Genomic DNA, 104,185 nt, shown 5'->3' on the forward strand with positions numbered 1-104,185 from the left:
TTAATGCATAAACCCAAGTAATAAAAAAATACATAAAACAATATGGACCATATATTCAATAACTTTGTGACTTAGTGGAGTTGGGGAAAGAAGTATCCTTAACTGAACAGAGCTGGTTGCACTTACATATTCTCTTAAACTAAAAAAGAGAAAAAGACATAGGAAACCAGTTACAGTTAGATATTTTAAGAAAACATTTACCTCTTGAGAGTGTGCTGACAGTCTGTGTAGCTGGATTACTGACAGAAAATCAGTAATGAGCCAACCTTTTTTTTTTTTGTAGCCTCTATTAGGATTTACATTAAAACAACAACCACAACAATAACATCAGCATGTTGTGTGAATTAAGTACTTTTTTATTGATGTAAAATTGTTAACAACAGTTATTAGCTCAATACAATAAATGACAATTGACAATGAACATTAATAAATACATGAAGTAAAACACAAAATAAAACCAAAAAAAAAAAAAATGTGATGAAGACTGTGATTGACCTGATACACCACAACTTTCAAAACAAAATGTTAACTCTGTTTTATCATGATAAAAATGCAGATACATTACAGCATCTCTGTCTTTCGTTTTCTCTCTGGTCTTTCCCGTAATGCATTAGTTACAGGATCATCCAGCTTTTATTTCACTCAGATGACTCACTGATGCTCTCCACCCTGATGGTCACAGAGCTTGATTACTTCCTGCAGGCTGCACTTCTCATCTCTGACAATGATAGCTGCTCCTCATTTTAGATTTTAGGTCTCTAAAAACCTGAGTTCGCTGAAATAGTTTTATGACAGTGACTTCATTTGCGGATCATATAGCCTAGTAGGCTATTAAATTCCAGTCAATCAAACAAACTACCACATAGCTCTGAGAAATTCAGTTTCATTTCTCGCTTACAAACTACATCCTGACAACACCATCATAAAAGAGACAGAATCCTATCACATGACTATAAAATGATATATAATTAAAAAGTAATACGTATTTCACATAATATTGCATAAACTATTTATATAAATGTACAAGGCTTTTAACCCAGTAATTTTCATGTGCACAGTCCCTCAACCTTAAAACTAGTCTCACCACAATTTTACCAAAATTTTGATAAAACAGAAAACACACATAATACACACGGCTACTTTTGAAGTACCGTCGAAAATTGGGCTTTTGTGTTTCCTACAACAGTACAGTTATAAGTGCCTTGCAAAGAGCACTGTAAATTGTACAAGGAACAAGTTAGCTTTCAACTTCATATTGGGGCCAAATGGAAACATACAGAAAGCCCAGAGAGACCATATGGTATTAGTTATCTCTAGCCCTCGACAAAAATGTTCTTTTGTTATCTAACAGTAATGCATATCCTCTGAGGTGCCCTCACTGAGCGTATACATTACAGATATTCAGTGACCAGTTTGGTCAGTAGCAACAAAACCAGGCTCATGTTTATCTCCTGTTGGTCTCCAGGCTCATGCCACTCCTGCAGATCTTTTCGATCATTTTCTGCAATAGGAAACCATGTTCTAAGATCATAATTATCCGTATTATCCTGCCACTGGCTTGTGTATCATTTCCGTTAAATGAATCTTTTATAAGAAACTTAATAGCTCATCCCATTCTGTCTGCCTTGAATCATCCTTGTCGTGTTTGTTCCCACAGGGCAAACCATCAGGCCTGAAAGGGAATATGTGCACACCTGGAGCTCATTTGCACTAGATTTAATTAACCTATATACATATCAATCTGGTGTGCAGCTCAGGATGATGACAAATACAGGTGCTTCTCAATAAATTAGAATGTCATGGAAAAGTTTATTTATTTCAGTATTTCAACTCAAATTGTGAAACTCCTGTATTAAATAAATTCAATGCACACAGACTGAAGTAGTTTAAGTCTTTGGTTCTTTTAATTGTGATGATTTTGGCTCAAATTTAACAAAAACCCACCAATTCAACAAATCTCAACAAATTAGAATATGGTGACATGCCAATTAACTAATCAACTCAAAACACCTGCAAAGGTTTCCTGAGCCTTCAAAATGGTCTCTCAGTTTGGTTCACTAGGCTACACAATCATGGGGAAGAATGCTGATCTGACAGGTGTCCAGAAGACAATCACTGACACCCTTCACAAGGAGGGTAAGCCACAAACATTCATTGCCAAAGAAGCTGGCTGTTCACAGAGTGCTGTATCCAAGCATGTTAACAGAAAGTTGAGTAGAAGGAAAAAGTGTGGAAGAAAAAGATGCCAACCAATACCAACCGAGAGAACCGCAGCCTTATGAGTTTTGTCAAGCAAAATCGATTCAAGAATTTGAGTGAACTTCACAAGGAATGGACTTTTCAAGAGCCACCACACACAGACGTGTCAAGGAATTTGGCTACAGTTGTCATATTCCTGTTCTTAAGCCACTCCTGAACCACAGACAACTTCAGAGGCGTCTTACCTGGGCTAAGGAGAAGAAGAACTGGACTGTTGCCCAGTGGTCCAAAGTCCTCTTTTCAGATGAGAGCAAGTTTTGTATTTCATTTGGAAACCAAGGTCCTAGAGTCTGGAGGAAGGGTGCAGAAGCTCATAGCACAAGTTGCTTGAAGTCCAGTGTTAAGTTTCCACAGTCTGTGATGATTTGGGATGCAATGTCATCTGCTGGTGTTGGTCCATTGTGTTTTTTTGAAAACCAAAGTCACTGCACCCGTTTACCAAGAAATTCTGGAGCACTTCATGCTTCCTTCTGCTGACCAGCTTTTTGATGATGGTGATTTCATTTTCCAGCAGGATTTGGCACGTGCCCACACTGCCAAAAACACCAAAAGTTGGTTAAAGGACCATGGTGTTGGTGTGCTTGACTGGCCAGCAAACTCTCCAGACCTGAACCCCACAGAGAATCTATATGGGGTATTGTCAAGAGGAAAATGAGAAACAAGGGACCAAACAATGCAGATGAGCTGAAGGCCACTGTCAAAGAAACCTGGGCTTCCATACCACCTCAGCAGTGCCACAAACTGATCACCTCCATGCCACGCCGAATTGAGGCAGTAATTAAAGCAAAAGGAGGCCCTACCAGATATTGAGTGCATGTACAGTAAATGAACATACTTTCCAGAAGGACAACAATTCACTAAAAATTATTTTAATTTTTTTTATTGGTCTTATGAAGTATTCTAATTTGTTGAATTGGTGGGTTTTTGTTAAATGTGAGCCAAAATCATCACAATTAAAAGAACCAAAGACTTAAACTACTTTAGTCTGTGTGCATTGATTTTATTAAATACACAAGTTTCACAATGAGTTGAATTACTGAAGTAAATTAACTTTTCCACGACATTCTACTTTATTGAGAAGCACCTGTATAATAAACAAATAGACTATGTGTGAGGTGGAGGTTTTTCCCATCATTACTCAACTTACAGTACATCTACATTTAAGAGCAAAGACCTACAAAGAGCAGCTGTCACACAACTCAGTGGTACTTTTCATATAAGGTTTCAATGGTGGGAAGACATGACATAATGGATATTTAGAAACATCATTATATATTATATAAAAACAGGTTTTAATTTGAACTACTTTTGAGCAGATTTAGTGAAACTGGAAGACGGTCTAATTTGTCAGTCATTATTTTCCGAACAATGCTGCTGTACAGGTCATCTTACACTGATTAATGTTCATCTTGATGTTCTTCTCTCCACTTTAACTGTAAATGTTGATGGTGATGAAAGTGCAGAGTTGTGGGCAGACGAGCTGGAAAACAGTGAAAATGATGCAAAACATTCTCAGAGTCTGAATAAAACGTTTTCCTGAGAAACAAATAAAGTAAGACATGAGCGTGTAAATGCAAAGTTGAGAAGAAACATGTAGAATTGAGCGTTAGTTACATTTATGACGGCTTACTTACCATACACAGTAGTGACATTTTTCAATGAGGTTTTTCCACCGATAATGACAGTGATTTCATAAAGTACAGTGTGTTCAATTCTGATGTTTCTGATGGTCATAGATCCAGTTTGACTGTCCACCTGGCAGTTATCTCTGAATCATTCATCATTATTGGCAAACATAAAGTTTTTTTGGCCCCTTTTATGATTTCAGCTGTTATGAGATCCAAACCTCCATAGTATCTGATCATTTGTCTGTAATTTAACATCAGTGTTTGTGACAAAATCTTCCTCCATCACTGACACTGAACCCACTTCACCTGGAAACAGAAAGATTTCCAATAATAAAAATGTTCAACACAAAGTACTTAGTGTAGTATGAATTAAAAGAGCAATACTAAATTTAGCTTAGTTAAACAAGCCAATCACATATAAGAATCTGTATGAACGTTTCAAATGAAATGAAATCCACTTACAATTTGTGTCACATAGACAGAAGACAGCAGCATTTGACAATATTCTCATAAATGTTTTTGAAAACTATCAACTTTTCATGGTCCTGTGTAGTGATGAACAGCAAAATCTAAGCAAATCTAATAGCTATACACCTCACTTTCTAAAACACTCAAACCAAATTGTAAAATCCTTAATAATCCTTACTGTTGAACACAGTATGTAAAACACACCCTGACTCCATAAGCTATACTGACCTAAAAACAGACCAGATTTTATTACAGCTGTTAATGCATGAAATGTTATGTGAAAAAAAAACAATCTGATTTTAGAGTTTCAAAATAATGTGTATTTAAACACAGAAGCTATCTTAAAGATGTTCAACATCTCCACGTTAGTTGTGTTTCTGCTTCTCTCACATAAAAAAAAAAAAAAAAAAACATACTCAAGTACAAAACATCTCACTGGAGTGAAAGCTTAAAACAACCAAACGAAAGTGTCAAGAGATTACTAAAATCTTGTCAACTTGGATCTGTAATCGAAAGTCTTGGCAAAATTCAATGTTAGACTTAGTGTGTCACAGTCATGGACTTCTGTTGTCACTTAGTTTCATTATTTGGTCATGTTCCTTTTCTTGTTTAATTAATTAATTAGCCCCACACCTGTTTCTGTTTCCCACTGATTATGTTCATTGTTTAAAGTCTGTGTTCTCTTTTATTCCTTTGTGTGCTTTTAATGTTTGATGTTAGATCATTTGGATTTGTGTTTGGTTGTGCCCTTTTCTCCTATGGATTATTAAAAATAACTATTTTGATATCTCCTTTGTCTTGTGCTTTGCTTAGCACAACCAGCTCATGTTACATAGTGATTAGAGCAGCATTTTACAGTACTGCCCCCAAGCACATTTAATATAACTGAATTATTATCACTGGGTGAATAAGAGACAAGAGAGACCCTTAAACTAGAGAGCTTGTAATTCTGATTGAAATTCTTGTTGCGTTTATTATATTGGTATTATTATATCGGTATGTTATTTAATGCATCTTACATTTACAAAGTCACCTTTCTTCAGCAAAATAAAAGAGTACTAATCTTGCTGGTTGTATATAATTATTTGAGTTTAATTCTTTTTCTTTATGTCTTTTCATCCTGTTTATGACTCTTAGTTCATACTTAGAACCAGCATGGTATGTTACAGTAAAATGACTAAAAAATTCTAAACACATACTCAGCTGAACTTAGGTCTAGACATGAAGGCTTTAGTATAATGCTGATGTTGAAATGATTCATCTGTCTCAAACCCGGGCAGGTGCAGACAAGAATCATGTTGTGAATTCTCTAGACCTCTGGTATTTTTCTTAAAAAAAGATAAATTACTTTCAGAAAGTAATAAAAATACTGAAAGCATGAAAGACCGAAAAACTTGTTTAACAATGCAGTCCAGTGCATTTGTAGTTCAACTTTGTTTAATACTGACTTGCATTTTAACATGTTCTACCAGCCCTATAATAACCCCACAATAAGCTGTACAAAAACAGACAGTGAGCTCATTTCAAAACAACTCTCGAGTACTCTGTCTGATGCTCTCCATTAGTCTCCTGTAAGAAAAGAGACACACATCAGGAAGAGATTTGAATCCAATAATGATATTGCACATGAACATTTTCAACAAAGGCTGTTAAAATATAGAAGCAGAAAATTTAACATTTCACCACCAGTCCAACATCTGGTCAACATGAGCACCACCTGCCCAGACTCCACATAAGAAATCAACTGAAGCCATAAGTCACAGCCAATGCACTTAAAGGGTTAGTTCAGCCAAAAATCAAAATGTATTTTTGATGCTTCAACAAATTCTAACTGACCCACTGATAGCACATGGACTACTTTGATGATGTTTTTATTACCTTTCTGGACATGGACAGTATACCGTACATACATTTTCAATGGAGGGTCAGAAAGCTCTCGGACTAAATCTAAAATATCTTAAACTGTGTTCCGAAGATGAACGGAGGTCTTACGGGTTTGGAACGACATGAGGGTGAGTCATTAATGACATAATTTAGATTTTTGGGTGAACTAACCCTTTAAGACATCAGCAGATCTCAAATCATGTTAAAATAAGATCAAATACACTTTATTGTATTTTCAGAGCTGGTTTCATAACTCAGCCCACAAAAGAAAATGAGCAAGCATCAGCACATTAAGAACGAGTCCAATTTTTACTTATGATGTCTGAGTGTTAAGCCACGAGCAGATATGCAAACACAAAATACTAGCTTAGCAAGTTTTCTACCAGCAAAAAGATTTTCTAAAAAAAAAACAATAAACAAACACATACATATCTCTGTATTAAATGTTGCAGCAGTACAATCAACCTCTTCCTCAATTGTCTGAGCTGATAAATAATAATAATCAATTTATAAAATTGGGGGTTAAAAGAATTTGTTGGCATTATTTTGGTGAAAAACATCAAGCGCTAATACTTGCCTTTTTGTTTTGTTCGCTTGTAGTTTTTACAGTGACAAAACTTAAACACAACTCCGGCTATGACCACTAGCAGCAACAACAGCAATACAGCAACAATTATCAGTGGTGTGAGAAATAAATGTTGACTGGCTCCTGTAATGAACAGAACAGCAGTCATTATTGTTAAAGGGTCTCATTAAACTTTAGCCAAGATAAAATAACAGCAGAACTGATGGGGTAAATATCTTAAAGAATTAAACTTACAGTTAATTTGATAATTGATAAATCCATATTTTTTTTCCTTAATTATTTGGATAAAATTGTTTTCTGTATTTAAAAAAGTCTGTTATGTTGAGTCTTAATGTAATCTGAAAAATACTGTACAGAAATTAATTTCTGTCATTCATAAGAATATATCCATCAAATGGGGAAAAAATAAATAATGGGGAAAATGCCTCTTAAATGCATTGAACAGCACATGCACAAAAGGACGCAATTAGTAAAATACTCAATGTGTACATCCCATGTGAATTCAACTACACTTATGAAACATTTAGAGAGAAACTAGCACAACATTTTCCTTTTCTGTTGTTGTTGTTTTAGAGGTACAACGAGTTTGGTGAACACTTAAGTACCTGGACATGTCTGACAGAGATCAGTGATGCTGAGGTGTTTAGTCTGGTTGTTGAATGAATAAGCCACAACACAGCTGTAGGAATCATCCAGACACTCGATCTCCAGAGGTAGGAAGAGACTGATGCTGAGATCAGACACACTGATGCTGGACAATAAACCGTGTCCTTTGTACCAGGAGAGAGTCACATGACCCACATTCACAGCTGAACACACCAATGAACAATTCTGCTGTGATGATCTTTCTGATACTGAAGGGTTTTGTGTAAAAACACTGATGACAGGAACAGTCAGAAGAGCTAAAAACATGAAATATATATAGATTTTAAATTATCATGAACAATTAACCCTTTAAAAAGATGTGCATAAAGATCCATAATAATCATCTAAAAATAATCGAAGAAATGCATGTCCAGCTGGTACAATGAAAATTTAATTTAGGCTACGTCTATAACGAAGCCAGATCCGATCTTTTTTTCCCTCCTCGTCTCAAAAAATATCTGCATCCACATGAAACCACAAAACCGACACAAAACGATGTAGTATACATGCCAGACCAGCATGTGGCGCTGTAATTCTGCTACAGAGATGCACTTAAAATGCAGAAGAAGACTTGGACTATGCGCATAAACCTTGCGCGCGGTATACAAACGAACATGGAACAATACATTTATTAATCTGTGTTAATGTTAGTTAATAAAAAGACAAACGTTCAGTGTTTGTTCATGTTTTTGTTGCTGTTACGTGACGTAGCGGTGTCTGACTAGGGGCGAGATGTGGGCAAAATACATCAACTCTACATAAAAAATAAAAATCAAATGCACAAACTAAAAATCAATCCAATCATTTACAAATTTACAAAAAACTATACCGCCTTCTTCAAAAAAAAGACACCACTATATCGGTTTCTGTATATTTTCTAAAACGAATACGTCATCAGCCCACATCTCGCCCCTAGTCAGACACCACTACGTCACGTAACAGCAACAAAAACATGAACAAACACTGAACGTTTGTCTTTTTATTAACATTAACACAGATTAATAAATGTATTGTTCTATGTTCGTTTGTATACCACGCGCAAGGTTTACACGCATAGTCCAAGTCTTCTTCTCCATTTTTAGTGTATCTCTGTGGCAAAACTACAACGCCACATGCTGGTCTGGCATGTATACTATATCATTTTGTGTCGGTTTTGTGGTTTCATGTGGACGCAGATATTTCTTGAGACGAGGAAAAAAAAAGATCAGTTAGGGAAAGCTCTGGCCTTGTGTGGACATAGCTTTAGTCAGATGCATTTACATTGTGACTACGCCTCAGATGCAACTAACAGGAACTGTCTGTAAAGTTGTGAACCAAATGGTCCATACAGTTAGAATAACAAAGGAACAGCATTTCTCAGGGACTTCTTGTAGATTGCAGGATCTCCAGCAGAGATCCTAACAGTATCATGTTTGTAGCCCTTTTGTCTTCAGGTATAAAGTTCTGTCTCACAGGCAGAAGTTTGAGGAGAAGCTGAGATTCTTACAAGGGCTAAGATTCTTGAAGGCAGACATGCTAACATCACTGCTGAATAACTGTGCTACACTATTACCTTCAACAAATTCCTCTCCCTACAATAACTCTGGTCAAGCTTACTTATTTTATGCATTAGAGAAATCGAATACATTGGCGAGACACCCAAACCACTGCTCAGCCAAATACAGCAAAACCTAACAAAACAATAAATTAATATAATTGATATAAAAAACAATTAGGCTAATATCATTACAATATCAAACAATTAATATAATTAATTCTGTTTACTCACCATAGACAGCAACACTGAAGCTCTTGTGTTTGACATCTCCACTGATGATCTGCACTTTATAAAGTCCAGAGTGTAATTTGTTGATGTTTGTGATGGTCAGAGATCCTGTCTCCTCATCGAGCTGCAGTCTGTCTCTGAATATCTCATTGTTTTCTTTACTATGATACACAGAGCTGATCTGTTTATAGATTTCGGCTAAACGAGTCTCTGAATTGTAAAGTTTAAATGTCCACAGTATCAGATCATCTGTCAGTATTTCAGTAACACCAGTGTTTAGAGCGACAGAATCTCCCTCCATCACGGATATTGTCTCTATTTCATCTGTAAAAACTCCAGACAAACCTGAAACAAAACAGACAACGACAACAGTCACAGACTGTCATTTCAGATATCTTCAGGTTATTTGAAATATCTACTGCCTTCATGATTTCTTAAACTTTTTAAAGAACAAAAACAAAGCAAAAGACACAATAAAAGCAACACACTTCATCCTGTAAGTACTTGTCTAAAGCAAATGAGCAGCACCATAAGTCCACTTAAGTGAAAACCTAACACTTACTGTTTACTGTTGCTGAACTGAAGGTGTTTTTCATAGTATTTGACAGAAGTTGCTGCTGTGTCAACTTAAAATCTGCAAAAGGTTTTAACAGTTCAATGAAACAAACAAACAAACGACAATAACAAAAAATAATAAAAATATGTAAATTAACATTTATAACTTACCTCCTAAAACCCATAAGAAAAAACTGATAAATGCATAAACCATCTTCTTTAACAGCTCATATGTAACATTGTGCCACAATATTGAGATGGGACTTCGTCCTGCAAAGCTGCTACTTCGAGGTAATGATTATGGTGGAAAAATAAGAAAAATTCATCATCATTCTCTACTAGTCAGACAAAAAAAAATAATAATAATAAATAAAATAAAAAAAAAAATAATAATAATAAATAAAATAATAAAAAATAAAAAAACAACACTTAAAAGTTCAATTCGTTATATGTTAATGTTACAGATTTTCTTGAGTATGTACGGAGCCCCGCACATGACATGCAAGAAAAAATAAATAAATTGTGCGCACGATTTAGCAAATCGAGGGAACGTATTAGTGAATCGTCCACACAATTTATAAATCGAGTGAACGAAATAGTAAATCGAGGGAACGCTATAGTAATCATGTGCACGTTTTAGTACATTGAGGGAACGAATTAGTAAATCGTGCTCACAATTTATTTATTTTTTCTTGCATGTCATGTGCGGGGCTCCATATGCCAATGTACAGGCTGAAACATTTGGCAAACTGTCCAGTGCGTATTTGTGAACGCTTCATACGATTCAGTAAGAGAGCGCGAATCGAACGAATCGATTCAGACTATTTTGCAAAAATGTTTAGTCAGTTCAGTGAAAGAACCGACTCAAAAGAATGCATCCATAAATAAAGGCATGGTTAGTCCAGTAGTTAGAAATACGGGACGCATTAAACTGCAGGAAAAAGTGTTTCTCAGGACAGAGCCACTAAAAAATATAAGTGAAAAAAATAAAATATTTTTTTGTGCTTTTGTGTTCACTGGTAAATGTTTTGCATTCCCCAAGAAACTTTGCATTCGTTTGGAAATAAATTAAATACAATTTGCCTCACATTCAATTTTTTTTTACATCACAATTTCCTTTTATTTTATTTTGTCCACAGTTTAAAACTCCCGATTAACCCATCACCATATTATATAAAATTTACCAATATATATGATAATGGAGAATGCTAGCAGTTGTTTATCAGTTTAGTTGTAGACGTTCAACTTCTTCTTTTTTAACAGTAGATGTTGTGTTGTTTCATACAGCATGAAAGCAACGAGAGGTCGTCACAGCAATTTTTTTCCACACTTGAGGAGTTTGTAGTAGCTGACAGTAGCTCAGACAGCATCTTTCCTACTCTTCAGTCAAATGCAGTCTTGGTCAGAATTGTTGGTGGTAAACATGAACAAAGAAACCTTTAAAAAAATGCATAATTAATCCCTTTGATCTTCTATTAAAAAAGTTAATTTTCTCATTATGAAATAAATGTTTTTTTGTTTTTTAATACATGCTTTACATAATTTAATGGCACTCTTTAATTCAATACTTTTTGCAACCACCTTTTGCCAGTATAACAGCTCTGAGTCTCTCCTATTATGCCTGATGAGGTTGGAGAACACCTGACAAGAGATCAGAGATCATTCCTTCATTCAGATTATGTTGATTACTGCATGATGACTGAAATCGCGCAAATGGCCTTAAATAAACTGCGAAAAGAAACATCACAGACGGAATGGTCCTGAGAGCGCTGCACGAGCTCGCGGCACCATCTGCAGGACCGTTTTAGGACTTTGGTTTGAGCCACTTTAATTTGCATTTGGGAACGCAACATTCGTCATTAGAAACGTTTATAAATCTGTTGTTGTTTACAAAGAAGTTTCAGTGTCACATAATCCTTCAGAAATCATTCTAATATGCTGATTTGCAGCTCAAGAAACATTTCTCATTATTATAAATGTTAGAAACAGTTTTGCGGCTTAATATTTTTGTGGAAACAATGATACCACTCAAACATTTGTATAAGATTTTAAAAAGAGAGAGAAATTAATCATTTTTTATTGTAATGCATGAAAGTGGACAAATAAGTGAGTGAAGACATTTAAAATGATTTCTATTTAATATATGCATTAACGAATTTAATTAATATTTTGATAAATGCAAATAAATGCTGTTCATTAAACTTTATATTAATCAAAAAATAAAGTGCATCATCACTTCCACACAAAATATGAAGCAGCAAAATTGTTTTCAAAATTGATAATAATCAGAAATGTTTCTTGAGAGTCACATAAATTGTAATGATTTCTAAAAAGTCAGTGTGACACTGAAATACTGATAGTTGGATGAAAGAAAATTTCTGCTGAATAATATTTCACAATATTCCTTTTTCTTTTATTTATGATCAAATAAATTCAGCCTTCATGATTTAAAATAATATTTCACAAAATCACTAATAATTATAATATTACCAAAAAATTCAGCAGGTACTTTAGATGCAGCGCAGGATTATGACGGTCATTTCAAAATCATTAATAATTATAATGTTTGTCGTTCCAAATTTTGGCAGGTACTTTAATAATAATAATTCTATATTACTTTACTAGTATATATTATAGTACTTATATAGTATAAATATATTATTATAGTACTTTATTATTGTTGTCATTGATTATTAAATGCATGCTGCTTTTTTTACAGGACAGTAATGTATTTTTACAATATAAGATATATCTTTTAATGTGCTAAAATATATATTTTTAATAATGAGTGCTGGGGGCGTGACTTGTGGGCGTGGCTTGGGGCGTGGTCAGATTTTCCTTCTTTTTTGTCTCTAGCTGATCACATGCCTGCATCTTACATAGGAGGAAATTCCTTTCCTTTAATATATAAATCAGTCTTAAAAGTTTGATTTCTTTGCACTTAAATGTAACAACACCAAAAACAAAAAACCAAAAAATACAAAACAAACAGACAAAACAGACCACAGCACTGAAACACACTAAAACTTTCAAACTGAGCTGCTATTGTGTCAAATTCTACAAAGAGCCTCAAACAAATAGCAGAGGCTATTTCCTAAACTATTTTGCTGGTGGAAGAGTACAGTATATACATTTTCTTACTTTTGATTTCAGAGGTTTTATGTCTCCTACTAAAATATTAAATATATATATATATTTAAAATATTCCTTAATCTCTCACTTTTTTCTTCCTCATATCTCACTTACAAACCACATCGTGTGAAACCAACAGACTGTCGTGTCATGTTAACAGAGAAACAGAATCCAATCACATGGCTCAAAATAATGTGTGATTCTGGAAATTAATAAAAATATTAACAATGTTATGTATCTGGACATTATCGTGGCATGTGGAAACAATCATGAATCAGCATAGAGAGCATGTTTTAGTGTGTTTAATTTTCAGCAAATACAAACCACTTCTACAGCTATTAAAATTACATCACAACAAAAAACATCAAGTACAAAAGAACAAACCTGTTTAAGAGAAGAAAAAGGGGAAGAACATCTAAAACATCTTCCCACGCCCCTGCAAATTACTGAAAATATTCACAAAAGCCATGACCTAAATTAATATCAGTGCACTGTTTATTTTACATATGTCAGCATTATTTAGGAAAACTTTATTTGAACAAATGTGACATTCTGCAATATGACACTCAAGTGCATACTTGGTTTAAATCTTTCATTTCGTACTGTATACTACTTTAATGAAACTTGTTCTTGCTTTGCAATTATTATGCTACAATGTTTAAAGCCGTGTATATTCATACAGTTTACATCAATCCATCTAATCTGAGATTATGGTCTTAAACGGGTTGTACAGATACTGGCAGTTATAAATGACAAATTAAGATATTTGCTTTAGTATAGTTGTTTTCAGATGGGATGTTAAAATGACTTTTTCAGAATACACAGTTTCTTAAGGCCATCATTAGATAGAGATGCTTTTTGTCACAGGGATGATGTTGTGATTTTCTACCCAGTAGGGGCTGACTTTTGCTAGTTATAAGTCTCACAAATAGTCAGCAGATGTAGCCTCAAGTGATTATTCATGTATTCAATAGTGTCTCTTTAATACATATGTACATTTTACTATAGGTTTTTTCCTCCGTTTTTTTAGCATTCTTTCTTCTTTTGATCTCTTTTTTGTCCTGTTTATCATGATTATTGCTTCATAATCAGAACTTGTATAGTATAATGTGGATGGCAGTGAAAATCCTTAGCAATACCAAAAGCGAAAAAGCTCAAATACACTGCAAGTCAAGACATGATTGTTAGGAATAAAGCTGTAGAGCTGCAGACAAGTTTGGGATCAGAAATTAATGGGGCTTCAAGTTAACTTGGCAGCAAGGCACTTAAATAGTGTAATACAATATTGTCTGTTGTGAATCTTCTAGACCTTTTAAATAAAGACCAATTTTTTAAATAAAAAAAGTACCTGTATAATGAAATACAGCTTTTTTTTAAAATAAAGAGTGTGGTTTCCCTTTGAGGTTTCAAGCTTTTTTACATAGAAACATATGTCCCAACATATTCATGCTAATAAACTGAGTGCTATGATAACATGGTCTGAATGATCATCATCTGAAAGCCACCTCTGAATACTCTGTCTGATTCTGTCCATTAGCTCCCTGTAAGAAAAGAGACACACATCAGAAAGAGACAGTAAACCAGTGCTGAAACTACATATGCTTACAGCACAAAGATTTAGAAAATCAAAGCAGCAAAATTTCCAAATAATATAATTAAATCATTAGGAAAAATACTGTGATAAGTCCAAATCACACCAAGACTTGGAAATGAAAATGGGAAATTAAATATCCCGCTGAAATCAACATCTACTCACAAGAGCTTCAAGATGTAAGTACATGCACAGCGACACAAAAGAACTGAATTAAAACCAAAATTCACAGCCAATGCAGCCTATCAACGGATCATGAGTGCCATTTGAGATCTTGAGTCATATTTGGACAAGATAAAAATTATTTATGGCAGGTTTCATTATTCAGGGCACAAAAGAAAACAAGCATGAATCAGCACAATAAGAAAAATCCCAGTTTTTACATAGCCTATAAAAAGAGCAGATGACAACAAACATATCTTACCGTATCCTGAACTCTGTTTGTAGTAAATGTTGGATTAATATAATCTAGATCTTCCACAGAAGTCTGAGCTGTTTAGTAAAAATACATTTACAAAATCAAAAAAAAAAGAAAGAAATTTTTAAAATGAAGGTTAAAAGGATTGGTTGGCAATTTTGTGCACTATAATGTCATAAAAAGAGGTAATACTTGCTTTCTTGTGCTGCTTCTTTGTAGCTCCTGCTGTGACAGAACATCTTCATAGCTAATACTGAGACCACTAGCAGCAGCAGCAGAATTACAGTAGCAAGTATCAGTGGTTTGACAGACACAGGTTGACCATCTGCAATGAATAAAGCAAAACCAGTAAACCAGTCTCACCAGACTTCAATCAAGATGAAACAACAGCAGATCTAATGGGGTATATATTATAAAAGATGCAACTAAATTTTAATAATCAATTAAACTGCCACTTATTTGCTTAAAACATGCAAAGTTTCTAGTTATTAAAATATAATTCAGTATATAACAGTAAAGTGTAGTTTATGTGCTGAGATACAGCACAGGCACAAATATGTGAGTTCTTTTATTTATCATTTAGAGATAAACCCTGCAAAACAGTATTAACAGACATAGTTTGGTAAAAAAAAAACTCCAGTGTTGACATACCTGAACATGTCTGACAGAGATCAGTGATGTTGAGGTGTTTAGTCTGGTTAGTGAATGAATAAGAGACTGCACAGCTGTATGAATCATCCAGACACTCGATCTCCAGAGGTAGAGAGAGACTGCTGCTGAGATCAGACACACTGATGCTGGACAATAAACTGTGTCCTCTGTACCAGGAGAGAGTCACATGACCCACATTCACAGCTGAACACACCAATGAACACCTGCAAAGCCTTTAAATGGTCTCTCAGTCTAGTTCTGTAGGCTACACAGACATAGCGAAGACTGCTGACTTGACAGTTGTCAGAAAGACGGTCATTGACACCTTGCACAAGGAGGGCAAGACACAAAAGGTCATTGCAAAAGAGGCTGGCTGTTCACAGAGCTCTGTGTCCAAGCACAATAATACAGTGTCGAAGGGAAGGAAAAAGATGATGTAGAAAAAAGTGTACCAAGCAATAGGGATAACCACACCCTGGAGAAGATTGTGAAACAAAATCCATTCAAAAATGTGGGGGAGAATCACAAATAGTGGACTGCAGCTGGAGTCAGTGCTTCAAGAACCACTACGCTCAGACGTATGCAAGACATGGGTTTCAGCTGTCGCGTTCCTTGTCTCAAAGCCACTCTTGAACAACAGACAGCGTCAGAAGCATCTCACTTGGGCTAAAGACAAAAAAGGACTGGACTGCTGCTGAGTGGTCCAAAGTTATGTTCTCTGATGAAAGTAAATTTTGCAAATCCCTTGGAAGTCCCAGAGTCTGGAGGAAGAGAGGAAAGGCACACAATCCACATTGCTTGAGGTCCAGCTTAAAGTTTCCACAGTCAGTGATGGTTTGGGGTGCCATGTCATCTAGTGGTGTTGGTCCACTGTGTTTTCTGAGGTCCAAGGTCAACACAGCCGTATACCAGGAAGTTTTAGAGCACTTCATGCTTCCTGCTGCTGACCAACTTTATGGAGATGCAGATTTCATTTTACAACAGGACTTGGCACCAAAGCTACCAGTACCTGGTTTAAGGACCATGGTATCCCTGTTCTTAATTGGCCAGCAAACTCGCCTGACCTTAACCCCATAGAAAATCTATGGGGTATTGTGAAGAGGAAGATGCGATATGCCAGACCCAAGAATTCAGAAGAGCTGAAGGCCACTATCAGAGCAACCTGGGATCTCATAACACCTGAGCAGTGCCACAGACTGATCGACTCCATGCCACGCCGCATTGCTGCAGTAATTCAGGCAAAAGGAGCCCCAACTAAGTATTGAGTGCTGTACATGCTCATACTTTTCATGTTCATACTTTTCAGTTGGCCAAGATTTCTAAAAATCCTTTCTTTGTATTGGTCTTAAGTAATATTCTAATTTTCTGAGATACTGAATTTGTAATTTTCCTTAGTTGTCAGTTATAATCATCAAAATTAAAAGAAATAAACATTTGAAATATATCAGTCTGTGTGTAATGAATGAATATAATATACAAGTTTCACTTTTTGAATGGAATTAGTGAAATAAATCAACTTTTTCATGATATTCTAATTATATGACCAGCACCTGTATACAGTATATATAATATTAATTACCACAGACTGTATACACTGCACTTAGAATTGCATAAATAATGCTATGAGATTAATCGGTTTTAAGTTGGTACTAATGGGGGGTTTAAAATGTAATATTAAATTATCAAAGTAATAAAAAATGAAATGATACTCTAAAACTTAAGCCACTCACTAGATTTGTTAAAAACACGGATTCAGTAACAAAACACCACTTTGTGTTGCTCAGAGATGCACAACAGTTTTACTGTGGATCTTTTGGAACTATTTTCTTTGGAGAAATAGAACAAAAAAAGATAATATTTACAGTATTGTGTTTAAAATGTAACTATTATTATTGTTATTATTTGTTGTTGTTGTTTATTGAACTGTTGTATAAAGTCAATATCACATAGCAATCAAGCAGATATACAGGAAAATGGCACTTTTGCTTTGAGCATTTTTAGCCCACTTATCTTGAATTTTAGGTACATTCTAACTTCATTCTAATAGGCTACATCACAGTGAGTTGTTGCCTTCCATCATGTTCATCACTAAGCAACTGCATGCAATGTAAGATAGCATACAGTTCTGGGCTGGGGTGCATTACATGCATTTATCAATTCAGCATTTTTTCCCACATTATTAATCAATTTAACATGTTAAATCAATAGCCTTTGTTGAAACATTATCAGAATTTGGCAAAAACTATGCACATTTCCCCCCTGGACATTTTTGGTTAAAGTTAGCATTTAATAAACACATGGTGTACCTTCAATCAGCAAAGTGGTTCATTGTTGAAGCTGAATATGTACTGCTTAAAATATATATTTTGAAATGTTGAAAAACTTTTATGTAAATTAATATTTTACTATGACAGGGTGGACATTTTAAGCTTGGCAACATGCAACTACAAACACAATATGATGAAAATTAGGAAATATAAGTCTAGATACTTACTGTTCTTTAAAGGAGATGTATTAACCTCCATTGAAGAAAGGCAAAATGGGGGTAGAGATATCACTGGGCATTTACAAAATCGTGACAGGTTGGACCGCAATTTCAGGGACACTGTACAAATAGAATATAAATGAACAATCTGACTTGTTTTATTAACAACTGGCTGAGAGCAATAAGAATATTTACTAATTATTTAAATATTGTGTTATTTAACCACTTTTTACACTCACACTGAAGTGAGCTGAGCTGCCTGAGGGACATGCCAAGATCACACACATCCATTCAAAGAAAATGTTATAAAATGAGAAAAATACATTTCAAGAGACTGTATAGTTATATGTGTGTGAATATTTACACCACTTGATATAGTTAATCAACTGCACATGAAGAGTGCCGTTTTTCTCCAAAAAATGACCATGATTACAAATGTGATACTGATTTTTTTACAACAGCTCAATAAACAAGAAGTTATTTAAGAGACTTAGTTTTAGACACTGTATTACCTGTTTTTGCTCTATTTCGCCAACAAAACTCATTCCAAACACAATCACAGCACTGTTTTACATCTCTGAGCAACATGATGGAGTTTCATTCCTGAATCAACCGTTTAAATGATTCGGTTCAATTGTAAAGACTCACTTATTAACAGTTATTTGCTGCAACCTTTTGGCGGTTTTAATTTCACATTTCGACTTTTTCCCCGATTATTTCATGTTTTAAATCATTCAAATATCAGCATTAAACGTTTTATGTTTAATATATCAAAACATTATTTATGCATTTGTAATTACAGGTTAAATGCATTCATGTCCTGCATTAAACAGTGTGTAAATACTTCAGATGCAACTTGTTGATTTCATTTGCTTGGTAACAGCCCAAATGTCTTATTATTCTAATTCACTGATTAAATGTAGGAATTTGACTCAAAAGATAATGTACACTTTTAGAAATAATGGCATTATAAAGGTAAAAAATGCCCATAAAATGTAAAAATCAGTTTAAAGTTATTGGAAAAGATTACTTCCTATCAGTGTGAATAAAAAATAAATAAAAAATAATACTCATGTTTAATAATTTTAGACACCTGATTTTACTGAAGGCTACCAGGATAATGATAACTGAGTTTATTAAATTCATAAACATAAACAAACTATATCTTCTCTATTTCCAGTTTGTAGCATGGATCATTCATTGCAACATTTCATCTACATTTAACATTCGTCACACCAGGTGTTCCCATAGCGATGACGCCATCGCAGCATTGAAGTTAACCTATCCAGATTTCTGAAATAGAAACCAGAGACATTTCCTAATTCAGTGATAATTTAAATCTCTGTTATTGTCTATGAATTAAATGCAGACAATACATTTTTGTATTTTTTGGTTTTACTTTGTTCTGGTTTCCAAATACTACAATTATAATGAAGAATTATAATGATATGAGTCGAACTGACACTAACTCGTTTTAAAACAATTCACACTAGTAGTAGGCTAACCATTGAAAATAGCAAACAGATCAAAGTGGTTTTATAAATAAAACTGACTTTACAAAACCATATTATAAAAATACATACAAGTAGCTATGATAAATAAAACTAACAAATATTTATCACTTTTTAACTGTAATTTCTATTTTTATTTTTCTGTGAATATAGCCTATACTATACTATAATAAAAATAATAATAATAACTTTTTTAACTTTTAAAATGATAATGTTTGTACTTTTGGAAATGTATCTTTTATCTATTCTTAATTAGGCTAATTATTTAACATTTTAGGCTCATTTTGAGCACAAAATATGTGCTTTCTGTAATTGATTCTTGTGTGATTGTTTAGTTGATGTCTGTCATCAAGCAACTGCATGCAATGTAAGATAAGATAAAGTCGGGTTTGAGTGCGTTAAATGCATTAATCATTTTAACGCCTTATTTTTCCCATTATTAACCTGACCTAATTGTTATATATTTATTTAGCATCACACCTTCCTCTTTCAGTCTAAAGCAATGACGTGTGTGTATGGTTGAGGCTGATTGGCCTTTCACCAATGAGGAACCTTTCGCCACGCCCATTTCTCCGCCCTGCAGCAGTTGTCCCTAAAACAAGAGGAAAAAGTAATCATGGCTAGCCCAATCACACAGCTTTGAGTCTTCTGAGGTGAGGTCATGCGTATATTTATACAATTATGACAACACGGCTTGTTAAAGCAACGTTTTACAGCTCATTTTTGTGTTGTTTTAATCTGGTAGAGTTGTATTTGTGCGTCTTTCCTGGCGTCTGCTAACTGAAATAAACATTTAGCCTAGCAGTAGGGTTGCTCATTCTGATTAATACAGAATCGTCCCGTATATAAGATATCATTTTGTCCCGTATATCACAGGCATACGCCGTATGACCACCCAGACCATATGAATAACAAACTCTAAATTGAAAATAATTAATTTTTGACAAATCATTGTTTTGTTTTGCGAACGTGTGCTGAAGGCTTTAAGACCCAGCAGAATCCTATGCAGCGTCACAGGGAGAGGTTGATTGATCTAGCTGTATTGTGATAATTATTTATTTATTTTATAAACGATTGCAACCGCGTTTAAAAAAAATATTGACTCGAAAATTTAAATATTTTTATATTTAATCTAATAGTCTGCATTTACATTGCTTAAAGCTGCGTTTTTATTTTTATTTTTTAAATGATCCAAAATAATTTTTTGAGCAAGTACATAACCAGCTAGTGTTCTAAACTATCAGTAACTAACGATAAGCTTGTAATAATATGTTTCTAATATGAGTGGTACTGGCAGGTTTCCCAGAGATGTTCTTACTATAGGGAGATGAGAAAGTCTGCAAGGGTACCCGATTTCAATTGGCTGGAGCAGTTCAGTACGTATTTTAGGTAGCTTATTTCAATAAAAAGATGATTTTATTTTTAGTTTGAGAACAGTATCATATACAGGTTTTTTTCCACAGGATTTTGTAAGATTATAATGGGTGGACCTCAGTCCCATAGGGGTGTCGGGGTGCATTTTGTGCATTTTAAAGATAAATTATTTAATCTAGTGCACTTTCAGAGTTCTAAATTAAGATCTCTAACCCATTTTCAGTGTGCAAATTGAAGAAAAAGTATGTGCATTGTCCCTGAACTTAGGACTCAACCCTCTATTTGTTGTGCTATCTTAGTCTACATTACATTTACACTGGTGTTTTAGAAGGCTAAACAATTAATATGAAAAAAAAATGAATCCAATTAAGCCAAAATCGCCGATCCAGTCGTTAGAAGCAATTATAGGCCGATAGCAATCGATAGCCAATCAATCAGAGCACCTTTATAGAGGAGGACACAGAGTGAGCTGCTGCGGGAAATGTACATGTTTGTCCAAAACATGAGAATGCTTTAAATTTATAAGCACTTAAAAAAAACATAAGCATTTGCCACATCTTGCTCTCTTATACTTTGACAGATGCGTGTGCATTTTGATAGATGAATGAACACAAACAGTCATTTAAGTGTGTGAATTAATGAAAGCATAAATGTGATAACTGATTTATTTTTGATTTTGGCAGATCTGCTCCAACCACACAGGGATTCACCGTTCAGTTCAGCTCCTCCCACAACAGTTTATGAAAGAAAGTCGAAAACATGACTGATCCAGAACCCTGCGGAATAAAACAGGAGGATACCGAACAACAAATAGGTTGGTGTATATTCTTAATTCTTCAATAAGTTTATAAAACTTCAAGCATCAGATTCAGTGGTTGCAGTTAGAAAAATCATAAAAGCTGTGAAATAACAGTTAAAGCTGCAGATTTGAAGATACAAGTTACAGTGGTTTATTGTTTTGATGATTAGATTGAGGCTCAGCTGTTCAGCGTGGATGAATATGATGGATTGTGGTGTACTGGCACCTGTGGTTAAAGGCATTAACAGTGCATAAGTCACTGCATTGCCATCAAAACTTGCCCCTCCAAATAGAAAAGACATACTGTAAAAATTAATATGAGCTGGTATTGTCTTCAGCTGTTGAAAACAGTTGTTTTAAAAGAAATAACATTACAAAAGTTAGGCAAAGTCGCCAGACTAACAGGTAGTTGACAAATATGCAGTAAAAATAAATTATTTAAGAAAGAAAAAATACGTAAATAAATTAGTCAAAATTCACATTTCTTATTTTTCACAAAATACTTCAATTTTCACTTTTTAACATTAACATGTTTACTGAACTGTGCCTTAAATGTGTCCTGTGGTGTGACAGCAAAAATTAAGAAAAGAAAAAAAAAGCCTCTTAATAATATACAAATAACATGAGAGAGATTTATCTTCATTGTTATACACTTATTTTCAAATAGGTTTATTTATATAATATGAAATAATGACTAAAATTATTTTTCCCCCATGAATTCTTGGACATTTTCAAGACAAACTCTGACAACGAGACAAACTTTGCTGTCATTCTTTCAAAACTGCTGAAAATTATACCATTTTAAGATGAGTGATGATTATATCTCCCCTAATGCAATACTCAACTGTTTTGTAAGATATTTTGAGATAAAAAACAAACAAATCTGTAGTTCTTTTATGTGTGTCACATCATTCACAAAAACATCAGAACAATTTTAATTAATCTAATTATTGCATTTAAGAACACTGTTAAAAAAATAATAGAAAGGAGATAAATCTTGTTTAATTATCTAAAATGCTTCTTAAAGAGACCTTGTCCTCCAGTGTGACAGTACAGGTGTCATACCAGTGGACATTATGTGTCACACCTAAGGATGTTTCAGCCTTTTGTATCAGTTAATAACCTTGCTATTGCTAGCTAACCTGTCATTAGCAGTTAGCTGGACCCATTTGCTTAATTTGCTTAAAAAGATTATGTAGTTTAACATACAGTTTTTAATTAGCAAATATAATTAAGGGATGTCACACTAAAGGACAAAACTTAACACTTTTATAGTGGTTACAAAAAAGTTAAATATTTGAACAATTCTGAGACAAAACCTACCATGTAAACATGGGCTTCACAGGGGGCTTGAGTTACATGACCTTCAATGGGGTACTTCAACTAATTAAAGTTCAGAATGAGCTTTATCAGAATGAGCTTTATTGCCAGGTATGTTTACACATACAAGGAATTTGTTTTCGTGACAGAAGCTTCCACAGTGCAACAGAATGACAGCGACAGAACAAAAAACACATAATAAAAGAACAAAAAATACAAATAAGTAGGTAAGGAATAACCATATACAAACTGACAATTGTATGTGCAGGTATATTACAATAGGCAGTTTTGTATCTACAGGTATATTATGTGCAAATTGTAAAAAAAGTGTAGACTAAGTAAGTGTGTTCGATAAATAAGTGTATGTGTGTATAAATAGTGTTGTGTGTTCCACAGTTATTGTCAAGTGTTCATTAGATGGATTGCCTGAGGGAAGAAACTGTTCCTGTGTCTGGCCGTTCTGGTGCTCAGGGCTCTGTAGCGTCAACCAGATGGCAACAGTTCAAAGAGGAAGTGTGCTGGATGTGAGGGGTCCAGAGTTATTCCTTTAAAGTTGTCTGTGGAATTGTCTGATTTAAAATCAGGATATAGTGACACACTGGAGGACATGGTTTTCAGTGACAAAATGTATCTTGTTCCTACTCTTTTAGAAATATATGGATGAAAAAAAAGATTGACATTTACTAAAATAGACAATTGTAAAATTACTCGAGGTTTTACACTGAACAAAATTATAAACGCAACACTTTTGTTTATGCCCCCATTTTTCATAAGCTGAACTAAAAGGTTTAAGACTTTTTCTATGTACACAAAAGACCTATTTCTCTCAAATATTGTTCACAAATCTGTCTAAATCTGTGTTAGTGAGCACTTCTCCTTTGCCGAGATAATCCATCCACCTCACAGGTGTGGCATATCAAGATGCTGATTAGACAGCATGATTATTACACAGGTGTACCTTAGGCTGGCCACAATAAAAGGCCACTCTAAAATGTGCAGTTTTATCACAAAGCACAATGCCACAGATGTTGCAAGTTTTGAGGGAGCGTGCAATTGGCATGGTGACTGCAGGAATGTCCACCAGAGCTTTTGCCCGTGAATTGAATGTTCATTTCTCTACCATAATAAACCACCAAAAAAGTCTCATAAAATAATTCAGTAAATACAACCAACCTCACACACAACCGCAGAACATGTTTAACCACACCAGCCCAGGACCTCCACATCCAGCATCTTCACCTCCAAGATCATCTGAGACCAGCCACCCGGACAGCTGCTGCAACATTCGGTTTGCATAACCAAAGAATTTCTGCACAAACTGTCAGAAACCATCTCAGGGAAGCTCATCTGCATGCTTGTCGTCCTCATCGGGGTCTCGACCTGACTGCAGTTCGTCATCGTAACCGACTTGAGTGGGCAAATGCTCACATTCGGTGGCGTCTGGCACTTTGGAGAGGTGTTCTCTTCATGGATGAATCACTGTACAGGGCAGATGGCAGACAGTGTGTATGGAGTCGTGTGGGTGAGCGGTTTGCTGATGTCAACGTTGTGGATCGAGTGGCCCATGGTGGCAGTGGGGTTATGGTATGGGCAGGAGTATGTTATGGACATGAACAAATGTGCATTTTATTGATGGCATTTTGAATGCACCGAGATACCGTGACAAGATCCTGAGGCCCATTGTTGTGCCATTCATCCACGACCATCACCTCATGTTGCAGCATGATAATGCACGGCCCCATGTTGCAAGGATCTGTACACAATTCCTGGAAGCTGAAAACACATCCCAGTTCTTGCATGGCCAGCATACTCACCGGACATGTCACCCATTGAGCATGTTTGGGATGCTCTGGATCGGCGTATACGACAGCGTGTTCCAGTTCCTGCCATTATCCAGCAACTTTGCGCAGCCATTGAAGAGGAGTGCACCAACATTCCACAATCAACAACCTGATCAACAACTGACTGGTTTTCAGACCCCCAATACAGTAAAACTGCACATTTTAGAGTGGCCTTTTATTGTGATCAGCCTAAGGCACACCTGTGCAATAATCATGCTGTCTAATCAGCATCTTGATATGCCACACCTGTTAGGTGGATGGATTATCTCGGCAAAGGAGAAGTGCTCAGTAACACAGATTTAGACAGATTTGTGAACAATATTTGAGAGAAATAGGCCTTTTGTGTACATAGAATTCAGCTCATGAAAAATGGGGGCAAAAACAAGTGTTGGGTTTATAATTTTGTTCAGTGTATTAACATTTTATGCTTTTCTTTTTAATTGATAAAAGTTTTAATTTGAGCCATGCTCGAGACAGTCACACCATAGGAAATTTTGAGATTTGACTCAAAAAAACAAAACAAAAAAAAAACACATCTAATAACTAAGCAGTTTTTATAACAGCAGGTCCATGTAAGACAAATAAATGTTTAACCATTTACTGCATTTTAAATGATGACAGTACTAATTATAGTCATTTTTATCTTGTGTGACAGTGAAAATGTCATGTCAGCAGTATATGTATATGTATGTGTGTGTGAGATACGTTCATGTGTGATATAATTTGAAAGTAGTTTTTAATTGATTGACTTTTAACATCAGTCAGTTAAGCATTTTTAAGATAGAACATAAATAATTAGAACTAAAGCGTGGTAACTATGTATGAATGAAAATGTATGAATGCATATTTGTCATTTTAACAGAATTTAAGACTGGTGGTGTTGCTTGAGACATTGGTCATTCAGTTTTTCTGTAAACTGACAATAATACTGAAAATATACTACTACTACTACTAATTCTACTACTACTAAAAACAATATAAAATGCACTAAGATCTGAGGAGCTGCTGGGTTAATAAATATTAATCACGTTGTTTACGTCATTTGAACTGATTTGCTGAAATCAAAACAGTAATGGTAATAAGCACCAGCCAAAGAGATTGCCGTTTGCACATTAGTTTTACCTACCATCAAAGAATATAATTTACATGTTGCGCATCAATTTTACATAGTAAGACTGTATTGCTCTCCCTCTCGTTGCATGTGTGAGAGAAGCACTGAGCACTCTCAGCTAAGTGACGGCAAGTCGGGCGCCTTCACACTAGAGTTTATGGTGCATCAAATGTGTTGTGCATCCATTGAGTGAAACTCTCAAGTGTGCAGTGTTCAAAATGAGCAACGGCAAGTGAAATATCCATGTTAAACTTATTGTTAGCCTTTAACTCAAACAATGGCAAGTTAAATCTAACAATTTATTAGCCAGTGGCTAATGATACACATTATTTGGTCACCTAGCATGAAAATTTAGTCGCATGTGCGAGTGATTTACTTATAGGTTTTATGTAAAGAGTTGCAATGCTGACATTTGATAAAATAAAATGATTACTGGATACTGGATATCTGGATATCTATCTACTGTAATAGTTTAAGTATAATAGTCTTTGGCGAGGCATGCATTTCACACCTAGGCCTTCAGTAGTGTCGTAAACATATCTTTATATCTTGCAAATAACATCAGAATAAAACGTATAAAGTGATAAAAAGTCAAAAATGAACATTAACTTACCAAGTGGGGTTTCATCTTCACAGAGCCGTTGACGATGAGATGTGTGGTTGTTTTTCCACGTTTTTCACGATCACGATTTTCAGAAGTCATCACAAGCGAATGTCATTCCTCCCCAAGTGAGCCAATTTTTCTGCTGCTTTCAGTCGCCCCGAAGTGTCATGACTCAGCAGTGCCTTAAAACATTGTCAGTAGGGCTGTGCAATTAATCGCATGTGATTGTCATGTGCGTATCGTCAGTAAAGCCAGTTCCATGATTAGTAGTAAATCTCCATCACCTGCTTTCAGATGGAGCGGCATTTACTACACAGAGCCATAGTTCACTGACAATTAGGCAATATTGCGTTCATTATCGCTATAATATTATAACAATATTATTACATTATAATTATCATATTAGCGGCTTTACTGACGAGATGCGCATGACAATCGCATGCAATTAATTGAACAGCCCTAATTGTCAGCACCTGCTTAACCAAAGACAGAGGCAGAACCTGAAGTGAAATGAGTCTTTTGCATGACTAAGTGCTATCCCTTCTCGAAGCGCCAGGGGCCCCACCCTAAGCTAGAGCTGGACCCTGAGCAGCCCCAGCAGCTTTGATGCTCCAAGACCGAGGAGGTTAAGTTCCACCGAGGCTGGACCACCCTCATACCCCCTCGCTTTGGTGCATGATTTACACTTTAGTTTTGGACAACGAGGCCCACGTCCTCCGAGCCAATGTCCAAACCCTGCTAGCAAAGGGTACTGGGGAGAGAGCCCCCATGGAGAGCCACACCAAGTTGAGCTTTTACAGTCGCTACTTCTTTATTCCAAAGTAGGATGGCAGCCTCAGGCCCATCCTCGATTTGAGACATCTGAACTGCACCCTGATAAAGCAGCCGTTCAGAATGCTACCCTCTTGCGAATCCTCCCAGAGGATTGGTTTTATTGGTGGATCTGAAAGATGCATAAATTCATATTCAAATAGCCCCCGTCACAGACCATTCTTGAGATTCCCGTTCGAGAGGGTGGCTTACCAATATACAGTCTTACAGTTTTTTCCGTCCTGGAGTTTGTCCATGGTACTCAAGGCTCTGTGAGGCCCTCCTTTTGAGCTGCTCAAATCGACTAACCTTCGGTCTCTCTTGCTAAAGACTGCCCTCCTGCTGGCTTTGACTTTGGTAAAGTGAGTGAGCAACTTGCACGCTCCTTCAGTGGAAACGTCCTGCCTCGAGTTTGGCCCTAATGACAGTAAAGTTGTTCTTAGTCTTAGAATAGCCTATGTGCCTAAGGTGCTTTCAATCCCTTTGAGGGCAGGTTATAACTCTCTCTGCTCTTCCTCCCTTCCTAACGCAATGCTCATTCCAAGGTTACATTAGTAACCAGTATAGTTTTCTTTAACTTGTTTTTAACAAATGAAATGTGGTTTGAGAAGCATTCATAAATTGCAAACATCAGGAGGTAAATGTACCCTATTCAAATGAATGCATCAAAATGTTTATACTTTCCACTGTTGTCTCAGGTTTCATGTCCTTTTCCTTTCACTTTGCGCCTTTCAAAATTTTTTAAGATTTACTATTTTTTACTTTAATTTTAGACCTGATAGAAGAGAACGAGGAGATTGAAGAACTGAATGAAGAAGGGGAGAACCGTGATGTCAAAATTGAAGAAACATCCTGCAGAGACAATGTGTGTTTCACTTGGCCTCAATGTGGAAAGAGTCTGTCATGCAAGCAAAATCTTGATATTCGCATAAAATGTCATCTTGAAGGGAAGCTGTACACATGTGATCAGTGTGAAAAGACTTTCACAATAAAAGGAAACCTTACGAAACACATGAATATCCACACTGGGGAGAAGCCATACACATGTGGTCAATGTGGGAAGAGCTTCAGACTAAACGTAATCCTTAAAAAACACATGAATATCCACACTGGGGAGAAGCCGTACACATGTAGTCAATGTGGAAGGAGCTTCAGATTAAAAGCAACCCTTAAACAGCACGTGAAAATCCATACTGGAGAGAAACCGTACTCATGCGGTCAATGTGGGAAGAGCTTCAGACTAAAAGCTACCCTTAATGAACACACGAGGATCCACTCTGGAGAGAAGCCGTACACATGTGATCAGTGTGGGAAGAGTTTCACACAAAAAGGATACCTTGATGCACACCTAAAAACCCACACTGGAGAGAAGCCGTACACGTGTAATCAGTGTGGGAAGAGTTTCACACAAAAAGGTGCCCTTAATGCACACATGAGGATCCACACTGGAGAGAAGCCGCATACATGCAATCAGTGTGGAAAGAGTTTCAGACTTAAGCAACCCCTTAATGAACACATGAGGATCCACACTGGAGAGAAGCCGTACACATGTAATCAGTGTGGAAAGAGTTTCAGAAAATTAAGTGGTTTTAAAAAACATCTCCGTACTCATTCTAGAGAAAGACTAGATAACCAAAGCAGTAAAACATTTTTTAGGGCAGATATCCTGAAGGACCACCGTAAAGTTCATACTAAGCAGAAGCCTTACGTATGTTATTTATGTGGAAAGAGTTTTAGTCAGATGGTAGCATTAAAGATACACCAGAAAAGACACAGCGGTGTGAAGGATCATGCTTGCTCTGAGTGTGGGAAGACTTTTTTTACATATGGTGCACTGAAAGTGCACAAGACCGTTCACACTACAGAAACGCCTTACAAGTGTTTACACTGTGACAAGAGATTCAAACGGTCAACATATCTGCAAATACATGAGAGGATCCACACTGGAGAGAAGCCGTATGCATGTGATCAATGTGGGAAGAGCTTCAGACTAAAAGAAATGCTTAATCAACACATGAATATCCACAATGGAGAGAAGCCGCACACCTGTGATCACTGTGGGAAGAATTTCACACAAAAAGGAAATCTTAATAAACACATGAAAATCCACACTGGAGAGAAGCTACACACATGTGATCAGTGTGGGAAGGGTTTCTTAGAAAAAGGAAACCTTAAAGAACACATGAATATCCACACTGGAGAGAAGCCACACACATGTGATCAGTGTGGCAGGAGTTTCACACATAAAGGAAACCTTATCAAACACATGAAAAGCCACACTGGGGAGAAGCCACACACATGTGATCAGTGTGGGAGGAGTTTTGCAGAAAAGGCAACCCTTAATGAACACATGAGGATCCACACTGGAGAGAAGCCATACACATGTGATCAGTGTGGAAGGAGTTTCACACAAAGAGGAACCCTTTATGAACACATAAAAACCCACAGTGGAGAGAAGCCATTTATCTGTGATCAGTGTGGGAAGAGTTTCAAACGAAAAGAAGGCCTTAGTGATCACATGAAAATCCACAGTGGAGAAAAGCCGTACACGTGTGATCAATGTGGGAGGAGTTTCACACGAAGAGGAACCCTTTATCAACACAAGAAAACCCACAGTGGAGTGAAGTCCTACGCATGTGAACAATGTGGCAAGAGTTTCAAGAATTCAAGCTTTTTTAATGTACATCTGTGTACTCATTCTAGAGATAGACAATATAACTCTGACCAATGCAGTAAAAGAAATTCCAGGGCAGATTTCCTGAAGGACCACCTGAAAGTTCATACAAAGGGGAAGCCTTATGTATGTTATTTATGTGGAAAGAGTTTTAGTCAGAAGGTTGCATTAAAAATACACCAGAAAAGACACAGTGGTGTGAAGGATTATGCTTGCTCTGAGTGTGGGAAGGCTTTTTTTACAGATGGTGACCTGAAACTGCACAAGACCGTTCACACTACAGAAACACCTTACAAGTGTTCACACTGTGACAAGAGATTCAAACGGTCAATATATATGAAAATACATGAGAGGATCCACACTGGAGAGAAGCCACATGGATGTGATCATTGTGGGAAGAGCTTCAGACTGAAAGGAACCCTTAACGATCACGTGAAAATCCACACTGGAGAAAAGCCGCACACATGTGATCAGTGTGGGAAGAGTTTTGCACAAAAAGGAAATCTTAACAAACACATGAAAATCCACAGTGGAGAAAAGCCGTACTCATGCGATCAGTGTGGGAAGAGTTTTAGAATATCAAGTGCTTTTAAAGTTCATCTGCGTACTCATTCTAGAAAAAGACGATGTAACTGTGACCATTGTGGTAAACATTTTTTTAGAGCAAGTGCCCTGAAGAAGCACCTGAAAATTCATACAATGGAAAAGCCTCATGTGTGTTCTTTGTGTGGAAAGAGTTTTAGTGAGTTTGCTGCTTTAAAATATCACCAGAAAAGACACAGCAGTGTGAAGGATCATGTTTGCTCTGAGTGTGGGAAGACTTTTTTTACATATGGTGCACTGAAAGTGCACAAGACCGTTCACACTACAGAAACACCTTACAAGTGTTCACACTGTGACAAGAGATTCAAACGGTCAACACATCTACAAGTACATGAGAGGATCCACATTGGAGAGAAGCCGTATCACTGCCATTCATGTGGGATGAGATTCACTCAATTATCTTCTCTAATCTGTCATAAATTACATGTCTGCATGTCTGAAATTACAGTAAGTAGTTCAAGTTCTGATCCTGTCCTTCCAGGTGTGATAGATGCTAGGTAGGGCTGCATCAAGAACTTTTGATAATTGATTAATCTGAATTAATCTGAAATTCACTCAACTGATTAATCATTGATTATTTCAGAGATTTATCAGTAGCTTTTATTGATTATTCAGCTTTTGGAGTTTGTTAATTATAACTAATAAATAAAACAAGGAAATCACTTCAGTTTTTGAAAGTGCCTTTTTAAGAAACTCTGAGTAAACTGAATTGTTATTCTCTTCAGGTTTTCTGTCCTCCTTCAAAGTCATCAATACACCAACGTTGCTTAGAACTGAAACAGAATAACAAAGGACATTTCACAACACATAAGAGGCTAAAATATTAATCTACAAACTATCATTACTTAGATCCCCTTATGAGTGCTGTGGCCAGCAATCTTGATAACACTGAGTCTTGTGGGCTTGAGAGTGTAGGCTGGCAGCTCAGAGGATCCTCCACACTAGATACTAGTCTTGTCCACCCTGAGACAGATCCAGTGGCAGCCATGACGGCTGGAGTCCGTGCTGGATCAAGGTCTGTGGGGGACAGTTTAGGGCAGGGATAGGCAACTTCGGTCCTGGAGGGCCACTGTCCTGCAGAGATTAGCTCCAACCCTAATTAAACACACCTGAACAAGGCAATCAGTGTTTTCGGGATTACTAGATAGATACAGGCAGGTGAGTTTTTATGAGGGGTGAAGCTAAACTCTGCAGGATAGTGGCCCTCCAGGACCGGAGTTGCCTATCCTTGGTTTAGGATATTTCCCCCCCTACACCTCCCACACTGAAAAAAGATATCCATACAGCTATAGCCAAAACCACACATATATTAATTATCCACCACCACCTGGGATCACCTCCTAACTTCAGTTAGCTGTTGTCGTTGTCCAGTCCGCCCCAGTCCATTAAAATGCTTCCGTCAAATAGCGAGATGTGAGAATATGCAGAGAAAAAAAAACTTTTCTACATATTTTTCCGTGGGGTGGCCTTCTTGAAAAATTAAACCAGGAGTGCTTAGACAGTACCAATTACCCCCTGCTAGATCCATTGTGGGTCAGTCGTTCTGTAGCAAGATAGCCTTTCGCACCACAGGAACCTTTTCATAGTACAAGAACTAAGTGTGGAACTACCAACTTTTTGGCATTTTCGCATCGTAGTTACTGGGTGCGATTTTTAGTACCGGACTCCCTTTTTCAAGAACCAGATTAGCTCCTACTCCGGAGCAGGGTTTATCCAGCAAAACTGGTACTACCCGTGATGTAAGTAGACATTGATTGGCCAAACGCATACGAAAACGCCTTCAACCGCCATGATTTAAAACACCGTTTAAACAACATATTGTAAACATTGTGTCAACTTATTTTGCAAGTATGGAGAACAGCGATAGATGGACGGACGCTGAAGTGCAGGCACTTGTAGCAAATGTAGCACTGCCAGTTGTTGTTGGAGATTCTTAGTCCTCCTTTCCGTTCTTTCAATCGATTTACGTATACGTCGACATTCCATGTCCATTATTGTGAAATCAGCGAGACACAACAAAAACACAGCTCCAATCACAGCGTCCCATTCTCCTGCTGTTAACGTTGTTGTTCTTTGTTTCCATTGTTGAATGCCGCGCACAAATGACGTTGCTGTCGACTGGCTTACGTCACGTCCTAGTACACACTGTCGGTGCGAATGCAACCCTTTAAATGGTACTGGGAAATAATTCGCGCAAAATCGTCCCAGTACTTTAGTTCTGTACATTTAGTTCTGGACTAAAAGCGGTGTGAAACACCCTAAGGAGAAAGAAAGCTGAGGCGAGGATCTACGTGCTGGGGGACTTTAATAAACAGACATGAAACACAAGGGGGAAACCAGTTTAAGAAGATAACAAGGGGGAGTGGTTAATTGGAGCAACAGGAGCAGGGAAAACACTTCAAAAAGAGCTTTTCACATATGTTTGATATTTTTTTTTTTATGGCCTTGAGAAAACAGATGTCTATTAATTCATGAGAATCCATCTTACCATAAGATGGTAGTTACAGAGAGAGAAACAGGTTGTTATAGCATAAAGATAAACCAGAAATTGTAGCATGTTAGAATGCTAAAAATTCCTGTACACACATGAAAGTTTTCTCATGCATGGAAATATTTCTTGTGTGAAGAAAAAGTCTGTGTTTTTTTTTAAGTTGTCAGTTTGAACTTCTTATTTTATTCTGCCGTTCTCAACATGCAAAACTAACTGCAACACATTCTGGCTGCACATCATCCTTGTATCCTCAAATAATAGACCTGTTTTATTGAGCAAAGCCACAGCGGGTTTCACTTTGACTCAGAATCTGAGCAGGTACAGTGTGTCAGTGCTTGAAGTGGCTTGTGTTTATTCTGTGCTTAAAAAAAAAATCAATAAATAAATGAGAAGATTAACAGATCAAGTATCAAATCACTGGAAATAACCTGTTGGTATAGCATTTTAAATGGGCAACAAACTGAAAATTAGCAGTAAATTCATTACATATCATTGTATTTGACTGACTCATTCACCCTGATTTTATAACTGTTGCTGTGAATATTAAAAATGGTTATATCGTGCATCTGCAAGTATTCATTCATTCATTCAGTCAGTCAGTCAGTCAGTCATTCAAAATGTACTAGGTTTTATATTGTGTCTATGGCTCTCTCTGGTGGTGTCTGTATCATATAAACTCAGTATTAGACTCAGTATTTGTATTATATGCTTAATAATGATTGCTGAGCATCTGGTGTACAGGAAGTCTAAAAATTAAAAACCAAGATAAAACAATCTTATCCAAGAATTTATATTTATATATATATATATATATATATATATATATATATATATATATATATATATATATATATATATATATATATATATATATTATACATTTTCGATGGTCAAAGTTTATTTTAAAAAGGTTTAGTGCTTCGTCTCACAGTGATGACGTCATCGCGCGCTGTCAGTCTGTAGAGAGTCTTCTGAAGTCAGCTGAGGAAATTGTACGTCGTGTATTTGGTATTTACACAACTGTGACATATTTTTGGTTTCATTATTAAAATAACAGCATATACTTGAGGAGTTACTGCGATATAATTAATATTAAGCCTGTGAGGAGCCACGCGGGACCTTTTAAATCCACCACAAGAGGTACGTAAATGTAATGCAGACCTGCCAACCTGTACGCATTTTGCGTAGCGGCTATGCATTTAGACCTCAGAGTACGCTGGGACGATTTGTCACTCTAAACTACGCATCTGTCTACGCGCAGCATTCAAAGAAAAAGAAAGGCAAGGTTTTTTTTGCTTGTTTTGTTTCGCATGTAAATAATTTCTGCGTTTTATTTCTCTCCTAGTAGCCTATAGTTTATAGTTTCAGTTTAAGGCGGCTCGCGCCTATAACTGTCTCTGACTAAAATATACATTTTGCTTGTTGCACAATAAATGTGACATGTCGAATTTTAAACCTACAAGTAACTGTATTTGTATGATAGCACTAACCGTGTAATGGCGTAATCAAAAAAGCCTTTTTACTCAATTAGTCTGTGCTTTTTATTATTTTAATTTTAGTTTAGTAACTTCTACTTTAAAAGGATTATTTTTGTTTTTAGATTGCAATGTTACACTGTTAGAATGAAATGTGATTTTAACCCTTTTTTGCACATAATATATGCCTACATGCTTACATACACTTTATTTGTTTAATCCAAATACAAAATACCGAGATATATAGGCCAAAAAATACAGAGATATGAATTTTTGCTCATATCGCCCAGCCTTATACAGAAGTGTACTGGAGTTTTTTTTTTTTTTTTTTTTTTTTTTTTTAAATAGAATAAAAAAAAAAACTAAATGGCAAAAATTAACTAAGTAGTTACAGTAAACAGTTACAGTAAACCGTAATAAACAGTAAACTTTACCCCCACTCCACATACCCTCACTTCTTGTAAAAGCTTACACTAGTGGTCACGTATGCACACATCTGCTCAATATCATAGCTTACACAAGGCCCATTACCTAACACTACTGATTTCATAAACCTATATGTAAAAGGTTAATACAGTATGGAGGATTCATCAATCTGATCACATCATTCATATCAGATAATCAATCAGATCATAATTAAACAGTAAATAATTTTTCCATTACACGACCCCGACCTACAGCTAACTCCCAGGCAGGAAAGATTTACAACCAAAGGAAAGGAATTCACTTTTAATCAGGCCATATGAAAGACACATAAAGGCCATGACGAAAAGGTCTTCTCTCCATTTCATTTATAGAAAAACCTGTCTGTGAATGAACATGCATCTCTCCAGGACATTGTGTGCATTAGTATTGTTGTGTATATTGTTTGTTGTATTGTATACTGTTTTATGATAGTACTACTAGTCAGTGTTACCCTACGTATATTGTGTCTGCTATCGAATGAATGCTCATTTACGGACTCACACTTTGGTGAACATCACCTCCTCGTAGAATGCAGTGTGTGTTTGTTATATTAATCAGAGTATAAATGGACTCAAGACTGCCAAAACCATTCTAACCACTTTCCCGCTTGGAAATTCCACCTTTCTCATTGGTCAAGCCAACCCTGAGAGTTATGACTCACCTCACAAGTTTCTCTCTCTCTTCGCACGCAGAGAAAAGTAACAGCTCCTTTTTTAGACATAGGAGACGACAGGAACCCAGACGCCTACCATGCATTCAAGGGGCCCTCAGATCAAAGGTTAAACACACAGATTAATACTAAAAAAATCATAGAATGCATGGATAATAAGTTGGATATATTCAAGTAATAATTAAAGAATCACAAAGATTAATGCATAATGCATTAAAGGCATGATTTCTATATGGATATAAAAACATAATAATTGAAAATTTGCAGATTCGATCACATCACACAAAAGTGTGGACTCATAGTAAGACCGCAAGTGTTTAAGGTGCCATTTGCTTAATAACATTGCTTCTAGAAATTGCAATTTCAGCCATTGAATGGAACTATCGAGACCTTCCTCAGAGACTCCACAAGCCTGCCTTCACTGCAAAGGCACTGCAAGTATTGTACAGTTAACTAACCAGGTTAGTGTAAGCTGTGGACCTCTTGATTAATAAGGTGAATTAGAAACTGATGGTACATTCATTCAAACGGTTAACTTGATTTATTTTCCCCTGTTTTTGTCCGGTTCTGTTCATCCACTTTCACTTCCCATGTACCCATGTGTATTTGTGATTTCCTAAATAAAACTTTGTAAACAATACATTTGAGTTCTCTGGTTCTGGTTGAGTTTTCTGGTATTGTTTATGTCACTGTCACCGTCCCACCTGTGGGACGCTTGGCGCTCTTTTTTTTGTTGTCCTTTTTCTCTATAAAATCTTTTAGTAATCATCATAAATTATATATCATTTGAAAGCTTATAAGTCCAAGATTCATCCTGTGAAAACCATTTTGAAATCTGACATTGCTTTACCATGGAAATGGTACTTTAAAATCTTATGGCGGTCTCCTCCCCCTTAGTGGGCAGTGTCCAGTGTCATATTACAAAATGCATTACGGTCTTTTAGAATCAAAACTTTTTATAATCTTTGCAACAAACATATCATTGGAAAGGTCTGAGTCTCAGGATTCCATATTTGGTGGTTATTTTGAGTATTGAAGTAAAAATTGACAGAGAAATCTAGAGAAAAATTCATTAAACAAAATTCAAAGTTGTTTTGATGGCTCCCAGTGGCTGTTCGTGGTATGACACCCTAAATAAAATCTCACAGGAACCTCAATTTTTTTCATATCAACTTCAAATTTGGAACATAACTTATTTAGACACAAGGCTTTAATTTTAGAGTAAAACCTGTTATGTAAAATATTTATAATAGATAAAATAAAATAAAATTAATATAGCGCATTTTATTTACAGTAGATTTAAACTTCTATAACTCTTTGATACTTTAATTTTTTGAAAAAAATTCCACTTTTGGCAAAATCTGCTAATTTTCTTCTTTAAAACGAGACCAACCTTAGGTCTATATTCCAAAGTGTTCATAAAATACAACAATTTAAGTTTGGATAGTGCACTTTAATGCCTATTTTAAAAAATGGGGGGTGACAGTTAAGGGGTTAAACGATTCCTGATCTTGCTACATGCTCTACGTACGCACTGTACAGACTGAGAGAGGATTGTTTTTCTGTGGCCATGAAAAAATATCCTTTCTGAGAAACATGAGTGTTCACTGGATATACAGGTTAAATAAATCAAAGTATTATTTCTGCTACATCACTTCAATTCCATTAACTGATCCAAATATTATAATTACAAGTTATGATTCATTATTATTTCCCCTTTGAGCTAATTTTCTACATTCCCCTTTCTTACTTTCATTTTAGACCTGATGGAAGACAGTGAGGAAAGTGAAGAACTGAGTGAGGCAGAGGAGAAGCATCATCTTATCAAAACTAGTAAAGAATCTTTGAGTCACTCACAGACTGAAAGTAAGTTATTGAAAAGAAGAGCTAAAAAGTCTTTCACCTGCCCTCAGTGTGGGAAGCGTTTCGCAGTAAAAGGAAGCCTGACGAGACACACGAGAGTCCACACGGGAGAGAATCTGCACACGTGTGATCAGTGCGGGAAGAGTTTTTTGTCAAAAGGAGACCTTCAGGTTCACATGAGAATCCACACTGGAGAGAAGCCGTACTCGTGTGATCAGTGCGGGATGAGTTTCAGACACATACAGTGTCTTAAACTTCACATGAGAGTTCATAGTGGAGAGAAGCCGTACACGTGTGATCAGTGTGGGAAGAGTTTCAGATACATACAGTGTCTTAAACTTCACATGAGAGATTCATACCGTGGAGAAAAGCCGCACACATGTGATCAATGTGGGATGAGTTTCAGACAAAAAGGATCTCTTAATGTACACATGAAAATCCACTCCGGAGAGAAGCCGTTTGCGTGTGATCAGTGTGGGAGGAGTTTCAGAAAGGCGTGTACTTTAAAAATACACCTGCGGTGTCATTCTGGAGAAAGACCTTTTACCTGTGATCAGTGCGGTAAAAACTTTTGCAGAGCAGATTCCCTAATGATGCACCAGAAAATACATAGACAGGAGAAGCCTTACATGTGTTCTCTGTGTGGAAAGAGTTTTAGTCAGTCGGGTACTTTAAAAATACATCAGAAAAGACACAATAGTGTGAAGAATCATATGTGCTTTGATTGTGGGAAGACTTTTGTTAGAGATGCTGAACTGAAACTGCACCAGAGAATGCACAGTGAGGAAAAACCTTACAAGTGTTCGAAATGTGACAAGAGATTCAAATGGTCAGAATATCTGAAATTACATGAGAGGACCCACACCGGAGACAAACCTTACAAGTGTTCATACTGTGACAAGAGATTCAGATGGTCAGATTATGTGAAAAAACATGAGAGGATCCACACTGGAGAGCAGCCGTATCACTGCATTCAATGCGGGAAGAGTTTCACTCACTCGTCTGCTTTACTCAGTCATACAAAAAACACATGTCTGAAATCAGCTTCAGATCCAGCACATTTAAATGCAACAACGTGTTCTCACCAAACATGACCCAGTCTCTTCTGTAGATGTAAATCTACCCTAACCAAGTGACATACAAACAAAATGAATGAGAAACAGAGCCTACTTTCTTCCATTGCGTATGTTTATCTACGGCTGAGACGAGAACGATCACATGAGCTCTACCATCTTCTTTCCTATTGGCTGTCACTCCCTAAAGTCGCTCTTCATTTGCATAAAGTTGAAGGATTCTGAACTTTGTCGCGTCGCTGGACACGCCCCATCCGGGAGCCAACGGCCGCTGTCGCTCGTGTCGCCGGCATTCCATTGGAATTAATGGGATTGTGTTGCTTTTCTGTTGTGTGTCACTTGTAGTGTGAACGAGGCTTGAGTGCACTCATTCTTGCATGTACATATAATTTAATTTTTACCACCTGCAAACTCACAAGGAACTCATAACTCATCATTGCTTCTCCACGTTTGCCCTCTGCTCATTTTTTTTTTTTGGTTACACTGTGTCGTCAAATCATGTCGCATCTTGTCATTACTTACTGTTTTTGGTTCGTTTAGAAGTATTTTGTCAGTGTTGCATTCATATATCATTTCGAACTGCACCAGAGTTTGTTTGGAAGCAGACCGAGACCCATCTTTTAAGCGGTCTCGGTCCCCTTGTTTGATGCGCACCAGGGTTCGTATGGCAGAGTTCACACTTACTCAAAAGAACCGCACTAACAGAGCAATCACACCAGGGTTCGTTTTAATCGAACCAAACATGACAAGTGTGAACGCACCCTTAGTTCATTTTCTCAGCACGAAAAAGAAAAACAGCAGTGGGAATAAAGACATAGCAGTTTGATTTTTTGTTCAATCCTTTGTTCATTTTGTTTAATGTATTTTATAGATGTTTTGTTAATTTCGCCTCCCGGAAATGTAGTTATCACTATAGTTGCCAGGCTGTTATTGAAAATAAGAACTTGTTCTTAATTAATTTGCCTGGTTAAATATAGTGACCTCACTCACCCAGTGTTTGGGCTTCTAAGCCAGTTTTACATGTTTAAACAATCATGAAGTTTAAGTTTCTTAAGCAAAAAGAGTGACTGTTGTATTTTTTTTTTATTGCTTACAGGCTCTTTGTGTGCATCATATATCATTTATTTAATATTAAAAATAATTGTACATTTTCAAGAAACTTATGAAAATATGAATTGAAACTGAATAAAATGTCTTTGGCACAAATCTCTCGTGGGGGTGGGGCTAGCAGTGGTGTGTTCTCATTGGCTACTGAGTATATGATTGACAGCTTCTTGACCTGGAAGTGAAGAGGTCCATAAGCCCGGCTTCTTGTTTCATGCTAGTGATATAAAATGAGGGGAGAGCGGGGTGATTTGAGCCTGTGGGGAAGTTGAACCAACTCTTGTATATATGTAGAATTGCAGTAAAATACTTTTCAATCGTAAAAAGGGGTGAGCCACTGGCTCAACTTACCCCAGGACATTTGGCTCAAATTACCCCACATCTACCATTTTAACAAACTTATATCATCCATAATATAACATCCAAAATCACACAAACATTATAGCGTCATATAAAAACCTCCTAAAACACAAAAACTAGACACAATAATCATTAGAAAAAATAAACATAAAACTTCAGATACTAGAAGCATGAGTCCTTGAACATACAAAAATCACTTTGAACACCAAAATGCTTTTTTAACTTAAATGTAGTTACCAATTATCCCATGGGCCTCTCTCCATCACAACGTGAATGCATAACTCTTCATATATTTGTGGTCATATCACCAATTTGTTTAAGGTTGCCTAAAAACAAGGGGTGGCTCAACTTCCCCACAAGTTCAAATCACCCCACTCTCCCCATACCCAAATACAAAACTTAATACATGCAAATAATTATGACTGAAAACAAAGCTTCAGCAACTAGGGAATACACAGTCAAGGATATGCATTTATATACAGGCTTGTCATGTGACACACAGCAGTAGATTTATGTTTTAATTTTTTGCGTTTTTATTTGAAATGTTCCCACACTATATCATGAAATATCTTGATTTTCAAATATGTGTAAGTAAATGCATTTTGCACCTTTATGGATCATGTTAGTTGATCAATAACAGCCAATGGGCAAAGTAGCCTAATGTTAATGTAATCTAACTATGCATTAAATACATTTTTATTTAAGAAATATTTTTAACACCACTGACTTTGCATTTAATGTCAATTTAATAAAAACATTGTGAGTTACTAATTATAACACTTTTATTTTACAGAAAGAAAGCAAAGAACATTATCATTGACTGGTTAAGCCCTCTCAAAATCTCCTGTTATAATCACTGAAGCCAGAGGTGCAAGGGTGTTTATGCAGAGCAGGCCCAAGATATAAACTAAGCAGCTGCTTAGGACCCTTTTGTAACCACCAGGGGACCCCCAAGAGTACATAAAATGACAGCTTGATTTTTTTTTTTTTTGTATTTTTATTATTAACTTCACTCACCACAGACAGTAACACATTTTTTTTTTTTTTTGTCTTAAGTCACAGTTAAGGCTAGAAGGGATACAGCTGTGGCTACTTGGCATGTGCACATCAATATAGTGTAATTTTTGTCACACTGAACAGCAATGATTACTGTTTTTGGAACATTGCCATTTTATACGTCCAAGTTTTCTCCCACGTTTGTTAAGAGAGGAAGCAGGGCAAGACTTTTGGTGTTCATTTTGAATTTTTTTTTCAAGTACTCCCCTCAAAGTTTTTATCCTAGTTATTTTGGCCTGGCCTCCTCCTGAAGTTTTATTGACTTACCAGATGTTATTCTTGAGTGTTTTGTGGAGTGCTGGAACAGGAGAGAAGATACCACAAACATTTTAATGTTGTGAGCAATAGTAACTTTAACCTACATCTACACCTAAATGTTATTATGGCGTTAATAGTACAATTTAAACAAACTAAAAAAAAAAAAGTATTGTGACCAAGCAAAAATCCTTCCACTCGCTTTTTATGTAGTGGTGTTTTTTTTTTTTATTGATTGGATTGGAGTGGGAGAAATGTGAGGGGGTTGTGTGCTGTTTATAAAATAAACTGGTTTGAATAATCTACAGTAAAATAAAAAAATGAAACAGTACGGTTTTCAGTATGAAATCGCACCAGCACTTATTCAGACTTTCTTTTGAAAAACTATCATCAAAATTAAAAAAACGAGTCTCACCAAATGAAAAAAAAACACAAACACCAAAATAATCACAACACAAACCTTGACATTTGACATGAAACTCTCAGATTTTACCTTTAAAAATGAATGGCCTAAACAAAAAGAGTCAAAGATGGTTGTAATGCATATATATAAAATCATACAATGAAAAATGCATCAAAGCACTCCAGGATAATTACAGTCTTTCACAATAACATCAGGTTTAATATTCTGTTACAGGTAATTATTCAAAAGCAGCAAGAACAATAAAATAAACATAAAAATGACCTCTTAGCACTTCCGACTAACAAAGTTCCCTTTCTAAGAGTAAAAAAATTGCAGGTTTACTACAGATGCGCCATTATATTACACAAAGACATGGTCCCTGTTGCTGGACTCTAGTAAGCGTAGTGTCGTCGACAGAGTTTTACTCTGGTAAAGGTTATCTTCACAACCGCTGTAATGAAGAGGTGCTGTAACACCATTCATTCACTGCAGGAGTTCTTCCCAGGAAATGGGTTTGGAAAAGACCTCCCGCTCCAGCCAAAGGTCATAGTTCATTTGGAAGTCTTCGGGAAGGTCGATCCGCTGTCCCAGCACGCTTTGCAGACAGTTGTCCACCGGGAGGAATTCGGGGTTGGTCTGGTTCTTATCGTAGCGTCGGCTGTTGAACCGTTCGATGCTGGCACGTAGGGCGCACTCTTCCGCCTGGAAATCCCACGGGCGAGCGTCCAGGTCTGCTGACAGAGACAGGACTCGTTTAGTTCTGACACTACAAAACGTTTCAGGTTTAATAAATGATTCTTCACCTACTCACCGTTTCCGTACGCCCAGTCATCGTTGAGGCGATGGCGCACTTTCTGGTATATCGCCGACATGGTTTTCATGTTGCTCTTCCTCCATTGCCTTCCTAGATACTTTGTCTGGACTTTAAGCAGTTTGAGCACATAGAGTTGCATCATGGCCTGCTTGACCTTCAGCGCCCTCTTCAGGATCGGCGCTGATTTGAACACCACCAACATCTAGAAAAGTGAAAGATTTCAAATAAACACTCTCCAGGTATAACAGATGTTGTTCTAAAGCGAAACCTGCTTGGTTTGTGTGTGTGTGTGTGTGTGTGTGTGTGTGTGTGTGGCGTCTCACCATGGTCCTGGAGTGCTTCCATTTGGTGAGTTTATTGAGGATACGCAACAGATTAATACAGGAGAACAAGTTCCTCCAGCAGAACTGATTGTTATCACCAGCTTCCTGTGATCAAAACACATCAAAGAGCTCAAAGACTCCCTCACATGAGCATTAGACACATTCAGGTGTGTATTTTTTATTTTTTTTCCCTCACCAGACTCTCAGCGGTAAGCTCTGGAAGCTCATGAACGACGCAGTGTGGGAAATCAAGAGCTGAGATACTGCCGAAGAGATATGACAGATGTCATTACTCATAACACATCACATGAACAGTTAACAGTGGTTAAAGGAAGTGCAATCTTCATACTGGAGATGTTTTGAGAGTCTGAAATGAACAGAGGCTGACGTGAAGGCTCACCTGTTTTTAGCAGTGATGTAGGACATGATGTTCTGGTTGAAGAACTTCAGGATCAGCGGGATGCAGTTGGCAAACACCAGATGCTGCGCCATGTACTCAAACTACAGCAGAAAGCTTGTGTAAGTGTACTCACAAAATAAAGGTTTAAACTCTTACTATATTTGTGAAGCCCAACCAGTTTGTGCAAGTGTAAAATGTAGGGTTACAATTAGGAAAAAGACAATTATCTGGACAAACATCTTCAAAGGTGTTTGTCTGTGTACCTGATAGACGTGGTTGAGTTTGAAATGTTTCAGCAGCAGCAGCAGTATGGCTGAAATGGCTTTGACAATGATTTCTTTATGACGATTCACATCTACGCCCAACTTCATACTCTGAAGAACCGTAGTGCTAGAGAGAGGTAACAGACAGACTGTCAAACCATGCACACTTGAGGTATGGTCACATTAGCAAAATTGCGGCAAAATTTTGTGGGCAATTAAAATTAAAATCCTATTGTAATAACTGGATTTCAACTGTGAAATTTTGCTGAGCAACGGCAAATGTGCCCACATCTTATACTATGAAGGTCTATTAAAAGTGGTAAAAGTTCAATTTAAACAATTTGTTGACATTTTAGTTTCTACTCTAACATTAAACCCTAAATCACACGGATTCTACTGACATGACAGAAATTTGCTCATGAAATTTTGAAGAGCAACGGTAAATGTGACTGCACCTTTAATAAAGACATTTATAAAAAAAAGTGGTAAAAATTTTAGAAAAAAAAAAAAATACATCGACTTTAAACAGGGTTATTAGTTAACTAAAACATTTTCATAAAACTTAGTCAAATAAAATATATATAAAAAAAAAACATTTAATTTCAGCTAGCTGCCAATGCAACATTTCTCATTTTCATGAAATACTTTATGTACTAAAATAAGTAAAACCGAAATAAAAACTATATAGACATTTAAAAAACTTAACATGACAAAACCACAACAAAGTTACTAAAACAAATTAAAATAAAAACGGAACATATAAAATAACAAATTTTAAATATTAACAAAAAACAGTATCGCAATGACACTAAAATAGCCCTGAGACACACATATTTGACCAAATGACAATCAAGCATTACAGAGAGAATGAGAGGAATACTGATAGCCCAGGGGATATTTTTACAGCATCTGAAGACATGAGCTCACTGTTGCCACGGCAACTCAGCTGCGTGATGGTGAGGTGAGCTTGTGTTTTGATATGACTCACCATTTCAGCTTTAGACACAGACTCAGACTCAGGTTAAGATAATCACTTTGATTCAGTGAGTCAGTTTTCTGACTCATTCAGATCATTAGTTGGCGAGTTCCAGTCGAGAATCGTTCAGCTGATTCACGGAAAGGACAACTACATCTGCAGCTATGCTTTTAGACTGTCTTACGGCATTTCCTCGGGCAGCACGTCCGCCAGGATGTTGATGGAGTCGGTCTTGGCTTTGGATGTGGGAGCAGCAGCCAACAGGATCTTCAGCAGAGCAATCTGAATACACACACACACACACACACACACACACACACAGCCTGTCAGTATAAGAACGGCTCAAATGCAGTGGGACTGGTGTGTAAGTGACAGTTTCTCACCATATACTGTGGTAAACTGGGTAAAATACCCTGGTATAAGAGCTCTATGGCACACAACTCCAGCTCTTCCTCACCCTAAACACACAAACACAGACAGTGTGTGTTTTAAGCTCATCATCAGACGTCATATTGTAGCTCTGTCAGTGTACAGTGACTCACGCCGGAGAGAGGGGTCTTCTGATACTCCTCTTCTTTAGCGATCTGGACCTCAGCGATGGACACATACTTGTGCTGAAATGAACACACAAACTAAATGTTACGTCAGGCGCTAATGCATTTCATTACAGCAATTAGCCACAAAACTCTATAATAACATTCATTGTTAAAATGGTTTACTGTTTTTATAAAAGTGCCAACAGAAATATGACAGAAGTATAAAAGACACTAATATTAAATAAAATAGTTACAATAATGATCAATAATAATCAAAACGATTTGTTTACTAAGCATTATAACTCATTAATCAGTTTTAACTAACAAAAACATAACATTAATTTATGACCAATGCTATTTTTTTGTGCTTTGACTCAACTAAATTATTAAAACCTATATCCATATATTTGTGTATATTTGATAATTATTATATTATTGTATCATTATTAATAATGATAAATAGCTTATATTAATCATTAGTCTTACCATTTTTACTAAATGTAAATTTTTACATTGGTTAATAAGCAATAAAAATAAATGTTAGTAAAAACTTGAGTAAATAAATAAGTGGTTATGAGTATTTTATTATAAATTTATTTTTAAAAATATTTTTCATTTAATCATTTTGCTGGTAATAATAATAATAACAACAACAACAACAACAACTATTATTATTATTATTATTATTATTATTATTATGGAGGATTAAAATGCTTCTTAAAATGAAGGAATGTATGTTCAATTAATTAATTAAATAGAAATGTAAATAAATCACAAAATGCAAACATAATGAAATATTTAAAATTATTGTAATTCTTGTTGGAAAATATAGTTAATGTAACCATAAAATAATAAACAGACAAATGTTTTATCAGTCAAACTTATAACTGGTCTAGCATAATCCAATCTGAATTAATATAAAGCTATTCATTTCATGATGAAGGATGCGGGAAGAGATCTGAAAGATCAGATATTAAATATGCATGAGCGGGGTGGGGTTATGTTAATCAGTCGTGGCTGATGTGTTAATTACCTGTTTGAGAGTTTTGATGCTTTCATGTATGGGTCTGGGCAAACCCACTACAGTATCCGTGTCACTGCAACACAAACGCAAACATGCATCACTGCGGCTCACAGGAAATAAACAGACAAGCTTCATAAATCACACTCACTTTCCCAGCGTGTAGCCGATGAATTTACTCCTGCTGGACTCCAGGAAGTGCTCAATATCCTTTTCCCTGTTAAAAAGGAAATGAATTAAAAACTTATATTTAAGAAAACCATCAAATGAGAAGATGAAGTCAAGTTCCTACCTGACTTTCGGAGCCCACGGTAGACCCTTGGGGAAGCAGACCCTCTCAGTGGGGGGATGCGGTATGGGTGGCGGCATGACCTCATCACGCTCCATTGGGAAAGGCTCCGCCTCCATAGAGTTGTCATTATCGTCATTTTCCTCTTCATCCTCACGGGTGTCATCGGCTTTATATGGGTCCTTCTCGTTAAATGCATCCAAATTGTCTTGCTTTATCAGAGCCTGAAGAAACGATTTAAAAAGTTTATATTCTTCTCTTTATCATTTTATGTTTGTCAAAGTTTCGGTTCGGGCACCTTGTGCTCTCTCCGGGCACGTCTCTGTTGTTGCTCGATGAGGTCGGAGGCGGATGCCGGCGGGGACGCGGCTCTCATGCTCCGCACCACACAGAGGCTGTCCTCGGGCAGCGGAGGGAGACCCAGTGCTGCCCGTTTACTGACTTTACTGCACTGCAGCTGCTCGAACCCTCCCAGAGTGAACTGAGTTGTGACAGGAAACATACAGACAAAACCATTAACACAACAATCACCTGGTGTGAATCGGTTCAAAACTGGATGCTAACTTACCAGGATGGTCTTCCACAGCAGCAGCAGGACTTTCTTCATGGGGAAATGGGGCGCGTGGCCGCTGCAGAACTTGGTGACCATCCCAAACAGCATGACGGAGACGGGCTCATGGTTATAGAGAGGAGAACCTGCCAGGAAACATCCGGAACAATTCTAGTCTTCCATACTCAACAAATAAATCATCCAATTTTAGATCAACTGAAACACATGCAGACCGAGCTCAGACTTGAAGGTTTCTCTGATGGTTCTCCACTCTGGACTGTCTGTGGGTTCTTCACACTGGATGGTCTCCACCATCAGATACATGATGTTCAGCAGCACCCTGAAAACACACACGCACAGGGTTATGGAGAACTGGGAGTGCCTCTTAAAAATAAAATGAGCCAATGATCAGTTTAAAAATGTAAAAAATAAACATGCAAATGACAAATAAGTATTTAATTTGTTTAAAAACGCAGTTACAGTAAATGTAGCAGTGGGTAATACACTAAATCATTTTAAAATAATAATATACTTAGTAAATTTGAAAATTTTAATTCTTGTTTAAAAAGTAAAAAAAAAAAAAAATTCAAACTGTCATATAAATAGACATTTAAAATATTTAATTTGTTTAAAAATTTAGTTAACTGTAACAATAAAGCAATAAAGCACTTAAATAAATAAATGACAAAAATAGTTAATTAAAATTAACAATAAAAAAAATATAAAATTTTAAAAAAAAATGACATTTAAAACATATTAATGATACAAATTATTAAATCAAAAAAGAGTAATCATTTTTCAAGTTGTCAAATAAGGTGGTTAAATGTAACAATATAACAAAATGACATGTAAAAGTTTTAATGATATACGTTAATAAATCACTTTTCAAATGAACAAATAATAAAGTTAAATTGAACAGTACAATAATAAAAAAGATTCTAATAAAGTCTATTAACAATAAAAAATAGATTTAAAATGTAATTCTTGTTTAAAAATGCAGTTAAATTTAACAAAATAAATAATAAATTAAACTGACAAATAATGTAGTTAAACGTAACAATAAAATAATAAATTAGTTTTTAAATCAAAATAAATAATTAGACAAACTTAACAATAACATAATATATTAATTTTCTTTTTAGATCACTTTTTAAGTCACTTTTTCTATATGCATTTATCAGCTAAATTTAAAACGCCTGTTCATATATGTGACCCTGGACCACAAAACAAGTCTTAAGTGTAAAGTTTTCAAAATTAAGATTTATACATCATCTGAAAGCTGAATAAATAAGCGTTGTTAGGATCAGACAATATTTGGCAGAGATAAAACTATTTGAAAATCTGGAATCTGAGGGTGTAAAAAAATCAAAATACTGAGAAAATCTCCTTTAAAGTTGTTCAAATTAATTCTAAGCAATGCAGATTACTAATCAAAAATTAGGTTTTGATATATTTACGGTAGGAAATTTACAAAATATCTTCATGGAACATGATCTTTACTTAATATCCTAATGATTTTTGGCATAAAAGAAAAATAATTTTGACCCATACAGTGTTTTTTTGGCTATTGCTACAAATATACCCCAGCGACTTAAGACTGCTTTTGTGCTCCAGGGTCACATATGGGAAATGATCAGTGAACAACTAGTTAGTGTGTGCGTGTAAAGTGCGGTGCTGTACCTGAGGTCAGTGCTGTCAGCCAGTGAAATGGCAGGTTTCCTGACCGCACTGCTGCATGCAGCACTGTTACTGAGAGACATTTAACACAGAGTCGAGTTATTTAAGCTTACAGATGTGCAATACGAGTATCTGTGCGTGCAGTTCATCTCACTCGATCTCCATGTTGAGCAGCTCCACCAGTGCAGTGAACGCTCCCACATCCAGCAGCAGGAAGACGTTATACCTCATCCAGTGCTGCACCTCCATCTCTGAAGAACACTCGCCGAACGTGCCTGAAAATAGACACTTAACACTGTGTTTTCATGTACATTAACACATGAATGAAGATTCTAGACTGCGGTTTACCTTGAGCCATGTACAGGATGGCTCTGGCGACTTTTAGGCGGCGCTCTCGGCCGATCACGTCCAGTCCGTCCAGCAGACGCATGGCATGAGCTCTGTGCTGAACCAAATCCAGTTCGGTCCATTTCTGATCGGGCACTGCAGGAGCACATGAACGTGATCTTTTGTGACATCATCTTAGATGCACGAAAAACACCATTTTCATAACTGTGTAACTATGAAACAGTCGAGTGAAAAACAAAGAGCTCCGCACTTACTATGAGTGTGGAAATCTTCTTCGAAGCACTTTCTGTTGAGCAGAAACTCTGGTCCCTCTGTGTAACTGTACAACTCTACAAACAGCATTTAACAGAGGACGACAAAACACTATTGCTTGCAGTTTGCTAATGGAGGTTGAAAGCTTTGTGATATTATTTCAGAAGGAAACAGCAGTACAGGAAGCAAATCGCTCTCTCACCTGATAGCTCAACAGCCCAATTATCAGCATCTGAATATTCAAACTCCAGATCAGGAGCTTCTGATAAACCCTGAGACACAAACACATTTGTCTTTATCATTGAATAACTGTATTAAATCACCATTTGTAGTGTACTTATTTTGGTGTGTTCACTAGCATATTAAAGCGCATGTGAAGTAATCGATTATTATTGTTATAACTGCGGTGTGCTATTAAATGTTACATTTAAAGTTCATATATTTTAAACATTCTTACAAAGGTGTCATTTATAATAAACTGAAATACAAGAAAAACAGGACTACAAAAAAAATGACAGTGAAGTATAAATGCTTTTCAGTATATGCAGAAGTACGCTTTAACAGTATTGCAAAGACAACAGAAGTACAAATTATGAAATTACATATAAAGATGTACTTAAGTCCTACTTAAAGGGATAGTTTAGCCAAAAAATGAAAAATGATGTACTACGCAAGTCAAAGGGACCAAAAGGTGACCAGATTATCATTTTTTCCCCAACAAAAGAAAGTAAGTCATACAGGTTTAAACAATAACAAATGTTTTCATGCATCTCATTAAGAGTCCGAAAACGTTACATTCAGGATATTCTTTTAGAGCACATTATTTCTGTAAAAGATACTTTTTTAAAGTACTTGCACTTTCTCACAAGGGCAGACAGACAGATATTAATGTTTATTAGTCCTAGTGTTAAATAACCGATCACGATCAACAAGAGAAGAGATGAAGTTCACACTGAATCATTAATGAATCAATCATTCAATGCGTTTAATCAACATTCACTAGTAACTGTTGCTTGGGATTCGAGTTTTAATCACTAAATAGTCATGGATAATTAAATCCATATCTTTGAGTAACGATGCTGTTTTCATATTTGTTGCTTATTTAATCCGCGTTGCTCGATTAATCGCTTTATTGATCTGATTTCTGGTGTTGCTGATGTTTAGGCTAACACTGGCTGTCAAAACAGACTACAAAACTGCAAATATAACGTTACAGCCGAACGGATTTAACCAGCTTCGTCTGACTCTTACCTCTGAGTCTTTCCTCTGGTTTCTGGTGAACTCGCCTCGCATTTTATTCGGCAACATTTGGTTTTGTTTCTGTTTGTTGTTAGCAGATAAACCGACACCCTCCATCTTCACTCCACTTCCGGTGTTCTGAAATAGGCGGTGTCTGAGATATTTGGGCGGAGTCAGTGGGCGGAGTTAACATTAATATTCATGAGTTTCCTGTTTCGTGTTAAAGCGACTCTGAAAATATTAGTGCGTTTTCACTGGATCACAAAAAAATGGCCAAGAAAATGGGCCACTAGCTGTTAAATATTTTCATATATTCATCTGTTTTGCTATTAAAAGTATGTCGTTTGAAGTGTGTAGCCTATACATGATGACATAATAAAACTAACTCACTGTATTGTGAGTCTGTAAGGGGCGAGATAAGCAACAATATAAAGAAGTAACAACTTATTTATTTATTTTAACATGACCATGTATTTTAGATTTATACAGGTGTGTTGTAAATGTCATTTATGTAATGCCTTCACCACATCTGAATCAGTTGTGAAAAAGGAATCTACTTTTATCTTTGAAATGAAAATATACAAATTACTGTATGGTTTGATTTAGCCATTTGTTATTAAAATATAAAACATTTTACTTGTTATAGGTTTGTAGAATACAAGTTAAATATTGTTAAAGTACACTACACGGTTGCTAATTTCACAACTTGACCAGTCAAAATGATTTTCATCTGAATCTCCAATTCATCTCAAAGTGCACCACAATGCAGTATATGATTAAAAGAAATTTTCAAAAACACATATATATACCAAAACAATAAACAACAAAAAACACACAAAAAAAAAAACAAAAAACAAAAAAAAAAAAAAAAAAAAAAAAAAAAAAAAAATATATATATATATATATATATATATATATATATATATATATATATATATATATATATTATGCATTAATTTGTTTATGATAATATCAACCGAATAATCATCAAAAAACAGACAAAAAAACAAACAAAAAACATAGCCAGCTCTATTAATATGCATTAATTTGTTTATGATAATCATTTCAGTCATTTTCATTTCACAGTACACTAAGAATAGTGTGCAAATGTGTATCAGTTGTTTTATAATGCTTTGGTTTTAAAAACCGTGAGATTGTGACATTAGATTATTGAGATACTTCCATAAATTCATAAAAATATTACGAAAACAATGCTAAGTAATTCAAATGCTAAATGTCAAAGCTGTTTTGTTGACATGTGTCAGTAAATGATTAGGGCTAAACTCAACAATAACAAACAATATTACATTTATGAAAACTTTACAGATCTATAAGGTAGTGTAAAGTCAACTATGTTGTACTGAATTAAAAAAATCATTCTTATTTAATTGAACACAAACTACTGGTCTGTAAAGCCAATTATAATTAATTTAAAATTTAAAATCAAATTAAAAATAAATATAAAATTATCATCAAGTGTTTCCAATAACCTACTGGATACGAAGGACTCCAAGCATGAGGAAGGCAACAAAATACATTATTGATAAAAAGAGATCTATAAATGGAAAGCCAAGTGTCACAGCCTATACAGCAAATATACACACACTCTCAGAAAAAAAGGTACAAAAGTTATCACTGGCGGTACCTTTTCAAAAGGCACAACTTTGTACCTAAAAAGTCCATATTGGTACCTTAAGGGTACATATTAGCACCTAAAAGGTCCAAAATGTACCTTTTGAAAAGGTACAGCCCCAGTGACAGCTATTGTACCTTTTTTCTGAGAGTGCATGACAAAATAGTGTTAGCTTTCTGCTGAGTTCACTTAAACATCTCTATAAAAGACCTGACGGGAATCCATCTATGTTAAGATGAAGTTCACTTTACATACAGATGGAAAACTATTGATTCTTTGGACTTGTACACCTTTTAAAATCTTGCAAAGAAGATTAGACACATTAAACATTTGATCAACTACTTTATTTTCACAGACCGCACATCTCTGGCTTGTAGTTTTTCTGTTCTAGGGCACTAAAATAAGGTAAATAAGAACTCAAACAGTCTTTAATATGGTAAAATGTGTTCATAAAATCATGTTTCATGTTCCTGAAACAGAAATTCTCCATTATGGTATAAGAACAAAAGGAAATATACAGAAGAATGACGCTTAAAATCAAAATCGAGGCTCAAAACACCCAGTTTGACGCCAAAACGGCCTACTTTGTGTCAGAACCTGAGAACATGTACCTGAAAGGTACTCTTGTTAATAAAAATGGTGGGAAGGCTACGGTCAAAACTCTTTGTGGGAAAGAAAATCCAAAAAGAAGACTGATATTTGAATATTGCCGTGTCCATGTAATTATCATATTCCAAATAAACTGTTGAGTTATATAATAATGTCTGCTCTCAGACCCTCACGGTAAAAAAAAGATGAAATCTTTCCAATGAACTCACCCAAGTTTGACAAAACTGAAGACATGGCCATGATGACCCACCTCTGTGCAATCTCAAAAAGCGTTACGCAGCATGGATGATGTGTGTAAGTCTAAGCACATTATATTGTGTTCATGTAAATAAAGAGTGTTAGGAATAAAGGGTGACAACAAATTTGGACTTTGCATCTCCATTTCAGACCTGGTGTCACAGTCATTCCCTACAAGTGGCTGTCGGTGTTGACTTACTTGAATTCCCACCAGGGGTCGCTAGAGGAGCAAATCATTGCTGCCAACCCTCTGCTGGAGGCTTCTGGTAATGCCAAGACTGTGGCCCTGTCTCAAATCGCAGCCTAAACCCTCCTCTGAGTCCGCACTTGCGTGACGTAATGCCATTTTTCTTTTTCTTTACAGAGCAAGGAAGCAGCCGAGTAAAGCCTAGATCACCACAGGAAGTAATCATAAAATATAATAACTTGCAGTTGTTTTACTGCTGTAATTAAAAAACCTGCTGTTCTCTTTCATTATCAAATACATATTTCTGGAGTAAAAAATAAAAATCCATACCCAGTTGACGTGAAAAATATGAATGTCTTTATCTCACCAATTCTCTTATAAACATCTCCCAGAAGTGAATGACACAATATGATACAAAGTTTGCCTTTCTTGACAGATTTGTGCCATCTGTACAAAATGAAGTGATATGGAAGACCGCAGAAAGGGAGGAAAAACCCTTTCACATATAGTTAACAAACATCTGCAGGACGAAATAAAAACAAAAAAAGAATTAAAACATTCCTATTCACATCAAGTTCATTGTAACACAGAATTTTTTACAGAAAGACAATAGTATAAATATTCTTACTGGCATGAAATAATACTGTTAGTACGCTCATAGCTCACATACAAACATTAAGCCGATATTCAAAGACAAGCCTGAATCAAAGTCATCCACAGAAAGCGGCTCAATACTGATTTCATGCTCTCTTTACACTAATTCAGTAGCGCTCACTTGCATTTCAGCGTAGTTGACATAATTCCAAGTATTGCTCAAGCCATTACGATACAAAATACGTCAAGCAAAACCCTTTCAGTTCAGTTCAGAACAATCTCTACCCATTTGTTTTGGAAGTGTGGCCACGTTAAAAGATGAAATACAACCAACTAATTATTTTAAACGTTTTGGCTAAATGGACCTTTAAAATGTTATATATAATCACTGAAAAGCAACAAAACATCTGCGATAAAATCCAAAACATTTCAATAAAAGCATGAAAGCGTCTCAAAATTCACACTTGATACATTTCGCAAGCAATATACACACTGTATCTTTTAAATGAAATCAAAATAAATACATATCGACCCTCGGATAACATCTACAGACTCATTAAAAAGATAAAGTTGGTCCGTTCAATGGCTCGAAGGGTCGACTCTCCTTCCAGTAAATGTTCTAAACTCATCAAGTTTAATAGCAGTTATCATTTTTCCCAGCATGCAGCGGGACATCGAAACATCAGCTTGCATTCCATTTCATTAAAACACACTGAACTAGATCAAGTCAGTGTGGAATAATCATATTTACATCAGAAAAAGTTAAAACCATTTGAGTGACTTTCTAAAGACAGAATCAGTAGAATAAGTGTAATAAACCCAGACTAAATGCCAAAATACGTGCACGGGCGAGTCTCACGAGAAACACCCCAAAATCAACAGAAAAATACCCCAAAACTCTTAAAAAGAAAATGAAGGGTATTTGTAGGAACACTGTGGAGATTTCTTTGCGTTGTGACATTGTTTGACATTGTTTTTTTACTATTTAAATAATCATAAATTAAGGCATTTTAACAAATGCTACCATATTGGAAAAATATTTTTATCCCCACATTACAGTAATAAGAAAAAGTGTTTTTTTTTCGCATTACGGTAATGAGATTTAGAGGGAAAATGTGCTTTTAAAATCCTTATGGTCCTAAAAATGTGCTTCATTTTCTTTATATCTTTTGATTTTGGGGTGAAATATGAACTTTTGCCAGGTTTCATAAAATTCACCCTTATACTGTAAACATTCAATACCGTATATTTCTCCATCATTCATTCAGGGTCAATTGAGTCCACGTCCAGTGCTATTGTAGGTCCATTTGGACAAGTGCGCCAAGGCACTGTTGGGTAACAAACCAGGCAGCAGTTTTTTCAAGACACAATATATGCCCTAAAAACTTTCGACATAAGCTCTAAATGAACACAAAACAAAATCGAAATCTTTTTCTTTTTTCCTAAACGAAGCAGTTTGCGATAATACGACATTCTCTCTTGGTAAGGAAGCTTCAAAAAACAACATTTCAATGAAAGCTGCGAGTCCCCAGCGTTTGAGCATCCACATACGTCAGGGTTTGGCACTAAATCGAGAACGAAGCAAGACTCAAATAAACACACAATGCGAGATTGTGATAATAACCGTCAAAACTTGTGTCGTGTTCCAGTATTTTGAAACAAACCAGGTCCTCTCCTGTTTTTGGCAAGCAAAAATACTTTACGGCAGCAGAGAGATTGTTGTTGTTTTTTTGTTTTTTTTTGGACGTTTTACGAATATAAAGGTGAAATGATTTAAGACAGTTTTGTTTTTTTGGATCTGCACAATGTTGGGGTTACTAAGACACGTTTTCCCATCATGCTCTGCTGTAACAGCACACAGCTGGAATGCACCTCACGATGAGACAGAGAGCTGGAAAACCAGGACCGGAGCGGCGTACGGATGAGGGACAGGAACACTGAAGGCAGTGGGACTCAGATTACGATTGTAGAATGAGGTAAAGCGACAATAACTGAATCCAGAGCAGAACTCGCATCGGACAGTGTAAAGAGTGAGCGCTGCCACACTCCGACGTGTTCTCCTGACGGAAACAGAGAAACAGAAAACGGTTAGGTTAACATTGACTATAGAATCACCATAAACAAAGCCAAGTTGTTTGTCACAGGTTGCTAGGGTGTTGCTATAGTTTTAAGTTGTTCCACTTGCTAGGATGATGCTTTGTGGTTTCTAAATTATTCTGGGTAGTTGACAGGACATTCTTATGCAATTGCTTGAGTGTTCTGGGTGGTTGCCAGGATGTTTCTATGTGGATGTTCGAGTGTTCCTGGTAGTTGCTAGGATGTGTGTAGGTGTTTTACTCAGATGTTGTTGCTTGAGAGTTCTTCGTAGTTGCTTAGGGTGTCACTATGCAGTTGCTAGGGTGTTCTAGGTGGTTTCTATGGGGTTTCTAGGGTGTTCTGGGTGATTGGCAGGATGTTGCTATGTGCTTGCCAGGACATATGTGGTTTCTAATGTTTTCTTGGTAGGTGCCAGGATGTTGCTATGTAGTTGCTAGGGCGTTCTGGGTGGTTGTCAAAATGTTGCTATAAGGGTTCTAAATCATTCTGGGTAGTTGACAGGAGATTCCTAAGCAATTGCTTAAGTGTTTTTTTTTGGGTGGTTGCCAGGATGATGCTATGCGGTTGCTAAGGTGCTCTGAGTGGTGCCAGGATGTTGCTATGTGGTTGCTTGAGAGTTCGTCGTAGTTGCTTAAGGTGTCACTATGCAGTTGCTAGGGTGTTCTAGGTGGTTGTCACAACGTTGCTATTTAGTTCTCAAGTGTTCTGGGTGGTTGCTATGTGGTTTCTAGGGTGTTCTGGGTGATTGGCAGGATGTTGCTATGCGCTTGCCAGGACATATGTGGTTTCTAGAATGTTCTGGGTGTTTGCCAGGACGTTGTTATGTGGTTGCTAATGTTTTCTTGGTAGATGCCAGGATGTTGCTATGCAGTTGCTAGGATGTTCTGGGTGATTGTCAAAATGTTGTTATAAGGGTTCTAAACTGTTCTGGGTAGTTGACAGGACATTCCTATGCAATTGCTTAAGTGTTTTTTTTGGGTGGTTGTCAGGATGTTGATATGCGGTTGCTAGGGTGCTCTGAGTGGTGCCAGGATGTTGCTATGTGATTGCTTGAGAGTTCTTGGTAGCTGTTAGGATGTTCCTACGTGGTTTCTAGAGTTTTCTGAGTAGTTCACAGAACATTTCTATGCAACTGTTTGAGTGTTCTGGATGGTTGGCAGGATGTTGCTATAAGGGTTCTAAATTGTTCTACAGAGTTCTAAATTGTTCTAAAGAGTTCTTCGTAGTTGCTTAAGGTGTCACTATGCAGTTGCTAGGGTGTTCTAGGTGGTTGTCACAACGTTGCTATTTAGTTCTCAAGTGTTCTGGGTGGTTGCTATGTGGTTTCTAGGGTGTTCGGGGTGATTGGCAGGATGTTGCTATGCGCTTGCCAGGACATATGTGGTTTCTAGAATGTTCTGGGTGTTTGCCAGGACGTTGTTATGTGGTTGCTAATGTTTTCTTGGTAGGTGCCAGGATGTTGCTATGCAGTTGCTAGGGTTTCTAGGTGGTTGTCAAAATGTTGTTATAAGGGTTCTAAATTGTTCTGGGTAGTTGACAGGACATTCCTATGCAAGTGTTTTTTTGGGTGGTTGTCAGGATGTTGATATGCGGTTGCTAGGGTGCTCTGAGTGGTGCCAGGATGTTGCTATGTGATTGGTTGAGAGTTCTTGGTAGCTGTTAGGATGTTCCTATGTGGTTTCTAGAGTTTTCTGAGTAGTTCACAGAACATTTCTATGCGACTGTTTGAGTGTTCTGGATGGTTGGCAGGATGTTGCTATGCAGTTTTTTGAGTGATAAGATAGGCTGCCAAGAAGCTGCTATGCAGCTGTTAGGTTATCCTGAGTAGTTGACAGGACATATTTATGCGATACCCCAAGTGTTCTGGGCGATTGCCAGGATGTTGCTATGTGGTTAATAGGTACTCTGGGTGGTTGCCAGGAATCTGCTATTCGGTTGCTAGGGTGTTCTGGGTTGTTTTCTAAGTAATTGCAAGAATTTTGCTATGTGTTTGAGCGCGACATTTCTATGTGATTGCTTGAGGGTTTTGGCTGTTTGACCATGTGGCTGCTAGGGTGTTGTGGGCAGCTGGCAGACGGTTGCTATGTTGCTGCAAGGATGTTGCTATGTGATTGCTCAAGTGTTCTGGATGGTTGTATGAATGTTGTCTATAAAACATAATTTTAGCAGCAAACAAACTGTGTTTGATCAGAGCAACAGACATAGCTTCACCTCTGAGTTGTAGTCGAAGCATTTGTCAGGGCCTTTCCGATAGCGGGCAGAGTTTAACACCTCACATGGATTCTCTTCTTGAGCTGGAGAATAAAAATTAAGGAAACGCCACTAGCTCCGTCTGTCATCTATCCATCATTCAAACACAGATGACAGCTGAAAGCAGTATTTCGGGGATAAAAGCAGATCAGTATTGGTTAGTGTTTCTTTGTGTGCAGAGGATTATGGGAAGGAAGGATACACTTTGTTCTGACAGGTAGGAGTTTCTCGATCTCGCAGGAGCTGCAGGGCAGCGTCTCAGCAACCACAAACAACAGGTTCGTGTTTTCTATACGCTTGGCGTGGAACAACCTAACAGAAAGAGAGGTTTAATATGTTGGGAAAAATGTGTGTTAATATGCACAAATGAATTTCACACACACATACACACACACACACACACACACACACACACACACACACACACACACACACACACACACACACACACACACACACACACACACACACACCTGGAGCAGTTCCCACAATCCTGCAGCACATTGAAGGAGTTGGTGGTGTTGGTGAAGTAGAACTGACTGTGAACCGTCACACAGCTGCTGCTCCCTTTAGTGTCCGAACTTTCAGCCCAGACATCTCTAGAAGACACAAATGTGCATAATGCAGTCCCAGAATGTTTACAGCTCATTTACAAATACATGTATCACTAAAGAATGTCTAATTAAAATGTATGAGCTGTGTATTTATTGAGTTTGGAGTACTGGCTCAATAGTTTAACAGCATGCTAATGTTGTTTGTGTGATTGTGCACTGTTGCATTATGGTTAGAATGCTGTTTTGGAAGGTCCTGTTAAACAAAAACATCTTAAACTAGCCTAAGCTTGTCTTCCAGCATGAACAGCTAAAGAGTGGGCTATAAAACCAGAAAAAAAAAACAGCTTGACTGGTTTAAGATGTTGTTTTTAAGAACCTGTGGTGAACCAGCTGCTGTAGATGAGTCCATACAGGAACTGCTGCAGAACAGACCTGAAAGAAACCAGTGACATTACAACATGAGTATCTGAGTCACCGTTATTAGGGCATGAACTGATTTGCGAAACCAGAGACGTTAGATGTTACACAATTCTGCTGAATGTTGTTCTAACAACCAACAGGGAACATTTTAGAAAACATAGTGTGGATATATTTACCACGCAGCTGCTGATGTCCACCAGGCCAGACTGAGAAAATCAGCAATGGAGGGCTGAAGAGAACAAAACATACTTTTAATCTCAAAATACTTCTATACTTTATTGATCAAACTTGCTGCATCAAATGTGACCCTGGACCACAAAACCAGTCATAAGGGTCAATTTTTCGAAATTGAGATTTATACATCATGCATAAATAAGCTTTCCATTGATGTATGGTTGGTAAGGATATGATGATGTTTGGCTGAGATATGACTATTTGAAAATCTGGAATCTGAGGGTGCAAAAAAATCAAAATGTTGAGAAAATCACCTTTAAAGTTGTCCAAATGAAGTTCTTAGCAATGCATATTACTAATCAGAAATTAAGTTTTAATATATTTACAGTAGAAAATTTACTATATATCTTCATGGAACATGATCTTTACTTAATATCCTAATGATTTTTGGCATAAATGAAAAATCAATAATTTTGACCCATGCAATGTATTTTTAGCTATTACTACAAATATACCCCACCGACTGGTTTTGTGCTCCAGGGTCGCATATATAATTTAACATCATGTGATCGTTCACCATGAACTAATCGGTTCTCACCACGTAGAATCCTCTGTGTGCGGCTCCCGTGTGGCTGCTGGCCATCGGCTCGCAGGCTGACTGATACTGGAAGGTCTGATGCCGGGCGTAGATTGAGTTGTTGTAGAGGGCGAACATCAGGTAGGGGTCGACCTCGCCGAAGAACAAACCCACCTGAGACAGACGTGGACACGAAGACACACAAACTCAGAAAAGCAGATTAATATGAATCAAGATTATGCTCAAGATTTTTTATGTACTTAACAAAAGCTGGAAAAAATCGGAGCAGCGACCTTCTTCCAGTGATCCCTCTGATTGGACATCACCAGGAAACCTCCGTCATCGATCAAGTAACACAACAAATCCTGAAACATAACAACTACATTCAAGACAAGATCAGCTGACACTATGTTCAGTAATCATGCAGAGTTTGTGTGTGCAGTTTCTCTCACATCGCTGTTCACTTCACAGTCCATCTCACAGGATCTGGAGGGGCCGCACTGCACGGCACAAACAGGAAGTTACGATATCTCACCACACTCATGCCAGTACAGATGAACAGAGTGCTAGAAGATGATGTTTTTCTTCCATGATTTCTTTTTCCCCCCAAACAATCATACCTTATGTGCGGCCTGTCTGCTGTCTGATACGTTGCTGGCGAGGATCTTGAACTTGTCGACCCAGGCCTCCAAATCCAGTTTAACGCCGACCACTATATTCAGGAACACAGATGAACACAGTCAGAGACAGACCACAGAACAGTTTCTAAAGTGATCTTCACCTGGTTTATCAGAGAGCAAATGTCACAAGCAGCCTATTTGCAGAAACACACCTGCAGGCTTCATGGTTTTGCCCCCGATCACAACCTCCACGGCCGTGGTGACCAAAATCCCCACGGTGCCGTTCTCTGAGATTAACAGATCATCCATAGCTAGACACAAACACCAGAGACATTAAAACAGTCAAACACTTTCATATAGGGCTGAATAGCACACATATTAATGCATAAAGTTAACATGAGATCAAAATAGACTACATTTACATTTATGCATTCAGCAGACACTTTTATCAAAAGCGAATTACAGTGCATTCAGGCTATACAATTTTTTTTACCAGTATGTTTTTTTACTACTTCATTTTGACATAATTTTATGAATTTTTCAATAGTGGTTGACTAATATGGGGTGCCTGATATATAATACAAAATTTAATGATCGCAAAAAAAAAAACCCTTTCATTATGGCCGCTGAGATTAGTTATTGTCAATATAATACTGTTATTTCATTGTGGGTCCTGCGACTGAAAAATCAGATCTGTAATAATTAATTTTTAATAATTATGTTGAAATATTAATGAATCCATGGTGTAATATTAATTTATTAATCTGTAATATTTAGTATTAAATATTTTAATAATTATTAACCAAGCAGCTGTAATATTTAGTTTGAAATGTAATATTTAGTAAACAATATTGAAATATTTAATCATATTTTTTAATCAATACTCCAATTTATTAAATTACAGCTGTAAGCAATAAAGTAATAAAGTAATAATTGAAGATAAGCTGTAATATTTAGCAATGAATGCTGTAACATTTAGTAATAAATACTGAAATTCTTATTTATCAACATTTGAATTTTTTATTAGCACATTAAAAAATAGTAATCAATGCTGTAATATTTAGTAATCAGTATTAATAATACAAATATACAATAATTGAAGTAGAGCTGTACTATTAATAATGAATTCTGAAATATTCCTTAATATGGTAATATTTAATTTTTTAATTAATATTGTACTATTTAATTAGAGCTTAAAAATTAGTAATGAATGCTGTGATATTTAATGTAATATTTAGTAATCGATGCTGTTATATTTAGTTAAATGTACAAAGTTTTGAATTTCTGATTTTTAAATGTATTTACATTTATTTTAGATATATTTGTGCAAATCTTAATTTATAAAACAATTACTTACAATTCACTCAAAAAACATTTTAAAAAATGTATCCTATATAATATCATTGGATATAGTTACTCAGTGCTAATCAGTGACTGATTGGGTTATTGTTTGGTTCGGATGAGGACTCACAGGTTCGTGTCGGCGCCCTGAAGATGTAGCCTTTGTTGTCTAGAGTGCGACGGTAGAAGTTTGAGTTCAGAGGTTCAGGATCCTCATCCCATGATTCAGCAGCTCTGAAACACACACACACACACACACACACAAACTAAAACACACACACACACACACACACACATATGCAGATGAAGCTAATTGTATTTGTAATTAAGTGTCCATTAGCCCAGTCAGAAGCTCGGTCACTCACATGTTGGGGTAAACGCGTGTGACGCCTCCATTGGTAGATGCGAACAGCGCCAGGAAGCCATACCTGCAGAGATTTCTGATCAACATCTCAATCCACTTAATCCAGTAAATCACCAGACTCTGACGGCTCTGATCTTACGTGTTGAGATCCTTGTTCTGCCAAACGCGTGTCGCGAGATTCCAGAGGATCCCAGAATCCAAGATCAGGTTATGAATGAGACCCTGGTCACCTGTGAGCACCATCACAACCATGTCACAGTTCACTGATGGATTCATGACCGGAGACAAACGTTTTGCTGAATTCATCTGTGTGAGACAGCTTCACATTTCAGATGGCGAGAATATAAAATGATTCAATTATTAACATTTTATTCTTTTTTTTATAACATTAGTTATTGATGATTCATTAATTCATTATGGCTGCTGTAATTAGTTTTTGCCAATATAATACTGCTATTTAATTATGGGTGATATAAAAATAATATAAAAATCAGCTCTGTAATCATAAGAGATCAAATATTTCACAATCAATATTGCATATTATATTTATTTTTAATTAACATTTATTTGTGACCGAGTAATCAATGGTTTAACATTTATTAATACTCAAAACTGTAATATTAGGTGATAAATTATGCAATATTGATTAATAAATGCTGAAATATTTAATTAGAGCTGTAATATCACATGATCAAAGCTGTAATGTTCAATTATTAGCTGTAGTACTTAATAATCAACATTTAAATATTTATTGATCAATATTGTAATGCTGTAATATTTAGTAATGAATGCTGTAATATTTATTAATCAGTACTGTAATGTATAATTAGAATTGTAATATTTATATATATCAAGTAGAACCATAAATTGAGCAATAAAAGCTAACATATTTATCAATCAATATTGGAATATTTTATTAGAAATATAATATTTAGTAATGTGTGCTATAATTTTTTTTTTATATCAATACTGTAAAATTTAAATAGAGCTGTAACATTTCATAATAAATGCTGTAATATTTCATCAGAGGAAAAAAAAATACTCCTATAATATTTTACTATAGTTCTGTAATATTTAATAACGAGTACTTAATATTGAATTATTATTCCTGTAATATTGGTAATATGGTGTCATCCTCTGGTCTAGAGGTGAACGTTACTCACAGTCTTCAGATTCAGGTGAGATCTCCACCATCAGAGACAGGAAGTCTGCCAGGAACTGTGTGTTATTCTCAGCCATCTGCAGACGCTTGCAGTATTCTCTATACATAGAGAGAGAAAGAGAGAGGATGACCATACATCTACACAAAACACACAATATCTCAAACCTTTACCAGAAGAAACATCATGACGGATGGGTGGATGTGTATACCCTAGAAACACAAACACAGCCGACCACAAAACACAAACGAATCAGGCAGCAGAGACTGTAAATCTGAGAGAAACGCAGGAGGGATTATTTAGAACGAAACATCACACAAAGCCTCATCCTTATTAAATGAAAGACTCACACTGCAGCTGTAACATGACATCGCTGAGATCAGCCTGGATGTAATATTCACTGTAGGGAGGAAGTACCAGACCCAGACTGCAGGGGGCGGCACATGAAAACAAACCATGAGTTTCGCATGTTTAACGTCAAACCTTATGATCTGAACTGCCGAATTGACTCTTGTACCTGTAATCAGTGTCGTTAATGGCCGTCCAGCTGTACATACGCGTGACCTCGTCAATGTAGCGCTGCGGGAAACCATTTCATTATCGGACATTTTCATGCAAAATGAAATACTATTCGTACTAAAATTTAGACCATCTAATGAATTTGTTTCTTCATTAGACCAGATTTGGAGAAATGTATCATGGAACGGCATTTGGAGAAATCCAGCTTTACATTCACTTGCTCAGTAACTTTCTCGTTTGTGATGGAGGCAGTCCAAATGAGAGTCAAAACGCTACGGGAGTCATCCACTTTCATTATCCGGGAACATCTTGTTACCTTGCGACAAGCTCAGTGCAAAATTGTTGTTACATTTAAACGGTGCAGGATGTAGCGGAGGAAAATAACTCCATTATCGGGGCACTTAATTATTCATTGAATATAGGACCAAGTTTCTAATGCAATTGTTGCTTAATCTGGCTATCTCTCTTTCAGATAAACGATTCAATTAAGATAAATGTTATGGAGCTTTGAATTGCTCAGTAAATTAAAATCCTCTGCATGTGGAATGGGTTCCTGCACGAATTTTCTTCTTGGAATTAACTGATTGATGGTTTCCTTTCTGATTGCTTGTGGATTATTGGATTCTGCACCAGTCCAATTTCAATGCTATCCATTATAATTTCTCCAAATCTCTCTTAAAAAAAATACGAACACAAATCAACATCTCCGATGTCCTGTGGGTGAAGTCCTTTTCTTTTTATTTTTGAGTTAAATTGAAGTATTTGTAATTAATTTTTAACAAAAAAATTTATAATGAGTTTTAATCAATAAAAACTTAATTTATATGCTACCATTTTAATGCAAACACGCAAATAAATTAATTTGTGGTATTAAGACATAGTTTTACGTTAAACTGGAGTACTAACTTTCTACATACTTAAAAGTATGTACTTTAACATTAACAGTGAAATAATATGTGTCTGTAATGCAATTATGCAAATTTGGATGCAGCCTATCAGTGACATCATTTGAGGGATCATACACATGTAGATCTGAAGATTAAATCTGTAATTTTGAGCCATTTATAGAAAGTCATGTCCCAGATATCACACATGTCCTAGTTTCATCTGACACATTAATGGCACACACACTTGCCTCATCCATTGATTTAATTAGAGTTTTGATTGTCATCTCTCCCGATCGGCCATCAATCATTTGCCGACGAATCTAAAAGGACAGAAAGCAGATGTTTAAACTAATCCATGAGCTCCTGCTGATTTAACAGAAACGATCAGACAACTGATTCAGCCAAACGTCATATTTAACACATGAAGTGAGTGTGCTGGTGCCGCCCACACCGAAAACAATGATTCATTTGTTATGAACATCAGAGGAAGATGCAAGTTCAACGAGGACAATCAGCACTTTAGGTTAGTAAAGACTGTACCTCCTGTTTGCTGCTGTCTTCTACTTCTGCATCCAGGAAGTCCAGCGTCACGGGCTCTGGCAAATCCTCTTCCTCCAAAACCATTAAGAAAAAATAAAAAAATAAAAATGTTACCTAATATTAAAGTTAACTAAAATAATATGCTTTTAAAAAATCATTTTATTTCAGCTAGTTTTAATTTAGTTTTCTTTAATTAATTTTTATTAAATAAAACATTATTTATATCTTATTTATTTTTATTTGAAAAAATAAAAAAAAAAAAAAGATATATATATATATATATATGTTACTAGAATAACATTGAGACAAACACACAATATGAACATATATATATATATGTTACTAGAATAACATTGAGACAAACACACAATCATAAGCAAGATGAAACTCACAAAACCCGTCCTGAGCCCATCTGGGTCATATTGCATCCCCAAAATAATACATAATACAAAAATTGGCCATTCCATTACAAATAAATCATAAAAAAAAACACAAATGAGTGTGATTGTGCTGTGATTTCTGATGGAGCGGATGAAGAATCTGAGTCTCACTCGAGGCTGCAGGTTCGGATGCATCAGCACGTATCCATTTGGGTCGATGGCAAAGATGTATCCGTTTGCCCCCAGCTACACACAGAGAGAAAGAAAAAGAGTCTGCGATGATGTTTTCCTTTTCTCATAGTGGAGGGATAAAAAAAAACTAACACTAAAAGGGAGTTTTTCAGTAGCCAGTGACTTATATAATGACAATATACAATATAAAATCAATGATAGCAAATTAAACAAAACATTTTTTTTTTAAATACAATATTAACTTAGAAGCCACTCAAAATATCTGACAAAACAGTAACTATGCTTCAACTGTTATAAAGATTTTGGAGCCGACACATTTTTATTGATTAGTCAAGCAGCCTATCATAACAAAACTAGAATTTTTAATAATATATGTTATATCAGACACAGATCCCTAAAAAAATCATATGAACCACATTTAGAAAAACATATTGATGATATATGTTTGTCATAAAATAACAAAATATAATATAAAAATAATATAATGTTCGCTTTTTAAATGTATTTTGTTCAAGACAAAAATACCACTTAATCTAAACTAGGTTATGTTACCCCATAAAAACGAAACTGCTGAGGTAGCTGAGGGGACTCAGTCATAGGTTTCTCAGTGTAAATGACCTCACCTTGTATTGTGGCGTGAGTCTCTTCAGCTCATCCAGATGAACGTCGACCCCCATCACCCCTAAAATCAGCTGATTCTGAACACACACAAACACTGCTGTCAACGCTATGAACACAAGAGAGTTCATTGTCAGTGCTGATCCATCATTGACTGAGCGTCACCTGAGAGTTTCCGTCCACAGTGAGGTTGAACACCGGCATCGTCCCCGTCACCACCAGCCCCAGTCCCTGTTAATAAAACACGACACACACACTCAGCAAACTAACGGGGTTTTATGAGGCATCAGAGTATGACGGAATCAGAGCGGGCCGTATGTTTCACACACGGCAGGCGGGTCGAAGCGACTCTCACCAGCGCGTCCTGATAGACGTTGGTCCATTGCACCTGCTTGGCACTTCTTCCTGCCAGAACCATGGGGCGGCCCAACACGTCCAGATATTCCTGCCACACACATGCATTTAAGCATTTTACCTTTCATTAACACACCATTTGAGTTTGTATTATGGCTGAGTGATATGGCAAAAATTTTAATATACAGACTGATTATTTTTGATCATTTCTAAATAAAATATCTCAGTAATTTATGTATTTGCACTGAAATAAAATGTTTTTTGTCTATTCACAGTACCGATTAAATGTACACCACGAGACAAAAAACATTTTTGTTAAAATAATCAAGGCATGCTTTTGTTTTACTAAATGAACATAAGGAATGAAGATGTTTAATTTTAATAGAAACTATTATAAACTAAAATAATTAAATTAACCAAAATCACAAAAAATACAAAAAAAAATAAAAAAAATTAATTAATTTTTTATGTGTGTGTGTGTGTGTGTGTGTAACTCACCTGGGTGTTAATCCTTATAGCACAGATGGAGGATCACCAAGAAATAATACCCCCCAGACACAGAGACACTCTTTGAGATGACACCACATGTCATTTTTGTATAATTCAACATGCATCACCACATAAGTCAACTTATATCATTACAGTACGGGCAGTTTTTTTTAATGCATCTCCTCCAAATGAGCATGTGTCTCACCCTTATTAGCACATGCGATCCACTGCAGCGGAGTGACATCATAATTGTGCTGCCCCACTGAGAACGTGAACACACGGACCTGCAGAGACCATCACATATCCCACAATTATCCCGGCAAATTAGACAGGAAACGAGCGGTTTTGCTGGAGGAAAGGGCTAATTATGAGGAACAAGCACTTCCAGAGAACAACGGCACACCAGAAATAAAAGACGCTCAACAGAGAAAGAAGATATAAATCATATCATGTCATGTGAAATGGTATGGGCGGTGATGATCAGACCGTCTTATTGGGCCAGTTGTACTGCTCAAAGATGTCCTGAGCTCGGTCCTCCCCTCCGTCAGTAAATAACACAACAGATTAAATAACATAATGATTCTATTACACATTCCTCTTCTAACATTAAACTTCTGCAGGAGAACGAGAAACAGAAAGAGAGAAGTTTAGAATACTGTGTCCGAAGCAAAGAAATAAGTCATTGCATTTCTTTAATCAAATGATCTATGTTTGTTGTTATATTTTATAATGTTATGGTGCAATTCTTAAAATGCAAGTGAGTGGGACATTTTTGAATGATTTAAATGCAGAAATTTGATGCTTATAATTTATGTTATTTCTTCTGTTTAAACTTGTGGATTATTTGAGCTGAACAGCTATGTAACTCATGTTTTGCCTTGAGATCATTTTTGACTTTGGAAAAAATGCATCGTTTTAGTATGGTAACCAAATTTTGGAAGTGTGTCACGAATAGCCAAAATAAATATTTTCCACATTTTTAAAAATAATTTTTCAAGAGACATAAGAAAAAAACAGTTACATATTTATGGGTCAATTTTGCCCCGGTTATCAACTGAGGCTTTACATGTGATGTTATGCATATTTGCATGCTACGAATCAGGTCCTAAATGGTTTTAATAGGAAATTATTAAATTATGGATGTTTTACAAGATTAAATTACACCATGTCAAGACTGACTCAAGAAGTAACAGGTGTATGCAGATTTTAAAGGCATTCATTTATTTATTTATTTATTTATTTTTTTACAGTTGTTTTAGAGTTAATGGCGTTCCGTTATGGCAATGAAGTTGTAAAAATCGACATAACTACATAAATAAATGTATAGCCTGAATGCACTGTAAGTTGCTTTGGATAAAAGCGTCTGCTAAATGTATTATGGCTGTACTATTGTATTTGAACAGCACTTCAACTATTACAAATTGGCCCAATACACTTCCATTGTAAGTTCCTGACTGTAACCTGCATACAATGCATCAGATTTTATCAATTGAATTGTTGTTAACATTGTGTTCAGACTCACATTGAGCAGTTGGTTGAAGGCGAAGTGAAAGCCGGATTTGTAATCAGTGGTTCCTTTGGCCTGCATCTGCTGCACAGCTTCTTTAAAGATCTTCTTATTACGCACGTTTGCCTGAACCAGGTGTTTAAAACAGGGCACCACCGCCTCTGCCTTCTCATTGAACTACGACAAGAAGCAGAGAGAGAGAAAATGTAAATATACAGCTTCATGAACACAAGTGATTATTTAACATATAACTAACTTATTTAGCTTAATAAAAGCATTTTTATTTCATTATGTCTGCAAATATTTTTTGAATATTTTATCACCCGATTACCAAAAGTGTCATTTTTTTCAATGGACGATGCACTTTGAAATTTGAGTAAAATATTGAGTAAATCCAATCCGATTTAAATGTTTTGTTTCCTGTAAAATAATGCATTTCTTTGGACAACTCGGCTAGATACTGTCCATGAAAATCCAAAGTGGGTTATCAAATCAAAACTACTTTTAAAATCCAGCAAACAAAGGTAGCTGACTGACCCTGGCCACGTTGACGTAATCGTCGTCTGAGAGTGTGTCGAGCATTTCCATGACCGAAGCTTTGATCAGTTTGAGAGTGAGTCCACTGACGCTTCCGCTCCTGTGAATGGAAAGAATGTCAGTGTTAAACAAAATCAAGCAAACGTGCAGCTGTTAACAGGACACACACATACTCACACGTCTACGAGGATGACCATATCTTTGGGCGAGGACGCTCCTTGAATGTACCTGAGGAAAACAGCGATACAAGTTTAAGTATTAAGAGCCGTTAAGCCCCGCCCTCAAACCTAAACTGACCAATCAAAGCTCAAATCAACTGTTTGACTATTGACAAAAAAGTTGATTTACTGTAGGTTTACTGGACAGTTTAACCAATGATTAGAAGTCTCCAAACGCAGTTACTGGATCACTGAAAGAAACAAAAATCAAACACTTGAAAGGAAATGCATTACCAGGGTCGGCGTCGTACATCATAAAGGTCGATCTTATCTGGAGCCCTCCAGGGAGCAGCTAAAAGAGAAAATATGTTACTTATTTGGCACATATGTGGTCTTTAGAGGTTGACCGATTAATCGGTTTTGCCGATTAATCGGTTTTGCCGATTAATCGGCACCGATAATCCATTGCTGGAACAAGTGCGAAGCACTATTTTAGTTTCCGTTTAGAATCCATTGTAAAAAACTATCGGTTGATTAATCGTATCGGCCAATGTGGTCCAACCTAGCTATCGGTATCGGTCGACCTCTAGTGGTCTCAGGCTGCAGTCTGATTGGCTGGTTTCACAATTCATGCAAAACAAACTGTGATCTGCCTCATCATGCACAGAGTTACCTGGGTAGTATCTTGTGACACCGGTGGCGCTACCAAACGCTTGCCAGAGCAACGACGGGTCGTCTCTGCTGTTCTCTATGAAGACTCGCTCTAATGCCTGCGTCCAGTTCAGCTCGTTCAGAATCACCGGAGCTACCGACAGACAGATACGTCATGAACCCTCATTGACTCATACAAAGATCTAATAGCATCAGTCTGGTTCCTCACCGCCTTTGTAGATGTCTGTGGGGATCTGGACGGCGGTGTGTGAGTAATTCACATGGTTTTTGAAGTTCGGATCGTACACAAACTCCAGTTTCAACGACATCTGGGAATCAATGTCCTCACCGTCCTGATGAGAATCATGATATAAACAATCATTGATTCAATCCATTCTTCCTGATTGACTCATATCCAAAAAAACATTCATAATATGATAAAAAAACAACAAAAAAAATAGTACTTTCGGAATTAGAAGTTTGAGAATCCAGCTTCTAAAAAGAAATGGTGTATGAATGCATGAATATTTTCTATAAACATACCAAAAAAAAAGCATCATTTTCCTTTACATTACATATGCTTTTCTTAAAATAGTTCACAGGCCCACTTTTAAACCATGAAAATCTACACTGAAAGTCTTGCATTGTAAGATTTTTAGGGTCGTTTTCACAATAGATAGAGATGTACTCACATAGTCCATCTCTGCTTTAGAGTTATAATATTCAATATTTTCCTCCTGAAATAAACACACACAGAACAGAGATACAAAAATCTGCTGTTTAAGATCAGTTCGAGAACCTGAAGATTCAAATACAGATGTCCTCCACATGACAAACTCTTAGTTCAGCACAATTCACTTGTATGATCATGTGTGGTCAGTCGAGCTGAACAGCTCTAATGAGTCAAATCAGTCAGAAAAACAAGACGTCGCGATCTATTGGGTTTACACAGACCCTCCAGCTACAGACTCACAGAAATCATGACTCACAGCGTGTGTGTTTGTCTGTAAAGCTCGTATCGTTATCAGAGAAACATAGATGTGAATGTCAGAGGAAAAAGAGCATCAATTATCGCAGATGGAAAAAAAAAGCATAGAGTTAGATTCAAGAATGAAACGCTCGAGAGGTGCGGTTCATTTTAATGAATCAGTTGAAACAATACAGGAGTCATTGGTCTGAATCGACTCAGATGACTCACACATGCAAAAGGTAATAAAAACAATAATGTGATAAATGAAATTTCAAACTGAGCAAAAGTATTGCGTAATGCACATAAGTGAACGTAAAAACCATGAAGTGGTGAGGTTAAAGTCATCTGACCTTGATCCCATCCTGCCACCGATGATCTTTCTGAAGACGCTCTGCTTCACTCGCAAGTTTCTGAAGCAAAATACAGACCAGAACCATCAAAACTGATCCTTAAGGAAGAGCGTGTGTGATTTTGTGTGTTTTCTTACCTCAAGCGCTTTGCGTTTCTTGGCCAGCAGTCTCTCGATGTCAGTCGCAACTTTCTCTACGATTTCTCGAGGGTTATTTCTGACCAGACTGAACTGCCTTCTTCTAAAATATATCTGAAACAAAACATCAAAACATCACCAAGTCTGCATTCATATATATACACTACTACCATTCAAAAGTTTGGGGTTTGTAAGATTTTTTAAAATGTTTTTGAAATAAATTCTCTTTTGCTTACCAAGGCTGCATTCATTTAATTAAAAACACAGTAAAAACAGTAATACTGTGAAATATGATAACAATTTCAAATAACTGTTTTCTATTTGAATATATATAAAATTGTAATCTATTCCTGTGATCAAATCTGAATTTTCAGCATCATTACTCCAGTCTTCAGTGTCACATGATCCTTCAGAAATCATTCTAATATGCTGATATGCTGCTCAATAAACATTTCTGATTATTATCATTTTTTTTCAGCATTTTTTGATCAATAGAAAGTTCAAAAGAACAGCATTGATTTAGAAAAAAAAAAAATCTTTTGTAACATAAATGTCTTTAGAGTCAATTTTATGCATCCTTGCTAAATAGAAGTAGGCTATTACTTAAAAAAATAAGATAAAATCTTTCTGACTCCAAACCAAACTGAACTCCAACCCTTTGAATGGCACATACAGTATATATTCTCTTGATGTACTAAATATACCATCAAGAGGATCCATCAGCTGGGGAAAGTGGTGAGCGAGCTGCATGTTTGTGCTTTGCATTATTAATGCTCAGCACTGGGAAACCCTTGTAACTTCCTGTCAGATGTGACGCACTAAAAATAAACTCATTTTGCAATGATTCTACCTTGTGTAAATGAGTGTTTGGGCTCCAGCGTGAGGTGCGAGACAACAGCTGCTGAAAATCCAGCTGCGTGACTGAAGCCTGAAGCCTCATTAACCCAGTAAATAACCTCTGAGTCCAGAACAAGAGCTGTTTAGAGCTCAGATCAATACAGGAACATCAAACACACGCTCACTTACACACTGACAACTTGAACTTTCAGATGCAGCATTTAAAGCAAGACAATGAGTCAAGATGAAGCCCATGAACTTGTTATTCCAAAGAAAAAACAAAAACATAAACATTACAATAAAAATAAAAAAAACAACACAATCCAACCTAATCCTGATAAAAAAAAACTCAGCCAAAATCAGCCTAAATTTAGCAATGTTTATCTGTTTGCATTGTTTTGGTTCTCGAATTTGAAATGTGCAAATGTGACAACGGCACAAAATGAAAACTGAATGCAATTTGCACACCACAATTTTTCATCTTGCATTTCATTTTACTTTCAGTTTTTCCAACTATGATGTTACTCCTCATAAATGAAATACGTCACAACAAAGAACTGTAATGCATTATCAGTGAAATTTAATGGTGAAATTGTGAACACAAAATGCATAAATGCATCAAAATTCATTAAACAAATGCACAAATGCCCACTCTCAGAGAAATATAATGAGTCTGTAGAGATGGAGAGACAATCAAACACTCCTCTTACAAAGACGGATGAAAGTCGAGGTTAGAGGTCAAGTGTTAGGGTCAAGAGCATTATCCAGAGTCAGGATGGTTCAGAAGACACAGCTGTCACATGATGTGTATTTCTGCTGAATAAAATCCCACCGGTTTTAATCTCAGCTCTAGAGGCTCTTCAAGAGAAGATCATTAGTTATCATTAGAAACCTGTTTATCTTAAATAATAATGATGACCTAACAAATAATGCATCTACAAACGTGCTGGTTATATGCCTGTATTGATCATCATCAGCAGTGAAGCGCTCTGTCTGCAGCACTGTGGCATTCTGGGTAAATAAATGAGGGGCGAACCATCTGTTCTCTCTCAGTGATGTGAGCAGGCGCACACACACACACACACACACAGAGCTTCAGGATGCATTCAGACGCTGTAGCCTCTCGATGGTGGAATGGCAGGATCATTATATTCTCCAGCACGGATTCTGCTGGAGTGTCTGTGTTCTTCATTGTTCGTGGGTGTTTGACATGCAAGCCAGACCCACGGTACTGAGCACACGTTTGACAGAGATACTGGAAAAGCCACACACACACACAGAGTCTTACCCCTTTCAGTTGCTGAGCGCCACTGATGTGCTGCAGGACTCTGTCAATCTCCTGTTCAATGCGACGAGCCCAGTGCATGATCCTACACAACACACACAAACAAAACCGTTATACAATGGACAAACACAGCTACTGCTGTAAGTTTCATGACAGAAATCAGGAATTTATAACACTGTAGCATACATATCATATACATTTTTATATATATTTTCAGCAAAATAACAAAAAAATGCCATGATATATCCACCTACAGTGATATAAATCCCTGATTTCTGTCATGAAACTTAGCATAATATATATATATATATATATATATATTATCCATATTTCATGACCGATTATCAGTGATTTATATATATATATATATATAGATATACTATATATATATATTAAGCTAATAAAGTAAAATTACCTGTCCGTCTCTGAAATTGCACAACCCAATTTTGAGTGTTTATTATAGGATTGATAGCGGAGCAGAGCAAATAGTGTCAAAAAGCTAAGAAATACTACATTTTAAGTAACTAGGGACTACAGTGTAATGGACTATTGCTGCAGCCTGTCTCGTTGACGTACTGTTTGTTTTACATGCATGCGCTGTAATAGGTTTCGAATGAATTTACATTTTCGTAAATAAAGTTGTAAATTATGTTTTTTTGTGCAAACAAAGCACTCACATCATTTAATAAAACTGAGGTTAAAGGGTTAAAAATTATGTCATTAATTACTCACCCTCATGTCGTTTCAAACCCGTTAGACCTTCGTTCATCTTCATAATGCAAATTAAGATATTTTTGATGGAATCTGAGAGCTGTCTGACCCTGCAAAGACAGCAATGCAACTGAAATGTTCCCAAGTCCAGAAACGTAGCAAGGAGATGTGTGAATTAATCCATGTGACATCAGTGGTTCATCCGCAATTATACATCGCTACGAGAATACTTTTTGTGCACAAAAAAAAGAAGACTTTATTCAACAATTTGTCTCCTCCGCAACACCCTGGTGCCATTTTGGAGAATATCTGCTGGATCTATTGCTGTTCTGTGTCACTTGACGCAGGAGACAAATTGTTGAATAAAGTTTTTTTTTTTTTTTTGCGCACAAAAAGTATTCTCATAGCTTTGTATAATTGCGGATAAACCACTGATGTGACATGGATTGTTTAAACCTCTGGAGTCACATGGCGTAACAGTCTTTCCTACCATTCTGGGCTTTGAATGTGTAAGTTGCATTGCTGCCTATGGAGGGACAGAAAGCTCTTGGATTTCATCAAAAATATCTTCATTTGTGTTCAGAAGAGGAACAAAACTCTTACGGGAGTGAAACGACATGAGGATGAGTAATTAATGACAGAATTTCCATTTTTTGGTGAACTAACCCTTTAATTTATCAATGGTTCCCTTTTCCAAAAGAAAAAAAAAAAGAAAAACAAACAATGAAAGAAGCTGTTTTGGTGCGCAGTGCAAACTGGCTAAGTATGTCATAAAACATATACTATCAGATATTTGTTCACTGAATATTATTACAGAGCAGAAGGAAAAGCTGTTCAGCTCTAGTGACGTTCGCTTACTAGCTAAAGTTAGCTAGTTTTTCTATGGACCAAATTAAAATATTAAAGTGGCTTTATGAAAGAATTAAATCGCTTTTTATTGCCAATGTGTGAACAGCATGTAAGGAAACTTAAAAAATTATAGCATGTAGACTAATTTTTATGTGAAGGACTCAGTTTTGCTGTGAAAATCCAAGGGCAACGATCATAACAGTGTCATTTTATGAACCTCATCTGTCCACATGATGTGGGTAAATCACACTGGCCGTCGCTCATTTGTATTACTATGGAGCGTCTGCAAGAGCACGAGCAATAAGTTGCTGATCACAGCTCACTTAAAGGGATACTCCACCCCAAAATGAAAATTTTGTCATTAATCACTTACCCCCATGTTGTTCCAAACCCGTAAAAGCTTCGTTCATTTTGGGGTGGAGTATCCTTTTAATGGCCACCGGTGTCGCTAATAACAAGGGTTTCTGAATTCTACATAGAGCCCTTTAAGAGCTACATATCAGCATTTTTATGAGTTAATCTTTACTGTTGACAGTGAAATAGCTTGAGCCATCCTCTTGAGTAGGACTAGACGGTATGACAATACAGTTTTACCCAACTGACTGTATATAATACAGTATAAACAATTTGATGACGATGATCAGAAAACATTAACATGAATAGTATTTCTCTGCAATACTGTAATGTAATGTAATGTAATGTCAATTTATTATTATGACCTCAACTGAACTGTCCTCATTCGTACTACACACAGTCAGTATCAGTTACAGAACATGATATAATATCCTCACAGTTGGCTAAACCGATCAATATAATCAATGTACAGAAAGCGATGTGTTTATACTGTCCACAAACACACAGGCTACATTCAAACCGTGCTGCTCAATGCATCACAGTCCTGGTCTGCAGATGAAGATGAATTATTAAGCATCTGTGGGGTCCGTTCGGCTTTAATAAACCGTTGGTTCTGTTACAGAACAGCATGTACGGTTAAATCACAACCCTGCAGTCTGATCATAAATATCACCTGTTTCCACGACAACAGATTTGTACGTGATTACAGCTCGACTGCAGTTATGTTATATTACATAAGTTCAGGTCGTTTAGCATCCACACTCTGAACCTAATTAAATCGCGACTGTCATTTAACAAGAGAAGATCATACCGAGCGATCGCTTAGAGAAATCTCTATGGGTTGAGCTTTTAATAATCTGTGTTAATTGAGAGGATAAGACGACTGGACAATTTGGGATATTCTCTCTCTATATATACACACACAAAAAACCATCAAACATTACATTTCACATAACAAAACCAAAAAAACAAATACTATAACATCACATTACCAAAAAAAAAAGTATAGAGTATTGGTACTAATGATTGAAAAAATATTGGCTTAAAACAATAATTATTGGGATACTTGTGCCTTCTTATTACTTATATCTGTTGACTTCACCGAAAAGGGGATAAAGGTCACTTGGCAAATTAATATCACAGATGACATTTCATTATTCTAGAGGAATGCAGCAAGATTTCAGTCTCTGCTTTCCATCACAGCTACTGTAAACACACACATGCTCTGGTTTCCTGCACGTTTAGCAGCATGTGTTACACAATATGTAGAGGTGAGAGTGTATCAGGGTGTGTGTGTCAGTGATTCAGACGATCTGATGCACTCTCAGCAGCTGATCTGAGCATGCCCAGAAGCACACACACACACACACATGCACAGAGCTGAGATCCTCACTGCTGCCTACCTGACACACACTCCCTAGAGACACAGACACAGATACAGGGAAACGAGAGGCTGCTGTGACCCATATTCACTTTACAGAGAAAGATCAACTTTAAGCCGCAGAAGACAGACTTTGAAAATAGATAGATAGATAGATAGATAGATAGATAGATAGATAGATAGATAGATGTCAGTGCTGTCTGCCTGCCAGAAGACACACATTCACCTAAATATGTTAATGTAGATTGTTATATATAAAGCTAACTATATTGACTACAATTTAACATGAACCTTACATTTGCATTTAAAAAAATATATATTGTATGATTTTTTTTTCTATTGAAGACCCAACCAAAAAGAGGTTCAGCCATATTTACATAACTTTAGGGGACAAATTTGTTCCCAAAGTATAACTTAGTAAACTCATATTTTCCCAAAACACGTATGAACCATAGACTGTATAAAAACAGGGTATGAACATGTCAATTTCAACAAACATTTAAATGTGTGGTAATACACGTGAGTGTATCGTATGTATAATGTTATGGAAATGATTTTTCTGACATGGAACGTTGAGAAAATGATGGAAATGATTATATCTTATGCGTAATTTTGTGGAAATTAGTATTTCTTAAGTGTAACAGTGTGGAAATATGTTTTTTTTTTCTTATACGCAATGCTGTGTAAATTACTTTCTTACGTGTAATGTTGTGGAAATGAGCTTTTCTTTCCCAGAATCTGTTACACGTAACGTTGTGGAAATTTACATTTCTTGTACGTGCATTGCCGTGGAAATGAACGTTTGATACATGTGTAAATGATTATATCTTTTGAAAACGGCCTTTTCTTGTGTGTGTGTATTTCTGTGTAAATTTACATTTCTTAAACGTAACGTTGAGGACATCTCTCATAGGTGCATTGCTTTGGATAATATTTCATTTCTGACATGTAACGTTGTGGAAATTGTCATCTTACAAAGCGCGTCTTACATGTAACGCTGTGGAAATGAACGATTCCTTCATATAATCCTGTGAAAATGTGAGCGTTTCTTACGTGTAATGCTGTGGAAATGTGAGCGCGTCCACTGCGGTCCACGATCCGCTGAAAATCCCCATCATCAGCAGCAGACACGCGTGAGCCCATCTCGCCATTTTCCATGAAAACACTCCAATCCAGCCGCACAAATGCCCTCACGGTTATCCAGGAGAGCAGAATATCCCGATACGACGCGGTAGTAAACGCTCTTTTTGTCTGAGAAGTAACAATGAAGTGAAATGAAGGGATCTAGGTGGGCGAAAGATGCTGCGCGTGATGATGCTGCCGTGCACGCGCGTTCGCGACACCCCACAGATCTGCGCGCGACCCCATTCATTTCCCAAACACAAACCTTGCGAAAAGACATCCACTTAATATACAAAAACACACAAAAACTAACAACACATAACAAAAAAGAAGAAGAAAAAAAAAAAAGATAAAACATTATTAACAACAATTAAGAAATAAAAGCACTATAACAAACCTCATGTTCCAAAATAAAATGAATGGAAGATTGTCAATGAACAAAAATATATTATATTTTGTGAGCATTTTGTAACTATTTGGAAATATTCTACATATAGTCGTTGGATTTATGGATAATTTGCTTATTTAATTCAATTATATTACACAGTTAAGAATGAATCAAATAATTAGTAGATTAAATGTTTGTATCTAATTTGTGTGCATAATATTTTGTGTAATAATGATAATTCATTCATATTCCTTACATAATCTGTACACTAGCAGGGAAAGTCTCAGCAGTGGTGATGGTCAGGGAATATGGTGGAGCACAGAGAGGAATAATGGATCACAGCAGGAAAAGCAATCACACACAGAGCTGTAAAATACTAGTTGTGCTGAAGATTTGGACAAATGACATGCTAAAATTGTTGCTTGTACTTTACATATTGTGATGGTGTGTTGACCTCTAGTGGTGAGTTTGAGAATCACATTTCAGTTTTAAGTCCACGTCCACACAGGAGAATCTTTGCATCTGCTGCAAACAAAAAAAAAAACAAATAAAAATTATCCAGTTTTTTTTTTTTTTTTACATTATGCAAACACATTACAATACAATACAAGAAAAGATTACAATCATCTGAGCTATCTGAACTGGTGTCTGTGAAAACACAAAACGGCTGCACAAATTCAGTCAACTTGTAATAGTAAAGATTAGTGTGGGAGAACAAACTTAAAGGGATACTCCACCCCAAAATGAAAAATTTGTCATTAATCACTTACCCCCATGCCGTTTCATACCCATAAAAGCTCTGTTCATCTTCAGAACGCAATTTAAGATATTTTGGATGAAAACCTGGAGGCTTGAGACTGTCCCATAGTCTGCCAAGTAAATAACAGTGTCAAGGTCCATAAAAGGTATGAAAGACGTCGTCAGAATACTTCATCTGCCATCAGATGTGCAATCTGTGTTATATGAAGCGAAGGGAACACTTTTTGTAAGCAAAGAAAACAAAAATAACGACTTTATTCAATAATTCATTTGTCAACGGTCTCCTCTGGTACTTTGTCCCAGCCAATGGACATAAACACACTTCACATGTGATCAACACTAGTTGTAATCTTGAGAAACTACAGATAAATTTTACAATTGACCAATACTAATGCAGTTTCAGGTGCAGCACTATGTCCTAAATCAATAAAACTAATTATAAGTTTTAACTACCTCCTGATAATGTATGTTTTTGATTATCAATCTGAAGTCCCTGCACATGCCCGTCGAAAATAGTTTTCAGTGTCTTCAGTGACACACAAATGAAACACAATTTAGCCTTTAGTTCAAAACTGTACTAAAGCTCATAAAGCAATACCAAGTACAACTGACCTGAGATCATATCATGTCTCTGTTCACAATAAAAGCTAAAATAATGCACAATTGGAAATTTCGCTTCATATTTGGCTTATATAATTCCGGTGCACCAAGTACAACATATACAAGTGTAGGTTCGGAGTAAAAGTGAGTCCAAGACAAATAAGGATGTCAGAGGATAAAAGCACAAAACCTTTAAAAATCTAGTTTGAAACCAATGTTTCTTGTGGAAATGGATTATTGCATTCATTGCACGCTGTTTTGTGACAAAAAAAAAAACAAAAAAAAAACGTGAGAGCAGAAACACACACAGACACACACATATATACATACATTTATACACACACATACATACACATATGTTTTTCTTTAGTTACAACCAAAATCTGTCCAGAGCCAACATTAATGGGCAGCAGTCCTTAAAGGGATACTCCTCCCCAAAATTAACATTTTGTCATTAGTCGCTTACCCCCTTGTCGTTCCAAATCCGTAAAAGCTTTGGAACACAATTTAAGATATTTTGGATGAAAACTGGGAGGCTTGTGACTCTCCCATTGACTGCGAAGTAAAATACAATGTCATGGTCCAGAAAAGTATGAAAAGCATCATCAGAATAGTCCATCTGCCATCAGTGATTCAACCGTAATATTATGAAGTGACGAGAATACTTTTTGTATGTGTATAAAACAAAAATAACAATTTATTATTATATATATTTCACATTTCAGAGAAGTATTTCATCTTAGCTGCTTTTTGAAAAAATGCCAATGCAACCAGCAAGACTTCATCCTCAACTTTATGTTTGAACTTCTTCCATTTACATTCTGCTTGTCTACTTTTCCTTCTGAGAGAAAGTGTATGGCCATTTATCCAGGGCATTGTCTTGGCTTGATTATCTGTCCTGAACATTTGTTCTGCATTGACAATGGGTATTTTAATATGCTGTGAAGCAGTTATGGCAGTGTACTAAATTTACATGGATATTGCAAATAAACTATTATAATTCACATTGATAAAAAATAAATAAATAAAATCCATATGCTTTTAATTTGCTCTCTTTAGGTTTTTTAAGCACCACTGCTTGTAAACCCTGTTTGTGAAAACACTCTGATAAATATTTGAACAGAGTTTCATGGTAAATATTCTCTGAAACATTTTATTCAATTTTTATGACTTTCTTGTATCAGTTCTTTTTAATTTGATCATGTCAAATGTAGTTATTGTTAAGACAATTGTCAGTAAAATGTAAGATCATAGAAATTTGGTTACATAACTAATTAGCATGAAACACAATATTCAGAATCCTAAAGAATAATTATTCTCAAAATTTAATAAATAAACAAACAAAACAAAACAAAATCATGCATTATAAAAGAATGTGACAAATTTCTCGACATTGTATTAGACACAGCTTTGTGTTGTTCTAAAATGTGTAGGTTAAAATAAAGAAAGATCTCAGCTTAATATAAAATATTTAGTTATACCTATACAAATAAAAAGGTTAACATTAAAGAAGACCACAGCTTTATTAGAAAACCTAAAGAAAACAAATTTGATTAGAAGAATTTAGTTTTTTTCTTTTACATCAACACCTCAAACTCCATCCCAGCAGGTGGCAAAAATGCAACAAAGCTGGTTTACCAACCACTATTAAGTTCAATAGAAGGAGAGAGAAATTAAGAAAGGATTGAGCCAGATGGAGTCCTGTGTTCTTTCTTCGGCATCTCTTCTTCAGATGAATGAGTTCAGTGTCTGTTATTGATTTATTCCAGGATGAGGATTCCTGAGGTCAGTTTATTAGGAAACTCAGCCTTACTTTGTCTTTTCTGAGATCAGTTTGTCCACAGAAACCCGATCATGAGTGAAAAGTGGGGTTTTTGAGTTACCATCCTGATGTGCACTATATGATCGATGAAAGCTGTTTTTCCTCCTCTGCTCCATCTATAACTAAATAAATAAATGATCATTTGTGTGAATACTTAATCAACATTACTCATTCAGTATCACATGTGTGTACTTTTATGTTTCCATTAAACCAAAATGTTTTCATTTAAAAGTCTGACTGCATTAGTAATACTTTTAAATAGAAACATATAAGAGCTAGTATAATGTCTTTACATTCAATAAAACATTGCTGTTTGAAGCAGCTGTAGGTTTTTGTGTTTAAATTCATGAATTGTTTGGCAACATCTCACCAAAAATCCTCATTCTGGCAAATTACTATTCTCAAAGATTTAAAACTCATACAAACATAGATTTTCATTTGTGTGCTGATATACTAAGTTGTGAATAGACTTCATATTGAAAATATAATGAACATTTTAGATTCTGGTTACAGACGTCACATCATCACATAAAATAATCTATCCTCATATACACAGTACTATAGTAAAGCTCTTCTGAGGATCCTCACCTGATGCTGACTGGTCATGTACTGTTGATTTCACAGGTTCTCGTGCTTTAGAAAATGATGTAATCCATCCACCAAAACTACTGATGAGGTTCACACCAGCTCTCCAGCTAAACCAGTGTTCTCTCTCTAAACTAAAAATAAGAATAAAAAGAGAAACAAGTAACAAATTACAAATTAATATCTGACCTAAACCTAAAAGATGTTTACACACCTCAGTTTACAGTTTGAGTCTCGTAGCGCGTCACCGAGCTGCTTCTTTGAGTTTCCAATGTTATTGTTACTCAGATCAAGCTCTTTTAAAAACGACAGTGCTTTTGTTTCAGCCAAAGACTGAGCCAAACAAGCAACATCTGTAATGGCACAGTCATTTAGACTAGAAAGAGACAGACATCATTTTTTCTTCTTGTATATGAATGTTCCTCTCTCACCAAAACACCAAAATTATCTTTTTAAGGCAATAGAGGCAATTGCTAAACATTTTTTCTTCTTGTATATGAATGTTCCTCACCTCAGTCTCTCCAGTTTACAATGTGAATCCTTCAGTACGTCACATAAGTGCTTCACTCCTGTGTTTTTCAGTTCATTCCCACTCAAATCCAGCTCTTTCAGGTGTGATGGGTTTGAACACAGACCTAGAATCAGGGTGAGAGACTGTTTCTCTGTAATACTGCATCCACACAGACTGACAGAAAGAGAAAGAACAATGATAAAATGAATTTTGTACCTGAACCACAACTTAAGTTTGTCATTTTAGAGATTAGTTTACCATTACTAAATACACATTTTGCTTATTATTTAGTGAAAAGTACTGTAAAAACCATGCAACTATGTCAAAGAAATCTGTTCATTCTGTCCATTCATGTTTAGTCTGTTCTAAATTATGTTTTTTCACAGCAAAGATTTGTCAGATTTCAGCATACATAATTTAATAGCCACACAGATTCAAATGCTTCAATTTTTAAAGCTCTTTTTACTGATACACAAACTGAACGATCAATCCATAATACATTTTAATCACACAGTAACTGCTGTACAGTATAATGTTACTAACGCTAGTATTTCCAGTTTGCATTCTGGGTTCCTCAGGAGATCCCTGAGGTTTTTCACTCCTGATTCTCCTAGTTGATTTCCGCTCAGGTCCAGCTCTCTCAGGTGTGATGGGTTTGATTTCAGAGCTGAAGTCAGAACAGAACAGCCTTCATCTGTCAAATCACAGCCTCTGAACCTACATGAAGAGAAATGAGAGTAAAGTTCTGTAAAGTTATATTAACTTTTTTAATGGAAAACATACAGGGAATGAGATTTTTTATTTCACCACATCGCAAAACACATCATTGTATACATCTATATTAACAGAATACAGCATTCACACCGGGAGCATGAGCTGTAGTTTTGCGTCCCAGAAGTATCCCATTCACCAAAAACTCTCTGCTCTTGCTTCGCTCCTCATATTTTGTGCTCACGAGCTGTATCAAACAACCAAGACAAACTAAAGATATTGTTCGAAATTACATCACACCTGTTTGTTCTTTGAATCCACTTCAAGTAAGGGCCTTAAAATGTCTGGTCTAGACTGATGATTTCAAGTATTTTGATTCTTTTGAATGTTACTCACCTCAATCTCTCCAGTTTAAAGTGTGAATCCTTCAGTACGTCACATAAGTGATTCACTCCTGTGTTTTTCATTTTATTCCCACTGAGGTCCAGCTCTCTCAGGTGTGGTGATTTCAGAACTGAAGTCAGGATGAGACACTGTTTCTCTGTAATACTGCATTCACACAGACTGACAGAAAGAGAAAAGACAATGAATCAGATCCATATTAAGCTCATGTGTGAGTTTTCATGACTAAACGCCACACACTCACTAATACAGTTGTGGTCTAATGGTTAGATGGTCAGACTTGTAACCCAAAGGTTGCAGGCTCGAGTCTCTGTACCCGCACAGAGCAAGGAGCCAAACCCCCAACTGCTCCCCCTGCACCACAGCAAAAATGGCTGCACACTGCTCTGGGTGTGTGTGTGTGTGTGTGTGTTTGTTCACTACTCACTGCTGTGTGTGCACTTAAATGCAAAGCACAAATTTCAAGTATGAAACACCATACTTGGCCACAAGTCATGTAACTTAACTTTTAAAACACCACCAAATGTAATTACATGCCCATAAGAAAGAAGCATAACTAGAATTTGAGGATACTAGTTACAACAAGTCTGGAGCATCTTCACAGGTTAAATTTTTTTTTTGTGAATTTTCAATATATCTTCATACTTGAAATGCAAGTTGCAGTGCTATACATGATGCAATGGGCCATGTTTAAATTAAATAAATAAAAAAAAAAAACAAAAAACAATAAAAACAATGTAAATTATAAACATAATAACCCTAATATACCCAAATATCACCACATTTCAATTAGTTACAACTATTAGATCGCAGAGGTTTTCAACTCCAGAGTCTCCTAGTTTATTCCCACTCAGGTTCAGCTCTCTCAGGTGTGACGGGTTTGATTTCAGAGCTGAAGTCAGAGCAGAACAACACTCATATCACATAATCACAACATCTTAACCTGCATTGGGAGAAATGAAACAAAGACTTCATTGTTTCACTCAAATATACAAACACATTTTTATGTATGTGAATGTTCCTCACCTCAAGGGGCGGTCACACTAGACTTTGAACGTGCGAAATTTTTTTAGTCGGACACCGCTGCGAATATGGGCGGGAGCAGTAACGGTCTCCCCTCAGTTATCACAACATGGATTAATGTGCTTGTACTGTGCCTTTTGCGACGGCGTCGAAAACTGTTTTATTATGTTTTACTCTCTGTCTGTCACTCTCTCTCTCTATATAAATACATACACACTAAGCAATAAAAAATTATAAAATGTGTCCTCATTCAAATGTACCATCTGTTTCCTGTTTCCATTGACACTCCGACATGACACTTTTTTAATAATCTTTTAAAGATGTATTATGTAAAATAGGATGCTGCGCTATGGCTAAAATTTACTAACTTCCTTAATTTTTCCACATTGAATTTTCTGTACAGATTAGTCACGCAGTGACGTATTCATATTCCACTGATCCCCCGTCTTCAGTGATTCGAATTCAGGCAGGTCTCTCAGGTCTGCATGATTTCAGAGCTGAAGTCAGAGCAGAACAACACTCATGTGTCATATCACAGTATCTTAACCTGCATTGGGAGAAATGAAACAAAGACTTCATTGTTTCACTCAAATATATAAACACATTTTTATGTATGTGAATGTTCCTCACCTCAGTCTCTCCAGTTTACAGTGTGAATCCTTCAGTGCGTCACATAAGTGCTTCACTCTTGTGTTTTTTAGTTCATTCCCACTGAGGTCCAGCTCTCTCAGATGAGATGGGTTTAAACGCAGAGCTGAACTCAGAAGGTAACAGTGTTTCTCTTTAATACTGCATCCACACAGCCTGAAGAGAAAGGAACAATGACTCAGATCTATGATGATAAATAAGGCAAAATGTACATCCTGCCAGTTGGTATCGCAAAATAAACTTTTATGACTTGTTTTTTGTAGCAGCAGATGTGTATCTCATATAATTTCTGCAGACCAGCATGTACAACCAGTAAACCTTGTTAAAGTCTTTAAGTTAAACAATTACTTTCTAGTCAAAGCTGCTTAATATAAAGTGTGAAGAATGAGGAAATGCCAGAAAGTGCAGTGCTATAAATTATGAAAATTTTGACTCTGTGTACTTAAAATAAATAACTAAACAGTGAACTTTAATTACACTTTAACTGCTGTACATTATAATGTTACTAACTCTAGTTTTTCCAGTTTGCATTGTGGGTTCATCAGTAGATCACAGATGTTTTTCAGTCCAGAGTCTCCTAGTTGATTTCCGCTCAAGTCCAGCTCTCTCAGATGTGATGGGTTTGATTTCAGAGCTGAAGTAAGAGCTGAACAACCTTCATCTGTCATATAACAGAATCTTAACCTACATTGGGAGCAATGAGACAAACAAACTCTTCATTCTGTGATATAACATCTTCATAACAAACATACAAACAGACAGAGAACAAGACTGATCTTTATTTTGCCAGATCACAAAATCACTAAAGTGAAAATTTTTCCACAAATTTAATGTGAACTCCGGCTCTTTACCAGTCATTGAGTACAAAAGCCCTGAGATATTGAGCATAAAATTCATTCTTCACTCAGGTGTACAAAGAAGTTCAAAACAGCTGAGCAGCAGAATGCTGAATGCTGATAATCAGACCGCCACACCACTGGTTAGTTTACACATTCACGTCACATCAAGAACAGACCATTTTTTTCTTGCCAATGTCACTCTTGTCTTGCTCACTGGGGAAAATGCATTTATCCATAACGTGTTTAATCCAAAAATGTTTTGGAAAAGGTAGTTAATTTGCTTTGTTCAGAAACAGACACCAAGGGCCCTATTTTAACAATCTAAGCACATGGTCTAAAGCACATGCCCAAGTGCACTTTAGGGTGTGTCTGAATCCACTTTTGCTAGTTTAAGGACGGGAAAAATGGTCCGCGCGCCCGGCGCATGGTCTAAAAGGATTGGGGTCCTATTATGCTCTTCTACAAAATCTTGATTTGTTTTGGGGGTGTACTAGAACAGGCTCTCACACTAGGTTGTTTGAAAAACACATTATTTGTCACAATTTTGAATTTTGATATTTTACATTATTACAACACCTCACTCCCCTTCTGGCATGAACGTCTACAAATAGTTCCTGTACCCAAATGAAGGCCTGCCTTCTGAAATACGAAATGTGTGCTGTGATTTGTTAACTGGGCCAGTGTGCGTTATGATTGGCTCCACTCAGTGCCTGGTCTTACCAGCATTTTTGTTGGTCAAAGGTGCAGTCTATTTCAGTTGCCTCAAAATATCAACGCACCAGCAATGCACCTGAACACACCACGTTTTCAGACCAGCACGACCATAGGCGCACTAATGGATGCAAAAGCATTTGCTATTTAAACAACATGACGCAGGATGTGAAAAAGACAACTGTGTCGGCTGAAACTAGCAAAAATGGCATCAGGTGTATGATAGGGCCAAAATTGTTGCGAGGTGGCATTTTTGTTTGGGGAGTTTGAGACAAATCTTCATCCTTTTTAAAAGGTTTTCATTCCCTGGCTCTTAAGGCATTGTGTTTTTAGCACTCAGCTATAAAAAACATCTTAATGTTTACAGTGCTTATTATTTGAGTGTAGCAATGAGTGAAATTACAACCTATTTCCCTAAAATGTAAAAAGTTCTGGTGAATGATGCTAGATACTCACGTCAGTGTGTTGAGTTGACAGTGTTTATCCTGCAGTAGAGCAGCAATCTGATTCACTCGTGTGTCTCCTAGTTCACATTCACTTAGATTCAGCTCTCTTAAGAGTAACAGGTTTTTACCCACAATTCCAGTCACATACTGACAGGCTTCATCTGCTGCAGGACCCAAAAACCTGCAGAAAGAGAAGATGAAGCAGGATTCAGTTCAGTTCTAAAATAAACTCGGTGCAACAAACAATAGCAGTCAATTTTAATGAGCAAATCAAATGTAAAATGGTTTATCGTAAAGACACTTTGCTGTAATAGATAGTATTAGTGAAATAATATTTCTAGAAATAATTTGCCTGCATATCGCGTATTATGTATTACTTGATCAACTCTCACCTCAGTGTCTTCAGTTGACAGTTCTGATCCTGTAGTAAATCATCGAGAGGCTTCACTCCTGATTGTCCAGGATCATTTCCTGTGAGATCCAGCTCTATCAGGTGTGAAGGGTTTGATCTCAGAGCTGAAGCCAGAGCTTTATAACCTTCTTCAGTGATACTGCAGTTTGAAAGCCTTAACAGAAACGAAAATGTAACATTCAACTGACCAGTTATTCTAGAACATTATTCAAATACATCTGAGCTTCTGTTTACCATATCTGATGTGCTCCATGTATGTGACTAAATTGAATCTGTTCATCATATAATATGATAATTCTCTTCAGAAGACCCAGGTGAAAAGGTCAGTTCATATGGATTACTTTTACAATCTTTTTGAAGCATCAAAATAGTGGTTTCATGGACCTCCAGTGAAGGGAAAGAAGTCTCTCAGATTTCATTAAAACATCTTCATTTGTGTTTCAAAGATGAAAGAAAGTCTAATGAGTTTGGAATTAGGGCTGAAATGATTAGCAGACATTATTTTTGTTGTCCAGTAGTCGTTTGATCTCATATGTCCTGATGTAAGAACCTGCAATAACATAGCCCTACCAGATGAAAACCAAAACACAAGACTGTAGTTCAGCTCTCCTGATGCAATTCAAGAGAAGAACACACAGCGCTTCAGTTTAGAGCAGTGATTCAGAGAAAACGGAGCAGATCTGAACCTGAGGGTGCTGAGCAGCATTTGGATGAATATGTAAATATATACTGTTTGCTTTCCTCTCAATAACGAAATAAACAACAAAAACTGACAGCGGTGAGAAAGCAGCAGTTTAAAACGTACCTGATTACAGCGATGTGGATGTTTGCATGAGGTACTCCAGTAAAGTCCAGTCACGTCACATTTATTTATATAACTTAGTACTTTATGCAATAGATAGCCTTAAATCAAGCAGCTTAACAGTATTAAACATGAAAAACCAGAGTCAGTGTTGCTTTCAGTTAGAATTACAACTTGATTTTCTGTGATAAAGCAGCTCTCCAGTGTGGAACTAGCAGATTTCAAAATCTTTTTATTAGTGGGGAAAAAAAAAAACGTTTCATTAAAGTTATAGTTTGCTTTGCAGAGATCAAAGCTTGATCTAGATCAGTGGCAAACAATGATTTTAAGCTCTGTTTTCATATATATTTAAATTAAATATTCCACTCTCATATGGAGATAAGGACTGAAATTACATAAAGTCATTATGCAGAATTTAAACCAAAATTATTTGAATTTAGACATTTGTAGTGGATGCGCTTGATTACTTTTCCTCTTTTATTGACAGCAAGGAGTGCTATAGGTGCACAATAATTCATCTTTAAACTAAACTGCAGATCTCATGTTATGAGAAAATATTTTTTAGCGAGTAAAATAATTAGTGATGCGCACTTACTTCGATATTATGGCGGACACTGCTGGACTCAGTGGTCGATTGGACAATTATCCATTTCGAATAGGTCCAATGATAATATCTTACTGTACAACCGCAGCTGCACAGAGGTGTTGATGTTGTTTAAAGTCCTCTCTACAACATACGAAAAGTATTGCTGTATTTGACGGCTACAACTTGAAGAAAATGGTAAGATTTATACGTTTCCTTTTTAAAATACTTTGTTAGTGACGCGCCGAGTCAGACAATTTTACACTGCAATAAATAGGCCTATCTGTTTAAAGAGCTAAAAGATATTCACCATATCAGCAAAATTGCATAAATTTAGTTTGATTTGAATTGTTTAAAACAATTGAAATAGGCTACTATTTGGCCAGTGTTAAAGAATGAGATCAACTCTATTCTAAAATTTTTATCTGATAACTATTTTAAACCGTTTTTATTTTTGTTTTTATCTTGATATACTTATTCTAAAACATAAGGATATTGAATGATTTTTAGAAATAAAAATTAACGTATGGCACAAATGGCATTTATAGCCTGTATCTGTATTTCCTTAATGTCTTGTACCTTTGATGGTGTTAAACATGGTGTCACATGGATGGGAATATGCATGGAAATGATATGCAGATGAGGTTAGGCATAGTAAAACTAGGCATTGCAAGCTCCTTATATATGGTGATTTCGGGGAGGAGATGGGGTGGAAATGCACGTACGCACAATTTTTCTCTGACTGGGATTTATAAAAGGATTTTTGCGCAGGTTCCGGTGTACGAATGGTTTTATAAATCTGAAAACTTTTGCGCATACGCAGAATCTAGCTTTCATGCGTATGTAGACTTTTAGGATGAAGTTTTATAAATGAGGCCCCAGGACTGTTTTGATAATGATAACCCTATAAGGTATTTTAAGAGAGATTAAAACTAAAACTTGACCTTTGTTTCTTATCCATATGACTTACAAAAAGAGATTTTAGGCAGAATGATGTGTCATTCAGCTACTTTATCATATAGCTAATTAAATGGGGAATAAGAGTTTCTCTGCCATCTCATTTGGTGTGCCAAACAAATTTATTTGTATAAATTAATTGTATAATTGTAATTACATAATGACTTTCAAAAGCTGAAGTTATTACCTTAATTTATTTGTTAGAATATGTATAACACAATATTTTAACTAATTGCAAAAGCTGAATAATCTATAAATGTCTACTGATTACTCAGTGAAATAATCAATGATTAGTCAATTAATCGTTCTAATAATCGTTAGATTAATCGATTATCAAAATAATCGTTTGTTGCAGCCCTGTTTGGAATGTCATGAGGGTGAATAATTTATTAACAGAATTTTCATTTTTGGGTGAACTGTCCCTCATACTACGCATATTTTTTAAACATTTTTAGAGATAAAATACAAAATACATAATTTGTCTATTTAATGTACAACACATACGTATATATACATTTTAGAAATCATATCTTAAAAAAATATTAAAATAAAATAAAAAAAAAATCACACCTTTAGTTTTGCTTAGTCATTTTTTGTCCTGTTATCCCACAATTTACCTCAGTATCTCCAATTCACACTGTATATTCTTCAGTCCAGTGCAGAGTAGCTTCACTCCTGAATCCTGCAGATTATTATTGTTCATGTTGAGCTCTTTCAGATTGGTATCTGATCCAAGAACTGCAGCCAGAGCTGAACAGCTTTTGTCTGTTAAGTTACAATCATTTAATCTACAAAGGAAATAAATCACATCACATAATTCAAAGACTGAATACATACATTTAGTAAATACAAATACTAAATACATTTTTTTCCACCTAATACTTATACATCAACATTACTGGTATTACTCTTAAAAACTAGTATTTTCTGTATTTTAGTTTTTTTTTATTCTGTGACAATCCTGTTAGATAAAAACAAACAACCATGTCTGAATAAAATATGTGTAAAGCTTTAATAACAATAAGGCATACATTTGAATGTGCTAGTTTTATTGCATCTTGAAGTACAGAATCTAGGGATTAATTTAAGCACTGAGAATTTGTTAAAGTATATGTAACCTATATAATAGATTGAAAATAACTATGTACCAAAATTTTAAATAACAATTTAACAAAACTTCCTATAATAACTAAATTCCACTTCTTCCTCTGCTAACTAAAGTGCATGTTTTGCTGAAGAACAGAATTTTCTACATAATACATATAAATATACACCTAATAAAATATTAGCATTACACTTCAATACTGCGTTCTTTAAAGAAAAATAAAATATATATGTGACCCTGGACCACAAAACCAGTCTTAATTCGCTGGGGTATATTTTAAGCAATACCCCCAATAAATATTATATGGGTCAAAATAATAGATTTTTCTTTTATGCCAAAAATCATTAGGATATTAAGTACAGATCATGTCCTATGAAGATATTTTGTAACTTTCCTACCGTAAATACATCAAAACTTGATTTCTGATTAGTAATATGCATAGCTAAGAATTTATTTGGACAACTTCAAAGGTGATTTTCTCAGTATTTAGATTTTTATGCACCCTCAGATTTCAGATATTCAAATAGTTGTATCTCGACCAAATATTGTCCGATCCTAATAAACCATACATCAATGGAAAGCTTATTTATTCAGCTTTCAGATGATGTATAAATCTTAATTTTGATAAATTGACACTTAAAACTGGTTTTGTGGTCCAGGTTCACACACACACACACACATACACACACACACACACACACACATACACACACACACACACACACACACACATATATAATCAAATCAAAGTTGTACACTTGCACATGGAACATGATTAAGAATCACTATTGATCAATGTAGATAAATGTTTTCCAGATGAGTGCAAAAACATGACTTTATTAAATGACTTACAGAGCTCTTTTGGAGGTTTTGATGACTGCTGATAATCTAATGAGACACTCGTCTGATTTCTTGAATTTCTGAAGCTCAAACTCCTCCAGCTCCTCCTCTGATGTCAGCAACACAAAGGCCAAAGCAGACCACTGGGCAGGAGAAAGGTCAGCAGATGAGAGACTTCCTTTGTTTAGGTGGATCTGAATCTCTTTCACCAGAGTTTGGTCATTCAGTTCATTCAGACAGTAGAACAGATTGATGGATCTCTCTAGAGATGAATTATCTTCTAATTTCTGCTTGATGTAATGAACTATTTCCTTTTTGCTCTTGTCATTGTCACCTTGCTGTGTCAACAGACCTCGTAAGAGTCGTCGATTGGATTGGAGTGACAAACCAAGAAGGAAGCGAAGGAAAAGGTCCAGGTGTCCATTGTCACTCTCGAGTGCTTTGTCCACTGCAGTCTTGAGCAACTCAATCATGGTTTCATCTTTGTTTTCCTGTTCTGTAGACTCATGAACAAACACACTTTTCTTGTTGATGTCTAGAAACAGATGTGCATAAAGGGCTGCAATAAACTCTTGAATGCTCAAGTGAACAAAGCAGTACATGGTACCAAGAATGATCCCTTTTTCCTCTTTAAAGATCTGGGTACACATGCCTGAATACACGGATGCTTTACAGATGCCAATACCACAGGCTTCCAGATCTGTGTCATAGAAGATCACATTGTTTCTTTCCAGCTGATCAAATGCCAGTTTCCCCAGTGAAAGAAGGGCGTCTTTATCCCATGGAACATCTGCAGTGTATTTTCCATCATACTTTCGTCTGCTCTGCAGGATTTGAAAGCGAAGAAAATGTGTGTACATTTGTGTCAGAGTCTTGGGAGTGTCTCCAGTATTTAATTCCTGCAGTATTTTGGAGCCGTCATCAGCTTGATTGTTTTTCAAATCATTCTTTCTTTTCTCCTCTAAAATGTTCTGGAAAACAGTGGCTGAAATCCAGCAGAAGACTGGAATGTGGCACATGATAAAGAGACTCTTTGATTGTTTAATGTGACCAATGATTTCTTTGGCCTTATTCTCATCCCTGAACCTTTTTTTGAAGTACTCCTCCTTTTGTGCATCATTGAATCCTCGTATCTCTGTCAGCCGGTCGATACAGTAAGGAGGAATCTTACTGGCAGCTGCTGGTCTGGTGGTGATCCAGATGAGAGCAGAAGGAAGCAGATTTCCCTTGATGAGGTTCGTTAGGAGAACATCTAGAGAGGCTGGTGATGATATATCATGCCACGTCTCATTACTGTCAAAGTTTAGAGGAAGACGACATTCATCCAGTCCATCAAGGATGAACAAAACTTTAAATTTATTCTTTCTTGTAAAGTTCAGTCCTTTTGTCTCTGGGAAAAACTCATTTAGAAGACCCATCAAGCTTTGTGTTTCTTTCTCCTTTAAGTTCATCTCTCTGAATGGAAGAGGAAATATGAAGCTGATGTTTTGATTTTCTTTTCCTTCAGCCCAATCCAGAACAAACTTTTGCACACAGATGGTTTTTCCAATGCCTGCAACTCCTTTTGTCATTACAGTTCTGATCTCCTTGTCTTGTTCGGTTGCTTCAAACAAATTTTTGCATTCAACTGGTATCTCTTGTGATTCATTATGCCTGGGAAAGGACTCAATCTGTCTTACCTCATGTTCAGTATTGACCTGTTCACTACAACCCTGAGTTATATTGAGATCTGTGTAGATGTTATTCAGAAGTATAGAGTCACCTTGCTTTGCAATTCCTTCAAACACACATTGATACTTTTTCTTCAGACTGCATTTTAGCTGATGAATGAAGAACAGCTCATCTAAACATCAGGAAAAATTAAGATATTTTTATACTAATTTTCTTTCCTACATTTATAAGTGACAATATGACAGATGTCCATGAGTCTCTTACCTTCTAGAGTATCAGCAGCTTCATCTTGCTTCATACTTCTAAGAAAGTACAGTGTGAGATCAAGAGCTGCATCACTGATAATGCATCTATTCTCATTAAAGGCCTTCACAAAGTATTGTGTGTTCTCTTTTTGTAATATTTTCTTAAACTTTTCTAGCTCATCCTTCAGAAACTTGATTACTTTGCTCTCAAGATCCTAAAAACAATGCAAGAAAAAGAGAGACAAAACAAACAAAACGTAACCAAACCTTACATATTCATACATATATTAACATATACATATACACACACACATATATATATATATATATATATATAGATATATATATAATCCACACATATATATATATTTATATATATATATATATACACAGGAGATTTTTCTTTGATATATATATATATAGATATAAAAAGAAAAGAAAACTATATATATATCGCGCTATATATTGAACTTTATTCATATATATATATATATATATATATAATCCAATTAAAATGGGATGCTTTATTCAATAAAATATTTATTTATGCTATAAATATTACCGTTTTTGAGAATGTGTCTTTCCTACCTGGAAGATCCACAGGAGATTTTCTTTGAAATTCTCATGGTTCCTGTGAGTCTGGATGCCTAAACCTAATATATCTTTCTCAATGTTAGTTAATAAAAAAAAAGACAAAAAAAAATAATTAAACAAATAAAAAAATTAGGCAAAATATTAGAGAAATCTCTCTCTTATTTAACTTATTTTAACAAAGAGAAAAATAAAGTATTAGCTGTTTAAGTTCACACTGTTGTTGTGCTTTATATGATAAACAGATTTAATTTAGTCTTTTATTCACAAAAAAACATCAAACAATACAAACACAATTACCACATCAAATTTGGTCAACAGCAGCTCAGCCGTACATGCTTGACACACAAGAACAAACTTTGCTGGTTCCCACACATAAAAATGCACACATTTGTGAATAAAATAAAATCTGTTAATCATAAAGGAATCGTGTCTTTTCAGAATACTTGGATTAAACTGTTCAGTTCATATGGATTACTTTTAAGATGTATTTATATACTTTTTAAAACTTAAACATTTTGCTTGCATGGATTTTCAGTGGATGGACAAAAATAAGAGCCTATTAATATCTTCATTTACATTCTGAAGATTAATGAAAGTCTTAAGGTTTTGGAATGACATAAGAGTGAGTAAATGACAATTTTCAATTTTAGGTGAACTATCCCTTTAAAAACTAGTTCTCTTATTGTATTGTTTTCTTTCCTATAAACATAAAAAAAAAAAAAAAAAAAACACAGGGGCTGGTAAGTAATAGTAAATTCTGTGTTAATAACAGGTATTTTAACCTGTTGTGCAGCAGTTCAGAACACCATAATTAAATGGGTATAGAAGAAATATAACTTATTTCAAATAATTTCAGTGTTTGGATCTTTCACTAATGACACAAGGTCAGTACAGCCATACATTTGTCCTTCTCATAGCTAAAGACTATGCATTTATGTTTGCTTGCATGGTGTCTTTCCATTTAAGTTTACTCACCCTAGTGGCTACTTGTTTAATTGGATCAAGGCAAAGAAGCGCTATAGAGTTTATTACAGAGTATAAGCTTACCAGTCTTGTACTGTGATTTATTATTTTATTTAATCTCTATCACATGAAACTTAGAGGAGAAATTAGGTGACACAATGCTGTAATGTAAAACACATAAAATACCTTTTGGTAGATGTTTTTTTCTCACTAAATGTCGGTGGTTGATCTTTTGACTGATCACTCTTCATAGACACAGAGCTGAACACATGTGAGCCTGATCGTACACTAATGACACAAAGAGAGCAAAACACTTTACTGCAGGAGATACTTGAGTTTCATTTGAAGACATTTGCTGTGCAATTAGAACAAGGCAAAAAGGCACACCAACTATTTCCTGCATTCCTCTGTTTGACTCTAGACAAGTTTCCCACCTACATCATTCCTAAGTTTATTTTTGTCTTCCATAAACTCTAAACTGAATTTGTTTATGAACTCACACAAACCAGAATGAGTTTTAAGGTTTTTCCACTCTCTCCAACATCACACAGTCTCACATGAAGTGATTTAGAATTGCAAATGGTTTATAGAATTTACAACAAAATGTCTTGATCTGAGACTTCATCCTAATAACTTCACAATTTCCACTTCCCCACAAACCGTGTGTCCAGATGTGTATCAGAAAGAATCAACTAAAATACCAAAAACATTGTAACTGTTTTATCAGTAATAGCCTACTGAATGTAGGCCTACTTGTGAATAAGTGGCTGAGAAAAGCAACAAAAACTTCTCAAAACATCTACAGGAAAAAGCAGTTGGTACATTAGTCTGTTGTTAAATGTGACATTGTGCATAAAACGCAGTCTTACCTCTGTTTCTCTGAGAGACTCATCTCATAGGTAGACTCTTTTCCTTGCTCCTCTGACATACTGCAAAATATTCAGTTTAGTCAAAGCTGATTTTTATTACATTCTTCTTTCACAAAAACTAAATACACATTCATTAGGCTATATGTCTGTCTAAATCTAACGGTCTGATTTAAAAATACTTTGGATTTCGCATAAACAGCCTAAAATAAAAGCGGTAATGGAGGAAAAACATTCACGTATTATTCGTTAGCAGTAACGCTTTTCAATAAGCCTTCAAAAATTCTAATCTTAGACGTAATCGGAATAAAAACAGGCCCTTCAAAAATTCTAATCTTAGTTCTAAAAACTAATCAGGTTCTTAATCCTTCCGGAATAAAAACAGGCCTACTCGAATTTAAATCACGCATATCACATTCCGCCTGTTTCGCCAAATAACTGTAATCGAGGAGGTATTAAATTAAACTTACGTGCTGTCTTGTGCAATAAGCAGAGAATTTAGAAGTGTTTGAAAAGCTTTCAATGCGTTTCTCTCTTTTGCGCTTGTTGCTTGTCACGTGGTACTATTCCAAAACAAATTCCAGTCTCTGGTAAAAGATTCGGCGTCATCAACTGTTTGAGTGTTTCTAGGCTTTGTGAACGATTAACAGCAACGGCAGCCAATCTTAAGTCTTCGTATTTCATAGTAGACCTGCCCTAGGTTACTCTCTCGGAGCCAAACATACATTAAAGTTTCGAGGTTTAACGGAACGCATTCACTGCAGTAACAAAGCCCTCCTCAGTGCTGCTCAGAATGCCAGAACTCATCCGCTTTGGGGTGTGTCTCTCGCCAGTGTGTATAATCTATGGATTATTTCAGTAAATTGGCCAATGTAATCATCATAAATGTATGCTTGATTTTTGACCAAAGTAATCTTAAACTTTCTATTTAACACTTTTTTCTTTTTCTTTTTAACACTGAAAGAGTTCATTTGTAAATCCAGCAGATGTGTCACACACTTCTGTTGGATTACAAATAAAATCTTATGGTGTTAAAATGTGGTCTGTGAGTAATGTACATATTTCTCACTTTTCGAAAGTGTTATTTTAACTCCAAAATGAAGGTTATATTTACATTTCAGGAGTGTTAAATTTGACTCAAATTGAGTTCACTGTGTGATTAATGATCAGGTAAAAAAAAAAAAAAAAAAAAATATATATATATATATATATATATATATATATATATATATATATATATATATATGTGTATATGTATATATATGTGTGTGTATGTGTGTGTGTGTGTATGTGTGTGTGTGTGTGTGTGTGAGTGCAAAGGCACAAAATACGTATTCTTATTTGGTCCATATGTATTCTGAATTTCATTAGGTTTATAGTGCTTACATTTATCTGCTTAAAGCACAGCATCTCATTCATTACCATCAATGATGAATGCAGGGCCATCCTTAGCTGATGCGGGGCCCGGTGCGAAGTAGGTAGCAAGTTGGTCCATTTGCAATTGCGTTCACCCCTCAAGTGCGGGGCCCGGTGCGACCGCACCAGTTGCGCCAACCTAAGGACGGCCCTGGCTGAATGTATGTTACTGATCACTGAACAAATTCTGTGCCAATGGCGTTTGGACCTCATTGGAAAATGTAGTCTCTTTCTTTTTTTTCAGCAAGACAATATGTGGTTCTCTGCAGTTTTCAGCCAAGCAAGAAATACACTCCCACTTGCAGCATCACAAAAGTGCTCCTGTAAAATTGGGGGGGAAAAAACTGAATCATTTCACATCCATTTATCAAAACTATTAAGAGGTGAAATATCAGAAGAATCAATTACAATACAATAATAGTTTCCTCAAAACATTTACCCAAAAATTCTGTCATCATTTTTTTTTATTCCTTATGTGGTTCCAAACCTGTATGACATACATGTCGTACATGGTGTCTGTGGAACGGCATGAGTATAAGTAAATGACAATTCAATTGAACAATTTGTTTTAAGGGTTATTTCGCCCCAAAAAATGAAAAAGATGTCATCATTTATTTACTTGACTGTTGGTCTCTGTGCATGAATGCCGTTCAGCAAAGCAGTTCAGTCTAACTCAACCAGGAAAAGCACACAATTCTGAACAATCAAGATTAATAAAAACACAACATGAAATAAAATCTATGTGCTTTTTTCTCTGAGGTAAATATATCTGCATAATTAAGGGTGTGGCCACTTGAGTGACAGGTGGATTGCCGCTGCTGTCACCGCCGTCGAGCTAGGTGGGCGTGGTTTCAGCAACCAGCTCCCACCTTTTTGCCCATTTTCGATTATCCGGGATTGACGTGCAGTGACGCGCTGCCAAAATGGCAACGGCTGCCTCTGAAAAACCTATGGGTGATGTCATGGACACTACGTCCATGTTTTTATACAGTCTATGGAAGAGATTCATTCAGAACGAATCTGCTGCGTGGTTTTGAGGTTAGATTCACAACTTTACATATGAACCGGCAGGACATAAGCTAACATATACTTGCTGCACATCACATAAAACATTCAAAAATGTCAATATGTGGGAGTAAGAGAAGAGCAGACATATGGAAATCTGACGACGCAAGAGAGAGCTCAATTCAGTCCGGTTTTCAGAGTACAGACACTGAAGCACACACGACGAGTGTGATTTCACCAAGTACAACATGTTCCTGGATCAACATCCTTCTTTCATTCCAATCAACCAATCAGAACTGAGATATAACTTTTCAGAAAATATTTGTTTTAGGCTTACAATCAGGGTAAGGTGCTTCTACACCCTTGTTAATCAGTTATCATTTCCCACTGATTTTAGGAATAAATTATGGGTAGGGTTAGGTTTAGGGATTGGGTTAAGTTTATATTTTTGGACAATAATGTTGATCCAGGATCATCAGAAAATGTTGATCCAGGAGCATGTCTTACTTGGCAAAATCACGGTGACCAAGCATACACACAGAGAGCGCATCTCACATCGCTTGAGCACTCTTTTGTGTCGCATGAATGGAGAATTACACACAAAATGATGCCAAATTGTCCATTTTGATGAGTATTCCCATAAACACAGTTGATTACGTCTTAAGTGAACGTAAACAGTAGGGAGAACATGTGTCAGTACTAGGGGTGTCGTGATATACCGGTATTGACGATAACCGTGATATTCAAAGCAACAATTATCGATATCGTGTTAATTTAGTGTGTGACGGTACCGGTATTAGTGATAACTGCAATATTTAAAATGAACAGTTCTCTTATGATAACACCACATGTAAATACTCCATCGTCAGTACCTGGTTGAGCTCCCAGGTGGCAGTATTGTGCCTTAACGCTGACACCTGTCACACAAGAAGACGACGCTACTCCGAGGAGAGCCGTGTTCATCAGAGTAAGTTGCCATTATTTTACTAGTCATAGAATGGGAAACGTTATATTAACCTGTTAACAGTGGTTTTCTGTGTTCATATGTAAGTAAAGGGTGATTATTTAGTACCGCATTTTCTTTACTCGTCTTATTTTTGTTTTTGCAATTAATACGGCCTAATTACATCTTATTGTAAAGTGTTACCATTAATATTTATTCATCATACTGTTGAACTTGACAGTATTTTCTCTCTTGTTATTTCATAGGAGCTTCAAAGAAGATTGAGAAAGACAGAGTCTTGTGCCCTGCATTTATCAGTATCCTTATGTTCGTTCGGTGAAAAAGAAAAACTCAATAAACAGAGTAAAACATAATTTGACTGATATCTTTTCCCCCAAAATTTCTATAGATATCACAATATATCGATATTGTGAATTCTTATGGCCACAATAACCGTGATATGAAAAATCTAATATCGTGACAGCCCTAGTCAGTACATTGCATCCATTGCAGCTGTGGATTCAGTTTTAAAGGGATAGCAGCCTAATTTAGTTGCTATTGTCCAAGTCATTTATGTTAATCAAGCAACAAAAGAAAGACAGAAAATCACGCACTGCTCTTGACTAAAAAAAACTTTAGTGGCCCTAAAGATTAATTTACATTTTTTAATATAAATAAATATGTCTGCTTGAAAGAATAAAGAATATGGTAAGCAATTTGCCATCAAAAGTGCATAATTAGCCTATATAACCATTGGTATTTCATTAAAAAGAAGACCATGTTCTTGTCATATATATATATAACCTAAAGAATTCTGCAATCACTTTACTTTTTCCCCCTTTACTTATTGCACAAATTAGTGATTACTGCTATATAAGTGAAAGCAGGCAACACTGTTTTGATTAAATAAAGTTTCTGTTCAGGTTTTATGCATATGGTGGTGTATTCCTGACAGTTTTTTTCCCCTTCTAAAATAAGACCCCCTCCCTAAAAACAAACAAACAAACAGAAATATTGCAATGTATCGTCTTTCTTACAGTATCACCACATATTGGAATATACTGTATCATAACCCATGTATTGTGATACATATTGTATCTACACATTATTAGTAATACAGACCTGATGAACACTAACAATATTCTGTTCAAGCTTCAAAGTTTAAGCATCAGCTTACTTCAATATCTGAAAATAACATTCAGTTTAACAATGAGAGTAAACATGAAATCATATAGATATATACATGTAGAAATACATATAGTGAGAATAACCTCTTTTGAACAAAAACAGATGTTTTCTGACCATTACATCCAGTAGTTCTTTATTTTTATTGGCATGTCAGCATCTAATCTTCATGGCAAAAAATGAGTTCCAATAATACATGAGTTACATAAACACAAAATAAAAACCAAGCAAACAGAAAAATACAGCAGTTAAAATTATCCTCTACATCCAGTCTTGTACTGCTACCATTATTAAGACAAACTAATCCCAGTTCATCCATTATTTCCTCAATTATGGTACCATTAAATTCAGTGACAGGACTCCCACACAGGGTATTATTGGCATTACAATCACCTTTTATCATCTCTGCTAGTCAACTGGAGACTGACTTTCATTTGCATTAGGTACATCAATGCCACACACCCCAACAACATACACACAGAAGTTTTACTAAACTGAGATTTTTTATGAATGTAAAAGACCTCAAGTACAGCATGGAGGAAAAAAAGAAAAGAAAAAAGAAAACACAACCAACAAATCGTGGACTTATTCTTAATGGCTAAATTGACATGGTTAGCTGCATGCATGGCCACAGGTGGTTGGGCAACACTTCTGTCTGGCAGGACATTGATCATCATGGATTAGTTCTCAGCACATCAGTCCGAGTCATGGACCAGGGCCCACTGCAAGGATACAGATAGTCAGATTTAGTCTGTCCATTTAGTGGCATTCAAATCTCAGACACACAGCACAAAACACTCAAAGCAAGAACAAATTTTACTTTTAAATTGAGTTGTATTCCAAGTATTAGTTTTTATTTTGAAAAGCCATGTGATTGAAATTATGCTATGGGCCAAATTCAGGTACTTGCCAAGGAGAAATGATAAAATAATTAAGAAACTGTGTGTGGGGTGCATCAATATAACATACTTCATATAGAGGTGTACATTCAAGTGCACATTTAGTTCTGCAGCACTTCTCATTGTTTGGACAGTCACTGTAATGGGCACACACCTTGGCCACGTTCACTGTAATGGGGGGAAAAGCAGGCCAATGCATTAGTATCACACCTTTAGATAAAGCCATACAGTGATGTCCACATCCAGTGCTGCAGCACTTCTCATCATTTGGACAGTCACTGTCATGGGAACACTACTCGACACACACTCCAAACACTGCTACTTCAAGATTGTTTGTAGGACTCATTCTTTCTTTCTTTTTTTAGGGGCTCTCCTCCCTTCTCTTATTGTTCTCTCATTTCTCATAACTCATCTGTCTAGCTGCTTGTATCTTGTCTACTTCATGCTCTTGGTGACTTTTTTATCCTTCTTTACAATTCTTCAATCTATCTTTCTGTGTTCTCTATTTCTTTGAGGGTGGAATCTTCAGAGAGTATCTCTGAGACTTGACTTGTGCAAAACGGCCAATTACCATGCTAGTATTTATAGTGCTGAGAATTCCTTTTTCAATTGATAGAACAGCCAAATGATTGAGTCTCCTCTGGCCCATTGTTCACCTAAGCTATGTATGAAGATGATTCAATGCACTTAATGACCGCTCACAGCTGGAACTTCTGACAGGTATTGTAAATCTGGTGACTGGATAATTTTTGATTAACTTGTTTTTGGTTCAGATTCCAAAGTCCCTAAGTCTCACTGGCTTCTATGCCTAGCTGCTTGCCTGCTTTCTCTAACTCATCTGCAATACAAAAGTAAAATACACAGAATAATGCGTTCGTATATAAACAGCTAATTTCTGACAACAAAAAATGCTGTATTATGCATAGTTTAAGATAGTCCTACATTAAAACATTAAAATAAATGAAACTTTACACACAAACACACAGACACAAACACACACTGTACCAGTGTCCAATAAATGTTCCTTTTGCAGCTCTTCTCTAATGCCACCCATGCCACTGCCATCTGGAAAAAAAGTGAAATAAAGTTAACAAAGAAAATCATAAAAAAAAAAAAAATACTCTGTGTGTGTGTGTGTGTGTGTGTGTGTGTGTGTGTGTGTGTGTGTGTGTGTGTGTGTGTGTGTATATATATACAGTATACATATATATATACATATAAATATACATATATATATATATATATATATATATATATATATATATATATATTTACTTGTTTGTTTGTATGTATTTATGTAGTCTTTGATAATGTCTAAATACATATCCAAATGCAAATCCGAATAAAAGTAACTATGTTTGAAAGGTTTTCAGACATAAGTACTCAAGAGTACTAAATACATCTAGTGGTTAAACTTTGACATAACACTTGTTTTTCTTAATTTATTTGCACTAAATATGACTACTCTAACAAATTTTAGAGATTTAAAATACATTTGCTCTATTTTTAACTTGTATACTGCATTAGTCAAATAATAGAAATCATGTTCAGTCTGTAATGCCTTAGTGCTTTAACAGTTTATATTTTATCTAGATCCATCTTTAGGCTTATTTAATTTCAGGCTTTTGTATGTCTTGGGTATGGAATGATATTACGGACAATATTCAAAAGAATCATATATGTCAGGGGTTTTCATAATCAAAGACACTGGGCCTCAAATTTGACTCAACATTTGTTAGCCTACTTTTATCAGCTGTGTTAAATTCTAAAGTTATCATCTGAATAATAACATTTAATATTCAACTATTTGAAATAATTGAGAATAATGGAAAAAAAACAGTGCTGGTTCCATATTAAAAGAACAGAACAAAAATAATTAAAATAATAGTTGTACTAATATGAATTATTCTGACTTGTGCGTCAGTCAAGGTAAGCAGAAAAAGATGCAACAGATCTTTGAATAATAGTACATTTAACGATGTCATAGCGATC

General features: G+C 36.0%; 6 protein-coding genes and 3 long non-coding RNA genes across 13 annotated transcripts; 2 read left to right on the forward strand and 7 right to left on the reverse strand.

The window, feature by feature from the left end:
• Nucleotides 1-6,771: 6,771 nt before the first annotated feature.
• On the reverse strand, nucleotides 6,772-10,087 carry LOC109112942. Its single transcript, XM_019125820.2, has 5 exons — nucleotides 9,962-10,087; nucleotides 9,798-9,869; nucleotides 9,239-9,580; nucleotides 7,431-7,727; nucleotides 6,772-6,948 (listed from the first exon to the last, which is right to left on the reverse strand). The coding sequence occupies exons 1-5, from the start codon at nucleotides 10,002-10,004 to the stop codon at nucleotides 6,806-6,808; spliced, it is 897 nt and encodes a 298-aa protein (XP_018981365.2). The 5' UTR covers nucleotides 10,005-10,087; the 3' UTR covers nucleotides 6,772-6,805.
• Nucleotides 10,088-13,228: 3,141 nt separating this feature from the next.
• Nucleotides 13,229-15,799, reverse strand: LOC122134990. Of its 2 annotated transcripts, XR_006153242.1 has the most exons (4): nucleotides 15,583-15,799; nucleotides 15,124-15,256; nucleotides 14,938-15,005; nucleotides 13,229-14,463 (listed from the first exon to the last, which is right to left on the reverse strand). It is a non-coding gene; the product is annotated as an uncharacterized LOC122134990 (long non-coding RNA). The 2 variants fall into 2 exon arrangements; XR_006153241.1 differs by having other exon boundaries at nucleotides 14,938-15,256.
• A 4,290-nt stretch (nucleotides 15,800-20,089) lies between these two features.
• Nucleotides 20,090-31,819, forward strand: LOC109046400 (zinc finger protein 721-like). The gene is made up of 3 exons (XM_042712318.1): nucleotides 20,090-20,231; nucleotides 21,636-21,766; nucleotides 28,211-31,819. Exons 2-3 carry the CDS (start codon nucleotides 21,712-21,714, stop codon nucleotides 31,213-31,215), a joined length of 3,060 nt encoding a protein of 1,019 aa, XP_042568252.1. The 5' UTR covers nucleotides 20,090-20,231; nucleotides 21,636-21,711; the 3' UTR covers nucleotides 31,216-31,819.
• Nucleotides 31,820-34,150: 2,331 nt separating this feature from the next.
• LOC109046832 (zinc finger protein 239-like) lies at nucleotides 34,151-40,260 on the forward strand. The gene is made up of 2 exons (XM_042712341.1): nucleotides 34,151-34,345; nucleotides 37,577-40,260. The coding sequence occupies exon 2, from the start codon at nucleotides 37,582-37,584 to the stop codon at nucleotides 38,770-38,772; it is 1,191 nt and encodes a 396-aa protein (XP_042568275.1). The 5' UTR covers nucleotides 34,151-34,345; nucleotides 37,577-37,581; the 3' UTR covers nucleotides 38,773-40,260.
• Nucleotides 40,261-42,045: 1,785 nt separating this feature from the next.
• LOC109051803 (striatin-interacting protein 1 homolog) lies at nucleotides 42,046-50,785 on the reverse strand. 2 transcript variants are annotated; one of them, XM_042712323.1, is made up of 21 exons: nucleotides 50,630-50,785; nucleotides 49,581-49,650; nucleotides 49,381-49,455; nucleotides 49,127-49,261; nucleotides 48,933-49,053; nucleotides 48,782-48,850; nucleotides 47,335-47,441; nucleotides 47,120-47,247; nucleotides 46,850-47,032; nucleotides 46,555-46,775; nucleotides 46,414-46,479; nucleotides 46,275-46,338; nucleotides 45,248-45,319; nucleotides 45,089-45,163; nucleotides 44,890-44,987; nucleotides 43,730-43,856; nucleotides 43,467-43,567; nucleotides 43,263-43,329; nucleotides 43,067-43,171; nucleotides 42,741-42,945; nucleotides 42,046-42,660 (listed from the first exon to the last, which is right to left on the reverse strand). In XM_042712323.1, exons 1-21 carry the CDS (start codon nucleotides 50,732-50,734, stop codon nucleotides 42,413-42,415), a joined length of 2,442 nt encoding a protein of 813 aa, XP_042568257.1. In that variant the 5' UTR covers nucleotides 50,735-50,785; the 3' UTR covers nucleotides 42,046-42,412. The 2 variants fall into 2 exon arrangements, with proteins under 2 accessions (XP_042568257.1, XP_042568256.1); XM_042712322.1 differs by having other exon boundaries at nucleotides 42,046-42,663.
• Nucleotides 50,786-53,617: 2,832 nt separating this feature from the next.
• LOC109046398 (voltage-dependent calcium channel subunit alpha-2/delta-2-like) lies at nucleotides 53,618-78,492 on the reverse strand. Its single transcript, XM_042712373.1, is given in 39 exon segments — nucleotides 53,618-55,937; nucleotides 58,186-58,268; nucleotides 58,427-58,536; nucleotides 58,698-58,821; nucleotides 59,155-59,210; nucleotides 59,375-59,427; nucleotides 59,971-60,123; nucleotides 60,243-60,314; nucleotides 60,402-60,449; nucleotides 60,570-60,661; nucleotides 60,782-60,880; nucleotides 62,041-62,144; nucleotides 62,276-62,338; nucleotides 62,414-62,504; nucleotides 63,438-63,533; nucleotides 63,646-63,708; nucleotides 63,785-63,861; nucleotides 63,952-64,013; nucleotides 65,089-65,160; nucleotides 65,381-65,452; nucleotides 65,932-66,006; nucleotides 66,576-66,650; nucleotides 66,736-66,801; nucleotides 66,926-67,015; nucleotides 67,423-67,456; nucleotides 67,591-67,697; nucleotides 67,900-67,968; nucleotides 67,971-68,027; nucleotides 68,936-69,097; nucleotides 69,458-69,557; nucleotides 69,635-69,685; nucleotides 69,910-69,967; nucleotides 70,289-70,420; nucleotides 70,496-70,619; nucleotides 70,959-71,003; nucleotides 71,587-71,646; nucleotides 71,724-71,837; nucleotides 73,849-73,930; nucleotides 78,194-78,492. Coding segments are annotated over 39 exon segments (3,291 nt in total). The 5' UTR covers nucleotides 78,292-78,492; the 3' UTR covers nucleotides 53,618-55,835.
• A 1,836-nt stretch (nucleotides 78,493-80,328) lies between these two features.
• On the reverse strand, nucleotides 80,329-94,989 carry LOC109046829 (NACHT, LRR and PYD domains-containing protein 12-like). Of its 3 annotated transcripts, XM_042712321.1 has the most exons (14): nucleotides 94,911-94,989; nucleotides 94,342-94,537; nucleotides 92,419-94,249; nucleotides 91,079-91,249; nucleotides 88,100-88,273; nucleotides 87,718-87,888; nucleotides 86,222-86,395; nucleotides 85,694-85,867; nucleotides 84,035-84,202; nucleotides 83,471-83,644; nucleotides 82,928-83,101; nucleotides 82,631-82,792; nucleotides 82,420-82,550; nucleotides 80,329-81,953 (listed from the first exon to the last, which is right to left on the reverse strand). In XM_042712321.1, exons 2-14 carry the CDS (start codon nucleotides 94,373-94,375, stop codon nucleotides 81,907-81,909), a joined length of 3,585 nt encoding a protein of 1,194 aa, XP_042568255.1. In that variant the 5' UTR covers nucleotides 94,376-94,537; nucleotides 94,911-94,989; the 3' UTR covers nucleotides 80,329-81,906. The 3 variants fall into 3 exon arrangements, with proteins under 3 accessions (XP_042568255.1, XP_042568254.1, XP_042568253.1); XM_042712320.1 differs by lacking the exons at nucleotides 82,928-83,101; nucleotides 83,471-83,644; nucleotides 84,035-84,202 and having other exon boundaries at nucleotides 80,329-81,947; XM_042712319.1 differs by lacking the exons at nucleotides 82,928-83,101; nucleotides 83,471-83,644; nucleotides 84,035-84,202.
• A 1,098-nt stretch (nucleotides 94,990-96,087) lies between these two features.
• On the reverse strand, nucleotides 96,088-97,563 carry LOC109046416. The gene is made up of 3 exons (XR_002010547.2): nucleotides 97,216-97,563; nucleotides 96,749-96,808; nucleotides 96,088-96,167 (listed from the first exon to the last, which is right to left on the reverse strand). It is a non-coding gene; the product is annotated as an uncharacterized LOC109046416 (long non-coding RNA).
• A 3,853-nt stretch (nucleotides 97,564-101,416) lies between these two features.
• Nucleotides 101,417-103,338, reverse strand: LOC109046415. Its single transcript, XR_002010546.2, has 3 exons — nucleotides 103,199-103,338; nucleotides 102,264-102,361; nucleotides 101,417-102,016 (listed from the first exon to the last, which is right to left on the reverse strand). It is a non-coding gene; the product is annotated as an uncharacterized LOC109046415 (long non-coding RNA).
• Between the last annotated feature and the right edge of the window lie 847 nt (nucleotides 103,339-104,185).

Source organism: Cyprinus carpio, chromosome A22 (assembly GCF_018340385.1).
Source record: "Cyprinus carpio isolate SPL01 chromosome A22, ASM1834038v1, whole genome shotgun sequence".
In the NCBI taxonomy this organism is placed as follows: Eukaryota; Metazoa; Chordata; class Actinopteri; order Cypriniformes; family Cyprinidae; genus Cyprinus; species Cyprinus carpio.

Excerpts from the sequence above, each read along its gene's own strand:
- LOC109112942 (XM_019125820.2), bottom strand. The coding sequence starts at position 10,004 with ATGGTTTATGCATTTATCAGTTTTTTCTTATGGGTTTTAGGAG. Across the intron at positions 9,870-9,961 it reads TTTCTTATGGGTTTTAGGAG|ATTTTAAGTTGACACAGCAG; the intron begins GTAAGTTATAAA and ends AACCTTTTGCAG. Across the intron at positions 9,581-9,797 it reads CAGTTCAGCAACAGTAAACA|GTTTGTCTGGAGTTTTTACA; the intron begins GTAAGTGTTAGG and ends GTTTTGTTTCAG.
- LOC109046400 (XM_042712318.1), top strand. The coding sequence starts at position 21,712 with ATGACTGATCCAGAACCCTGCGGAATAAAACAGGAGGATACCGAACAA. Across the intron at positions 21,767-28,210 it reads GGATACCGAACAACAAATAG|ACCTGATAGAAGAGAACGAG; the intron begins GTTGGTGTATAT and ends CTTTAATTTTAG.
- LOC109051803 (XM_042712322.1), bottom strand. The coding sequence starts at position 50,734 with ATGGAGGGTGTCGGTTTATCTGCTAACAACAAACAGAAACAAAACCAA. Across the intron at positions 49,651-50,629 it reads ACCAGAGGAAAGACTCAGAG|GGTTTATCAGAAGCTCCTGA; the intron begins GTAAGAGTCAGA and ends TTTGTGTCTCAG. Across the intron at positions 45,164-45,247 it reads AGAAGACCCCTCTCTCCGGC|GGTGAGGAAGAGCTGGAGTT; the intron begins GTGAGTCACTGT and ends TTGTGTGTTTAG.
- LOC109046829 (XM_042712321.1), bottom strand. The coding sequence starts at position 94,375 with ATGAAGCAAGATGAAGCTGCTGATACTCTAGAAG. Across the intron at positions 85,868-86,221 it reads TGCAAACTGGAAAAACTAGA|GCTGTGTGGATGCAGTATTA; the intron begins GTTAGTAACATT and ends CTTTCTCTTCAG. Across the intron at positions 83,645-84,034 it reads TTTAAACTGGAGAGATTGAG|GTTCAGAGGCTGTGATTTGA; the intron begins GTGAGTAACATT and ends CTCTTCATGTAG.
- LOC109046832 (XM_042712341.1), top strand. The coding sequence starts at position 37,582 with ATGGAAGACAGTGAGGAAAGTGAAGAACTGAGTGAGGCAGAGGAGAAG.